The sequence below is a fragment of the Chiloscyllium plagiosum genome, unplaced genomic scaffold, assembly GCF_037043375.1.
Source record: "Chiloscyllium plagiosum isolate Xiang-an unplaced genomic scaffold, Cpla_swu_hap1 HiC_scaffold_18, whole genome shotgun sequence".
NCBI lineage: Eukaryota > Metazoa > Chordata > Chondrichthyes > Orectolobiformes > Hemiscylliidae > Chiloscyllium > Chiloscyllium plagiosum.
Window position 1 is genome coordinate 74,945,689 of NW_028270156.1, and position 126,670 is coordinate 75,072,358.

Here is a 126,670-nt window from a genome sequence, read left to right on the forward strand (position 1 = left end):
GCCCAGAATCCTCTCGCAGTCCAGTCCCTCCCCACCCAGTCTCTCCCTGTGCTGACTCCCCTGCCCATACGCCCCTTGCCCAGTCTCCCCCAGGCCAAGATTCCCTCAGGCCCAGTCTCCCCTAGGCCCAGTCTCTCTCACCCAGTCTCGCCTGGCCCATGCTCCCCAAGCCCAGACTTTACCTGGCCCATCTTTCCCAGGCTCAGTCTCTCCTTCCCAGTCTCCCCTAGGCCCAATTTCCCCCTGCCTCAGACTCCCCTGCCCAGTCTTCTCCAGGCCCAGGCTCTACATACCAGTCTCTCCCTCACACCCGGTCTTCCCCTCAGGCCTAGTCTCCCACAAGCCCAATCTCCCCAAGCCTAGTCTCTTCCATGCCTGGTCTCCCTCAGCCTCAATCACCCCCTCAGGCCCAGTCTCCCAAGGCCCAGTCTCCCCCTGTCCCGGTCTCCCCCCGGCCCAGTCTCCCGCTGCCCCGGTCTCCCCCAGGCCCAGTCTCCCCCTGCCCCAGTCTCCCCAAGGCCAAATCTCCCCCTGCCCTGGGCTCCCCCAGTCCCAGTCTCCCTCTGCCCTGGGCTCCCCCAGTCCCAGTCTCCCTCTGCCCTGGGCTCCCCCAGGCCCAGTCTCCCTCTGCCCCGGTCTCCACCAGGCCCAGTCTCCCCCTCAGGCACAGCCTCCCAAGGCCCAGTCTCCCCCTCAGGCCCAGTCTCCCCCTGCCCCTGGCTCTCCCAGGCCCAGTCTCCCCCGGCCCCGGTCTCCCCCAGGCCCCGTCTCCCCCTGCCCCGGTCTCGCCAAGGCCCCATCTCCCCCTGCCCCAGTCTCCCCCAGGCTCAGACTCCCCCTGCCCCGGGCTCTCCCAGGCCCAATCTCCCTCTGCCCCGGTCTACCCCAGGCTCAGACTCCCCCTGCCCCGGGCTCTCCCAGGCCCAATCTCCCTCTGCCCCGGTCTACCCCAGGCCCAGTCTCCCCCGGCCCCGGTCTCCCCCAGGCCCCGTCTCCCCCTGCCCCGGTCTCGCCAAGGCCCCATCTCCCCCTGCCCCAGTCTCCCCCAGGCTCAGACTCCCCCTGCCCCGGGCTCTCCCAGGCCCAATCTCCCTCTGCCCCGGTCTACCCCAGGCCCAATCTCCCCCTGCTTCGGGCTCTCCCAGGCCCAGTCTCCCTCTGCCCCGGTCTCCCCCAGGCCCAGACTCCCCCTGCCCCAGGCTCCCCCAGGCCCAATCTCCCCCTGCCCCGGTCTCCCCCAGGCTGTATTGAGTATTGATAATGGCTGAGAGGCTCATGTTTGTCCTCACTGCGGTATTAGTGAATTTTGAGCTCTCTCCCCCCCCCCCGCTTTCCCTGGTAGTGATTCCGGAACCTTCCAGTGTCCCTGGAGCATCTTGTAGCCCCTGCATTTCAATGTTTTTACTGAGTAGGAAGTTGGTTAACCGCCCTGATAACGCCTGACCCTGAATCCTCAGTGTGTTTGTAATAATCTGCAGCTGTTCACCAATAAGCCCCACTCCCAAGGCCCAAAATCACTGAACTCTTTTTGTTTGGGAACAGAAGACCCATTGTCATGGTGACGCCAGCTGTCTCCTTGGTCAATTCCACATTGTTAATGGTTTCATTTCTGGCTTCAGCTCTTCCATGTCCCAGGGGATCCTTAGCTTTAACCACAAACACAGAGTCATAGAGATGTACAGCATGGAAACAGACCCTTCGGTCCAACCCGTCCATGCTGAATTATCCTAAATTAATCCGGTCCCATTTTTCAGCACCCGGCCCATATCCCTCCAAACCCTTCCTATTCATATACCCATCCAAATGCCTCTTAAATGTTGCAATTGTACCAGCCTCCACCACATCCTTTGGCAGCTCATTCCATACACGTACCACCCTCTGTGTGAAAAAGTTGCCCCTTAGGTCTCTTTTAAACCTTTCCCCTCTCACCCTATACCTATGCCCTCTAGTTCTGGACTCCCCGACCCCAGGGAAAAGACTTTGCCTATTCATCCTATCCATGCCCCTCATAATTTTGTAAACCTCTATAAGGTCACCCCTCAGCCTCCGACGCTCCAGGGAAAACAACTCCAGCCTGTTCAGCCTCTCCCTGTAGCTCAGATCCTCCAACCCTGGCAACATCTTTTCTGAACCCTTTCAAGTTTCACAACATCCTTCCTGTAGGAGAGAGACTAGAATTGCACGCAATATTCCAATATTCCTCACATTGACCGAGATGTCAGTCCCACAGTGATTCCCATTTGTTCCTAAAGACTGTTAATCAATTGTTATCTGCTCCCAGCAAGGGGAAAGCGGCATTAGAAGCAAGCTCTCTCTGTCTCAAAAACGCAGGCTCTCAATAAAATTGCAGTCTCTCAACTGCAGGCTCTCAGTGCCTCTGCTGCTATTTTAGTAGCTCCTGGTGGCTGACCATCGCCCTGAATTACTTCCACACATTTTAAAGGCGGCGCGTATTTCTCCACAAGATGAGCTACAAAAGCCAAATGAGAAAAGGCTGAATTCCTGAGAATGACTGACAGCAGGAAATTCCGCTTGAGCCCCCCGGCATGTCACACCCAGACAGTGTCAGGGAAATCTCAAACCGAGAGACTGAAAAGCAAGATGGAGTGCAGCACCTCCTGTGAGTTACATCCCAGATTATGGACATGGGCTGAAAGATATTTTTGTGTCTTACCCTCGCAGGATTTTGTGAAACCTGGGGTTAAGAATGCCTGCAGCCCTAAGTCTCACTGTTTCAGTGTGCTGTGAAGGTTACAGTTTGATTAGACACCCCTTTGCTGCAGGTAAAGAACACCCCTCTCTCTGTCACTGTGAATGCTGGGAACCAGGCCAGCATTGAATTGTTGGTCAAAAGGAAACAGGTCAACTAAGTGTGGAGCCAACACTCTGGAAATTAACTGTTTCATTACCAGTATGATCCAATCTAACAGCCATAACACTTCATCATCCCTGTTTCATGAAATTCACAGCCTGATTTGCATACCTGTTTAAACGTTATCTTCCTACTCAATGTAATCTACACATGTACGTGTCACATTTTATGATATTTTCTCGTATTTAATAGCGAATAAACTCATCCTTTGTGTTAACTTAAGAATGCCTAGTTAATCTGGCTCGTTTTAAACCATTAATTCACTCGGGTTGGGAAGAGGTACCTGTGAGGGGAGGAATTCTTTCGAGAGTTAACCCTGATCTGAGCTCCCGAGAGAGAGTTTGGATTAAGAAGGGAGTGATCCACTTCAGCTCGGAGCATTAACCATCTCAATCCGGAATATGGACGTTTCCCAGGAACGGTTTGTACCGAGGTTCCAACTTAGATCAGGTTTGAGGAGAAAGAGAGGCGAAAGATAAACAAAGCTATCATTAGATCCCTCAGTTGGTGAGGAACATGACACTCACTCAGATATTACTCTCTGGGGGGGTGTATCTGCTCCAGATGGTCTGGGGGGTATAAAGGACCAAGGAATAGTGAGCCTGGACTTTCATGTTTCAAAAAGGAAAAAGAAATCCTTTCACCTCTTTATTCCCAACTGGAGTTGTCCGATGTGGTTTGCCCACTGTTCATTACCATCGAGAGTGATTTGACAGTCTCCCTGCTTTCATTTTGTCTAATTTGCTAGATTTCCAGGAAAACCGTATGCAAGTTTATATTAAACAACAAGATCTAGGCATGCCGAAGGGAATTCGAACTCTGGCACCTGGGACGTTTATTCTCTGTTTGGGGCTTTGATGTTATTTCATACTTTTACCAATGTACTATAGACATGGACAGTAATTATAGACTGTAGACACAGACAGTAACAATGTACCATTAACATAGACAATAATGATAGATTGTAGAGATAGATAGTAACAAGATACTATAGAAATGGACAGTAACGATGTACTCTAGACATGGATAGTGACAATGTGCTGTAGATATAGACAGTAATCATAGACTGTAGACATGGACAGTAACAGCACACTGTAGAAATGAACAGTAACAATATATTGTACACAATAATTATAGACTGTAAACCTGGTACGTGGCAATATGCTATAGACATGGACAGTAATTATACACCATAGATATGGGTAGTAACAATATACTGTAGACAGTAATTATAGACTGTAGACATGGACAGTAACAATATACTGTAGACAGTAATTATTGACTGTAGACATGGACAGTAACAATATACTGTAGACAGTAATTATAGACTGTAGACATGGACAGTAACAATATACTGTAGACAGCAATTATAGACTGTGGAAATGGATAGTAACAATATATTGTAGACAGTAATTGTAGACTGTAGAAATGGGTAGTAACAATATATTATAGACAGTAATTATAGACTGTAGAAATGGATAGTAACAATATACTGTAGACAGCAATTATAGACTGTAGAAATGGGTAGTAACAATATATTATAGACAGTAATTATAGACTGTAGAAATGGGTAGTAACAATATATTGTAGACAGTAATTATAGACTATAGAAATGGGTAGTAACAATATACTGTAGACAGTAATTATAGACTGTAGAAATGGGTAGTAACAATATATTATAGACAGTAATTATAGACTGTAGAAATGGGTAGTAACAATATATTGTAGACAGTAATTATAGACTGTAGAAATGGGTAGTAACAATATATTGTAGACAGTAATTATAGACTGTAGAAATGGGTAGTAACAATATATTATAGACAGTAATTATAGACTGTAGAAATGGATAGTAACAATATACTGTAGACAGCAATTATAGACTGTAGAAATGGGTAGTAACAATATATTATAGACAGTAATTATAGACTGTAGAAATGGGTAGTAACAATATATTGTAGACAGTAATTATAGACTATAGAAATGGGTAGTAACAATATACTGTAGACAGTAATTATAGACTGTAGAAATGGGTAGTAACAATATATTATAGACAGTAATTATAGACTGTAGAAATGGGTAGTAACAATATATTGTAGACAGTAATTATAGACTATAGAAATGGGTAGTAACAATATACTGTAGACAGTAATTATAGACTGTAGAAATGGACAGTAACAATATATTGTAGACAGTAATTATAGACTGTAGAAATGGGTAGTAACAATATACTGTAGATAGTAATTATAGACTGTAGAAATGGATAGTAACAATATACTGTAGACAGTAATTATAGACTATAGTAATGGACAGTAACAATATATTGTAGACAGTAATTATAGACTGTAGAAATGGGTAGTAACAATATACTGTAGATAGTAATTATAGACTGTAGAAATGGATAGTAACAATATACTGTAGACAGTAATTATAGACTATAGTAATGGACAGTAACAATATATTGTAGACAGTAATTATAGACGGTAGAAATGGGTAGTAACAATATACTGTAGATAGTAATTATAGACTGTAGAAATGGATAGTAACAATATACTGTAGACAGTAATTATAGACTGTAGAAATGGGTAGTAACAATATATTGTAGACAGTAATTATAGACTGTAGAAATGGGTAGTAACAATATACTGTAGATAGTAATTATAGACTGTAGAAATGGGTAGTAACAATATACTGTAGACAGTAATTATAGACTGTAGAAATGGGTAGTAACAATATATTGTAGACAGTAATTATAGACTGTAGAAATGGGTAGTAACAATATACTGTAGACAGTAATTATAGACTATAGTAATGGACAGTAACAATATATTGTAGACAGTAATTATAGACCGTAGAAATGGGTAGTAACAATATACTGTAGATAGTAATTATAGACTGTAGAAATGGGTAGTAACAATATACTGTAGACAGTAATTATAGACTATAGTAATGGACAGTAACAATATATTGTAGACAGTAATTATAGACCGTAGAAATGGGTAGTAACAATACACTGTAGATAGTAATTATAGACTGTAGAAATGGGTAGTAACAATATACTGTAGATAGTAATTATAGACTGTAGAAATGGGTAGTAACAATATACTGTAGATAGTAATTATAGACTGTAGAAATGGGTAGTAACAATATATTGTAGACAGTAATTATAGACTGTAGAAATGGTTAGTAACAATATATTGTAGACAGTAATTATAGACTGGAGAAATGGGTAGTACCAATATACTGTAGACAGTAATTATAGACTGTAGAAATGGGTAGTAACAATATATTGTAGACAGTAAGTATAGACTATAGAAATGGACAGTAACAATATATTGTAGACAGTAATTATAGACTGTAGAAATGGGTAGTAACAATATACTGTAGACAGTAATTATAGACTGTAGAAATGGGTAGTAACAATATACTGTAGATAGTAATTATAGATTGTAGAAATGGGTAGTAACAATATATTGTAGACAGTAATTATAGACTGTAGAAATGGGTAGTAACAATATACTGTAGATAGTAATTATAGACTGTAGAAATGGACAGTAACAATATACTGTAGACAGTAATTATAGACTGTAGAAATGGGTAGTAACAATATATTGTAGACAGTAATTATAGACTGGAGAAATGGGTAGTACCAATATATTGTAGACAGTAATTATAGACTGTAGAAATGGGTAGTAACAATATACTGTAGACAGTAATTATAGACTGTAGAAATGGGTAGTAACAATATACTGTAGATAGTAATTATAGATTGTAGAAATGGGTAGTAACAATATATTGTAGACAGTAATTATAGACTGTAGAAATGGGTAGTAACAATATACTGTAGATAGTAATTATAGACTGTAGAAATGGACAGTAACAATATACTGTAGACAGTAATTATAGACTGTAGAAATGGGTAGTAACAATATATTGTAGACAGTAATTATAGACTGTAGAAATGGGTAGTACCAATATATTGTAGACAGTAATTATAGACTGGAGAAATGGGTAGTAACAATATATTGTAGACAGTAATTATAGACTGTAGAAATGGGTAGTAACAATATACTGTAGACAGTAATTATAGACTGTAGAAATGGGTAGTAACAATATATTGTAGACAGTAATTATAGACTGGAGAAATGGGTAGTACCAATATATTGTAGACAGTAATTATAGACTGTATAAATGGGTAGTAACAATATACTGTAGACAGTAATTATAGACTGTAGAAACGGATAGTAACAATATACTGTAGAGAGTAATTATAGACTGTAGAAATGGATAGTAAAAATATATTGTAGACAGTAATGTACTGTTGAAATGATCAGTAATTATTGACTATAGAATTGGATTGTAACAATGTGTCAGTGTTCCCTCACTAGAACACTGCCCCCCCACTGAGGTTTGAGTGTTCCATGAATGGGACAATGTTCCCTCACTGGGACAGTGTTCCCTCACGGGGAGAGTGTTCCCTCACTGGGAGAGTGCTCGCTCACTGGGAGAGTGTTCCTACACTGGGAGAGTGTTCCCTCACTGAGAGAGTGTTCCCTCACTGGGAGAGTGTTCCCTCACTGGGAGAGTGTTCCTCACTGGGAGAGTGTTCCCTCACTGGGACAGTGCTCCCTCACTGGGAGAGTGTTCCCTCACTGGGAGAATGTTCCGTCACTGGGAGAGTGCTCCCTCACTGGGAGAATGTTCGCTCACTAGGACAGTGTTCCCTCACTGGGACAGTGTTCCCTCACTAGGAGAATGTTCCCTCACTGGGAGAGTGTTCGCTCACTGGGACAGTGTTCCTTCACTGGGAGAGTGTTCCCTCACTGAGAGAGTGCTCCCTCACTGGGAGAGTGTTCCTACACTGGGAGAGTGTTCCCTCACTGGGAGAGTGTTCCCTCACTGGGGAGAGTGTTCTCTCACTGGGAAAGTGTTCCCTCACTGGGAGAGTGTTCCCTCACTGGGAGAATGTTCCTCACTGGGAGAGTGTTCCCTCACTGGGAGAGTGTTCCCTCACTGGGAAAGTGTTCCCTCACTGGGAGTGTTCCCTCACTGGAACAGTGTTCCCTCACTGGGAGAATGCTCCCTCACTGGGACAGTGTTCCCTCACTGGCACAGTGTTCCCTTTCTGGGAGAGTGTTCCCTTACTGGGAGAGTGTTCCCTCACTGGGAGAGTGTTCCCTCACTGGGAGAATGTTCCCTCACTGGGAGAATGTTCCCTCACTAGGAAAGTGTTCCCTCACTGGCACAGTGTTCCCTCTCTGGGAGAGTGTTCCCTCACTGGGAGAGTGTTCCCTCACAGGGAGAATGTTCTCTCACTGGGAGAGTGCACCCTCACTGGGAGAATGTTCCCTCACTGGGAGAGTGTTCACTCACTGGGACAGTGTTCCCTCACTGGGAGAGTGTTCGCTCACTGGGAGAATGTTCCCTCACTGGGAGAGTGTTCCCTCACTGGGAGAATGTTCCCTCACTGGGAAAGTGTTCCCTCACTGGGAAAGTGTTCCCTCACTGGGAGAATGTTCCCTCAATGGAAGAGTGTTCCCTCACAGGGAGAGTGTTCCCTCACTGGGAGAGTGTTCCCTCACTGGGAGAATGTTCCCTCACTGGGAGAGTGTTCTCTCACTGGGAGAATGTTCCCTCACTGGGAGAGTGTTCCCTCACTGGGAGAGTGTTCCCTCACTGGGTGAGTGCTCCCTCACTGGGAAAGAGTTCCATCACTGGGAAAGAGTTCCCTCACTGGGAGAGTGTTCCCCCACTGGGAGAATGTTCCCTCACTGGGAGAGTGTTCCCTCACTGGGACAGTGTTCCCTCACTGGGAGAGTGTTCCCTCACTGGGACAGTGTTCCCTCACTGGGACAGTGTTCCCTCACAGGGACAGTGTTCCCTCACTGGGAGAGTGCTCTCTCACTGTGACAGTGTTCCCTCACTGGGAGAGTGCTCCCTCACTGGGAAAGTGTTCCCTCACTGGAACAGTGTTCCCTCACTGGGAGGGTGTTCCCTCACTGGGAGAATGTTCCCTCACTGGGAGAATGTTCCCTCACTGGGAGAGTGTTCCCTCACTGGGAGAATGTTCCCTCACTGTGAGAGTGTTCCCTCACAGGGAGAGTGTTCCCTCACTGGGAAAGTGTGCCCTCACTGGGACAGTGTTCCCTCACTGGGAGAGTGTTCCCTCACTGGGGAGAGTGTTCTCTCACTGGGAAAGTGTTCCCTCACTGGGACAGTGCTCCCTCACTGGGACAGTGCTCCCTCACTGGGAGAGTGTTCCCTCACTGGGAAAGTGTTCCCTCACTGGGAGAATGTTCCCTCACTGGGAGAGTGTTCCCTCACTGGGGAGAGTGTTCCCACACTGGGAGAGTGCTCCCTCACTGGGAGAGTGTTCCCTCACTGGGAGAGTGTTCCCTCACTGGAACAGTGTTCCCTCACTGGGAGGGTGTTCCCTCACTGGGGAGAGTGTTCTCTCACTGGGAAAGTGTTCCCTCACTGGGAGAGTGTTCCCTCACTGGGAGAGTGTTCCCTCACTGGGAGAATGTTCCCTCACTGTGAGAGTGTTCCCTCACTGGGAGAGTGTTCCCTCACTGGGAAAGTGTTCCCTCACTGGGACAGTGTTCCCTCACTAGGAGAATGTTCCCTCACTGGGAGAGTGTTCCCTCACTGGGGAGAGTGTTCCCTCACTGGGGAGAGTGTTCCCTCACTGGGAGAATCTTCCCTCACTGGGACAGTGTTCCCTCACTAGGAGAGTGTTCCCTCACTGGGAGAATGTTCCCTCAATGGGAGAGTGTTCCCTCACTGAAGACAGTGTTCCCTCACTGGGAAAGTGTTCCCTCACTGGGGAGAGTGTTCCCTCACTGGGAGAGTGTACCCTCACTGGGACAGTGTTCTCTCACTGGGAGAGTGCTCCCTCACTGGGAGAGTGTTCCCTCACTGGGAGAGTGTTCCCTCTTTGGGGTGAGTACTCCCTCACTGGGAGAGTGTTCCCCCACTGGGAAAGTGTTCCCTCACTGGGAGAATGTTCCCTCACTGGGAGAGTGTTCCCACAGTGGGAGAGTGCTCCCTCACTGGGAAAGTGTTCCCTCACTGTGAGAATGTTCCCTCACAGGGAGAGTGTTCCCTCACTGGGAGAGTGTTCCCTCACTGGGAGAGGGTTCCCGCACTGGGAGAATGTTCCCTCACTGGGAGAGCATTCACTCACTGGGAAAGTGTTCCCTCACTGGGAGAATGTTCCCTCACTGGGAGAGTGTTCCTATACTGTGAGAATGTTCCCTCACTGGGAAAGTGTTCCCTCACTGGGAAAGTGTTCCCTCACTGGGAGAATGTTCCCTCACTGGGAGAGTGTTCCCTCACCGGGAGAGTGTTCTCTCACTGGGAGAATCTTCCCTCACTGGGACTGTGTTCCCTCACTGGGAGAGCGTTCACTCACTGGGAAAGTGTTCCCTCACTGGGAGAATGTTCCCTCACTGGGAGAGTGTTCCTATACTGTGAGAATGTTCCCTCACTGGGAGAGTGTTCCCTCACTGGGAAAGTGTTCCCTCACTGGGAAAGTGTTCCCTCACTGGGAGAATGTTCCCTCACTGGGAGAGTGTTCCCTCACTGGGAGAGTGTTCTCTCACTGGGAGAATCTTCCCTCACTGGGACTGTGTTCCCTCACTGGGAGAGTGCTCCCTCAGTGGGACAGTGTTCTCTCACTGGGAGAGTGCTTCCTCACTGGGACAGTGTTCCCTCACTGGGCGAGTGTTCCCTCACTGGGACAGTGTTCCCTCACTGGGAGAACCTTCCCTCACTGGGACAGTGTTCCCTTACTAGGAGAATGTTCCCTCACTCGGAGAATGTTCCCTCACTGGGAGAGTGTTCCCTCACTGGGAGAATGTTCCATCACTGGGACAGTGTTCCGTCACTGGGACAGTGTTCTCTCACTGGGAGAGTGTTCCCTCACTGGGAGAATGTTCCCTACTGGGACAGTGTTCCCTCACTGAAGACAGTGTTCCCTCACTGGGAAAGTGTTCCCTCACTGGGAGAGTGTTCCCACACTGGGAGAATGTTCCCTCACTGGGAGAGTGTTCCCACACTGGGAGAGTGTTCCCTCACTGGGAGAATGTTCCCTCACTGGGAGAATGTTCCCTCACTGGGAGAGTGTTCCCTCACTGGGAGAGTGTTCCCTCACTGGGAGAATGTTCCCTCACTTGGAGAGTGTTCCCTCACTGGGAGAGTGTTCCCTCACTGGGAGAATGTTCCCTCACTGGGAGAATGTTCCCTCACTGGGAGAGTGTTCCCACACTGGGAGAATGTTCCCTCACTGGGAGAGTGTTCCCTCACTGGGAGAGTGTTCCCTCACTGGGAGAGTGTTCCCTCACTGGGACAGTGTTCCCTCACTGGGAGAATGTTCCCTCACTGGGAGAGTGTTCCCTCACTGGGAGAGTGTTCCCTCACTGGGACAGTGTTCCCTCACTGGGAGAATGTTCTCTCACTGGGAGAGTGTTCCCTCACTGGGAGAATGGTCCCTCACTTGGAGAGTGTTCCCTCACTGGGAGAGGGTTCCCTCACTGGGAGAATGTTCCCTCACTGGGAGAGTGTTCCCTCACTGGGAGAGGGTTCCCTCACTGGGAGAATGTTCCCTCACTGGGAGAGTGTTCCCTCACTGGGAGAGGGTTCTCTCACTGGGAGAATGTTCCCTCACTGGGAGAGTGTTCCTACACTGGGAGAGGGTTCCCTCACTGTGAGAATGTTCCCTTACTGGGAAAGTGTTCCCTCACTGGGAAAGTGTTCCCTCACTGGGAGAGTGTTCTCTCACTGGGAGAGTGCTCCCTCACTGGGAGAGCGTTCCCTCACTGGGAAACTGTTCCCTCACTGGGAGAATGTTCCCTCACTTGGAGAGTGTTCCCTCACTGGGAGAGCGTTCCCTCACTGGGAAACTGTTCCCTCACTGGGAGAATGTTCCCTCACTGGGAGAGTGTTCCTACACTGTGAGAATGTTCCCTTACTGGGAAAGTGTTCCCTCACTGGGAGAGTGTTCTCTCACTGGGAGAGTGCTCCCTCACTGGGAGAGTGTTCCCTCACTTGGAGAGTGTTCCCTCACTGGGAGAGTGTTCCCTCACTGGGAGAGTGTTCCCTCACTGGTAGAGGGTTCCCGCACTGGGAGAATGTTCCTCACTGGGAGAGCGTTCCCTCACTGGGAAACTGTTCACTCACTGGGAGAATGTTCCCTCACTGGGAGAGTGTTCCCTTACTGGGAAAGTGTTCCCTCCCTGTGAGGAAGTTCCCTCACTGGGAGAGTGTTCCCTCACTGGGACAGTGCTCCCTCACTGGGAAAGTGTTCCCTCACTGGGGAGAGTGCTCCCTCACTGGGAGAGTGTACCCTCACTGGGAGAATGTTCCCTCACTGGGAGAGTGCACCCTCACTGTGAGAATGTTCCCTCACTGGGAGAGTGTTCCCTCACTGGGAGAGTGTTCCCTCACTGGGAGAGTGCTCCCTCACTGGGAAAGTGTTCCCTCACTGGGACAGTGTTCTCACACTGGGAGAGTGTTCCCTCACTGGGAGAGTGTTCCCACACTGGGAGAGTGTTCCCTCACTGGGAGAGTGTTCCCTCTCTGTGAGAATGTTCCATCACTGGGACAGTGTTCCGTCACTGGGACAGTGTTCCCTCACTGGGAGAATGTTCCCTCACTGGGAAAATGTTCCCTCACTGGGAAAGTGTTCCCTCACTGGGGAGAGTGTTCCCTCACTGGGAAAGTGTTCCCTCACTGGGACATTGTTCTCTCACTGGGAGAGTGCTTCCCTCACTGGGAGAGTGTTCCCTCACTGGGAGAGTGTTCCCTCTTTGGGGAGAGTGCTCCCTCACTGGGAGAGTGTTCCCGCACTGGGACAGTGTTCCCTCACTGGGAGAGTGTTCCCTAACTGAGAGAGGGTTCCGGCACTGGGAGAATGTTCCCTCACTGGGAGAGTGTTCCCTCACTGGGAGAGTGTTCCCTCACTGGGAAAATGTTTCCTCACTGGGACAGTGTGCCCTCACTGGGAGAGTGCTCCCTCACTGGGAGAGTGCTCCCTCACTGGGACAGTGTTCCCTCACTGGGAGAGTGTTTCCTCACTGGGACAGTGTTCCCTCACTGGGAGAGTGTTCCATTACTGGGAGAATGTACGCTCACTGGGAGAGTGTTCCCTCACTGGGAGAATGTTCCATCACTGCGACTGTGTTCTGTCACTGGGAGAGTGTTCCCTCACTGAGAGAATGTTCCCTCACTGGGAGTGTTCCCTCACTGGGAGAGTGCTCCCTCACTGGGAGAGTGTTCCCTCACTGGGAGAATGTTCCATCACTGCGACTGTGTTCTGTCACTGGGAGAGTGTTCCCTCACTGAGAGAATGTTCCCTCACTGGGAGTGTTCCCTCACTGGGAGAGTGCTCCCTCACTGGGAGAATCTTCCCTCACTGGGAGAGTGTTCCCTCACTCGGAGAATGTTCCCTCACTCGGAGAATGTTCCCACACTGGGAGAGTGTTCCCTCACTGGGACAGTGTTCAGTCACTGGGACAGTGTTCCCTCACTGGGAGAATGTTCCCTCACTGGGGAGAGTGCTCCCTCACTGGGAGAGTGTTCCCTCACTGGGAGAGTGCTCCCTCACTGGGAAAGTGTTCCCTCACTGGGACCGTGTTCTCACACTGGGAGAGTGTTCCCTCACTGGGAGAGTGTTCCCTCACTGGGAAAGTGTTCCCTCACTGGGAGAGTGTTCCCTCACTGGAACAGTGTTCCCTCACTGGGAGAATGTTCCCTCACTGGGAGAGTGTTCCCTCACTGGGAGAATGTTCCCTCACTGGGAGAATGTTCCCTCACTGGGACAGTGTTCCCTCACGGGGAGAGTGTTCTCTCACTGGGAGAATGTACCCTCACTGGGAGAGTTTTCCCTCACTGGGAGAGTGTTCCCTCACTGGCACAGTGTTCCCTCTCTGGGAAAATGTTTCCTCACTGGGACAGTGTTCCCTCACTGGGAGAGTGCTCCCTCACTGGGACAGTGTTCCCTCACTGGGAGAGTGCTCCCTCACTGGGAGAGTGTTTCCTCACTGGGACAGTGTTCCCCCACTGGGAGAGTGTTCCATTACTGGGAGAATGTTCCCTCACTGGGAGAGTGTTCCCTCACTGGGAGAATGTTCCATCACTGGGAGAGTGTTCCGTCACTGGGAGAGTGTTCCCTCACTGGGAGAATGTTCCCTCACTGGGAGAGTGTTCCCTCACTGGGAGAGTGCTCCCTCACTGGGAGAATGTTCCCTCACTCGGAGAATGTTCCCACACTGGGAGAGTGTTCCCTCACTGCGACAGTGTTCAGTCACTGGGACAGTGTTCCCTCAATGGGAGAGTGTTCCCTCACTGGGAGAGTGTTCCCTCACTGGGGAGAGTGTTCCCTCATTGGACAGTGTTCCCTCACTCAGAGAATGTTCCCTCACTCGGAGAATGTTCCCACACTGGGAGAGTGTTCCCTCACTGGGACAGTGTTCAGTCACTGGGACAGTGTTCCCTCAATGGGAGAATGTTCCCTCACTGTGAGAATGTTCCCTCACTGGGAGAATGTTCCCTCACTGGGAGAGTGTTGCCTCATTGGGAGGATGTTCCCTCACTGGGAGAGTGTTCCCTCACTGGGACAGTGTTCCCTCACTGGGAGAGTGTTCCCTCATTGGGAGGATGTTCCCTCACTGCGACAGTGTTCCCTCACTGGGACAGTGTTCCCTCACTGGGAGAGTGTTCCCTCACTGCGACAGTGTTCCCTCACTGGGGAGAGCGTTCCCTCACTGGGAAAGTGTTCCCTCACTGGGACATTGTTCTCTCACTGGGAGAGTGCTCCCTCACTGGGAGAGTGTTCCCTCACTGGGAGAGTGTTCCCTCTTTGGGGAGAGTGCTCCCTCACTGGGAGAGTGTTCCCTCACTGGGACAGTGTTCCCTCACTGGAAGAATGTTCCCTCACTGTGAAAGTGTTCCCACACTGGGAAAATGTTCCCTCACTGTGAGAATGTTCCCTCACTGGGAGAGTGTTCCCTAACTGAGAGAGGGTTCCCGCACTGGGAGAATGTTCCCTCACTGGGAGAGTGTTCCCTCACTGGGAGAACCTTCCCTCACTGGGAGAGTGTTCCCTCACTGGGAAAATGTTTCCTCACTGGGACAGTGTTCCCTCACTGGGAGAGTGCTCCCTCACTGGGAGAGTGCTCCCTCACTGGGACAGTGTTCCCTCACTGGGAGAGTGCTCCCTCACTGGGACAGTGTTCCCTCACTGGGAGAGTGTTTCCTCACTGGGACAGTGTTCCCTCACTGGGAGAGTGTTCCATTACTGGGAGAATGTTCGCTCACTGGGAGAGTGTTCCCTCACTGGGAGAATGTTCCATCACTGCGACTGTGTTCTGTCACTGGGAGAGTGTTCCCTCACTGGGAGAATGTTCCCTCACTGGGAGAGTGTTCCCTCACTGGGAGAGTGCTCCCTCACTGGGAGAATCTTCCCTCACTGGGAGAGTGTTCCCTCACTCGGAGAATGTTTCCTCACTCGGAGAATGTTCCCACACTGGGAGAGTGTTCCCTCACTGGGACAGTGTTCAGTCACTGGGACAGTGTTCCCTCACTGGGAGAATGTTCCATCACTGCGACTGTGTTCTGTCACTGGGAGAGTGTTCCCTCACTGGGAGAATGTTCCCTCACTGGGAGAGTGTTCCCTCACTGGGAGAGTGCTCCCTCACTGGGAGAATCTTCCCTCACTGGGAGAGTGTTCCCTCACTCGGAGAATGTTTCCTCACTCGGAGAATGTTCCCACACTGGGAGAGTGTTCCCTCACTGGGACAGTGTTCAGTCACTGGGACAGTGTTCCCTCACTGGGAGAATGTTCCCTCACTGGGGAGAGTGCTCCCTCACTGGGAGAGTGTTCCCTCACTGGGAGAGTGCTCCCTCACTGGGAAAGTGTTCCCTCACTGGGACCGTGTTCTCACACTTGGAGAGTGTTCCCTCACTGGGAAAGTGTTCCCTCACTGGGAGAGTGTTCCCTCACTGGAACAGTGTTCCCTCACTGGGAGAATGTTCCCTCACTGGGAGAGTGTTCCCTCACTGGGAGAATGTTCCCTCACTGGGAGAATGTTCCCTCACTGGGACAGTGTTCCCTCACGGGGAGAGTGTTCTCTCACTGGGAGAATGTACCCTCACTGGGAGAGTGTTCCCTCACTGGCACAGTGTTCCCTCTCTGGGAAAATGTTTCCTCACTGGGACAGTGTTCCCTCACTGGGAGAGTGCTCCCTCACTGGGACAGTGTTCCCTCACTGGGAGAGTGCTCCCTCACTGGGACAGTGTTCCCTCACTGGGAGAGTGTTTCCTCACTGGGACAGTGTTCCCTCACTGGGAGAGTGTTCCATTACTGGGAGAATGTTCCCTCACTGGGAGAGTGTTCCCTCACTGGGAGAATGTTCCATCACTGGGAGAGTGTTCCGTCACTGGGAGAGTGTTCCCTCACTGGGAGAATGTTCCCTCACTGGGAGAGTGTTCCCTCACTGGGAGAGTGCTCCCTCACTGGGAGAATGTTCCCTCACTCGGAGAATGTTCCCACACTGGGAGAGTGTTCCCTCACTGGGACAGTGTTCAGTCACTGGGACAGTGTTCCCTCAATGGGAGAATGTTCCCTCACTGTGAGAATGTTCCCTCACTGGGAGAATGTTCCCTCACTGGGAGAGTGTTCCCTCATTGGGAGGATGTTCCCTCACTGGGACAGTGTTCCCTCACTGGGAGAGTGTTCCCTCACTGGGAGAGTGTTCCCTCACTGGACAGTGTTCCCTCACTCAGAGAATGTTCCCTCACTCGGAGAATGTTCCCACACTGGGAGAGTGTTCCCTCACTGGGACAGTGTTCAGTCACTGGGACAGTGTTCCCTCAATGGGAGAATGTTCCCTCACTGTGAGAATGTTCCCTCACTGGGAGAATGTTCCCTCACTGGGAGAGTGTTCCCTCATTGGGAGGATGTTCCCTCACTGGGAGAGTGTTCCCTCACTGGGACAGTGTTCCCTCACTGGGAGAGTGTTCCCTCATTGGGAGGATGTTCCCTCACTGCGACAGTGTTCCCTCACTGGGACAGTGTTCCCTCACTGGGAGAGTGTTCCCTCACTGGGACAGTGTTCCCTCACTGGGAAAGTGTTCCCTCACTGGGAGAATGTTCCCTAACTGGGAGAGTGTTCCCTCACTGCGGGAATGTTCTCTCACTGGGTGAATGTTCCCTCACTGGGAGAGTGTTCCCTCCCTGGGACAGTGTTCCCTCACTGTGAGGATGTTCCCTCACTGGGAGAGTGTTCCCTCACTGGGACAGTGTTCCCTCACTGGGAGAGTGTTCCCTCACTGGGAGAGTGTTCCCTCACTGGGAAAGTGTTCCTCCACTGTGAGGATGTTCCCTCACTGGGAGAGTGTTCCCTCACTGGGAGAGTGTTCCCTCACTGGGGAGAGTGTTCCCTCACTGGGACAGTGTTCCCTCACTGTGACAGTGTTCCCTCACTGGGAGAGTGTTCCCTCACTGGGAGAGTGTTCCCTCACTGGGACAGTGTTCCCTCACTGGGAGAATGTTCCCTCACTGTGAGAGTATTCCCTCACTGGGAGAGTGCTCCCTCACTGGGAAAGTGTTCCCTCACTGGGAGAGTGTTCCCTCACTTGGACAGTGTTCCCTCACTGGGGAGAGTGTTCCCTCACTGGGAGAGTGTTCCCTCACTGGGACAGTGTTCCCTCATTGGGGAGAGTGTTCCCTCACTGGGACAGTGTTCCCTCACTGGGGAGAGTGTTCCCTCACTGGGACAGTGTTCCCTCACTGTGACAGTGTTCCCTCACTGGGAGAGTGTTCCCTCACTGGGAGAGTGTTCCCTCACTGGGACAGTGTTCCCTCACTGGGAGAATGTTCCCTCACTGGGAGAGTATTCCCTCACTGGGAGAGTGTTCCCTCACTGGGACAGTGTTCCCTCACTGGGAGAGTGTTCCCTCACTGGGAGAGTATTCCCTCACTGGGACAGTGTTCCCTCACTGGGAGAATGTTCCCTCACTGGGAGAGTGTTCCCTCACTGGGAGAGTGCTCCCTCACTGGGAAAGTGTTCCCTCACTGGGAGAGTGTTCCCTCACTGGGAGAGTGCTCCCTCACTGGGAAAGTGTTCCCTCACTGGGAGAGTGTTCCCTCACTGGGAGAATGTTCCCTCACTGGGAGAGTGTTCCCTCACTGGGAGAGTGTTCCCTCACTGGGAAAGTGCTCCCTCACTGGGAGAGTGTTCCCTCACTTGGACAGTGTTCCCTCACTGGGAGAATGTTCCCACACTGGGAGGGAGTGATGTGGAAGCACACTTTGTGCTGTGAGCTGGAGGGAGTGTGGATTTTGGATTTGAGATGGTTGGTACTTGTACAGGGTGAAGATTGTTATTTGTGGGAGTTGAATACTCAATGTGTCTGGTGACGGCAGGCTGTGCTATCTCTCATGAGGCAGAATAATCCTGCACATTCTGTGGGACCAGTAGAAAGCTCTCTTTACTCTCAGTCCTGTTTGGAGTGAGTCAAACCAAATTGATCAGGATGGGCATGTGACTGGGTCACAACCGACAGGGACCTGAGAGATCAACACCGAACCAGCTTGCCAGATAGATCCCGGATCAGTGGAGCCACTAGTGAGCAGAAGAGATCTCCCCAGAGCTGCCGATCTGCCTGATCACTGGTGTGACCTTGATGTGCCGTGTACACTGAGGCCAGCAGCAATTGTTCAAAGATGTCCATTTCAAAGGTTTCTCCCGAACTTGGAATCTCTTCCAGCGTTTTCCAGAGTGCAGCACGGTCCTTAGGGAACTGGGTGTTCATGATGTTGAGGAAGATGGGAGCTGCTCGCGTTGATGCTAACTCCTCGTCCATCAGACTGACCATGTTCCTCTCATCAATGATCAGACCACCAGCAAGGAACTGAGCACAGAGAGACACAGGCAGAAAGATATCACCCTCCAAACTCAGCCGTCACCTCCCCCCTCAACCTCCATCCTCCACCCATCCCCCCCAACCTCACCCCATCTCCCCCCAACCTCACCCCATCTCCCCCCAACCTCCCCCAATTCCCCCAAACTCCCCCATCAACCCCCAAGCTCCCCCATCAACCCCCAAGCTCCCCCATCTCCCCACAACCTCCCCATCTCCCCCCAAACTCCCCCCAACCTCCCCCATCTCCCCCCAACCTCCCCCATCTCCCCCCAACCTCCCCCAACTCCCCCAACCTCCCCCCTTCTCCCCCCAACCTCCCCCAACTCCCCCAACCTCCCCATCTCCCCCAACCTCCCCCAACTTCCCCAATCTCCCCCCATCTCCCCCCAACCTCACCCCATCTCCCCCAACCTCCCCATCTCCCCAACCTGCCCCCATCAACCCCCAACCTACCCCCATCTCCCCTCCAACCTCCCCATCTCCCTCCACCCTCCCCTCATCTCCCCCAACCTCCCCATCTCCCCAACCTGCCCCCATCAACCCCCAACCTACCCCCATCTCCCCTCCAAATTCCCCCATCTCCCCCCAACCTCCCCTCATCTCCCCGAACCCCCCCATCTCCCCCCAACCTCCCCATGACCCCTCCAACCTACCCCATCTCCCCCAAACTCACCCCATCCCCCCAATCTCTCCCATCACCCCTCCAACCTCCCCATCTCCCCCCAACCTCACCCCATCTCCCACCGACCTCCCCTCATCTCCCCTCCAACCTCCCCCATCTCCCCCCAACCTCCTCCCATCTCACCCCAACCTCCCCCCATCTCCCCCCAACCTCCCCCCATCTCCCCCCAACCTCCCCTCATCTCCCCTCCAACCTCCCCCATCTCCCCCAACCTCCCCATCTCCCCCAACCTCCCCCATCTCCCTCCAACCTCCCCATCTCCCTCCCAACATCCCCATCGCCCCTAACCTCCCCCATCTGCCCCCAACCTCCCCCATTTCCCCCAACCTCCCCTCATCTCCCTCCAACCTCCCCATCTCCCCCAACCTCCCCATCTCCCCCAATCTCCCCCCATCTCCCCCCAACCTCCCCATCTCCCTGAAACTCCCCCATCTCCCCCCAACCTCCCCATCTCCCCAACCTCCCCCATTTCCCCCAACCTCCCCCACCTCCCCCCAACCTCCCCCATTTCCCCCAACCTCCCCCACCTCCCCCCAACCTCCCCCATCTCCCCCAACCTCCCCCATCTGCCCCCAAACCTCCTCCATTTCCCCCAACCTCCCCCACCTCCCCACAACCTGCCCCATCTCCCCCAACCTTCCCTCATCTCCCTCCAACCTCCCCATCTCCCCTCCAACCTCCCTCACCTCCCTCATGCTCCCCTCATCACCCCCTAACCTCACCCCATCTCCCTCCCAATCGCCCCATCTCCACCCAGCCTCCCCATCTCCCTCCAAACTCCCCTCATCTCCCCCCAACCTCCCCCATCTCCCCCCAACCTCCCCTCATCTCCCCAACTCCCCCATCTCCCCCCAACCTCACCCATCTCCCCCAACCTTCCCTCATCTTCCCCCAACCTCCCCATCCCACCCCAACCTCTCCTGATCTCCGCCCAACCTCCCTCACCTCCCCCCAACCTCCCCTCATCTCACCCAAACTCCCCCATCTCCCCCAACCTCCCCCATCTCCCCCAACCTCCTCCCATCTCCCCCCAACCTCCCCATCTCCCCCAACCTCCCAACATCGCCCCCCAACCTCCCCATCTCCCCCAACCTCCCCCATCCCCCCCAACCTCCCACATCTCACCCAACCTCCCCCCATCGCCCCCCAACCTCCCCATCTCCCCCAACCTCCCCATCTCCCACAACCTCCCCCATCTCCCCAACCTCCCCATCTCCACCCAACTTCCCCATCCCCCCGCAACCTCCCCCATCTCCCCCAACCTCCCCCCATCGTCCGCCAACCTCCCCGTCTCCCCCAACCGCCCCTAATCTCCCCCCATCTGCCCCCAACCTCCCCCATTTCCCCCAACCTCCCCCACCTCCCCCCAACCTCCCCATCTCCTCCAACCTCCCCTCATCTCACTCCAAACTCCCCCATCTCCCCTCCAACCTCCCTCACCTCCCCCATCCTCCCCTCATCTCCCCCTAACCTCACCCCATCTCCCTCCCAACCGCCCCATCTCCCCCCAGCCTCCCCTCATCTCCCTTCAAACTCCACTCATCTCTCCCCAACCTCCCCTGATCTCTACCCAACCTCCCTCACCTCCCCCTAACCTCCCACCATCTCACCCAAACTCCCCCATCTCCCCCAACCTCCCCATCTCCCCCAACCTCCCCCATCTCCCTCCAACCTCCCCAATCTCCCCTCCAACCTCCCCATCTCCCCCAACCTCCCCCATCTGCCCCCAACCTTCCCCATTTCCCCCAACCTCCCCCAACTCCCCACAACCTCCCCTATCTCCCCCAACCTTCCCTCATCTCCCTCCAACCTCCCCATCTCCCCTCCAACCTCCCCCATCTCCCCCCAACCTCCTCCCATCTCACCCCAACCTCCCCCCATCTCCCCCCAACCACCCCCCATCTCCCCCCAACCTCCCCTCATCTCCCCTCCAACCTCCCCCATCTCCCCTCCAACCTTCCCCATCTCCCCCCAACCTCCCCCATCTCCCCCAACCTCCCCCATCTCCCCCCAACCTCCCCATCTCCCTCCCAACATCCCCACCGCCCCTAATCTCCCCCATCTGCCCCCAACCTCCCCCATTTCCCCCAACCTCCCCTCATCTCCCTCCAACCTCCCCATCTCCCCCAACCTCCCCATCTCCCCCAATCTCCCCCTCATCTTCCCCCAACCTCCCCATCCCACCCCAACCTCTCCTGATCTCCGCCCAACCTCCCTCACCTCCCCCCAACCTCCCCTCATCTCACCCAAACTCCCCCATCTCCCCAACCTCCCCCATCTCCCCCAACCTCCTCCCATCTCCCCCCAACCTCCCCATCTCCCCCAACCTCCCAACATCGCCCCCCAACCTCCCCATCTCCCTCAACCTCCCCCATCCCCCCCAACCTCCCACATCTCCCCCAACCTCCCCCCATCGCCCCCCAACCTCCCCATCTCCCCCAACCTCCCCATCTCCCACAACCTCCCCCATCTCCCCAACCTCCCCATCTCCCCCCAACTTCCCCATCCCCCCGCAACCTCCCCCATCTCCCCCAACCTCCCCCCATCGTCCGCCAACCTCCCCGTCTCCCCCAACCTCCCCATCTCCCCCAATCTCCCCCCATCTGCCCCCAACCTCCCCCATTTCCCCCAACCTCCCCCCATCGTCCGCCAACCTCCCCGTCTCCCCCAACCGCCCCTAATCTCCCCCCATCTGCCCCCAACCTCCCCCATTTCCCCCAACCTCCCCCACCTCCCCCCAACCTCCCCATCTCCTCCAACCTCCCCTCATCTCACTCCAAACTCCCCCATCTCCCCTCCAACCTCCCTCACCTCCCCCATCCTCCCCTCATCTACCCCCTAACCTCACCCCATCTCCCTCCCAACCGCCCCATCTCCCCCCAGCCTCCCCTCATCTCCCTTCAAACTCCACTCATCTCTCCCCAACCTCCCCTGATCTCTGCCCAACCTCCCTCACCTCCCCCCAACCTCCCACCATCTCACCCAAACTCCCCCATCTCCCCCAACCTCCCCCATCTCCCCCAACCTCCTCCCATCTCCCCCCAACCTCCCCATCTCCCCCAACCTCCCAACATCGCCCCCCAACCTCCCCATCTCCCCCAACCTCCCCCATCCCCCCCAACCTCCCACATCTCCCCCAACCTCCCCCCATCGCCCCCCAACCTCCCCATCTCCCCCAACCTCCCCATCTCCCACAACCTCCCCCATCTCCCCAACCTCCCCATCTCCACCCAACTTCCCCATCCCCCCGCAACCTCCCCCATCTCCCCCAACCTCCCCCCATCGTCCGCCAACCTCCCCGTCTCCCCCAACCGCCCCTAATCTCCCCCCATCTGCCCCCAACCTCCCCCATTTCCCCCAACCTCCCCCACCTCCCCCCAACCTCCCCATCTCCTCCAACCTCCCCTCATCTCACTCCAAACTCCCCCATCTCCCCTCCAACCTCCCTCACCTCCCCCATCCTCCCCTCATCTACCCCCTAACCTCACCCCATCTCCCTCCCAACCGCCCCATCTCCCCCCAGCCTCCCCTCATCTCCCTTCAAACTCCACTCATCTCTCCCCAACCTCCCCTGATCTCTACCCAACCTCCCTCACCTCCCCCTAACCTCCCACCATCTCACCCAAACTCCCCCATCTCCCCCAACCTCCCCATCTCCCCCAACCTCCCCCATCTCCCTCCAACCTCCCCAATCTCCCCTCCAACCTCCCCATCTACCCCAACCTCCCCCATCTGCCCCCAACCTTCCCCATTTCCCCCAACCTCCCCCAACTCCCCACAACCTCCCCTATCTCCCCCAACCTTCCCTCATCTCCCTCCAACCTCCCCATCTCCCCTCCAACCTCCCCCATCTCCCCCCAACCTCCTCCCATCTCACCCCAACCTCCCCCCATCTCCCCCCAACCACCCCCCATCTCCCCCCAACCTCCCCTCATCTCCCCTCCAACCTCCCCCATCTCCCCTCCAACCTTCCCCATCTCCCCCCAACCTCCCCCATCTCCCCCAACCTCCCCCATCTCCCCCCAACCTCCCCATCTCCCTCCCAACATCCCCACCGCCCCTAATCTCCCCCATCTGCCCCCAACCTCCCCCATTTCCCCCAACCTCCCCTCATCTCCCTCCAACCTCCCCATCTCCCCCAACCTCCCCATCTCCCCCAATCTCCCCCTCATCTTCCCCCAACCTCCCCATCCCACCCCAACCTCTCCTGATCTCCGCCCAACCTCCCTCACCTCCCCCCAACCTCCCCTCATCTCACCCAAACTCCCCCATCTCCCCAACCTCCCCCATCTCCCCCAACCTCCTCCCATCTCCCCCCAACCTCCCCATCTCCCCCAACCTCCCAACATCGCCCCCCAACCTCCCCATCTCCCTCAACCTCCCCCATCCCCCCCAACCTCCCACATCTCCCCCAACCTCCCCCCATCGCCCCCCAACCTCCCCATCTCCCCCAACCTCCCCATCTCCCACAACCTCCCCCATCTCCCCAACCTCCCCATCTCCCCCCAACTTCCCCATCCCCCCGCAACCTCCCCCATCTCCCCCAACCTCCCCCCATCGTCCGCCAACCTCCCCGTCTCCCCCAACCTCCCCATCTCCCCCAATCTCCCCCCATCTGCCCCCAACCTCCCCCATTTCCCCCAACCTCCCCCACCTCCCCCCAACCTCCCCATCTCCTCCAACCTCCCCTCATCTCACTCCAAACTCCCCCATCTCCCCTCCAACCTCCCTCACCTCCCCCATCCTCCCCTCATCTCCCCCCTAACCTCACCCCATCTCCCTCCCAACCGCCCCATCTCCCCCCAGCCTCCCCTCATCTCCCTTCAAACTCCACTCATCTCTCCCCAACCTCCCCTGATCTCTGCCCAACCTCCCTCACCTCCCCCCAACCTCCCACCATCTCACCCAAACTCCCCCATCTCCCCCAACCTCCCCATCTCCCCCAACCTCCCCCATCTCCCTCCAACCTCCCCCATCTCCCCTCCAACCTTCCCCATTTCCCCCAACCTCCCCCAACTCCCCACAACCTCCCCTATCTCCCCCAACCTTCCCTCATCTCCCTCCAACCTCCCCATCTCCCCTCCAACCTCCCCCATCTCCCCCCAACCTCCTCCCATCTCACCCCAACCTCCCCCCATCTCCCCCCAACCACCCTCCATCTCCCCCCAACCTCCCCTCATCTCCCCTCCAACCTCCCCCATCTCCCCTCCAACCTCCCCATCTCCCTCCCAACATCCCCACCGCCCCTAATCTCCCCCATCTGCCCCCAACCTCCCCCATTTCCCCCAACCTCCCCTCATCTCCCTCCAACCTCCCCATCTCCCCCAACCTCCCCATCTCCCCCAATCTCCCCCCATCTCCCCCCAACCTCCCCATCTCCCTGAAACTCCCCCATCTCCCCCCAACCTCCCCATCTCCCCAACCTCCCCCATTTCCCCCAACCTCCCCCACCTCCCCCCAACCTCCCCCATTTCCCCCAACCTCCCCCACCTCCCCCCAACCTCCCCCATCTCCCCCAACCTCCCCCATCTGCCCCCAAACCTCCCCCATTTCCCCCAACCTCCCCCACCTCCCCACAACCTGCCCCATCTCCCCCAACCTTCCCTCATCTCCCTCCAACCTCCCCATCTCCCCTCCAACCTCCCCCACCTCCCCACAACCTCCCCCATCTCCCCCAACCTTCCCTCATCACCCCCTAACCTCACCCCATCTCCCTCCCAATCGCCCCATCTCCACCCAGCCTCCCCATCTCCCTCCAAACTCCCCTCATCTCCCCCCAACCTCCCCCATCTCCCCCCAACCTCCCCTCATCTCCCCAACTCCCCCCATCTCCCCCCAACCTCACCCATCTCCCCCAACCTTCCCTCATCTTCCCCCAACCGCCCCATCTCTCCCCAACCTCTCCTGATCTCCGCCCAATCTCCCTCACCTCCCCCCAACCTCCCCTCATCTCACCCAAACTCCCCCAACCTCCCCCATCTCCCCCAACCTCCTCCCATCTCCCCCCAACCTCCCCATCTCCCCCAACCTCCCACCATCGCCCCCCCCAACCTCCCCATCCCCCCCAACCTCCCACATCTCCCCCAACCTCCCCCCATCGCCCCCCAACCTCCCCATCTCCCCCAACCTCCCCCATCTCCCCAACCTCCCCATCTCCCCCCAACCTCCCCATCCCCCCGCAACCTCCCCCATCTCCCCCAACCTCCCCATCTCCCCAATCTCCCCCCAACTGCCCCCAACCTCCCCCTTTTCCCCCAACCTCCCCCAACTGCCCCCAACCTCCCCCTTTTCCCCCAACCTCCCCCACCTCCCCCAACCTCCCCATCTCCTCCAACCTCCCCTCATCTCCCTCCAAACTCCCCCATCTCCCCTCCAACCTCCCTCACGTTCCCATCCTCCCCTCATCTCCCCCCTAACCTCACCCCATCTCCCTCCCAACCGCCCCATCTCCCCCCAGCCTCCCCTCATCTCCCTCCAAACTCCACTCATCTCTCCCCAACCTCCCCTGATCTCCGCCCAACCTCCCTCACCTCCCCACAACCTCCCACCATCTCACCCAAACTCCCCCATCTCCCCCAACCTCCCCATCTCCCCCAACCTCCCCCATCTCCCTCCAACCTCCCCCATCTCCCCTCCAACCTCCCCATCTCCCCCAACCTCCCCCATCTGCCCCCAACCTTCCCCATTTCCCCCAACCTCCCCCAACTCCCCCCAACCTCCCCTATCTCCCCCAACCTTCCCTCATCTCCCTCCAACCTCCCCATCTCCCCCCAGCCTCCCCTCATCTCCCTCCAAACTCCCCTCTTCTCCCCCCAACCTCCCCCCATCTCCCGCCAACCTCCCCTCATCTCCCCAACTCCCCCATCTACCTCCCAACCTCCCCCATCTCCCCCAATCTTCCGCCATCTCCCCCAACCTCCCCATCTCCCCCCAACGTCCACTGATCTCCGCCCAACCTCCCTCACCTCCCCCCAACCTCTCCTCATCTCCCCCCAATCTCCCCTCATCTCCCCCAACCTCCCCCATCTCCCCCAACCTCCCCCCATCGCCCCACAACCTCCCCATCTCCCCCAACCTCCCCCCATCTCCCCCAACCTCCCCCCATCGCCCCACAACCTCCCCATCTCCCCCAACCTCCCCCCATCTCCCCCAACCTCCCCCACCTCCCCCCAACCTCCCCATCTCCCCCAACCTCCCCCCATCTCCCTCCAACCTCCCCCATCTCCCCTCCAACCTCCCTCACCTCCCCCATCCTCCCCTCATCTCCCCCCTAACCTCACCCCATCTCCCTCCCAAACGCCCCATCTCCCCCCAGCCTCCCCTCATCTCCCTCCAAACTCCACTCATCACTCCCCAACCTCCCCTGATCTCCGCCCAACCTCCCTCACCTCCCCCCAACCTCCCACCATCTCACCCAAACTCCCCCATCTCCCCCAACCTCCCCCATCTCCCTCCAACCTCCCGCATCTCCCTCCAACCTCCCCCATCTCCCTCCAACCTCCCCATCTCCCCCAACCTCCCCCATCTCCCTCCAACCTCCCGCATCTCCCTCCAACCTCCCCATCTCTCCTCCAACCTCCCCATCTCCCCCAACCTCCCCCATCTCCCTCCAACCTCCCCCATCTCCCTCCAACCTCCCCATCTCCCCTCCAACCTCCCCATCTCCCCCAACCTCCCCCATCTGCCCCCAACCTTCCCCATTTCCCCCAACCTCCCCCAACTCCCCCCAACCTCCCCTATCTCCCCCAACCTTCCGTCATCTCCCTCCCAACTGCCCCATCTCCCCCCAGCCTCCCCTCATCTCTCTCCAAACTCCCCTCTTCTCCCCCCAACTTCCCCCATCTCCCCCAACCTCACCCATCTCCCCCAACCTCCCCCCATCGCCCCCCAACCTCCCCATCTCCCCCAACCTCCCCATCTCCCCCAACCTCCCCCATCTCCCCCAACCTCCCCCATCTCCCCCAACCTCCCCCCATCTCCCCCAACCTCCCCCATCTCCCCCAACCTCCCCATCCCCCCCAACCTCCCCCATCTCCCCCAACCTCCCCCCCATCGCCCCCCAACCTCCCCGTCTCCCCCAACCTCCCCCATCTCCCCGATTCTCCCCCCATCTGCCCCCAACCTCCCCCATTTCCCCCAACCTCCCCCACCTCCCCTAACCTCCTCATCTCCCCCAACCTCCCCTCATCTCCCTCCAACCGTCCCCATCCTCCCCTCCAACCTCCCTCACCTCCCCATCCTCCCCTCATCTTCCCCCTAACCTCACCCCATCTCCCTCCCAATCGCCCCATCTCCCCAGCCTCCCCTCATCTCCCTCCAAACTCCACTCATCTCTCCCCAACCTCCCCATCTCCCCAACCTCCTCTCATCTCCCCTCTCATCTCCCCCAAGCCTCCCCCATCCGCTCCAACCTCCCCTCATCTCCTCCAAACTTGCCTCATCTCCCCCTAACCTCCTTCATCTCCCCCCAACTTCCCCCATCTCCCCCCCAACCTCCCCTATCTCCCCCAACCACCTCTCATCTCCCTCAACCTCCCTCATCCCCCCCCAACGACCCCTCATCTCCCTCCAACCTCCCCCATCTCCCCCAACCTCCCCTCATCTCCGCCCAACCTCCCTCATCTCCCCCCAACCTCCCCCATCTCCCCCCAACCTCCCAATCACCCCTCCAACCTCCCCATCTCTCCCCAACCTCCCCATCTCCCTCCAAACCTCCCCATCACCCCTCCAACATCCCCATCACTCCTCCAACCTCCCCATCTCCCCCCAACCTCCCCATCACCCCTCCAACCTCCCCATCTCTCCCCCAATGTCCCCATCTACCCAACCTCCCCCATCACCCCTCCAACCTCCCCCAAATCCCCCCAACCTCCCCTCATCTCCCTCCACCCTCCCCTTATCACCCCTCAACCTCCCCATCACCCCTCCAACCTCCCTCATCACCCCTCCAACCTCCCCATCTCCCCCCAACCTCCCCTCATCTCCCCCCAACCTCTCCCCATCTCCCCCAACCTCCCCTCATCTCCCCCCAATGTCCCCATCTCCCCCAAACTCCCCCATCTCCCACCAACCTCCCCATCACCCCTCCCCATCTTCCCCCCCAACCTCCCCATCTCCCTCCCAACCTCCCCATCATCCTTCCAACCTCCCCATCTCCCCCCAACCTCCCCTCATCTCCTCCCAACCTCCCCCATCACCCCTCCAACCTCCCCCATCTCCCCCCAACCTCCCCTCATCTCCCCCCAACCTCACCCCATCTCCCCCAACCTCCCCTCATCTCCCCAACCTCCCCTCATCTCCCCCCAACCTCCCCCATCACCCCTCCAACCTCCCCATCTCCCCCCAACCTCCCCCATCTCCCCCCAACCTCCCCCCATCTCCCCCCAACCTCCCCTCATCTCCCCACAACCTCACCCCATCTCCCTCAACCTCCCCATCTCCCCCCAACCTCCCCCATCTCCCTCCAACCTCCCCATCTCCCTCCCAACCTCCCCCATCTCCCTCCCAACCTCCACCATCTCCCTCCCAACCTCCACCATCACCCCTCCAACCTCCCCCCATCTCCCCCCAACCTCCCCTCATCTCCCCCCAACTTCCCCTCATCTCCCCCCAACCTCCCCTCACCTCCCCCAACCTCCCCATCACCCCTCCAACCTCCCCCATCACCCCCCAACTACCCCTCATGTCCCCCCCAACCTCCCCCATCTCCCCCAACCTGCCCCATCTCCCCCAACCTCCCCCATCTCCCCTCCAACCTCCCCATCTCCCCCAACCTCCTCTCATCTCCGCCAACCTCCCTCATCTCCCCCCAACCACCCCTCATCTCCCTCCAACCTCCCCATCACCCCCCAACCTCCCCTCAACTCCGCCCAACCTCCCTCATTTCTCCCCAACCTCCACTCATCTCCCCCCAACCTCCCCTCACCTCCCGCAACCTCCCCATCACCCCTCCAACCTCCCCCATCACCCCCCAACCGCCCCTCATGTCCCCCCCAACCTCCCCCATCTCCGCCAACCTCCCTCATCTCCCCCAACCACCCCTCATCTCCCTCCAACCTCCCCATCTCCCCCAACCTCCCCTCAACTCCGCCCAACCTCCCTCATTTCTCCCCAACCTCCACTCATTTCCCCCCCAACCTCCCCTCATCTCCCCCCAACCTCCCCCATCTCCCCCCAACCTCCCCATCACCCCTCCAACCTCCCCATCTCCCCCCCAACCTCCCCATCTCCCTCCCAACCTCCCCATCACACCTCCAACCTCCTCATCACCCCTCCAACCTCCCCCATCTCCTCCAACCTCCCCTCATCTCCCCCCAACCTCACCCCATCCCCCCCAACCTCCCCTCATCTCCCCCCAACCTCACCCCCATCTCCCCCAACCTCCCCATCTCCCCCAACCTCTCCCCATCTACCCCAACCTCCCCATCTCCCTCCAAACCTCCCCCATCTCCCTCCCAACCTCCACCATCACCCCTCCAACCTCCCCCCATCTCCCCCCAACCGACCCCCATCTCCCCCCAACCTCCCCTCATCTCCCCCCAACCTCCCCTCACCTCCCCCAACCTTCCCATCACCCCTCCAACCTCCCCCATCTCCTCCAACCTCCCCTCATCTCCCCCGAACCTCACCCCATCCCCCCCAACCTCCCCTCATCTCCCCCCAACCTCACCCCCATCTCCCCTCCAACCTCCCCATCTCCCCCAACCTCCTCTCATCTCCGCCAACCTGCCTCATCTACCCCCAACCACCCCTCATCTCCCTCCAACCTCCCCATCTCCCCCCAACCTCCCCTCAACTCCGCCCAACCTCCCTCACCTCCCCCCAACCTCCACTCATTTCCCCCCCAACCTCCCCTCATCTCCCCCAACCTCCCATCATCTCCCCCCAACTTCCCCCATCTCCCCCAGCCTCCCCATCAATCCTCCAACCTCCCCTCATCTCCCCCCAACCTCCCCTCATCTCGCCCCAACCTCCCCATCACCCCTCCAATCTCCCCAATCTCCCTCCAACCTCCCCCATCACCCCTCCAACCTCCCCTCATCTCCCCCTCAACCTCCCCCATCTCCCCCAACCTCCCCATCACCCCTCTAACCTCCCCCATCTCCCCCCAACCTCCCCTCATCTCCCCCTGAACCTCCCCCATCTCCCCCTCAACCTCCCCCATCTCCCCCAACCTCCCCCATCACCCCTCCAACCTCCCCCATCTCCCCCCAACCTCCCCTCATCTCCCCCCAACCACACCACATCTCCCCCAACCTCCCCTCACTCCCCAACCTCCCCTCATCTCCCCCCAACTGCCCCATCACCCCTCCAACCTCCCCATCTCCCCCCAACCTCCCCATCTCTCCCCAACCTCCCCCCATCTCCCCTCCAACCTCCCCATCTCCCCGCCAACCTCCCCATCTCCCCCTACCTCACCCCATCTCCCCCAACCTCCCCATCTCCCCCCAACCTCCCCCATCTCCCCAAACATCCCTCATCTTCCCCAACCTCCCTCATCTCCCCACCAACCTCCCTCATCTCCCCCAACCTCACCCATCTCCCCCAACCTCCCTCATCTCCCCACCAACATCCCCATCGCCCCCCAATGCCCCCCACCTCTCCCCCAAACTCCACCATCTCTCCCCAACCTCCCCCATCTCCGCCAACCTCCCGTCATCTCCCCCAACCTCACCCCATCTCCCCCCAAACACGCCTCATTTAAAAAGCCCATCCCTCACCTTCCAAACCCCATCCCCATTCACCCCTCACCATCCCTCACCCTCCAAACCTTATCCACATTCACCCCTCACCATCCCTCACCCTCCAAACTCCGTCCTCATTCACCCCTCACCATCCCTCACCCTCCAAACATCTTCCCCATTCACCCCTCACTATTCCCCACCCTCGAAACCCCATTGCCATTCACCCCTCACCTTCCCTCACCCTCCAAACCCCATCCCCATTCACTCCTCATCATCCCTCACCCTCCAAACACAGTCCCCATTCAAACCTCATCATCCCTCACCCTCCAATCTCCGTCCCCATTCACCCCACAACTACCCTCACCCTCGACACCCCATCCCCATTCAACCCTCACCATCCCTCACACTCCAAACCCTGTCCCATTCGCCCCTCACCATCTCTCACCCTTCAAACCCCTTCCCATTCACCCCTCACCATCCCTCACCCTCCAAACCCTGTCCCCATTCACCCCTCACCCTCCAAACACCATCCTCATTCACCCCTCACCATCCCTCACCCTCCAAATCCCGTTCCCATTCACCCCTCACTATCCCCCGCCATCCAAACCCCATCACCATTCACCACTCACCATCCCTCACCCTCCAAACCCCATCCCCATTCACCACTCACCATTCCACACCCTCCAAACGCCCACCTCATTCTTACCCTCACCATCCCTCACCCTCCAAACCACATCCTCATTTACCCCTCACCATCCCTTTCCCTCCAAACCCCATCCTCATTCACCACTCACCATTCCCCACCATCCTAACACCAACCCCATTCTCCCCTCACCATCACTCACCCTCCAAATACCACCCCCATTTACCCCTCTCTATTCCTCACCCTCCAATCCCCGTCCCCATTCTCCCCTCACCATCCCTCACCCTCCAAACCTCATCCCCATTCAACCCTCACTATCCCTCACGCTCCAAATCCCATCCCCTTTCACCCCTCACGAGCTCTCACCCTACAAACCTCATCCCCATTCACCCCTCACCATCCCTCACCCTCCAAATCCCGTCCCCTTTCACCCCTCACGATCCCTCCCCCTCCAAATACCATCTCTATTCACCCCTCGCCATCCATCTCCCTCCAAAATCCCTTCCCCATTCACCCCTCACTAGCCCCCACCCTCCAAACCACATCCTCATTCACCCCTCACCATACCTCACCCTCCAAACGCCATCCACATTCACCACTCACCATTCCCCACCATCCTACCCCAACCCCATTCTCCCCTCACCATCACTCACCTCCAAACCCCGTCCCCATTAACACCTCACAATTCCTCACCCTCCAAACACAGTCCTCATTCACCCCTCACCATCCCTCACCCTCCAACTACCACCTCCATTTACCCCTCTCTATTCCTCACCCTCCAAACCCCATCCCCATTCACCCCTGACCATCCCTCACCCTCCAAACCCCGTCCCCATTTGCCCCTCATCATCCCTCACCCTCCAAACCCCATTCCCATTCACCCCTCACCATCCCTCACCCTCCAAATCCCGTCCGCATTCACCCCTCACCATCCCTCACCCTCCAGACCCTGTCCCCATTCACCCCTCACCATCTCTCACCCTCCAAACCCCACCCCCATTCACCCCTCACCCTCCAAACCTTATCCCGATTCACCCCTCACCATTCCACACCTGTGAAACCCTATCCCCATTCACCCCTCACCATCCCTCACCCTGGAAAACCCATCCCCATTCACCCCTCACCATCCCTCGCCCTCCAAACCCTGTCCCCATTCACCCCAAACCATCCCTCGCCCTCCATACCCCATCCCCATTTACCCCTCACCATCCCTCACCCTCCAAACCATGTCCCCATTCACCCCTCACCATCCCTCACACTCCAATCACCGTCCAAATTCACCCTTCACCATTCCTCACCCTCCAAACCTCATCCCCATTCTCCCCTCACCATCCCTTACCCTCCAAACTCCTTCCCCATTCACCCCTCACTATCCCCCACCCTCCAAACCCCTTCCCCATTCACCCCTCACTATCCCCCACCCTCCCAACCCCATCACCATTCACCCCTCACTATCTCTCACCCTCCAAACCCCAACCCCATTCACCCCTCAACATCCCTCACCCTCCAAATACCACCTCCATTTACCCCTTTCTATTCCTCATCCTCCAATCCCCATCCCCATTCACCCCTCACCATCCCTCACCCTCCAATCCCATCCCCATTCACCCCTCACCATCCCTCGCCCTCCAAACCCCGTCCCCATTCACCCCTCACCATCCCTCACCCTCCAAACCCCGTCCCCATTCACCCCTCTCTATCCCTCACCCTCCAAACTCCGTCACCATTCACCCCTCACCATCCCCCACCCTCCAATCCCTGTCCCCATTCTCCCCTCACCATCCCTCACCTTCCAAACCTCATCCCCATTAACCCCTCACTATACCTCACCCTCCAAACCTCATCCCCATTCGCACCTCATTATCCCTCACCCTACAAACATCGTCCCCATTCACCCCTCACCCTCCAAACCTCATCCCCATTCACCCCTCACTATCCCTCATGCTCCAAACCTTATCCCGATTCACCCCTCACCATCCCTCACGCTCTAAATCCCGTCCCCTTTCACCCCTCATGATCCCTCACCCTCCAAACCCCGTCCCCATTCGCCCCTCACTATCCCTCACCTTCCAAAACCCATCCCCATTCACCCCGCACCATCCGTCACCCTCCAAATCCCATCCACATTCATCCCTCACCCTCCAAACCCCATTCCCATTCACCCCTCACCATCCCTCGCCCTCCAAACCCCATTCCCATTCACCCCTCACCATCCCTCGCCCTCCAAACCCCGTCCCCATTCACCCCTCACCATCCCTCGCCCTCCAAACCCCGTCCCCATTCACCCCAAACCATCCCTCGCCCTCCAAACCCCATTCCCATTTACCCCTCACCATCCCTCACCCTCCAAACCCCGTCCTCATTCACCCCCCACCATCCCTCGCCCTCCAAACCCCGTCCCCATTCACCCCAAACCATCCCTCACCCTCCAAACCCCATCCCCATTTACCCCTCACCATCCCTCACCCTGCAAATCCCGTCCCCTTTCACCCCTCACCATCCCACCCCCTCCAAATACCATCTCTATTCATCCCTCACCATCCATCACCCTCCAAACCCCTTCCCCATTCACCCCACACTAGCCCCCACCCTCCAAACCACATCCTCATTCACCCCTCAGCATACCTCACCCTCCAAACGCCATCCACATTCACCACTCACCATTCCCCACCATCCTAACCCCAACCCCATTCTCCCCTCACCATCACTCACCTCCTATCCCCGTCCCAATTAACACCTCACTATCCCTCACCCTCCAAACATCATCCCCATTCACCCCTCACCATCCCTCACCCTCCAAATCCCATCCCCATTCACCCCTCACCATCCCTCACCCTCCAAATCCCGTCCCCATTCACCCCTCACCATCCCTCACCCTGGAAAACCCATCCCCATTCACCCCTCACCATCCCTCGCCCTCCAAACCCCGTCCCCATTCACCCCTCACCATCCCTCACCTTCCAAACCCTGTCCCCATTCACCCCTCACCATCCCTCACACTCCAAACACCGTCCCAATTCATCCCTCACCATCCCTCATCGTCCAAACCTCATCCCCATTCTCACCTCGCCATCCCTCACCCTCCAAACTCCTTCCCCATTCACCCCTCACTATCCCCCACCCTCCAAACCCCTTCCCCATTCACCCCTCACTATCCCCCACCCTCCCAACCCCATCACCATTCACCCCTCACTATCCCTCACCCTCCAAACCCCAAACCCATTCACCCCTCACCATCCCTCAGCCTCCAAACCTTATCCCGATTCACCCCTCACCATTCCACACCTGCGAAACCCTATCCCCATTCACCCCTCACCATCCCTCACCCTCCAAATACTATCACTATTCACCCCTCACCATTCATCACCCTCCAAACCACATCCTCATTCACCCCTCACCATCACTCACCCTCCAAACCCCGTCCCTATTAACACCTCACAATTCCTCACCCTCCAAACACAGTCCTCATTCACTCCTCACCATCCCTCACCCTCCAAATACCACCTCCATTTACCCCTCTCTATTCCTCACCCTCCAAATCCCATCCCCATTCACCCCTGACCATCCGTCACCCTCCAATCCCCGTCTGAATTCACCCCTCACTATCCCTCACCCTCCAAACCTCGTCGCCATTCGCCCCTCACCAACCCTCACCCTCCAAACCCAGTCTCCATTCACCCCTCACCAACCCTCACCCTCCAAACCCCGTCCCCATTCACCCCTCACCATCCCTCACCCTGGAAAACACATCCCCATTCACCCCTCACCATCCCTCACCCTCCAAACCCCGTCCCCATTCACCCCTCACCATCCCTCACCCTCCAAACACCGTCCCCATTCACCCCTCACCATCCCACACCCTCCAAACCCCCATCTTCATTCACCCCTCACAATCCCTCACCCTCCAAACACCATCCCAATTCACCCCTCACCATCCCTCACCCTCCAAACCCCATCTTCATTCACCCCTCACCATCCCTCACCCTCCAAATACCACCTCCATTAACCCCTCTCTATTCCTCACACACCAAATCCCATCCTCATTCACCCCTCACCAACCCTCACCCTCCAAACCCCGTCCTCATTCACCCCGCACCATCCCTCACCCTCCAAGTCCCATCCCCATTCACCCCTCACCATCCCTCACCCACCAAACCCCATCCTCATTCACCCCTCACCATCCCTCACCCTCAAAAGCCATCCCCATTCTCCCCTCACCATCTGTCAACCTTCAAACCCTATCCCCATTCACGCCTCACCATCCGTCACCCTCCAAACCCGTCCCCATTCACCCCTCACCATTGCTCGTCCTCCAAACCCTGTCCCCATTCACCCCTCACCATCCCTCACCCTCCAAACCCCGTATCTATTCACCCCTCACCCTCCAATCCCCGTCCTCATTCAGCCCTCACCATCCGTCACCCTCCAAACCCCATCCTCATTCACCCCTCACCATCCCTCACCCTCAAAAGCCATCCCCATTCTCCCCTCACCATCTGTCAACCTTCAAACCCTATCCCCATTCACGCCTCACCATCCGTCACCCTCCAAACCCGTCCCCATTCACCCCTCACCATTGCTCGTCCTCCAAACCCCATCCTCATTCACCCCTCACCATCCCTCACCCTCAAAAGCCATCCCCATTCTCCCCTCACCATCTGTCAACCTTCAAACCCTATCCCCATTCACGCCTCACCATCCGTCACCCTCCAAACCCCGTATCTATTCACCCCTCACCCTCCAATCCCCGTCCTCATTCAGCCCTCACCATCCGTCACCCTCCAAACCCTGTCCCCATTCACCCCTCACCATCCCTCACCCTCCAAACCCCGTATCTATTCACCCCTCACCCTCCAATCCCCGTCCTCATTCAGCCCTCACCATCCGTCACCCTCCAAACCCTATCCCCATTCACCCCTCACCATCCCTTTCCCTCCAAACCCCAACCTCATTCTCCTCTCACCATCCCGCACCCTCCGAATCCCATCCTCATTTATCCCTCACCATCCCTCACCTTCCCAACCCCATCCCCATTCACCCCCACCATCCTTCACCCTCCAAATACCACCTCCATTAACCCCTCTCTATTCCTCACTCTCCAAACCCCGTCCCCATTCACCCTTGACCATTCCTCACCCTCCAATCACCATCCTCATTCACCCCTCACCACCCATCACCCTCCTAACCCCATCCTCATTCACCCCTCACCACCCCTTACGCTCCTAACCCCATCCTCATTCACCCCTCACCACCCATCACCCTCCTAACCCCATCCTCATTCACCCCTCACCACCCCTTACGCTCCTAACCCCATCCTCATTCACCCCTCACCACCCATCACCCTCCAAACCCCGTCCCCATTCACCCCTCACCATCCCTCACCCTCCAAAACCCGTCTTCATTCACCCCTCACCATCCCTGACCTTCCAAACCCCGTCCCCATTCACCCCTCACCATCTGTCAACCTCCAAACCCTATCCCCATTCACCCCTCAACATCCCTCACCCTCCAAACCCCGTCCCCATTCATCCCTCACTATCGCCCACCCTCGAAATCCATCCTCATTCACACCTCACCATCCGTCACCCTCCAAACCCCGTCCCCATTCACCCCTCACCATCCCTCACCCTCCAAACCTCGTCCCCACTCACCCCTCACCATCCCTCACCCTCCAAAACCCGTCTTCATTCACCCCTCACCATCCCTGACCTTCCAAACCACATCCTCAATCACCCCGCACCATCCCTTTCCCTCCAAACCCCATCCTCATTTACCTCTCACTATCCCTCACACTCCAAACCCCGTCCTCATTCAACCCTCACCATCCCTCACGTTCGAATCTCCATCCCCATTCACCCCCCACCATCCCTCACCCTCCAAACCCCATCCCTATTCACCCCTCACATCCCTCACCCTCCACCCAATATCCTCATTCACCCCTCACCATCCCTCACCCTCCAACCCCATCCCCCTTCCCCCCTCACCATCCCTCACCCTCCTGACCCCATCCCCATTCACCCCTCATCATCCCTCACTCTCCAAACACCTTCCCCATTTACCCCTCACTATTCCCCACCCTCGAAACCCCATTCCCATTCACCCCTCACCATCCCTCAGCCTCCAAACACTATCCCCATTCACCCTTCTCCATCCCTCACCCTCCATACCCCCTCCCCATTCACCCCTCACCATCTGTCAACCTCCAAACCCTATCCCCATTCACCCCTCACCATCGCTCACCCTCGAAACCCATCCTAATTCACGCCTCACCATTCCTCACCCCCCAAACCCCACCCCCATTCACCCCCATCATCCCTCACCCTCCAATCCAGTCTCCATTCACTCCTCACCATTCCACACCCTCCAAATCCCGTTTCCTTTCACACCTCACGATCCCGCCCCTCCAAATAGCATCTCCATTCACCACTCACCATCACTCACCATCCCTCACACTCCAAACCCCGTCCCCATTCACCCCTCACCATCCCACACCCTCCAGGTCCCATCCCCATTCACCCCTCACCATCCCTCACCTTCCAAACCTCGTCCCCACTCACCCCTCACCATCCCGCCCCCTCCAAGCCTCATCCCCATTCACCCCTCACCATCCCTCACCCGCCAAACACCATCCCCATTCACCCCTCACCATCCCTCATCCTCCAAACCCCGTCCCCATTCATCCCTCACCCTCCAAACCCCATCCCCATTCACCCCTCACCATCCCTCACCCTCAAAAGCCATCCCATTCACCCCTCAACATCTGTCAACCTCCAAACCCTATCTCCATTCACCCCTCAACATCCCTCATCCTCCAAACCCCGTCCCCATTCACCCCTCACTATCGCCCACCCTCGAAACCCATCCTCATTCACGCCTCACCATCCGTCACCCTCCAAACCCGTCACCATTCACCCCTCACCATTGCTCGTCCTCCAAACCTCATCCCCATTCACCCCTCACCATCCCTCACCCTCCAATCCCATCCTCATTCACCCCTCACCACCCATCACCCTCCAAGCACATCATCATTCACCCGTCACCATCCCTCACCCTCCAAACCCCATCCTCATTCACCCCTCATCATCTCCCACCCTCCAAACCTCATCCCCATTCACCCCTCACAATCCCTCACACTCCAAACCACGTGCCCATTCACCCCTCACCATCCCTCACCCTCCAAACCCCATCCCCATTCACCCCTCACCATCCCTCACCCTCCAAACCCCACCCCCATTCACCCCTCACTATCCCCCACCCTCCAAACCCCATCCCTATTCACCACTCACCATTCCACACCCTCCAAACCCCATCCTCATTCACCCCTCAACATCCCTCCCCCTCCAAGCCTCATCCCCATTCACCCCTCACTATCCCTCACGCTCCAAACCCCGTCCTCATTCTCCCCCCCACCATCCCTCACTCTCCAGACCCCATCCCCATTCACCCCTCACATCCCTCACCCTCCAACCACCATCCTCATTCACCCCCCAGCATCCCTCACCCTCCAACCCCCATCCCCATTCCCCCCTCACCATCCCTCACCCTCCAAACCCCATCCCCATTCACCCCTCACCATCCCTCACCCACCAAACCCTATCCCCATTCACCCCCATCATCCCTCACCCTCCAATCCCGTCTCCATTCACTCCTCACCATTCCACACCCTTCAAATCCCGTATCCTTTCACACCTCACGATCCCTCCCCCTCCAAATAGCATCTCCATTCACCACTCACCATCACTCACCATCCCTCACCCTCCAAACCCCGTCCCCATTCACCCTTCACCATCCCTTACCCTCCAAACTCCGTCCCCATTCACCCCTCACAGTCCCTCACCCTCCAAACCCTGTCCCGATTCACCCCTCACCATCCCGCTCTCCCTCCAAATCCCGTCCCCATTCGTCCCTCACCATCCCTCACCCTCCAAACCCCGTCTCCATTCACTCTCACCATCCCTCACCCTCCAAACCCCGTCCCATTCGCCTCTCACCATCACTCACCCTCCAAACCCCGTCCCCATTCACTCTCACCATCCCTCACCCTCCAAACCCCGTCCCATTCGCCTCTCACCATCACTCACCCTCCAAACCCCGTCCCCATTCACCCTCACCATCCCTCACCCTCCAAACCCCTTCCCAAATTCACCCCTCTCCATCCCTCACCCTCCAAACCCCGTCTCCATTCGCCACTCACCATCCCTCACCCTCCAACCCCCGTCCCCATTCCCCCCTCACCATCCCTCACCCTCCAACCCCCGTCCCCATTCCCCCCTCACCATCCCTCACCCTCCAACCCCCGTCCCCATTCTCCCCACACCATCCCCCACCCTCCAAATCCCGTCCCCATTCGCCCTTCACCATCCCTCACCCTCCAACCCCTGTCCCCATTCCCCCCTCACCATCCCTCACCCTCCAACCCCCGTCCCCATTCCCCCATCATCATCCCTCACCCTCCAACCCCCGTCCCCATTCCCCCCTCATCATCCCTCACCCTCCAACCCCCGTCCCCATTCCCCCCTCATCATCCCTCACCCTCCACCCCCGTCCCCATTCTCCCTACACCATCCCACACGCTCCAAATCCCGTCCCCATTTGCCCCTCACCATCCCTCACCCTCCAAACCCCGTCCCCATTCCCCCCTCACCATCCCTCACCCTCCAAACACCTTCCCCATTCACCCCTCACCATCCCTCACCCTCCAATCCCCGTCCCCATTCCCCCCTCACCATCCCTCACCCTCCAACCCCCGTCCCCATTCCCCCCTCACCATCCCCCACCCTCCAACTCCCGTCCCCATTGCCCCCTCACCATCTCTCACCCTCCAACCCCCGTCCTCATTCCCCCCCATCATCCCTCACTCTCTAACCCCCGTCCCCATTCCCCCCTCACCATCCGCCACCTCCAACTCCCGTCCCCATTCCCCCCTCACCATCCCTCTCCCTCTAACCCCCGTCCCCATTCCCACCCTCACCATCCGCCACCCTCTAACCCCCGTCCCCATTCCCCCCTCACCATCCCTCACCCTCTAACCCCCGTCCCCATTTCCCCCCTCACCATCCCTCACCCTCTAACCCCCGTCCCCATTCCCCCCCTCACCATCCCTCACTCTCTAACCCCCGTCCCCATTCCCCTCCTCACCATCCCTCACCCTCTAACCCCTGTCCCCATTCCCCCCCTCACCATCCCTCACCCTCTAACCCCCGTCCCCATTCCCCCCTCACCATCCCTCACCCTCTAACCCCTGTCCCCATTCCCCTCCTCACCATCCCTCACCCTCTAACCCCCGTCCCCATTCCCCCCCTCACCATCCCTCACTCCCTAACCCCCGTCCCCATTCCCCCCCTCACCATCCCTCACTCTCTAACCCCCATCCCCATTCCCCCCCTCACCATCCCTCACTCTCTAACCCCCGTCCCCATTCCCCCCCTCACCATCCCTCACTCTCTAACCCCCGTCCCCATTCCCCCCCTCACCATCCCTCACTCTCTAACCCCGTCCCCATTCCCCCCCTCACCATCCCTCACTCTCTAACCCCCGTCCCCATTCCCCTCCTCACTATCCCTCACTCTCTAACCCCCGTCCCCATTCCCCCCCTCACCATCCCTCACTCTCTAACCCCCGTCCCCATTCCCCTCCTCACCATCCCTCACCCTCTAACCCCCGTCCCCATTCCCCCCTCACCATCCCTCACTCTCTAACCCCCGTCCCCATTCCCCCCCTCACCATCCCTCACCCTCTAACCCCCGTCCCCATTCCCCCCCTCACCATCCCTCACTCTCTAACCCCCGTCGCCATTCCCCCCCTCACCATCCCTCACTCTCTAACCCCCGTCCCCATTCCCCTCCTCACCATCCCTCACCCTCTAACTCCCGTCCCCATTCCCCCCTCACCATCCCTCACCATCCCTCACCCTCTAACCCCCGTCCCCATTCCCCCCCTCACCATCCCTCTCCCTCTAACTCCCGTCCCCATTCCCCCCCTCACCATCCCTCTCCCTCTAACTCCCGTCCCCATTCCCCCCCTCACCATCCCTCACTCTCTAACCCCCGTCCCCATTCCCCCCCTCACCATCCCTCACCCTCTAACCCCTGTCCCCATTCCCCCCTCACCATCCCTCACCCTCTAACCCCTGTCCCCATTCCCCTCCGCACCATCCCCCACCCTCTAACCCCCGTCCCCATTCCCCCCTCACCATCCCTCACTCTCTAACCCCCGTCCCCATTCCCCCCCTCACCATCCCTCACTCTCTAACCCCCGTCCCCATTCCCCCTCTCACCATCCCTCACTCTCTAACCCCCGTCCCCATTCCCCCCCTCACCATCCCTCACTCTCTAACTCCCGTCCCCATTCCCCCCTCACCATCCCTCACCATCCCTCACCCTCTAACCCCCGTCCCCATTCCCCCCCTCACCATCCCTCTCCCTCTAACTCCCGTCCCCATTCCCCCCCTCACCATCCCTCTCCCTCTAACTCCCGTCCCCATTCCCCCCCTCACCATCCCTCACTCTCTAACCCCCGTCCCCATTCCCCCCCTCACCATCCCTCACCCTCTAACCCCTGTCCCCATTCCCCCCTCACCATCCCTCACCCTCTAACCCCTGTCCCCATTCCCCTCCGCACCATCCCCCACCCTCTAACCCCCGTCCCCATTCCCCCCCTCACCATCCCTCACTCTCTAACCCCCGTCCCCATTCCCCCCCTCACCATCCCTCACTCTCTAACCCCCGTCCCCATTCCCCCCCTCACCATCCCTCACTCTCTAACCCCCGTCCCCATTCCCCCCCTCACCATCCCTCACTCTCTAACCCCCGTCCCCATTCCCCTCCTCACCATCCCTCACTCTCTAACCCCCGTCCCCATTCCCCTCCTCACCATCCCTCACTCTCTAACCCCCGTCCCCATTCCCCTCCTCACCATCCCTCACCCTCTAACCCCCGTCCCCATTCCCCCCTCACCATCCCTCACTCTCTAACCCCCGTCCCCATTCCCCCCCTCACCATCCCTCACCCTCTAACCCCTGTCCCCATTCCCCCCCTCACCATCCCTCACTCTCTAACCCCCGTCCCCATTCCCCTCCTCACCATCCCTCACTCTCTAACCCCCGTCCCCATTCCCCCCCTCACCATCCCTCACCCTCTAACCCCTGTCCCCATTCCCCCCCTCACCATCCCTCACTCTCTAACCCCCGTCCCCATTCCCCTCCTCACCATCCCTCACTCTCTAACCCCCGTCCCCATTCCCCCCCTCACCATCCCTCACTCTCTAACCCCCGTCCCCATTCACCCCCTCACCATCCCTCACCCTCTAACCCCTGTCCCCATTCCCCCCCTCACCATCCCTCACTCTCTAACCCCCGTCCCCATTCCCCTCCTCACCATCCCTCACTCTCTAACCCCCGTCCCCATTCCCCCCCTCACCATCCCTCACTCTCTAACCCCCGTCCCCATTCCCCCCCTCACCATCCCTCACTCTCTAACCCCCGTCCCCATTCCCCTCCTCACCATTCCTCACTCTCTAACCCCCGTCCCCATTCCCCCCCTCACCATCCCTCACCCTCTAACCCCCGTCCCCATTCCCCTCCTCACCATCCCCCACCCTCTAACCCCCGTCCCCATTCCCCCCTCACCATCCCTCACCCTCTAACCCCCGTCCCCATTCCCCCCCCACCATCCCTCACTCTCTAACCCCCGTCCCCATTCCCCTCCTCACCATCCCCCACCCTCTAACCCCCGTCCCCATTCCCCCCTCACCATCCCTCACCCTCTAACTCCCGTCCCCATTCCCCCCTCACCATCCCTCACCCTCTAACCCCCGTCCCCATTCCCCCCTTCACCATCCCCCACCCTCTAACCCCTGTCCCCATTCCCCCCTCACCATCCCTCACCCTCTAACCCCCGTCCCCATTCCCCCCTTCACCATCCCTCACCCTCTAACCCCCGTCCCCATTCCCCCCTTCACCATCCCCCACCCTCTAACTCCCGTCCCCATTCCCCCCTCACCATCCCTCACCATCCCTCACCCTCTAACCCCCGTCCCCATTCCCCCCCTCACTATCCCTCTCCCTCTAACCCCCGTCCCCATTCCCCCCCTCACTATCCCTCTCCCTCTAACCCCCGTCCCCATTCCCCCCCTCACTATCCCTCTCCCTCTAACCCCCGTCCCCATTCCCCCCTTCACCATCCCCCACCCTCTAACCCCTGTCCCCATTCCCCCCTCACCATCCCTCACCCTCTAACCCCCGTCCCCATTCCCCCCTTCACCATCCCTCACCCTCTAACCCCCGTCCCCATTCCCCCCTTCACCATCCCCCACCCTCTAACTCCCGTCCCCATTCCCCCCTCACCATCCCTCACCATCCCTCACCCTCTAACCCCCGTCCCCATTCCCCCCCTCACTATCCCTCTCCCTCTAACCCCCGTCCCCATTCCCCCCCTCACTATCCCTCTCCCTCTAACCCCCGTCCCCATTCCCCCCCTCACTATCCCTCTCCCTCTAACCCCCGTCCCCATTCCCCCCCTCACCATCCCTCACTGTTAATCAGCTCCAATGAGGTTGCCTTGCATCTCTGCCTCGGGATCTACTCAGTATAGCACTTGATCCCTGTTGGTCAGCGTTGGCCTGGTGTCTGCTTCGTGTGGTACCCTCAGGCCCTGCTCTGCTTTCTGGGAGCCAGCTGGACCTTGTGTTTGATCCCTGTGATTACCTCACCCCTCGTGTCTGCTCCCTGTGATCCACTGAGCTCTCTGTGTGTTCCCTGATCCAGCCAGGCGACTGTCGGCTCAGCCCCGGGGCTGATTGGTGTGAGACCGTCAGCCCTTGGTGTGGTCATTGTGATCTACTCAGCCTTGTGCCAGATCGGTAGGATCCGCTCAGCACCTGGACCTCTGCTGTGTGATTGGCTCAGCCCTGGCATTGATCCCTGGTTGCCTGGTTACCTGTGATCTGGTCACACCAGAGGGCATGAGGCCAGTCAGTGCCCACAGCCCTGCCCACTGCCTTCTGCCTACAGTCTGAGCTGGGTGGGAGCTGCCTGCCGTCTGCCTGTTTGCTGTCCACGTGTGTCACACTGTTGCTGTCCAGGAGCTAGGTGCAGCCTGTAACAGCTTGCCAGTGTCGAGCTCCACACCTGCTGTCGGTGAGCGACATTCCCCGGGAGCCTGGCTCCTGCTCGGAAACACAGCTGCATTGGGATGGGCGGGCTGCTTCACCCCGTTCACTTCCACACTCCCCAGTTCATCCTGTCCCCTCCCACAACTGTCATCCACAACAGCATCAGCTGACACTGACTGGCATTGCCTGAGGCCTGAGGCCTGGCACCACTCGCAAACTCTGAGCCTGTCACACAGCCATCGCCAGGCTGAGAGAGAGCTGTCTACAAGCACATGGCATGAATACACAAGCCAGGCTGACTCGGCGAGAGTGAAGGAAACAGAGAGCAGCAGGTGGACGTGTGACACCGTGAGGGTCCACTCAATAAACAAGTTCTGCGACTGACAATCAGAAACAAAGAGATACAACCAGAGACAGAGCCCAGGACAAAAACCAGACCGAGACTCGCCACCAAGTTGGAACAATCATAATTAAATTGCACACAAAATTCTGACTGTAAACAATTTGAATGTCAATGTGTCTGTGTTTGTGTCTGAGTGTATGTCAGTGAGTGTGCACCTGTGAGTCTGTGTTTGTGTCAGAGTGTATGTCAGTGAGTGTGCACCTGTAAGTCTGTGTTTGTGTCTCTGAGTGAATGTCAGTGAGTGTGCACCTGTAAGTCTGTGTTTGTGTCTCTGAGTGTATGTCAGTGAGTGTGCACCTGTGAGTCTGTGTTTGTGTCAGAGTGTATGTCAGTGAGTGTGCACCTGTAAGTCTGTGTTTGTGTCTCTGAGTGAATGTCAGTGAGTGTGCACCTGTAAGTCTGTGTTTGTGTCTCTGAGTGTATGTCAGTGAGTGTGCACCTGTAAGTCTGTGTTTTTGTCTGAGTGTATGTCAGTGAGTGTGCACCTGTAAGTCTGTGTTTTTGTCTGAGTGTATGTCAGTGAGTGTGCACCTGTAAGTCTGTGTTTGTGTCTCTGAGTGCATGTCAGTGAATGTGCACCTGTAATTCAGTGTTTGTGTCTGAGTGTATGTCAGTGAGTGTGCACCTGTAAGTCTGTGTTTGTGTCTCTGAGTGAATGTCAGTGAGTGTGCACCTGTAAGTCTGTGTTTGTGTCTCTGAGTGTATGTCAGTGAGTGTGCACCTGTGAGTCTGTGTTTGTGTCAGAGTGTATGTCAGTGAGTGTGCACCTGTAAGTCTGTGTTTGTGTCTCTGAGTGAATGTCAGTGAGTGTGCACCTGTAAGTCTGTGTTTGTGTCTCTGAGTGTATGTCAGTGAGTGTGCACCTGTAAGTCTGTGTTTTTGTCTGAGTGTATGTCAGTGAGTGTGCACCTGTAAGTCTGTGTTTTTGTCTGAGTGTATGTCAGTGAGTGTGCACCTGTAAGTCTGTGTTTGTGTCTCTGAGTGCATGTCAGTGAATGTGCACCTGTAATTCAGTGTTTGTGTCTGAGTGTATGTCAGTGAGTGTGCACCTGTAAGTCTGTGTTTGTGTGTATGAGTGTATGTCAGTGAGTGTGCACCTGTAAGTCTGTGCTTGTGTCTCTGAGTGTATGTCATTCAGTATGCACCTGTAAGTGTGTATTTGTGTCTCTGAGTGTATGTCAGTGAGTGTGCACGTGTAAGTCTGCGTTTGTGTGTATGAGTGTATGTCAGTGAGTGTGCACCTGTAAGTCTCTGTTTGTGTGTATGAGTGTATGTCAGTGAGTGTGCACCTGTAAGTCTCTGTTTGTGCCTGAGTGTATGTCAGTGAGTGTGCACGTGTAAGGCTGTGTTTGTGTCTCTGAGTGTTTGTCAGTGAGTACGCACCTGTAAGTCTGTGTTTTTGTCTGAGTGTATGTCAGTGAGTGTGCACCTGTAAGTCTGTGTTTGTGTGTCTGAGTGTATGTCAGTGAGTATGCACCTGTAAGTCTGTGTTTTTGTCTGAGTGTATGTCAGTGAGTGTGCACCTGTAAGTCTGTGTTTGTGCCTGAGTGTATGTCAGTGAGTGTGCACCTGTAAGTCTGTGTTTTTGTCTGAGTGTATGTCAGTGAATGTGCACCTGTAATTCAGTGTTTGTGTCTGAGTGTATGTCAGTGAGTGTGCACCTGTAAGTCTGTGTTTGTGTGTATGAGTGTATGTCAGTGAGTGTGCACCTGTAAGTCTGTGCTTGTGTCTCTGAGTGTATGTCAGTCAGTATGCACCTGTAAGTGTGTATTTGTGTCTCTGAGTGTATGTCAGTGAGTGTGCACGTGTAAGTCTGCGTTTGTGTGTATGAGTGTATGTCAGTGAGTGTGCACCTGTAAGTCTCTGTTTGTGTGTATGAGTGTATGTCAGTGAGTGTGCACCTGTAAGTCTCTGTTTGTGCCTGAGTGTATGTCAGTGAGTGTGCACGTGTAAGGCTGTGTTTGTGTCTCTGAGTGTTTGTCAGTGAGTACGCACCTGTAAGTCTGTGTTTTTGTCTGAGTGTATGTCAGTGAGTGTGCACCTGTAAGTCTGTGTTTGTGTGTCTGAGTGTATGTCAGTGAGTATGCACCTGTAAGTCTGTGTTTTTGTCTGAGTGTATGTCAGTGAGTGTGCACCTGTAAGTCTGTGTTTGTGCCTGAGTGTCTGTCAGTGAGTGTGCACCTGTAAGTCTGTGTTTTTGTCTGAGTGTATGTCAGTGAATGTGCACCTGTAATTCAGTGTTTGTGTCTGAGTGTATGCCAGTGAGTGTGCACCTGTAAGTCTGTGTTTGTGTCTGAGTGTATGTCAGTGAGTGTGCACCTGTAAGTCTGTGTTTGTGTGTCTGAGTGTATGTCAGTGAGTGTGCACCTGTAAGTCTGTGTTTGTGTCTCTGAGTGTATGTCAGTGAGTGTGCACCTGTAAGCCAGTGTTTGTGTCTCTGAGTGTATATCAGTGAGTGTGCACCTTTGGGTCTGTGTTTGTGTCAGAGTGTATGTCAGTGAGTGTGCACCTGTTAGTCTGTGCTTGTGTCTCTGAGTGTATGTCAGTGAGTATGCACCTGTAAGTGTGTATTTGTGTCTCTGAGTGTATGTCAGTGAGTGTGCACCTGTAAGTCTGTGCTTGTGTCTCTGAGTGTATGTCAGTGAGTATGCACCTGTAAGTGTGTATTTGTGTCTCTGAGTGTATGTCAGTGAGTGTGCACCTGTAAGTCTGTGTTTGTGTGTCTGAGTGTATGTCAGTGAGTGTGCACCTGTAAGTCTGTGTTTTTGTCTGAGTGTATGTCAGTGAGTGTGCACCTGTAAGTCGGTGTTTGTGTCTCTGAGTGCATATCAGTGAGTGTGCACCTGTCAGTAAGTGTTTGGGTCTCTGAGTGTATGTCAGTGAGTGAGCACCTGTAAGTCAGTGTTTGTGTCTGAGTGTATGTCAGTGAGTGTGCACCTGTATGTCTGTGTTTTTGTCTGAGTGTATGTCAGTGAGTGTGCACCTGTAAGTCTGTGTTTGTGTCTCTGAGTGCATGTCAGTGAGTGTGCACCTGTAAGTCAGTGTTTGTGTGTCTGAGTGTATGTCAGTGAGTGTGCACCTGTAAGTGTGTATTTGTGTCTCTGAGTGCATGTCAGTGAGTATGCACCTGTAAGTCAGTGTTTGTGTGTCTGAGTGTATATCAATGAGTGTGCACCTTTAGGTCTGTGTTTGTGTCTGAGTGTATGTCAGTGAGTGTGCACCTGTAAGTGTGTATTTGTGTCTCTGAGTGTATGTCAGTGAGTGTGCACCTGTAAGTCTGCGTTTGTGTGTCTGAGTGTATGTCAGTGAGTATGCACCTGTAAGTGTGTATTTGTGTCTCTGAGTGTATGTCAGTGAGTGTGCACCTGTAAGTCTGCGTTTGTGTGTCTGAGTGTATGTCAGTGAGTGTGCACCTGTAAGTCTGTGTTTGAGCCTGAGTGTATGTCAGTGAGTGTGCACCTGTATGCCTGTGTTTTTGTCTGAGTGTATGTCAGTGAGTGTGCACCTGTAAGTCAGTGTTTGTGTCTCTGAGTGTATATCAGTGAGTGTGCACCTTTGGGTCTGTGTTTGTGTCAGAGTGTATGTCAGTGAGTGTGCACCTGTTAGTCTGTGCTTGTGTCTCTGAGTGTATGTCAGTGAGTATGCACCTGTAAGTGTGTATTTGTGTCTCTGAGTGTATGTCAGTGAGTATGCACCTGTAAGTGTGTATTTGTGTCTCTGAGTGTGCACCTGTAAGTCTGCGTTTGTGTCTCTAAGTGTATGTTAGTGAGTGTGCACGTGTAAGGCTGTGTTTGTGTCTCTGAGTGTATGTCAGTGAGTATACACCTGTAAGTCTGTGCTTGTGTTTCTGAGTGTATGTCAGTGAGTGTGCACCTGTATGTCAGTGTTTGTGTCTGAGTGAAAGTCAGTGAGTGTGCACCTGTAAGTCTGTGTTTTTGTCTGAGTGTATGTCAGTGAGTGTGCACCTGTAAGTCGGTGTTTGTGTGTCTGAGTGTATGTCAGTGAGTGTGCACCTGTAAGTCGGTGTTTGTGTTTCTGAGTGCATGTCAGTGAGTGTGCACCTGTAAGTCTGTGTTTGTGTCTGAGTGTATGTCAGTGAGTGTGCACCTGTATGTCTGTGTTTTTGTCTGAGTGTATGTCAGTGAGTGTGCACCTGAAAGTCTGTGTTTGTGTCTCTAAGTGTATGTCAGTGAGTGTGCACCTGTAAGTCTCTGTTTGTGTCTGAGTGTATGTCAGTGAGTGTGCACGTGTAAGGCTGTGTTTGTGTGTCTGAGTGTATGTCAGTGAGTGTGCAATTGTAAGTCTGCGTTTGTGCCTGAGTGTATGTCAGTGAGTGTGCACCTGTCAGTGTGTATTTGTGTCTCTGAGTGTATGTCAGTGAGTGTGCACCTGTCAGTGTGTATTTGTGTCTCTGAGTGTATGTCAGTGAGTGTGCACCTGTAAGTCTGCGTTTGTGTGTCTGAGTGTATGTCAGTGAGTGTGCACCTGTAAGTCTGTGTTTGAGCCTGAGTGTATGTCAGTGAGTGTGCACCTGTATGTCTGTGTTTTTGTCTGAGTGTATGTCAGTGAGTGTGCACCTGTAAGTGAGTGTTTGTGTCTCTGAGTGTATATCAGTGAGTGTGCACCTTTGGGTCTGTGTTTGTGTCAGAATGTATGTCAGTGAGTGTGCACCTGTTAGTCTGTGCTTGTGTCTCTGAGTGTATGTCAGTGAGTATGCACCTGTAAGTGTGTATTTGTGTCTCTGAGTGTATGTCAGTGAGTATGCACCTGTAAGTGTGTATTTGTGTCTCTGAGTGTGCACCTGTAAGTCTGCGTTTGTGTCTCTAAGTGTATGTTAGTGAGTGTGCACGTGTAAGGCTGTGTTTGTGTCTCTGAGTGTATGTCAGTGAGTATACACCTGTAAGTCTGTGCTTGTGTTTCTGAGTGTATGTCAGTGAGTGTGCACCTGTATGTCAGTGTTTGTGTCTGAGTGAAAGTCAGTGAGTGTGCACCTGTAAGTCTGTGTTTTTGTCTGAGTGTATGTCAGTGAGTGTGCACCTGTCAGTCAGTGTTTGTGTGTCTGAGTGTATGTCAGTGAGTGTGCACCTGTAAGTCTGTGTTTTTGTCTGAGTGTATGTCAGTGAGTGTGCACCTGTAAGTCGGTGTTTGTGTCTCTGAGTGCATATCAGTGAGTGTGCACCTGTCAGTCAGTGTTTGGGTCTCTGAGTGTATGTCAGTGAGTGAGCACCTGTAAGTCAGTGTTTGTGTCTGAGTGTATGTCAGTGAGTGTGCACCTGTATGTCTGTGTTTTTGTCTGAGTGTATGTCAGTGAGTGTGCACTTGTAAGTCTGTGTTTGTGTCTCTGAGTGCATGTCAGTGAGTGTGCACCTGTAAGTCAGTGTTTGTGTGTCTGAGTGTATATCAATGAGTGTGCACCTGTAAGTGTGTATTTGTGTCTCTGAGTGTATGTCAGTGAGTGTGCACCTTTAGGTCTGTGTTTGTGTCTGAGTGTATGTCAGTGAGTGTGCACCTGTAAGTGTGTATTTGTGTCTCTGAGTGTATGTCAGTGAGTGTGCACCTGTAAGTGTGTATTTGTGTCTCTGAGTGCATGTCAGTGAGTATGCACCTGTAAGTCAGTGTTTGTGTGTCTGAGTGTATATCAATGAGTGTGCACCTTTAGGTCTGTGTTTGTGTCTGAGTGTATGTCAGTGAGTGTGCACCTGTAAGTGTGTATTTGTGTCTCTGAGTGTATGTCAGTGAGTGTGCACCTGTAAGTCTGCGTTTGTGTGTCTGAGTGTATGTCAGTGAGTATGCACCTGTAAGTGTGTATTTGTGTCTCTGAGTGTATGTCAGTGAGTGTGCACCTGTAAGTCTGCGTTTGTGTGTCTGAGTGTATGTCAGTGAGTGTGCACCTGTAAGTCTGTGTTTGAGCCTGAGTGTATGTCAGTGAGTGTGCACCTGTATGCCTGTGTTTTTGTCTGAGTGTATGTCAGTGAGTGTGCACCTGTAAGTCAGTGTTTGTGTCTCTGAGTGTATATCAGTGAGTGTGCACCTTTGGGTCTGTGTTTGTGTCAGAGTGTATGTCAGTGAGTGTGCACCTGTTAGTCTGTGCTTGTGTCTCTGAGTGTATGTCAGTGAGTATGCACCTGTAAGTGTGTATTTGTGTCTCTGAGTGTATGTCAGTGAGTATGCACCTGTAAGTGTGTATTTGTGTCTCTGAGTGTGCACCTGTAAGTCTGCGTTTGTGTCTCTAAGTGTATGTTAGTGAGTGTGCACGTGTAAGGCTGTGTTTGTGTCTCTGAGTGTATGTCAGTGAGTATACACCTGTAAGTCTGTGCTTGTGTTTCTGAGTGTATGTCAGTGAGTGTGCACCTGTATGTCAGTGTTTGTGTCTGAGTGAAAGTCAGTGAGTGTGCACCTGTAAGTCTGTGTTTTTGTCTGAGTGTATGTCAGTGAGTGTGCACCTGTAAGTCGGTGTTTGTGTGTCTGAGTGTATGTCAGTGAGTGTGCACCTGTAAGTCTGTGTTTGTGTTTCTGAGTGCATGTCAGTGAGTGTGCACCTGTAAGTCTGTGTTTGTGTCTGAGTGTATGTCAGTGAGTGTGCACCTGTATGTCTGTGTTTTTGTCTGAGTGTATGTCAGTGAGTGTGCACCTGAAAGTCTGTGTTTGTGTCTCTAAGTGTATGTCAGTGAGTGTGCACCTGTAAGTCTCTGTTTGTGTCTGAGTGTATGTCAGTGAGTGTGCACGTGTAAGGCTGTGTTTGTGTGTCTGAGTGTATGTCAGTGAGTGTGCAATTGTAAGTCTGCGTTTGTGCCTGAGTGTATGTCAGTGAGTGTGCACCTGTCAGTGTGTATTTGTGTCTCTGAGTGTATGTCAGTGAGTGTGCACCTGTCAGTGTGTATTTGTGTCTCTGAGTGTATGTCAGTGAGTGTGCACCTGTAAGTCTGCGTTTGTGTGTCTGAGTGTATGTCAGTGAGTGTGCACCTGTAAGTCTGTGTTTGAGCCTGAGTGTATGTCAGTGAGTGTGCACCTGTATGTCTGTGTTTTTGTCTGAGTGTATGTCAGTGAGTGTGCACCTGTAAGTGAGTGTTTGTGTCTCTGAGTGTATATCAGTGAGTGTGCACCTTTGGGTCTGTGTTTGTGTCAGAATGTATGTCAGTGAGTGTGCACCTGTTAGTCTGTGCTTGAGTCTCTGAGTGTATGTCAGTGAGTATGCACCTGTAAGTGTGTATTTGTGTCTCTGAGTGTATGTCAGTGAGTATGCACCTGTAAGTGTGTATTTGTGTCTCTGAGTGTGCACCTGTAAGTCTGCGTTTGTGTCTCTAAGTGTATGTTAGTGAGTGTGCACGTGTAAGGCTGTGTTTGTGTCTCTGAGTGTATGTCAGTGAGTATACACCTGTAAGTCTGTGCTTGTGTTTCTGAGTGTATGTCAGTGAGTGTGCACCTGTATGTCAGTGTTTGTGTCTGAGTGAAAGTCAGTGAGTGTGCACCTGTAAGTCTGTGTTTTTGTCTGAGTGTATGTCAGTGAGTGTGCACCTGTCAGTCAGTGTTTGGGTCTCTGAGTGTATGTCAGTGAGTGTGCACCTGTAAGTCAGTGTTTGTGTCTGAGTGTATGTCAGTGAGTGTGTACCTGTATGTCTGTGTTTTTGTCTGAGTGTATGTCAGTGAGTGTGCACCTGTAAGTCTGTGTTTGTGTCTCTGAGTGCATGTCAGTGAGTATGCACCTGTAAGTCAGTGTTTGTGTGTCTGAGTGTATATCAATGAGTGTGCACCTTTAGGTCTGTGTTTGTGTCTGAGTGTATGTCAGTGAGTGTGCACCTGTAAGTCTGTGCTTGTGTGTCTGAGTGTATGTCAGTGAGTATGCACCTGTAAGTGTGTATTTGTGTCTCTGAGTGTATGTCAGTGAGTGTGCACCTGTAAGTCTGCGTTTGTGTGTCTGAGTGTATGTCAGTGAGTGTGCACCTGTAAGTCTGTGTTTGAGCCTGAGTGTATGTCAGTGAGTGTGCACCTGTATGCCTGTGTTTTTGTCTGAGTGTATGTCAGTGAGTGTGCACCTGTAAGTCAGTGTTTGTGTCTCTGAGTGTATATCAGTGAGTGTGCACCTTTGAGTCTGTGTTTGTGTCAGAGTGTATGTCAGTGAGTGTGCACCTGTTAGTCTGTGCTTGTGTCTCTGAGTGTATGTCAGTGAGTATGCACCTGTAAGTGTGTATTTGTGTCTCTGAGTGTATGTCAGTGAGTATGCACCTGTAAGTGTGTATTTGTGTCTCTGAGTGTGCACCTGTAAGTCTGCGTTTGTGTCTCTAAGTGTATGTTAGTGAGTGTGCACGTGTAAGGCTGTGTTTGTGTCTCTGAGTGTATGTCAGTGAGTATACACCTGTAAGTCTGTGCTTGTGTTTCTGAATGTATGTCAGTGAGTGTGCACCTGTATGTCAGTGTTTGTGTCTGAGTGAAAGTCAGTGAGTGTGCACCTGTAAGTCTGTGTTTTTGTCTGAGTGTATGTCAGTGAGTGTGCACCTGTAAGTCGGTGTTTGTGTGTCTGAGTGTATGTCAGTGAGTGTGCACCTGTAAGTCTGTGTTTTTGTCTGAGTGTATGTCAGTGAGTGTGCACCTGTAAGTCGGTGTTTGTGTCTCTGAGTGTATGTCAGTGAGTGTGCACCTGTAAGTCGGTGTTTGTGTCTCTGAGTGCATATCAGTGAGTGTGCACCTGTCAGTCAGTGTTTGGGTCTCTGAGTGCATGTCAGTGAGTGTGCACCTGTAAGTCTGTGTTTGTGTCTGAGTGTATGTCAGTGAGTGTGCACCTGTATGTCTGTGTTTTTGTCTGAGTGTATGTCAGTGAGTGTGCACCTGAAAGTCTGTGTTTGTGTCTCTAAGTGTATGTCAGTGAGTGTGCACCTGTAAGTCTCTGTTTGTGTCTGAGTGTATGTCAGTGAGTGTGCACGTGTAAGGCTGTGTTTGTGTGTCTGAGTGTATGTCAGTGAGTGTGCACTTGTAAGTCTGCGTTTGTGCCTGAGTGTATGTCAGTGAGTGTGCACCTGTCAGTGTGTATTTGTGTCTCTGAGTGTATGTCAGTGAGTGTGCACCTGTCAGTGTGTATTTGTGTCTCTGAGTGTATGTCAGTGAGTGTGCACCTGTAAGTCTGCGTTTGTGTGTCTGAGTGTATGTCAGTGAGTGTGCACCTGTAAGTCTGTGTTTGAGCCTGAGTGTATGTCAGTGAGTGTGCACCTGTATGTCTGTGTTTTTGTCTGAGTGTATGTCAGTGAGTGTGCACCTGTAAGTCAGTGTTTGTGTCTCTGAGTGTATATCAGTGAGTGTGCACCTTTGGGTCTGTGTTTGTGTCAGAATGTATGTCAGTGAGTGTGCACCTGTTAGTCTGTGCTTGTGTTTCTGAGTGTATGTCAGTGAGTATGCACCTGTAAGTGTGTATTTGTGTCTCTGAGTGTATGTCAGTGAGTATGCACCTGTAAGTGTGTATTTGTGTCTCTGAGTGTGCACCTGTAAGTCTGCGTTTGTGTCTCTAAGTGTATGTTAGTGAGTGTGCACGTGTAAGGCTGTGTTTGTGTCTCTGAGTGTATGTCAGTGAGTATACACCTGTAAGTCTGTGCTTGTGTTTCTGAGTGTATGTCAGTGAGTGTGCACCTGTATGTCAGTGTTTGTGTCTGAGTGAAAGTCAGTGAGTGTGCACCTGTAAGTCTGTGTTTTTGTCTGAGTGTATGTCAGTGAGTGTGCACCTGTAAGTCGGTGTTTGTGTGTCTGAGTGTATGTCAGTGAGTGTGCACCTGTAAGTCTGTGTTTTTGTCTGAGTGTATGTCAGTGAGTGTGCACCTGTAAGTCTGTGTTTGTGTGTCTGAGTGTATGTCAGTGAGTGTGCACCTGTAAGTCTGTGTTTTTGTCTGAGTGTATGTCAGTGAGTGTGCACCTGTAAGTCGGTGTTTGTGTCTCTGAGTGCATATCAGTGAGTGTGCACCTGTAAGTCTGTGTTTGTGTCTGAGTGTATGTCAGTGAGTGTGCACCTGTATGTCTGTGTTTTTGTCTGAGTGTATGTCAGTGAGTGTGCACCTGAAAGTCTGTGTTTGTGTCTCTAAGTGTATGTCAGTGAGTGTGCACCTGTAAGTCTCTGTTTGTGTCTGAGTGTATGTCAGTGAGTGTGCACGTGTAAGGCTGTGTTTGTGTGTCTGAGTGTATGTCAGTGAGTGTGCAATTGTAAGTCTGCGTTTGTGCCTGAGTGTATGTCAGTGAGTGTGCACCTGTCAGTGTGTATTTGTGTCTCTGAGTGTATGTCAGTGAGTGTGCACCTGTCAGTGTGTATTTGTGTCTCTGAGTGTATGTCAGTGAGTGTGCACCTGTAAGTCTGCGTTTGTGTGTCTGAGTGTATGTCAGTGAGTGTGCACCTGTAAGTCTGTGTTTGAGCCTGAGTGTATGTCAGTGAGTGTGCACCTGTATGTCTGTGTTTTTGTCTGAGTGTATGTCAGTGAGTGTGCACCTGTAAGTGAGTGTTTGTGTCTCTGAGTGTATATCAGTGAGTGTGCACCTTTGGGTCTGTGTTTGTGTCAGAATGTATGTCAGTGAGTGTGCACCTGTTAGTCTGTGCTTGAGTCTCTGAGTGTATGTCAGTGAGTATGCACCTGTAAGTGTGTATTTGTGTCTCTGAGTGTATGTCAGTGAGTATGCACCTGTAAGTGTGTATTTGTGTCTCTGAGTGTGCACCTGTAAGTCTGCGTTTGTGTCTCTAAGTGTATGTTAGTGAGTGTGCACGTGTAAGGCTGTGTTTGTGTCTCTGAGTGTATGTCAGTGAGTATACACCTGTAAGTCTGTGCTTGTGTTTCTGAGTGTATGTCAGTGAGTGTGCACCTGTATGTCAGTGTTTGTGTCTGAGTGAAAGTCAGTGAGTGTGCACCTGTAAGTCTGTGTTTTTGTCTGAGTGTATGTCAGTGAGTGTGCACCTGTCAGTCAGTGTTTGGGTCTCTGAGTGTATGTCAGTGAGTGTGCACCTGTAAGTCAGTGTTTGTGTCTGAGTGTATGTCAGTGAGTGTGTACCTGTATGTCTGTGTTTTTGTCTGAGTGTATGTCAGTGAGTGTGCACCTGTAAGTCTGTGTTTGTGTCTCTGAGTGCATGTCAGTGAGTATGCACCTGTAAGTCAGTGTTTGTGTGTCTGAGTGTATATCAATGAGTGTGCACCTTTAGGTCTGTGTTTGTGTCTGAGTGTATGTCAGTGAGTGTGCACCTGTAAGTCTGTGCTTGTGTGTCTGAGTGTATGTCAGTGAGTATGCACCTGTAAGTGTGTATTTGTGTCTCTGAGTGTATGTCAGTGAGTGTGCACCTGTAAGTCTGCGTTTGTGTGTCTGAGTGTATGTCAGTGAGTGTGCACCTGTAAGTCTGTGTTTGAGCCTGAGTGTATGTCAGTGAGTGTGCACCTGTATGCCTGTGTTTTTGTCTGAGTGTATGTCAGTGAGTGTGCACCTGTAAGTCAGTGTTTGTGTCTCTGAGTGTATATCAGTGAGTGTGCACCTTTGAGTCTGTGTTTGTGTCAGAGTGTATGTCAGTGAGTGTGCACCTGTTAGACTGTGCTTGTGTCTCTGAGTGTATGTCAGTGAGTATGCACCTGTAAGTGTGTATTTGTGTCTCTGAGTGTATGTCAGTGAGTATGCACCTGTAAGTGTGTATTTGTGTCTCTGAGTGTGCACCTGTAAGTCTGCGTTTGTGTCTCTAAGTGTATGTTAGTGAGTGTGCACGTGTAAGGCTGTGTTTGTGTCTCTGAGTGTATGTCAGTGAGTATACACCTGTAAGTCTGTGCTTGTGTTTCTGAATGTATGTCAGTGAGTGTGCACCTGTATGTCAGTGTTTGTGTCTGAGTGAAAGTCAGTGAGTGTGCACCTGTAAGTCTGTGTTTTTGTCTGAGTGTATGTCAGTGAGTGTGCACCTGTAAGTCGGTGTTTGTGTGTCTGAGTGTATGTCAGTGAGTGTGCACCTGTAAGTCTGTGTTTTTGTCTGAGTGTATGTCAGTGAGTGTGCACCTGTAAGTCGGTGTTTGTGTCTCTGAGTGTATGTCAGTGAGTGTGCACCTGTAAGTCGGTGTTTGTGTCTCTGAGTGCATATCAGTGAGTGTGCACCTGTCAGTCAGTGTTTGGGTCTCTGAGTGCATGTCAGTGAGTGTGCACCTGTAAGTCTGTGTTTGTGTCTGAGTGTATGTCAGTGAGTGTGCACCTGTATGTCTGTGTTTTTGTCTGAGTGTATGTCAGTGAGTGTGCACCTGAAAGTCTGTGTTTGTGTCTCTAAGTGTATGTCAGTGAGTGTGCACCTGTAAGTCTCTGTTTGTGTCTGAGTGTATGTCAGTGAGTGTGCACGTGTAAGGCTGTGTTTGTGTGTCTGAGTGTATGTCAGTGAGTGTGCACTTGTAAGTCTGCGTTTGTGCCTGAGTGTATGTCAGTGAGTGTGCACCTGTCAGTGTGTATTTGTGTCTCTGAGTGTATGTCAGTGAGTGTGCACCTGTCAGTGTGTATTTGTGTCTCTGAGTGTATGTCAGTGAGTGTGCACCTGTAAGTCTGCGTTTGTGTGTCTGAGTGTATGTCAGTGAGTGTGCACCTGTAAGTCTGTGTTTGAGCCTGAGTGTATGTCAGTGAGTGTGCACCTGTATGTCTGTGTTTTTGTCTGAGTGTATGTCAGTGAGTGTGCACCTGTAAGTCAGTGTTTGTGTCTCTGAGTGTATATCAGTGAGTGTGCACCTTTGGGTCTGTGTTTGTGTCAGAATGTATGTCAGTGAGTGTGCACCTGTTAGTCTGTGCTTGTGTTTCTGAGTGTATGTCAGTGAGTATGCACCTGTAAGTGTGTATTTGTGTCTCTGAGTGTATGTCAGTGAGTATGCACCTGTAAGTGTGTATTTGTGTCTCTGAGTGTGCACCTGTAAGTCTGCGTTTGTGTCTCTAAGTGTATGTTAGTGAGTGTGCACGTGTAAGGCTGTGTTTGTGTCTCTGAGTGTATGTCAGTGAGTATACACCTGTAAGTCTGTGCTTGTGTTTCTGAGTGTATGTCAGTGAGTGTGCACCTGTATGTCAGTGTTTGTGTCTGAGTGAAAGTCAGTGAGTGTGCACCTGTAAGTCTGTGTTTTTGTCTGAGTGTATGTCAGTGAGTGTGCACCTGTAAGTCGGTGTTTGTGTGTCTGAGTGTATGTCAGTGAGTGTGCACCTGTAAGTCTGTGTTTTTGTCTGAGTGTATGTCAGTGAGTGTGCACCTGTAAGTCTGTGTTTGTGTGTCTGAGTGTATGTCAGTGAGTGTGCACCTGTAAGTCTGTGTTTTTGTCTGAGTGTATGTCAGTGAGTGTGCACCTGTAAGTCGGTGTTTGTGTCTCTGAGTGCATATCAGTGAGTGTGCACCTGTCAGTCAGTGTTTGGGTCTCTGAGTGTATGTCAGTGAGTGTGCACCTGTAAGTCAGTGTTTGTGTCTGAGTGTATGTCAGTGAGTGTGCACCTGTATGTCTGTGTTTTTGTCTGAGTGTATGTCAGTGAGTGTGCACCTGTAAGTCTGTGTTTGTGTCTCTGAGTGCATGTCAGTGAGTATGCACCTGTAAGTCAGTGTTTGTGTGTCTGAGTGTATATCAATGAGTGTGCACCTTTAGGTCTGTGTTTGTGTCTGAGTGTATGTCAGTGAGTGTGCACCTGTAAGTCTGTATTTGTGTTTCTGAGTGTATGTCAGTGAGTATGCACCTGTAAGTGTGTATTTGTGTCTCTGAGTGTATGTCAGTGAGTGTGCACCTGTAAGTCTGCGTTTGTGTGTCTGAGTGTATGTCAGTGAGTGTGCACCTGTAAGTCTGTGTTTGAGCCTGAGTGTATGTCAGTGAGTGTGCACCTGTATGCCTGTGTTTTTGTCTGAGTGTATGTCAGTGAGTGTGCACCTGTAAGTCAGTGTTTGTGTCTCTGAGTGTATATCAGTGAGTGTGCACCTTTGAGTCTGTGTTTGTGTCAGAGTGTATGTCAGTGAGTGTGCACCTGTTAGTCTGTGCTTGTGTCTCTGAGTGTATGTCAGTGAGTATGCACCTGTAAGTGTGTATTTGTGTCTCTGAGTGTATGTCAGTGAGTATGCACCTGTAAGTGTGTATTTGTGTCTCTGAGTGTGCACCTGTAAGTCTGCGTTTGTGTCTCTAAGTGTATGTTAGTGAGTGTGCACGTGTAAGGCTGTGTTTGTGTCTCTGAGTGTATGTCAGTGAGTATACACCTGTAAGTCTGTGCTTGTGTTTCTGAGTGTATGTCAGTGAGTGTGCACCTGTATGTCAGTGTTTGTGTCTGAGTGAAAGTCAGTGAGTGTGCACCTGTAAGTCTGTGTTTTTGTCTGAGTGTATGTCAGTGAGTGTGCACCTGTAAGTCGGTGTTTGTGTGTCTGAGTGTATGTCAGTGAGTGTGCACCTGTAAGTCTGTGTTTTTGTCTGAGTGTATGTCAGTGAGTGTGCACCTGTAAGTCGGTGTTTGTGTCTCTGAGTGCATATCAGTGAGTGTGCACCTGTCAGTCAGTGTTTGGGTCTCTGAGTGTATGTCCGTGAGTGTGCACCTGTAAGTCAGTGTTTGTGTCTGAGTGTATGTCAGTGAGTGTGCACCTGTATGTCTGTGTTTTTGTCTGAGTGTATGTCAGTGAGTGTGCACCTGTAAGTCTGTGTTTGTGTGTATGAGTGTATGTCAGTGAGTGTGCACCTGTAAGTCTGCGTTTGTGTGTATGAGTGTATGTCAGTGCGTGTGCACCTGTAAGTCTGTGTTTGTGTGTCTGAGTGTATGTCAGTGAGTGTGCACCTGTAAGTCTGTGTTTGTGTCTCTGAGTGTATGTCAGTGAGTGTGCACCTGTAAGTCTGCGTTTGTGTGTATGAGTGTATGTCAGTGAGTGTGCACCTGTAAGTCTGTGTTTGTGTGTCTGAGTGTATGTCAGTGAGTGTGCACCTGTAAGTCTGCGTTTGTGTGTATGAGTGTATGTCAGTGAGTGTGCACCTGTAAGTCTGTGTTTGTGTGTCTGAGTGTATGTCAGTGAGTGTGCACCTGTAAGTCTGTGTTTGTGTCTCTGAGTGTATGTCAGTGAGTGTGCACCTGTAAGTCTGTGTTTGTGTCTCTGAGTGTATGTCAGTGAGTGTGCACCTGTAAGTCTGCGTTTGTGTGTCTGAGTGTATGTCTGTGAGTGTGCACCTGAAAGTCTGTGTTTGTGTCTCTAAGTGTATGTCAGTGAGTGTGCACCTGTAAGTCTCTGTTTGTGTCTGAGTGTATGTCAGTGAGTGTGCACGTGTAAGGCTGTGTTTGTGTCTCTGAGTGTTTGTCAGTCAGTATGCACCTGTAAGTCTGTGTTTGTGCCTGAGTGTATGTCAGTGAGTGTGCACCTGTAAGTCTGTGTTTTTGTCTGAGTGTATGTCAGTGAGTGTGCACCTGTAAGTCGGTGTTTTTGTCTGAGTGTATGTCAGTGAGTGTGCACCTGTCAGTCAGTGTTTGGGTCTCTGAGTGTATGTCAGTGAGTGTGCACCTGTAAGTCTGTGTTTTTGTCTGAGTGTATGTCAGTGAGTATGCACCTGTATGTCTGTGTTTGTGTCTCTGAGTGAATGTCAGTGAGTGTGCACCTGTAAGTCTGTGTTTGTGTCTCTGAGTGTATGTCAGTGAGTGTGCACCTGTAAGTCTGTGTTTGTGTCTCTGAGTGTATGTCAGTGAGTGTGCACCTGTAAGTCTGTGTTTGTGTCTGAGTGTATGTCAGTGAGTGTGCACCTGTAAGTCTGTGTTTGTGTCTCTGAGTGTATGTCAGTGAGTGTGCACCTGTAATTCAGTGTTTGTGTCTGAGTGTATGTCAGTGAGTGTGCACCTGTAAGTCTGTGTTTGTGTCTGAGTGTATGTCAGTGAGTGTGCACCTGTAAGTCTGTGTTTGTGTGTCTGAGTGTATGTCAGTGAGTGTGCACCTGTAAGTCTGTGTTTGTGTCTCTGAGTGTATGTCAGTGAGTGTGCACCTGTAAGCCAGTGTTTGTGTCTCTGAGTGTATGACAGGGAGTGAGCATCTGTAAGTCTGTATTTGTGTTTCTGAGTGTATGTCAGTGAGTATACACCTGTAAGTCTGTGCTTGTGTTTCTGAGTGCATATCAGTGAGTGTGCACCTGTCAGTCAGTGTTTGGGTCTCTGAGTGTATGTCAGTGAGTGTGCACCTGTATGTCTGTGTTTGTGTGTCTGAGTGTATGTCAGTGAGTGTGCACCTGTAAGTCGGTGTTTGTGTCTCTGAGTGCATATCAGTGAGTGTGCACCTGTCAGTCAGTGTTTGGGTCTCTGAGTGTATGTCAGTGAGTGTGCACCTGTAAGTCGGTGTTTGTGTCTCTGAGTGCATATCAGTGAGTGTGCACCTGTAAGTCGGTGTTTGTGTCTCTGAGTGCATATCAGTGAGTGTGCACCTGTAAGTCAGTGTTTGTGTCTGAGTGTATGTCAGTGAGTGTGCACCTGTAAGTCTGTTTTTGTGTGTCTGAGTGTATGTCAGTGAGTGTGCACCTGTAAGTCTGTGTTTCTGTCTCTGAGTGTATGTCAGTGAGTGTGCACCTGTATGTCTGTGTTTGTGTGTCTGAGTGTATGTCAGTGAGTGTGCACCTGTAAGTCTGCGTTTGTGTGTATGAGTGTATGTCAGTGAGTGTGCACCTGTAAGTCTGTGTTTGTGTCTCTGAGTGTATGTCAGTGAGTGTGCACCTGTAAGCCAGTGTTTGTGTCTCTGAGTGTATGACAGGGAGTGAGCACCTGTAAGTCTGTATTTGTGTTTCTGAGTGTATGTCAGTGAGTATACACCTGTAAGTCTGTGCTTGTGTTTCTGAGTGTATGTCAGTGAGTGTGCACCTGTAAGTCTGTTTTTGTGTGTCTGAGTGTATGTCAGTGAGTGTGCACCTGTAAGTCTGTGTTTCTGTCTCTGAGTGTATGTCAGTGAGTGTGCACCTGTATGTCAGTGTTTGTGTCTGAGTGAAAGTCAGTGAGTGTGCACCTGGAAGTCTCTGTTTGTGCCAGAGTGTATGTCAGTGAGTGTGCACCTGTAAGTCTGTGTTTGTGTGTCTGAGTGTATGTCAGTGAGTGTGCACCTGTAAGTCGGTGTTTGTGTCTCTGAGTGCATATCAGTGAGTGTGCACCTGTCAGTCAGTGTTTGTGTCTCTGAGTGTATGTCAGTGAGTGTGCACCTGTAAGTCAGTGTTTGTGTCTGAGTGTATGTCAGTGAGTGTGCACCTGTAATTCAGTGTTTGGGTCTCTGAGTGTATGTCAGTGAGTGTGCACCTGTAAGTCTGTGTTTTTGTCTGAGTGTATGTCAGTGAGTGTGCACCTGTAAGTCTGTGTTTTTGTCTGAGTGTATGTCAGTGAGTGTGCACCTGTAAGTCTGTGTTTGTGTCTCTGAGTGCATGTCAGTGAGTGTGCACCTGTCAGTCAGTGTTTGGGTCTCTGAGTGTATGTCAGTGAGTGTGCACCTGTAAGTCTGTGTTTGTGTGTCTGAGTGTATGTCAGTGAGTGTGCACCTGTATGTCTGTGTTTGTGTGTCTGAGTGTATGTCAGTGAGTGTGCACCTGTATGTCTGTGTTTGTGTGTCTGAGTGTATGTCAGTGAGTGTGCACCTGTAAGTGTGTATTTGTGTCTCTGAGTGTATGTCAGTGAGTGTGCACTTGTAAGTGTGTATTTGTGTCTCTGAGTGTATGTCAGTGAGTATGCACCTGTAAGTGTGTATTTGTGTGTATGAGTGTATGTCAGAGAGTGTGCACTTGTAAGTCTGCGTTTGTGTGTATGAGTGTATGTCAGTGAGTATGCACCTGTCAGTGTGTATTTGTGTCTCTGAGTGTATGTCAGTGAGTGTGCACCTGTAAGTCTGCGTTTGTGTGTCTGAGTGCATGTCAGTGAGTGTGCACCTGTAAGTCAGTGTTTGTGTGTCTGAGTGTATATCAGTGAGTGTGCACCTTTGGGTCTGTGTTTGTGTCAGAGTGTATGTCAGTGAGTGTGCACCTGTTAGTCTGTGCTTGTGTTTCTGAGTGTATGTCAGTGAGTATGCACCTGTAAGTGTGTATTTGTGTCTCTGAGTGTGCACCTGTAAGTCTGCGTTTGTGTGTATGAGTGTATGTGCACGTGTAAGGCTGTGTTTGTGTCTCTGAGTGTATGTCAGTGAGTGTGCACCCTTATGTCTGTAGTTGTGTTTCTGAGTGTATGTCAGTGAGTGTGCACCTGTAAGTCTGTGTTTGTGTCTCTGAGAGTACGTCAATGAGTGTGCACCTGTAAGTCTGTGTTTGTGTCTCTGAGTGTATGTCAGTGAGTGTGCACCTTTAGGTCTGTGTTTGTGTCTGAGTGTATGTCAGTGAGTGTGCACCTCTAAGTTTGTATTTGTGTCTGTGTGTATGTCAGTGGGTGTGCACCTGTAAGTCTGTGTTTATGTCTGAGTGTATGTCAGTGAGTGTGCACCTGTAAGTCTGTGTTTGTGTCTCTGAGTGTATGTCAGTGAGTGTGCACCCTTATGTCTGTAGTTGTGTTTCTGAGTGTATGTCAGTGAGTGTGCACCTGTAAGTCTGTGTTTGTGTCTTTGAGTGAATGTCTGTGAGTGTGTGTCTGTGTGTATCTGTGAGTGTGTGTCTGTGAGTGTGTTTCTGTGTGTGTGTGCGTTTGTGTGTGTTTGTCAGTGTGTCTGTGTGTGTGTCTGTGAGTGTGCTTCCGTGTGTGTGTGTGTGAGTGTGCATCTGTGTGTGTGTGTGTGTCTGTGTCTGTGAGTGTGCTCCTGAGTGTGTGTGTGTGTGTGTGAGCTTGCGTCTGTTTGTGTGCCTGTGTGAGTGTGCGTCTGTGTGTGCATCTGTGTGTGTGTGTGTCTGTGTGTGCGTGTCTGTGAGTGTGCTTGTGTGTGTGTGTGTGTAAGTGTGCATCTGTGTGTGTGTGCGTCTGTGTGTGTGCTTCTGTGTGTGTGTGTGTGTAAGTGTGAGTGTGTGCCTGTGAGTGTGCTTCTGTGTGTGTGTGTGTAAGTGTGCATCTGTGTGTGTGTCTGTGAGTGTGCTTCTGTGTGTGTGTGCGTCTGTGTGTGTGTCTGTGAGTGTGCTTCTGTGTGTGTGTGAGTGTGCATCTGTGTGTGTGTGTGTCTGTGAGTGTGCTTCTGTGTGTGAGTGTGTGAGTGTGCTTCTGTGTGTGAGTGTGCATCTCTGTGTGTGTGTGTCTGTGAGTGTGCTTCTGTGTGTTTCTCTGTGAGTGTGCGTATGTGTGTGTGTGTGTGTGAGTGTGCTTCTGTGTGTGTGTGTGTGAGTGTGCTTCAGTGTGTGTGTGTGTGTCTGTGAGTGTGCTTCTGTGTGTGAGTGTGTGAGTGTGCTTCTGTGTGTGTGTGTGTGTGCTTCTGTGTGTGTGAGTGTCTGAGTGTTCTTCTGTGTGTGTGTCTGTGAGTGTGCTTCTGTGTGTGTGTGTGTGTGACTGTGCGTCTGTGTGAGTGAGTGTGCTTCTGTGTGTATCTGTGAGTGTGCTTCTGTGTGTGTGTGTGTCTGTGAGTGTGCATCTGTGTGTGTGTGTCTGTGAGTGTGCTTCTGTGTGTGTATGGGTCTGTGAGTGTGCTTTTGTGTGTGTGTCTGTGAGTGTGCATCTGTGTGTGTGCATGTGAGTGTGCATCTGTGTGTGTGTGAGTGTGCTTCTGGGTGGTTGTGTGTGTGTGCTTCTGTGTGTGTGTCTGTGAGTGTGCATCTGTGTGTGTGTGTGTCTGTGAGTGTGCATCTGTGTGTGTGTGTGTCTGTGAGTGTGCTTCTGTTTGTGTTTGGGTCTGTGAGTGTGCTTCTGTGTGTGTGTTCTGTGAGTGTGCTTCTGTGTGTGTGTGTGAGTGTGCTTCCCTGTGTATGTGTCAGTGAGTGTGCATCTGTGTGTGTGTGTGAGTGAATGTGCTTCTGTGTGTTTGTGCGTGTGTGCTTCTGTGTGTGTGTCAGTGAGTGTGCTTTTGTGTGTGTGTGACAGTGAGTGTGCGTCTGTGTGTGTGTCAGTGAGTGTGCTTCTGTGTGTGTATCTGTGAGTGTGCTTCTGTGTGTGTGTGCTTCTGTGTGTGTGTCTGTGAGTGTGAGTGTGCTTCTGTGTGCTTCTGTGTGTGAGTGTGCTTCTGTGTGTGTGTGTGAGTGTGCTTCTGTGTGAGTGTGCTTCTGTGTGTGTGTGTCAGTGAGTGTGCTTTTGTGTGTGTGTGACAGTGAGTGTGCGTCTGTGTGTGTCAGTGAGAGTGCTTCTGTGTGTGTGAGTGTGCTTCTGTGTGTGTGCTTCTGTGTGTGTATCTGTGAGTGTGCTTCTGTGTGTGTGTGCTTCTGTGTGTGTGTCTGTGAGTGTGAGTGTGCTTCTGTGTGCTCCTGTGTGTGAGTGTGCTTCTGTGTGTGTGTGTGAGTGTGCTTCTGTGTGTGTGAGTGTGCTTCTGTGTGTGTTTGTCTGTGAGTGTGCTTCCGTGTGTGTGTGTCAGTGAGTGTGCTTCTGTGTTTCTGCGTGTCTGAGTGTGCTTTTGTGTGTGTGTGTCAGTGAGTGCATCTGTGGGTGTATGTGTCTGTGAGTGTGCTTTTGCGTGTGTGTGTCTGTGAGTGTGCATCTGTGTGTGTGTCTGTGAGTGTGCTTCTGTGTGTGTGTGAGTGTGCTTCTGTGCGTGTGTGTCAGTGAGTGTGCTTTTGTGCGTGTGTTACAGTGAGTGTGCGTCTGTGTGTGTGTCAGTGAGTGTGCTTCTGTGTGAGTGTGTCTGTGAGTGTGCTTCTGTGTGTGTGTCTGTGAGTGTGCATCTGTGTGTGTGTGTGTCTGTGAGTGTGCTTCTGTGTGTGCGTGTGTGAGTTTGCTTTTGTGTGTGTGTGTGTGAGTGTGCTTCTGTGTGTGTGTGTGCGTGTGAGTGTGCTTCTGTGTGTATCTGTGAGTGTGCTTCTGTGTGTGTGTGTGTGAGTGTGCTTCTGTGTGTGTGTGAGTGTGCTTCTGTGTGTGTGTGTCTGTGAGTGTGCTTTTGTGTGTGTGTGTCAGTGAGTGTGCATCTCTGTGTGTGTGCGTCTGTGAGTGTGCTTCTGTGTGTGTATGTGTCTGTGAGCGTGCTTTTGTGTGTGTGTGTCTGTGAGAGTGCGTCTGTGTGTGTGTCTGTGAGTGTGCATCTCTGTGCATGTGTCTGTGAGTGTGCTTCTGTGTGTGTGTGTCAGTGAGTGTGCTTTTGTGCGTGTGTGTCTGTACGTTTGCATCTGTGTGTGTGTCTGTGAGTGTGCTTCTGTGTGTGTGTTTGTCTGTGAGAGTGCGTCTGTGTGTCTGTGAGTGTGCATCTCTGTGCATGTGTCTGTGAGCGTGCTTTTGTGTGTGTGTGTCTGTAAGTTTGCATCTGTGTGTGTGTCAGTGAGTGTGCTTCTGTGTGTGTATGTGTCTATGAGTGTGCTTCTGTGTGTGTGTGTGTCTGTGAGTGTGCTTTTGTGTGTGTGTGTCTGTAAGTGTGCATCTGTGTGTCTGTGAGTGTGCTTCTGTGTGTGTGTGTCTGTGAGTCTGCTTCTGTGTGTGTGTGTCTGTGAGTGTGCATCTGTGTGTGTGTGTGTCTGTGAATGTGCTTCTGTGTGTGTGAGTGTGCTTCTGTGTGTGTGTGTCAGTGAGTGTGTCTGTGTGTGTGTGTGTGCTTCTGTGTGTTTGTGTGTGTGTGCTTCTGTGTGTGTGTGTGTGCGAGTGTGCTTCTGTGTGTGTGTCAGTGAGTGTGCGTCTGTGTGTGTGTGTCAGTGAGTGTGCTTCTGTGTGTGTGTGTGTTCTTCTGTGTGTGTGTGTCAGTGAGTGTGCATCTGTGTGTGTGTGTATCTGTGAGTGTGCTTCTGTGTGTGTGCGTGTGAGTGTGCTTCTGTGTGTGTGTGTGAGCGTGCTTCTGTGTGTGTGTGTCTGTGAGTGTGCTTTTGTGTGTGTGTGTCAGTGAGTGTGCATCTGTGTGTGTGTGTCTGTGAGTGTGCGTCTGTGTGTGTATGTGTCTGTGAGCGTGCTTTTGTGTGTGTGTGTGTCTGTGAGTGTGCATCTGTGTGTGTGTGTGTCTGTGAGTGTGCTTCTGTGTGTGTGTGTGTGAGTTTGCTTTTGTGTGTGTGTGTGTCTGTGAGTGTGCTTCTGTGTTTGTGTGTGTGTGTGAGTGTTCTTCTGTGTGTGTGTGTCAGTGAGTGTGTGTCTGTGTGTGTGTGTGAGTGTGCTTCAGTGTGTGTGTGTGTGTCTGTGAGTGTGCTTCTGTGTGTGTGTGTGTGACTGTGCGTCTGTGTGAGTGTGAGTGTGCTTCTGTCTGTGAGTGTGCTTCTGTGTGTATCTGTGAGTGTGCTTCTGTGTGTGTGTGTGTCTGTGAGTGTGCATCTGTGTGTGTGTGTCTGTGAGTGTGCTTCTGTGTGTGTCTGGGTCTGTGAGTGTGCTTTTGTGTGTGTGTGTCTGTGAGTGTGCATCTGTGTGTGTGCGTGTGAGTGTGCATCTGTGTGTGTGTGAGTGTGCTTCTGGGTGTTTGTGTGTGTGTGCTTCTGTGTGTGTGTCAGTGAGTGTGCATCTGTGTGTGTGTGTCTGTGAGTGTGCTTCTGTGTGTGTATGGGTCTGTGAGTGTGCTTCTGTGTGTGTGTGAGTGTGCTTCCCTGTGTATGTGTCAGTGAGTGTGCATCTGTGTGTGTGTGTGAGTGAGTGTGCTTCTGTGTGTGTGAGTGTGCTTCTGTGTGTGTATCTGTGAGTGTGCTTCTGTGTGTGTGTGCTTCTGTGTGTGTGTCTGTGAGTGTGTGTGTGCTTCTGTGTGCTTCTGTGTGTGAGTGTGCTTCTGTGTGTGTGTGTGAGTGTGCTTCTGTGTGTGTGTGTGTGCTTCTGTGTGTGTGTGTCAGTGAGTGTGCTTTTGTGTGTGTGTGACAGTGAGTGTGCGTCTGTGTGTGTGTCAGTGAGTGTGCTTCTGTGTGTGTGAGTGTGCTTCTGTGTGTGTATCTGTGAGTGTGCTTCTGTGTGTGTGTGCTTCTGTGTGTGTGTCTGTGAGTGTGTGTGTGCTTCTGTGTGCTTCTGTGTGTGAGTGTGCTTCTGTGTGTGTGTGTGAGAGTGTGCTTCTGTGTGTGTGTGTGTGCTTCTGTGTGTGTGTGTCAGTGAGTGTGCTTTTGTGTGTGTGTGACAGTGAGTGTGCGTCTGTGTGTGTCAGTGAGAGTGCTTCTGTGTGTGTGAGTGTGCTTCTGTGTGTGTATCTGTGAGTGTGCTTCTGTGTGTGTGTGCTTCTGTGTGTGTCTGTGAGTGTGAGTGTGCTTCTGTGTGCTTCTGTGTGTGAGTGTACTTCTGTGTGTGTGTGAGTGTGCTTCTGTGTGTGTATGAGTGTGCTTCTGTGTGTGTTTGTCTGTGAGTGTGCTTCCGTGTGTGTGTTTGTGTCAGTGAGTGTGCTTCTGTGTTTCTGCGTGTCTGAGTGTGCTTTTGTGTGTGTGTGTCAGTGAGTGTGCATCTGTGGGTGAATGTGTCTGTGAGTGTGCTTTTGCGTGTGTGTGTCTGTGAGTGTGCAACTGTGTGTGTGTCTGTGAGTGTGCTTCTGTGCGTGTGTGAGTGTGCTTCTGTGCGTGTGTGTCAGTGAGTGTGCTTTTGTGCGTGTGTGACAGTGAGTGTGCGTCTGTGTGTGTGTCAGTGAGTGTGCTTCTGTGTGAGTGTGTCTGTGAGTGTGCTTCTGTGTGTGTGTCTGTGAGTTTCCTTTTGTGTGTGTGTGTGTGTCTGTGAGTGTGCTTCTGTGTGTGTGTGTGTGCCTGTGAGTGTGCTTCTGTGTGTGTGTGAGTGTGCTTCTGTGTGTGTGTGTCTGTGAGTGTGCTTTTGTGTGTGTGTGTCAGTGAGTGTGCATCTCTGTGTGTGTGCGTCTGTGAGTGTGCTTCTGTGTGTGTATGTGTCTGTGAGTGTGCTTCTGTGTGTGTGTGTCTGTGAGAGTGCGTCTGTGTGTGTGTCTGTGAGTGTGCATCTCTGTTCATGTGTCTGTGAGTGTGCTTCTGTGTGTGTGTGTCAGTGAGTGTGCTTCTGTGTGTGTATGTGTGCGTGTGAGTGTGCTTCTGTGTGTGTGTGAGTGTGCTTCTGTGTGTGTGTGTCTGTGAGTGTGCTTTTGTGTGTGTGTGTCAGTGAGTGTGCATCTCTGTGTGTGTGTGTCTGTGTGTGTGCTTCTGTGTGTGTGTGTGTGAGTTTGTTTTTGTGTGTGTGTGTGTCTGTGAGTGTGCTTCTGTGTGTGCGTGTGAGTGTGCTTCTGTGTGTGTGTGTCAGTGAGTGTGTCTGTGTGTGTGAGTGTGCTTCTGTGTGTTTGTGTGTGTGTGCTTCTGTGTGTGTGTGCGAGTGTGCTTCTGTGTGTGTGTCAGTGAGTGTGCGTCTGTGTGTGTGTGTCAGTGAGTGTGCTTCTGTGTGTGTGTATCTGTGAGTGTGCTTCTGTGTGTGTGCGTGTGAGTGTGCTTCTGTGTGTGTGTGTGAGCGTGCTTCTGTGTGTGTGTGTCTGTGAGTGTGCTTTTGTGTGTGTGTGTCAGTGAGTGTGCATCTCTGTGTGTGTGTCTGTGAGTGTGCTTCTGTGTTTGTGTGTGTGTCTGTGAGTGTGCTTCTGTGTGTGTGTGTCTGTGAGCGTGCTTTTGTGTGTGTGTGTGTGTGTGTGAGTTTGCTTTTGTGTGTGTGTGTCTGTGAGCGTGCTTCTGTGTGTGTGTGTCTGTGAGTGTGCATCTGTGTGTGTGTGTGTGTGTCTGTGAGTGTGCTTCTGTGTTTGTGTGTGTGTGTGTGAGTGTTCTTCTGTGTGTGTGTGTCAGTGAGTGTGTGCCTGTGTGTGTGTGAGTGTGCTTCTGTGTGTTTGTGTGTGTGTGCTTCTGTGTGTGTGTGTGTGCGAGTGTGCTTCTGTGTGTGTGTCAGTGAGTGTGCATCTGTGTGTGTGTGTCAGTGAGGGTGCTTCTGTGTGTGTGTGGGTGTGAGCGTGCTTTTGTGTGTGTGTGTGTGTGAGTTTGCTTTTGTGTGTGTGCGTGTGAGTGTGCTTCTGTGTGTGTGCGTCTGTGAGTGTGCATCTGTGTGTGTATGTGTCTGTGAGCGTGCTTTTGTGTGTGTGTGTCTGTAAGTTTGCACCTGTGTGTGTGTCTGTGAGTGTGCTTTTGTGTGTGTGCGTCTGTGAGTGTGCATCTGTGTGTGTATGTGTCTGTGAGCGTGCTTCTGTGTGTGTGTGTGAGTTTGCTTCTGTGTGTGTGTGTCTGTGAGTGTGCTTCTGTGTGTGTGTGTCTGTGAGAGTGTGTCTGTGTGTGTGTCTGTGAGTGTGCATCACTGTGCATGTGTCTGTGAGTGTGCTTCTGTGTGTGTGTGTGTCAGTGAGTGTGCTTTTGTGTGTGTGTGTGTCAGTGAGTGTGCTTCTGTATGTGAGTGTGTCTGTGAGTGTGCTTTTGTGTGTGTGTGCGCGAGTGTGCTTCTGTGTGTGTGTCAGTGAGTGTGCATCTGTGTGTGTGTATCTGTGAGTGTGCTTCTGTGTGAGTGTGCTTCTGTGTGTGTGTGTCTCTGAGTGTGCTTTTGTGTGTGTGTGTCAGTGAGTGTGCATCTCTGTGTGTGTGCGTCTGTGAGTGTGCTTCTGTGTGTGTATGTGTCTGTGAGCGTGCTTTTGTGTGTGTGTGTCTGTAAGTTTGCATCTGTGTGTGTGTCTGTGAGTGTGCTTCTGTGTGTGTGTGTCTGTGAGTGTGCTTCTGTGTGTGTGCGTCTGTGAGTGTGCTTCTGTGTGTGTATGTGTCTGTGAGCGTGCTTTTGTGTGTGTGTGTCTGTAAGTTTGCATCTGTGTGTGTGTCTGTGAGTGTGCTTCTGTGTGTGTGTGTCTGTGAGTGTGCTTCTGTGTGTGTGTGTCAGTGAGTGTGCTTTTGTGCGTGTATGTGTCAGTGAGTGTGCGTTTGTGTGTGTGTGTCTGTAAGTGTGCATCTGTGTGTGTGTCTGTGAGTGTGCTTTTGTGTGTGTGTGTCTGTAAGTGTGCATCTGTGTATGTGTGAGTTTGTTTTTGTGTGTGTGTGTGTCTGTGAGTGTGCTTCTGTGTGTGTGTGTGAGTGTGCTTCTGTGTGTGTGTCAGTGAGTGTGTGTCTGTGTGTGTGAGTGTACTTCTGTGTGTTTGTGTGTGTGTGCTTCTGTGTGTGTGTGTGTGCGAGTGTGCTTCTGTGTGTGTGTCAGTGAGTGTGCGTCTGTGTGTGTGTCAGTGAGTGTGCTTCTGTGTGTGTGTGTGAGTGTTCTTCTGTGTGTGTGTGTCAGTGAGTGTGCTTCTGTGTGTGTGTCTGTGTGTCTGTGAGTGTGCATCTGTGTGTGTGTGTCTGTGTGTGTGTGTCTGTGAGTGTGCATCTGTGTGCGTGTGTCTGTGAGTGTGCTTCTGTGTGTGTGTGTATGTGTGTGTGTGTGAGCGTGCTTCTGTGTGTGTGTGTCAGTGAGTGTGTGTCTGTGTGTGTGCTTCTGTGTGTGTGTGTGCGAGTGTGCTTCTGTGTGTGTGTCAGTGAGTGTGCATCTGTGAGTGTGTGTCAGTGAGGGTGCTTCTGTGTGTGTGTGGGTGTGAGTGTGCTTCTGTGTGTGTGAGTGTGCTTCTGTGTGTGTATCTGTGAGTGTGCTTCTGTGTGTGTGCGTGTGAGTGTGCATCTGTGTGTCTGTGAGCGTGCTTCTGTGTGTGTGTGTCTGTGAGTGTGATTTTGTGTGTGTGTGTCAGTGAGTGTGCATCTGTGTGTGTGTGTGTCTGTGAGTGTGCTTCTGTGTGTGTGTGTCTGTGAGTGCGTCTGTGTGTGTGTGTGTGTGTGTGTGTGCTTTTGTGTGTGTGTGTGAGTGTGCTTCTGTGTGTGTGTGTCTGTGTGTGTGCTTTTGTGTGTGTGTGTCTGTAAGTGTGCATCTCTGTGTGTGTGTCTGTGAGTCTGCTTCTGTGTGTGTGTGTCTGTGAGTGTGCTTCTGTGTGTGCGTGTGAGTTTGTTTTTGTGTGTGTGTGTCTGTGAGTGTGCTTCTGGTGTGTGTGTGTGTCAGTGAGCGTGTGTCTGTGTGTCAGTGAGTGTGCTTCTGTGTGTTTGTGTGTGTGTGCTTCTGTGTGTGTGTGAGTGTGCTTCTGTGTGTGTGTCAGTGAGTGTGCATCTGTGTGTGTGTGTCAGTGAGTGTGCTTCTGTGTGTGTGTGTGAGTGTTCTTCTGTGTGTGTGTGTCAGTGAGTGTGCATCTGTGTGTGTGTGTCAGTGAGTGTGCTTCTGTGTGTGTGTGGGTGTGAGTGTGCTTCTGTGTCTGTGAGTGTGCTTCTGTGTGTGTATCTGTGAGTGTGCTTCTGTGTGTGTGCGTGTGAGTGTGCTTCTGTGTGTGTGTGTGAGCGTGCTTCTGTGTGTGTGTGTCTGTGAGTGTGCTTTTGTGTGTGTGTGTCAGTGAGTGTGCATCTCTGTGTGTGTGTGTCTGTGAGTGTGCTTCTGTGTGTGTATGTGTCTGTGAGCGTGCTTTTGTGTGTGTGTGTCTGTAAGTTTGCATCTGTGTGTGTGTCTGTGAGTGTGCTTCTGTGTGTGTGTGTCTGTGAGTGTGTGTCTGTGAGAGTGCGTCTGTGTGTGTGTCTGTGAGTGCGCATCTCTGTGCATGTGTCAGTGAGTGTGCTTCTGTGTGTGTATGTGTCTGTGAGTGTGCTTCTGTGTGTGTGTGTCTGTGAGAGTGCGTCTGTGTGTGTGTCTGTGAGTGCGCATCTCTGTGCATGTGTCTGTGAGTGTGCTTCTGTGTGTGTGTGTCAGTGAGTGTGCTTCTGTGTGTGTATGTGTCTGTGAGTGTGCTTTTGTGTGTGTGTGTGTCAGTGAGTGTGCTTCTGTGTGTGTGTCTGTGAGTGTGCTTTTGTGTGTGTGTGTCTGTAAGTGTGCATCTGTGTGTGTTTCTGTGAGTGTGCTTTTGTGTGTGTGTGTGTCAGTGAGTGTGCTTCTGTGTGTGTGAGTGTGCTTCTGTGTGTTTGTGTGTGTGTGCATCTGTGAGTATGTGTGCGAGTGTGCTTCTGTGTGTGTGTCAGTGAGTGTGCGTCTGTGTGTGTGTGTGAGTGTTCTTCTGTGTGTGTGTGTCAGTGAGTGTGCATCTGTATGTGTGTCAGTGAGTGTGCGTCTGTGTGTGTGTGAGTGTTCTTCTGTGTGTGTGTGTCAGTGAGTGTGCTTCTGTGTGTGTGTGGGTGTGAGTGTGCTTCTGTGTGTGTGCGTGTGAGTGTGCTTCTGTGTGTGTGCGTGTGAGCATGCTTCTGTGTGTGTGCTTTTGTGTGTGTGTGTCAGTGAGTGTGCATCTCTGTGTGTGTGTGTCTGTGAGTGTGCTTCTGTGTGTGTATGTGTCTGTGAGCGTGCTTTTGTGTGTGTGTGTCTGTAAGTTTGCATCTGTGTGTGTGTCTGTGAGTGTGCTTCTGTGTGTGTGTGTGTCAGTGAGTGTGTGTCTGTGTGTGTGTGTGTGTGTGTGCTTCTGTGTGTGTGTGTCTGTGTGTGTGTGAGTGTGAGTGTGCTTCTGTGTGTGTGTCAGTGAGTGTGCATCTGTGTGTGTGTGTCAGTGAGGGTGCTTCTGTGTGTGTGTGAGGGTGTGTGTGTGCATCTGTGTGTGTGAGTGTGCTTCTGTGTGTGTATCTGTGAGTGTGCTTCTGTGTGTGCGTGTGAGTGTGCTTCTGTGTGTGTGTGTCAGTGAGAGTGTGTCTGTGTGTGTGAGTGTGCATCTGTGTGTTTGCGTGTGTGTGCTTCTGTGTGTGTGTGTGCAAGTGTGCTTCTGTGTGTGTGTCAGTGAGTGTGCGTGTGTGTGTGTGTGTCAGTGAGTGTGCTTCTGTGTGTGTGTGTCAGTGAGTGTGCTTCTGTGTGTGTGTGGGTGTGAGTGTGCTTCTGTGTCTGTGAGTGTGCTTCTGTGTGTGTATCTGTGAGTGTGCTTCTGTGTGTGTGCATGTGAGTGTGCTTCTGTGTGTGTGTGTGAGCGTGCATCGGTGTGTGTGTGTGTCTGTGAGTGTGCTTTTGTGTCTGTGTGTCAGTGAGTGTGCATCTCTGTGTGTGTGTGTCTGTGAGTGTGCTTCTGTGTGTGTATGTGTCTGTGAGCGTGCTTTTGTGTGTGTGTGTCTGTAAGTTTGCATCTGTGTGTGTGTCTGTGAGTGTGCATCTCTGTGCATGTGTCTGTGAGTGTGCTTTTGTGTGTGTGTGTGTCAGTGAGTGTGCTTCTGTGTGTGTGTGTCTGTGAGTCTGCATCTGTGTGTGTGTCTGTGAGTGTGCATCTGTGTGTGTGTGTGTGTCTGTGAGAGTGCTTCTGTGTGTGTGTGTGAGTTTGTTTTGTGTGTGTGTGTGTCAGTGAGTGTGTGTCTGTGTGTGTGAGTGTGCTTCTGTGTGTTTGTGTGTGTGTGCTTCTGTGAGTATGTGTGCGAGTGTGCTTCTGTGTGTGTGTCAGTGAGTGTGCGTCTGTGTGTGTGTGTCAGTGAGTGTGCTTCTGTGTGTGTGTGTGAGTGTTCTTCTGTGTGTGTGTGTCAGTGAGTGTGCGTCTGTGTGTGTGTGGGTGTGAGTGTGCTTCTGTGTGTGTGTGTGTTCTTCTGTGTGTGTGTGTCAGTGAGTGTGCTTCTGTGTGTGTGTGGGTGTGAGTGTGCTTCTGTGTCTGTGAGTGTGCTTCTGTGTGTGTATCTGTGAGTGTGCTTCTGTGTGTGTGCGTGTGAGTGTGCTTCTGTGTGTGTGTGTGAGCGTGCTTCTGTGTGTGTGTGTGAGCGTGCTTCTGTGTGTGTGCGTGTGAGTGTGCTTCTGTGTGTGTGCTTTTGTGTGTGTGTGTCAGTGAGTGTGCATCTCTGTGTGTGTGTGTCTGTGAGTGTGCTTCTGTGTGTGTATGTGTCTGTGAGCGTGCTTTTTTGTGTGTGTGTGGGAGTTTGCTTTTGTGTGTGTGTGTGTGTGTGAGTGTGCTTCTGTGTGTGTGTCTGTGAGTGTGCTTCTGTTTTTGTGTGTGTGTGAGTGTGCTTCTGTGTGTGTGTGTCAGTGAGTGTGTGTCTGTGTGTGTGTGAGTGTGCTTCTGTGTGTTTCTGTGAGTGTGCTTCTGTGTGTGTGTGTCTGTGTGTGTGTGTGTGTGTGCGAGTGTGCTTCTGTGTGTGTGTGTCAGTGAGGGTGCTTCTGTGTGTGTGTGCATCTGTGTGTGTGAGTGTGCTTCTGTGTGTGTGTGCATCTGTGTGTGTGAGTGTGCTTCTGTGTGTGTATCTGTGAGTGTGCTTCTGTGTGTGTGCGTGTGAGTGTGCTTCTGTGTGTGTGTGTCTGTGAGTGTGCTTTTGTGTGTGTGTGTCAGTGAGTGTGCATCTCTGTGTGTGTGTGTGTCTGTGAGTGTGCTTCTGTGTGTGTGTGTGTGAGTTTGTTTTTGTGTGTGTGTGTCTGTGAGTGTGCTTCTGGTGTGTGTGTGTGAGTGTGCTTCTGTGTGTGTGTCAGTGAGAGTGTGTCTGTGTGTGTGAGTGTGCTTCTGTGTGTTTGTGTGTGTGCGCTGCTGTGTGTGTGTGTACGAGTGTGCTTCTGTGTGTGTGTGGGTGTGAGTGTGCTTCTGTGTCTGTGAGTGTGCTTCTGTGTGTGTATCTGTGAGTGTGCTTCTGTGTGTGTGCATGTGAGTGTGCTTCTGTGTGTGTGTGTGAGCGTGCTTCTGTGTGTGTGTGTGTCTGTGAGTGTGCTTTTGTGTCTGTGTGTCAGTGAGTGTGCATCTGTGTGTGTGTGTGTCTGTGAGTGTGCTTCTGTGTGTGTATGTGTCTGTGAGCGTGCTTTTGTGCGTGTGTGTCTGTAAGTTTGCATCTATGTGTGTGTCTGTGAGTGTGCTTCTGTGTGTGTGTGTCTGTGAGAGTGCGTCTGTGTGTGTGTCAGTGAGTGTTCATCTCTGTGCATGTGTCTGTGAGTGTGCTTCTGTGTGTGTGTGTCAGTGAGTGTGCTTCTGTGTGTGTATGTGTCTGTGAGTGTGCTTTTGTGTGTGTGTGTGTCAGTGAGTGTGCATCTGTGTGTGTGTGTCTGTGAGTGTGCTTTTGTGTGTGTGTGTGTCAGTGAGTGTGCTTCTGTGTGTGTGTGTCTGTGAGTCTGCTTCTGTGTGTGTCTGTGAGTGTGCATCTGTGTGTGTGTGTCTGTGAGAGTGCTTCTGTGTGTGTGTGTGAGTTTGTTTTTGTGTGTGTGTGTGTCTGTGAGTGTGCTTCTGTGTGTGTGTGAGAGTTTGTTTTTGTGTGTGTGTGTCTGTGAGTGTGCTTCTGTGTGTGTGTGTGTCATTGAGTGTGTGTCTGTGTGTGTGAGTGTGCTTCTGTGTGTTTGTGTGTGTGTGCTTCTGTGTGTGTGTGCGAGTGTGCTTCTGTGTGTGTGTCAGTGAGTGTGCGTCTGTGTGTGTGTGTCAGTGAGTGTGCTTCTGTGTGTGCTTCTGCGTGTGTCAGTGAGTGTGCTTCTGTGTGTGTGTGGGTGTGAGTGTGCTTCTGTGTCTGTGAGTGTGCTTCTGTGTGTGTATCTGTGAGTGTGCTTCTGTGTGTGTGCATGTGAGTGTGCTTCTGTGTGTGTGTGTGAGCGTGCTTCGGTGTGTGTGTGTGTCTGTGAGTGTGCTTTTGTGTCTGTGTGTCAGTGAGTGTGCATCTGTGTGTGTGTGTGTCTGTGAGTGTGCTTCTGTGTGTGTATGTGTCTGTGAGCGTGCTTTTGTGTGTGTGTGTCTGTAAGTTTGCATCTGTGTGTGTGTCTGTGAGTGTGCATCTCTGTGCATGTGTCTGTGAGTGTGCTTCTGTGTGTGTGTGTCAGTGAGTGTGCTTCTGTGTGTGTATGTGTCTGTGAGTGTGCTTTTGTGTGTGTGTGTCAGTGAGTGTGCTTCTGTGTGTGTGTGTCTGTGAGTCTGCTTCTGTGTGTGTGTCTGTGAGTGTGCATCTGTGTGTGTGTGTCTGTGAGAGTGCTTCTGTGTGTGTGTGTGAGTTTGTTTTTGTGTGTGTGTGTCTGTGAGTGTGCTTCTGTGTGTGTGTGTCAGTGAGTGTGTGTCTGTGTGTGTGAGTGTGCTTCTGTGTGTTTGTGTGTGTGTGCTTCTGTGAGTATGTGTGCGAGTGTGCTTCTGTGTGTGTGTCAGTGAGTGTGCGTCTGTGTGTGTGTGTCAGTGAGTGTGCATCTGTGTGTGTGTCAGTGAGTGTGCTTCTGTGTGTGTGGGTGTGAGTGTGCTTCTGTGTGTGTGTGTGTGTTCTTCTGTGTGTGTGTGTCAGTGAGTGTGCTTCTGTGTGTGTGTGGGTGTGAGTGTGCTTCTGTGTCTGTGAGTGTGCTTCTGTGTGTGTATCTGTGAGTGTGCTTCTGTGTGTGTGCGTGTGAGTGTGCTTCTGTGTGTGTGTGTGAGCGTGCTTCTGTGTGTGTGCTTTTGTGTGTGTGTGTCAGTGAGTGTGCATCTCTGTGTGTGTGTGTCTGTGAGTGTGCTTCTGTGTGTGTATGTGTCTGTGAGCGTGCTTTTGTGTGTGTGTGTGTGAGTGTGCTTCTGTGTGTGTGTCTGTGAGTGTGCTTCTGTTTTTGTGTGTGTGCGAGTGTGCTTCTGTGTGTGTGTGTCAGTGAGTGTGTGTCTGTGTGTGTGTGAGTGTGCTTCTGTGTGTTTCTGTGAGTGTGCTTCTGTGTGTGTGTGTCTGTGTGTGTGTGTGTGAGTGTGCTTCTGTGTGTGTGTGTCAGTGAGGGTGCTTCTGTGTGTGTGTGCATCTGTGTGTGTGAGTGTGCTTCTGTGTGTGTGTGCATCTGTGTGTGTGAGTGTGCTTCTGTGTGTGTATCTGTGAGTGTGCTTCTGTGTGTGTGCGTGTGAGTGTGCTTCTGTGTGTGTGTGTCTGTGAGTGTGCTTTTGTGTGTGTGTGTCAGTGAGTGTGCATCTGTGTGTGTGTGTGTGTCTGTGAGTGTGCTTCTGTGTGTGTGTGTGTGAGTTTGTTTTTGTGTGTGTGTCTGTGAGTGTGCTTCTGGTGTGTGTGTGTGAATGTGCTTCTGTGTGTGTGTGTCAGTGAGAGTGTGTCTGTGTGTGTGAGTGTGCTTCTGTGTGTTTGTGTATGTGTGCTTCTGTGTGTGTGTGTGCGAGTGTGCTTCTGTGTGTGTGGCAGTGAGTGTGCGTCTGTGTGTGTGTGTCAGTGAGTGTGCTTCTGTGTGTGTGTGTGAGTGTTCTTCTGTGTGTGTGTGTCAGTGAGTGTGCATCTGTGTGTGTGTGTCAGTGAGTGTGCTTCTGTGTGTGTGTGGGTGTGAGTGTGCTTCTGTGTCTGTGAGTGTGCTTCTGTGTGTATCTGTGAGTGTGCTTCTGTGTGTGTGCATGTGAGTGTGCTTCTGTGTGTGTGTGTGAGCGTGCTTCTGTGTGTGTGTGTGTCTGTGAGTGTGCTTTTGTGTCTGTGTGTCAGTGAGTGTGCATCTGTGTGTGTGTGTGTCTGTGAGTGTGCTTCTGTGTGTGTATGTGTCTGTGAGCGTGCTTTTGTGTGTGTGTGTCTGTAAGTTTGCATCTATTTGTGTGTCTGTGAGTGTGCTTCTGTGTGTGTGTGTCTGTGAGAGTGCGTCTGTGTGTGTGTCAGTGAGTGTGCATCTCTGTGCATGTGTCTGTGAGTGTGCTTCTGTGTGTGTGTGTCAGTGAGTGTGCGTCTGTGTGTGTATGTGTCTGTGAGTGTGCTTTTGTGTGTGTGTGTGTCAGTGAGTGTGCTTCTGTGTGTGTGTGTCTGTGAGTGTGCTTTTGTGTGTGTGTGTCTGTAAGTGTGCATCTGTGTGTGTTTCTGTGAGTTTGCTTTTGTGTGTGTGTGTGTCAGTGAGTGTGCTTCTGTGTGTGTGTGTCTGTGAGTCTGCTTCTGTGTTTGTCTGTGAGTGTGCATCTGTGTGTGTGTGTCTGTGAGAGTGCTTCTATGTGTGTGTGTGAGTTTGTTTTTGTGTGCGTGTGTGTCTATGAGTGTGCTTCTGTGTGTGTGTGTGAGTTTGTTTTTGTGTGTGTGTGTCTGTGAGTGTGTTTCTGTGTGTGTGTGTGTCATTGAGTGTGTGTCTGTGTGTGTGAGTGTGCTTCTGTGTGTTTGTGTGTGTGTGCTTCTGTGTGTGTGTGCGAGTGTGCTTCTGTGTGTGTGTCAGTGAGTGTGCGTCTATGTGTGTGTGTCAGTGAGTGTGCTTCTGTGTGTGTGTGTGTGAGTGTTCTTCTGTGTGTGTGTCAGTGAGTGTGCATCTGTGTGTGTGTCAGTGAGTGTGCGTCTGTGTGTGTGTGTCAGTGAGTGTGCTTCAGTGTGTGTGTGTGAGTGTTCTTCTGTGTGTGTGTGTCAGTGAGTGTGCTTCTGTGTGTGTGTGGATGTGAGTGTGCTTCTGTGTCTGTGAATGTGCTTCTGTGTGTGTGCGTGTGAGTGTGCTTCTGTGTGTGTGTGAGCGTGCTTCTGTGTGTGTGTGTCTGTGAGTGTGCTTTTGTGTGTGTGTGTCAGTGAGTGTGCATCTCTGTGTGTGTGTGTCTGTGAGTGTGCTTCTGTGTGTGTGTGTGTCTGTGAGTGTGCTTCTGTGTGTGTGTGTGTGTGAGTTTGCTTTTGTGTGTGTGTGTGTCTGTGAGTGTGCATCTCTGTGTGTGTGTGTGTCTGTGAGTGTGCTTCTGTGTGTGTGTGAGTTTGCTTTTGTGTGTGTGTGTGTCTGTGAGTGTGCTTCTGTGTTTGTGTGTGTGTGTGTGAGTGTGCTTCTGTGTGTGTGTCAGTGAGTGTGTGTCTGTGTGTGTGTGAGTGTGCTTCTGTGTGTTTCTGTGAGTGTGCTTCTGTGTGTGTGTGTCTGTGTGTGTGCGCGTGCGAGTGTGCTTCTGTGTGTGTATGTCAGTGAGTGTGCTTCTGTGTGTGTGAGTGTGCTTCTGTGTGTGTATCTGTGAGTGTGCTTCTGTGTGTGTGCGTGTGAGTGTGCTTCTGTGTGTGTGTGTCTGTGAGTGTGCTTTTTTGTGTGTGTGTCATGAGTGTGCATCTCTGTGTGTGTGCGTCTGTGAGTGTGCTTTTGTGTGTGTGTGTGTGAGTGTGCATCTCTGTGCATGTGTCTGTGAGTGTGCTTCTGTGTGTGTGTCATTGAGTGTGCTTTTGTGTGTGTGTGTGTCAGTGAGTGTGCTTCTGTGTGTGTGTGTCTGTGAGTGTGCTTTTGTGTGTGTGTGTCTGTAAGTGTGCATCTGTGTGTGTGTCTGTGAGTCTGCTTCTGTGTGTGTGTGAGTGTGCTTCTGTGTGTTTGTGTGTGTGTGCTTCTGTGTGTGTGTGTGCGAGTGTGCTTCTGTGTGTGTGTCAGTGAGTGTGCTTCTGTGTGTGTGTCAGTGAGTGTGCTTCTGTGTGTGTCAGTGAGTGTGCATCTGTGTGTGTGTCTGTGAGTGTGCTTCTGTGTGTGTCTGTGTGTGTGTGTCTGTGAGTGTGCATCTGTGTGTGTGTGTCTGTGAGAGTGCTTCTGTGTGTGTGTGTGAGTTTGTTTTTGTGTGTGTGTGTCTGTGAGTGTGCTTCTGTGTGTGTGTGTGAGTTTGTTTTTGTGTGTGTGTGTCTGTGAGTGTGCTTCTGTGTGTGTGTGTGTGTCATTGAGTGCGTGTCTGTGTGTGTGAGTGTGCTTCTGTGTGTTTGTGTGTGTGTGCTTCTGTGTGTGTGTCTGTGAGTGTGCTTCTGTGTGTGTCAGTGAGTGTGCGTCTGTGTTTGTGTCTGTGAGTCTGCTTCTGTGTGTGTGTGAGTGTGCTTCTGTGTGTTTGTGTGTGTGTGCTTCTGTGTGTGTGTGTGCGAGTGTGCTTCTGTGTGTGTGTCAGTGAGTGTGCTTCTGTGTGTGTGTCAGTGAGTGTGCTTCTGTGTGTGTCAGTGAGTGTGCATCTGTGTGTGTGTCTGTGAGTGTGCTTCTGTGTGTGTCTGTGTGTGTGTGTCTGTGAGTGTGCATCTGTGTGTGTGTGTGTGTGTCTGTGAGTGTGCTTCTGTGTGTGTCTGTGAGTGTGCATCTGTGTGTGTGTGTCTGTGAGAGTGCTTCTGTGTGTGTGTGTGAGTTTGTTTTTGTGTGTGTGTGTGTCTGTGAGTGTGCTTCTGTGTGTGTGTGTGAGTTTGTTTTTGTGTGTGTGTGTCTGTGAGTGTGCTTCTGTGTGTGTGTGTGTGTCATTGAGTGCGTGTCTGTGTGTGTGAGTGTGCTTCTGTGTGTTTGTGTGTGTGTGCTTCTGTGTGTGTGTGTGTGCGAGTGTGCTTCTGTGTGTGTGTCAGTGAGTGTGCGTCTGTGTTTGTGTCAGTGAGTGTGCTTCTGTGTGTGTGTGTGAGTGTTCTTCTGTGTGTGTGTGTCAGTGAGTGTGCATCTGTGTGTGTGTCAGTGAGTGTGCGTCTGTGTGTGTGTGTCAGTGAGTGTGCTTCAGTGTGTGTGTGTGAGTGTTCTTCTGTGTGTGTGTGTCAGTGAGTGTGCTTCTGTGTGTGTGTGGGTGTGAGTGTGCTTCTGTGTCTGTGAGTGTGCTTCTGTGTGTGTGCGTGTGAGTGTGCTTCTGTGTGTGTGAGCGTGCTTCTGTGTGTGTGTGTCTGTGAGTGTGCTTTTGTGTGTGTGTGTCAGTGAGTGTGCATCTCTGTGTGTGTGTGTCTGTGAGTGTGCTTCTGTGTGTGTGTGTGTGTCTGTGAGCGTGCTTTTGTGTGTGTGTGTCTGTAAGTTTGCATCTGTGTGTGTGTGTGAGTTTGCTTTTGTGTGTGTGTGTCTGTGAGTGCATCTGTGTGTGTGTGTGTGTCTGTGAGTGTGCTTCTGTGTGTGTGTGAGTTTGCTTTTGTGTGTGTGTGTGTCTGTGAGTGTGCTTCTGTGTTTGTGTGTGTGTGTGTGAGTGTGCTTCTGTGTATGTGTCAGTGAGTGTGTGTCTGTGTGTGTGAGTGTGCTTCTGTGTGTTTCTGTGAGTGTGCTTCTGTGTGTGTGTGTCTGTGTGTATGTGCGTGCGAGTGTGCTTCTGTGTGTGTGTGTCAGTGAGTGTGCTTCTGTGTGTGTGAGTGTGCTTCTGTGTGTGTATCTGTGAGTGTGCTTCTGTGTGTGTGCGTGTGAGTGTGCTTCTGTGTGTGTGTGTCTGTGAGTGTGCTTTTGTGTGTGTGTGTCATGAGTGTGCATCTCTGTGTGTGTGCGTCTGTGAGTGTGCTTTTGTGTGTGTGTGTCTGTAAGTTTGCATCTGTGTGTGTGTCTGTGAGTGTGCGTCTGTGTGTGTGTCTGTGAGTGTGCATCTCTGTGCATGTGTCTGTGAGTGTGCTTCTGTGTGTGTGTGTCATTGAGTGTGCTTTTGTGTGTGTGTGTGTCTGTGAGTGTGCTTCTGTGTGTGTGTGTCTGTGAGTGTGCTTTTGTGTGTGTGTGTCTGTAAGTGTGCATCTGTGTGTGTGTCTGTGAGTCTGCTTCTGTGTGTGTGTGAGTGTGCTTCTGTGTGTTTGTGTGTGTGTGCTTCTGTGTGTGTGTGTGCGAGTGTGCTTCTGTGTGTGTGTCAGTGAGTGTGCATCTGTGTGTGTTTGTCAGTGAGTGTGCTTCTGTGTGTGTGTGTGAGTGTTCTTCTGTGTGTGTGTGTCAGTGAGTGTGCATCTGTGTGTGTGTCTGTGAGTGTGCTTCTGTGTGTGTGTGTGTGAGTTTGCTTTTGTGTGTGTGTGTCTGTGAGTGTGCTTCTGTGTTTGTGTGTGAGTGTGAGAGTGTGCTTCTGTGTGTGTGTGTCAGTGAGTGTGTGTCTGTGTGTGTGTGAGTGTGCTTCTGTGTGTTTGTGTGTGTTCTTCTGTGTGTGTGTGCGAGTGTGCTTCTGTGTGTGTGTCAGTGAGTGTGCATCTGTGTGTGTGTGTCAGTGAGGGTGCTTCTGTGTGTGTGTGGGTGTGAGTGTGCTTCTGTGTGTGTGTGAGTGTGCTTCTGTGTGTGTATCTGTGAGTGTGCTTCTGTGTGTGTGCGTGTGTGTGCTTCTGTGTGTGTGTGAGTGTGCTTCTGTGTGTGTGTGTCTGTGAGTGTGCTTTTGTGTGTGTGTGTCAGTGAGTGTGCATCTCTGTGTGTGTGCGTCTGTCAGTGTGCTTCTGTGTGTGTATGTGTCTGTGAGCGTGCTTTTGTGTGTGTGTGTCTGTAAGTTTGCATCTGAGTGTGTGTCTGTGAGTGTGCTTCTGTGTGTGTGTGTCTGTGAGAGTGCGTCTGTGTGTGTGTCTGTGAGTGTGCATCTCTGTGCATGTGTCAGTGAGTGTGCTTCTGTGTGTGTGTGTCAGTGAGTGTGCTTTTGTGTGTGTGTGTGTCAGTGAGTGTGCTTCTGTGTGTGTGTGTCTGTGAGTGTGCTTTTGTGTGTGTGTGTCAGTAAGTGTGCATCTGTGTGTGTGTCTGTGAGTGTGCTTTTGTGTGTGTGTGTCAGTGAGAGTGCTTCTGTGTGTGTGTGTCTGTGAGTGTGCTTTTGTGTGTGTGTGTCTGTAAGTGTGCATCTTTGTGTGTGTCTGTGAGTGTGCTTTTGTGTGTGTGTGTGTCAGTGAGAGTGCTTCTGTGTGTGTGTGTCTGTGAGTGTGCTTTTGTGTGTGTGTGTCTGTAAGTGTGCATCTTTGTGTGTGTCTGTGAGTGTGCTTTTGTGTGTGTGTGTCTGTAAGTGTGCATCTGTGTGTGTGTCTGTGAGTGTGCTTTTGTGTGTGTGTGTGTCAGTGAGTCTGCTTCTGTGTGTGTGTGAGTGTGCTTCTGTGTGTTTGTGTGTGTGTTCTTCTATGTGTGTGTGTCGGTGAGTGTGCATCTGTGTGTGTGTGACAGTGAGTGTGCTTCTGTGTGTGTGTGTGAGTGTTCTTCTGTGTGTGTGTGTCCGTGAGTGTGCATCTGTGTGTGTGTCTGTGAGTGTGCTTCTGTGTGTGTGTCTGTGTGTGTGTGTCTGTGAGTGTGCATCTGTGTGTGTGTGTGTGTGTGTGTCTGTGAGTGTGCTTCTGTGTGTGTGTGTGAGTTTGCTTTTGTGTGTGTGTGTCTGTGAGTGTGCTTCTGTGTTTGTGTGTGTGTGTGTGAGTGTGCGTCTGTGTGTGTGTGTCAGTGAGTGTGTGTCTGTGTGTGTGTGAGTGTGCTTCTGTGTGTTCTTCTGTGTGTGTGTGTGCGAGTGTGCTTCTGTGTGTGTGTCAGTGAGTGTGCATCTGTGTGTGTGTGTCAGTGAGGGTGCTTCTGTGTGGGTGTGAGTGTGCTTCTATGTGTGTGGGTGTGCTTCTGTGTGTGTATCTGTGAGTGTGCTTCTGTGTGTGTGCGTGTGTGTGCTGCTGTGTGCGTGTGAGTGTGCTTCTGTGTGTGTGTGTCTGTGAGTGTGCTTTTGTGTGTGTGTGTCAGTGAGTGTGCATCTGTGTGTGTGTGCGTCTGTGAGTGTGCTTCTGTGTGTGTATGTGTCTGTGAGCGTGCTTTTGTGTGTGTGTGTCTGTAAGTTTGCATCTGTGTGTGTGTCTGTGAGTGTGCTTCTGTGTGTGTGTGTCTGTGAGAGTGCGTCTGTGTGTGTGTCTGTGAGTGTGCATCTCTGTGCATGTGTCTGTGAGTGTGCTTCTGTGTGTGTGTGTCAGTGAGTGTGCTTTTGTGTGTGTCAGTGAGTGTGCTTCTGTGTGTGTGTGTGTGTCTGTGAGTGTGCTTTTGTGTGTGTGTGTGTCTGTAAGTGTGCATCTGTGTGTGTGTGTGTCAGTGAGAGTGCTTCTGTGTGTGTGTGTCTGTGAGTGTGCTTTTGTGTGTGTGTGTCTGTAAGTGTGCATCTTTGTGTGTGTCTGTGAGTGTGCTTTTGTGTGTGTGTGTCTGTAAGTGTGCATCTGTGTGTGTGTCTGTGAGTGTGCGTCTGTGTGTGTGTGTGTCAGTGAGTGTGCTTCTGTGTGTGTGTGTCTGTGAGTGTGCTTTTGTGTGTGTGTGTCTGTAAGTGTGCATCTGTGTATGTGTCTGTGAGTGTGCTTCTGTGTGTGTGTGTCTGTGAGTGTGCTTTTGTGTGTGTGTGTCTGTAAGTGTGCATCTGTGTGTGTGTCTGTGAGTCTGCTTCTGTGTGTGTGTGTCTGTGAGTGTGCATCTCTGTGTGTGTGTCAGTGAGTGTGTGTCTGTGTGTGTGAGTGTGCTTCTGTGTGTTTGTGTGTGTGTGCTTCTGTGTGTGTGTGTGTGCGAGTGTGCTTCTGTGTGTGTGTCAGTGTGTGTGCGTCTGTGTGTGTGTGTCAGTGAGTGTGCTTCTGTGTGTGTGTGTGAGTGTTCTTCTATGTGTGTGTGTCAGTGAGTGTGCATCTGTGTGTGTGTGTCAGTGAGTGTGCTTCTATGTGTGTGTGTCAGTGAGTGTGCTTCTCTCTGTGTATCTGTGAGTGTGCTTCTGTGTGTGTGCGTGTGAGTGTGCTTCTGTGTGTGTATCTGTGAGTGTGCTTCTGTGTGTGTGCGTGTAAGTGTGCTTCTGTGTGTGTGTGTGAGCGTGCTTCTGTGTGTGTGTGTCTGTGAGTGTGCTTTTGTGTGTGTGTGTCAGTGAGTGTGCATCTCTGTGTGTGTGTGGCTGTGAGTGTGCTTCTGTGTGTGTATGTGTCTGTGAGCGTGCTTTTGTGTGTGTGTGTCTGTAAGTTTGCATCTGTGTGTGTGTCTGTGAGTGTGCTTCTGTGTGTGTGTGTCTGTGAGTGTGCTTCTGTGTGTGTGCCTGTGTGAGTGTGCATCTCTGTGCATGTGTCTGTGAGTGTGCTTCTGTGTGTGTGTCAGTGAGTGTGCTTCTGTGTGTGTATGTGTCTGTGAGTGTGCTTTTGTGTGTGTGTGTGTGTCAGTGAGTGTGCTTCTGTGTGTGTGTGTCTGTGAGTGTGCATCTGTGTGTGTGTGTCTGTGAGTGTGCTTCTGTGTGTGTGTGTCTGTGAGTGTGCTTCTGTGTGTGTGCCTGTGTGAGTGTGCATCTCTGTGCATGTGTCTGTGAGTGTGCTTCTGTGTGTGTGTCAGTGAGTGTTCTTCTGTGTGTGTGTATGTGTCTGTGAGTGTGCTTTTGTGTGTGTGTGTGTGTCAGTGAGTGTGCTTCTGTGTGTGTGTGTCTGTGAGTGTGCATCTGTGTGTGTGTGTGTGAGTGTGCTTCTGTGTGTGTGTCAGTGAGTCTGCTTCTGTGTGTGTATGTGTCTGTAAGTGTGCTTTTGTGTGTGTTTGTGTCAGTGAGTGCGCTTCTGTGTGTGTGTGTCTGTGAGTGTGCGTCTGTGTGTATGTGTGTCAGTGAGTGTGCTTCTGGGTGTGTATGTGTCTGTGAGTGTGCTTTTGTGTGTGTGTCAGTGAGTGTGCTTCTGTGTGTGTGTGTCTGTGAGTATACTTCTGTGTGTGTGTGTGTCAGTGAGTGTGCACCTGTGTGTGTGGGAGTGTGCTTCTGTGTGTGTGTGAGTGTGCTTCTGTGCGTGTGTGTCAGTGAGTGTGCTTCTGTGTGTGTGTCAGTGAGTGTGCTTCTTTGTGTGCATGTGTGAGTGTGCTTCTGTGTGTGTGAGTGTGCTTCTGTGTGTGTGCCTGTGTGAGTGTGCATCTCTGTGCATGTGTCTGTGAGTGTGCTTCTGTGTGTGTGTCTGTGAGTATGCTTCTGTGTGTGTGTCAGTGAGTGTGCGTCTCTGTGTGTGTGATTGTGCTTCTGTGTGTGTGTGTGCGAGTGTGCTTCTGTGTGTGTGTGTGCGAGTGTGCTTCTGTGTGTGTGTCAGTGAGTGTGCGTCTGTGTGTGTGTCAGTGAGTGTGCTTCTGTGTGTGTGTGTGTGTGTGAGTGTTCTTCTGTGTGTGTGTGTCAGTGAGTGTGCATCTGTGTGTGTGTGTCAGTGAGTGTGCTTCTGTGTGTGTGTGTGTCTGTGAGTGTGCTTCTGTGTGTGTGCCTTTGTGAGTGTGCTTCTGTGTGTGTGTGTGTCTGTGTGAGTGTGCTTCTGTGTGTGTGTCTGTGAGTGTGCATCTCTGTGCATGTGTCTGTGAGTGTGCTTCTGTGTGTGTGTCAGTGAGTGTGCTTCTGTGTGTGTATGTGTCTGTGAGTGTGCTTTTGTGTGTGTGTGTCAGTGAGTGTGCTTCTGTGAGTGTGCTTCTGTGTGTGTGTGTCTGTGAGTGTGCTTCTGTGTGTGTGTCTGTGAGTGTGCTTCTGTGTGTGTGTGTCTGTGAGTGTGCTTCTGTGTGTGTGTCTGTGAGTGTGCTTCTGTGTGTGTGTGTCAGTGAGTGTGCTTCTGTGAGTGTGCTTCTGTGTGTGTGTGTCTGTGAGTGTGCTTCTGTGTGTGTGTCTGTGAGTGTGCTTCTGTGTATGTGTGTCAGTGAGTGTGCTTCTGTGTGTGTATGTGTCTGTGAGTGTGCTTTTGTGTGTGTGTGTCAGTGAGTGTGCTTCTGTGAGTGTGCTTCTGTGTGTGTGTGTCTGTGAGTGTGCTTCTGTGTGTGTGTCTGTGAGTGTGCTTCTGTGTGTGTGTGTCAGTGAGTGTGCTTCTGTGTGTGTGTGAGTGTGCTTCTGTGTGTGTGTGTCAGTGAGTGTGCATCTGTGTGTGTGTCAGTGAGTGTGTGTCTGTGTGTGTGTCAGTGAGTGTGCATCTGTGTGTGCTTCTATGTGTGTGAGTGTGCTTCTGAGTGTGTATCTGTGAGTGTGCTTCTGTGTGTGTGTGTCAGTGAGTGTGCTTCTGTGTGTGTGTGCTTCTGTGTGTGTGTCAGTGAGTGTGCATCTGTGTGTGTGTGAGTGTGCGTGTGCTTCTGTGTGTGTGTGAGTGTGCTTCTGTGCGTGTGTGTCAGTGAGTGTGCTTCTGTGTGTGTGTCAGTGAGTGTGCTTCTGTGTGTGCATGTGTGAGTGTGCTTCTGTGTGTGTGAGTGTGCTTCTGTGTGTGTGAGTGTGCTTCTGTTTTTGTGTGTGTGCTTCTGTGTGTATGTGTCTGTGAGTGTGCTTCTGTGTGTGTGTGCGAGTGTGCTTCTGTGTGTGTGTGTGCTTCTGTGTGTGTGTCTGTGAGTGTGAGTGTGCTTCTGTGTGTGAGTGTGCTTCTGTGTGTGTGTGTGAGTGTGCTTCTGTGTGTGTGTGTCTGTGTGTGCTTCTGTGTGTGTGTCTGTGAGTGTGCTTCTGTGTGAGTGTGTCAGTGAGTGTGCTTCTGTGTGTGTATGTGTCTGTGAGTGTGCTTTTGTGTGTGTGTGTCAGTGAGTGTGCTTCTGTGTGTGTGTGTCTGTGAGTGTGCTTCTGTGTGTGTGTCTGTGAGTGTGCATCTGTGTGTGTATGTGTCTGTGAGTATGCTTCTGTGTGTGTATCTGTGAGTGTGCATCTGTCTGTATGTCTGTGAGTGTGCATCTGTGTTTGTGTGTGTCTGTGAGTGTGCTTCTGTGTGTGTATGTGTCTGTGAGTGTGCTTTTGTGTGTGTGTGTCTGTGAGTGTGCTTCTGTGTGTGTGCGTGTGTGAGTGTGCGTCTGTGTGTGTATGTGTCTGTGAGAGTGCTTTTGTGTGTGTGTGTCTGTGAGTGTGCATCTGTATGTGTGTGTGAGTGTGCATCTGTGTGTGTGAGTGTGCTTCTGTGTGTGTATCTGTGAGTGTGCTTCTGTGTGTGTGTGTCAGTGAGTGTGCGTCTGTGTGTGTGTGAGTGAGTGTGCTTCTGTGCGTGTGTGAGTGTGCTTCTGTGTGTGTGAGTGTGCTTCTGCGTGTGTATCTGTGTGTGCTTCTGTGTGTGAGTGTGCTTCTGTTCGTGTGCATGAGTATGCTTCTGTGTGTGTGCTTCTGTGTGTGTGTGTGCGAGTGTGCTTCTGTGTGCGAGTGTGCTTCTGTGTGTGTCTGTGAGTGTGAGTGTGCTTCTGTGTGCTTCTGTGTGTGTGTGCTTCTGTGTGTGGGTTTGTGAGTGTGCTTCTGTGTGTGTGTGAGTGTGAGTGTGCTTGTGTGTGTGTGTGTGTGTGTGTGCTCCAGTGTTTGTGTGAGTGTTCTTCTCTGTGTGTGTGTCTGTAAGTGTACTTTTGTGTGTGAGTGTGCTTCTGTGTATGTGTGTGTCTCTGAGTGTGCTTCTGTGTGTGAGTGTGATTTTTGTGTGTGTGTGTGTGCTTCTGTTTGTGTGTCTGTGAGTGTGCTTCTGTGTGTGTGTGTCAGTGAGTGTGCTTCTGTGTGTGTGTGTGTGTCTGAGTGTGCTTTTGTGTGTGTGTGTCAGTGAGTGTGCTTCTGTGTGTGTGTGTGTGTGAGTGTGCCTCTGTGCGTGTGTGTCAGTGAGTGTGCTTCTGTGTGTGTGTGTGTGTGTGTCTGAGTGTGCTTTTGTGTGTGTGTGTCAGTGAGTGTGCTTCTGTGTGTGTATGTGTCTGTGAGTGTGCGTCTGTGTGTGTATGTGTCTGTGAGTGTGTTTTTGTGTGTGTGTCTGTGAGTGTGCATCTGTGTGTGTGTGTGTGTGCTTCTGTGTGTGTGTGTCAGTGAGTGTGCTTCTGTGTGTGTGTGTGTGTCTGAGTGTGCTTTTGTGTGTATGTCAGTGAGTGTGCTTCTGTGTGTGTATGTGTCTGTGAGTGTGCTTTTGTGTGTGTGAGAGAGTGTGCATCTGTGTGTGTGTGTCTGTGAGTGTGCTTCTTTGTGTGTGTGTGTGTGTGCTTCCGTGTGTGTGTGTGAGTGTGCTTCTGTTTGTGTGTGTGTCTCTGAGTGTGCTTCTGTGTGTGAGTGTGATTTTGTGTGTGTGTGTGTGCTTCTGTGTGTGTGTGTCTGTGAGTGTGCTTCTGTGTATGTATCTGTGAGTGTGCTTTTGTGTGTGTGTGTGTGTGTGTGTGTCTGTGAGTGTGCATCTCTGTGTGTGTGTGTGTGTGTGCTTCTGTGTGTGTGTGTGTGAGTTTGCTTTTGTGTGTGTGTGTCTGTGAGTGTGCTTCTGTGTGTGTGTGTGTGCGTGAGTGTGCTTCTGTTTGTGTGTGTCTGTGAGTGTGCTTTTGTGTGTGTGTGTCGGTGAGTGTGCTTCTGTGTGTGTGTGTGTGAGTGTGCATCTGTGTGTGTGTGAGTGTGTGTCTGTGAGTGTGCTTCTTAGTGTGTGTGTGTGTGTGTGTATGTGTGCGTCTGTGTGTGTGTGTCAGTGTGTGTGCTTCTGTGTGTGTATGTGCCTATGAGTGCGTATGTGTGTGTGTGTGAGTGTGCTTCTGTGTGTGTGTGTGTGAGTGTGCTTCTGTTTGTGTATGTGTCTGAGTGTGTGTCTGTGTGTGTGTGTGTCTGTGAGTATGCTTCTGTGTGTGTGTGTGTGTGTGTGCTTCTGTGTGTGTGAGTGTGCTTCTGTGAGTCTGTGAATTTGCTTTTGTGTGTGTGTGTGTCTGTGAGTGTGCTGTGTGTGTGTGTGTCTGTGAGTGTGCTTCTGTGTGTGTATGTGTCTGTGAGTGTGTGTCTGTGTGTGTGTGTGTCTGTGAGTATGCTTCTGTGTGTGTGTGAATGTGTGCGTCTGTGCATGTGAGTGTGCATCTGTGAGTGTGTGTTTGTGTCTGTCTGAGTGTGTGTCTGTGTGTGCACCTGTGAGTGTGCTTCTGTGTGTGTGTGTGCTTCTGTGTGTGTCTGTGAGTGTGAGTGTGCTTTTGCGTGCTTCTGTGTGTGAGTGTGCTTCTGTGTGTGTGTGTGCTTCTGTGTGTGTCTGTGAGTGTGAGTGTGCTTCTGTGTGCTTCTGTGTGTGAGTGTGCTTCTGTGTGTGTGTGCTTCTGTGTGTGGGTTTGTGAGTGTGGTTCTGTGTGTGTGTGAGTGTGCTTCTGTGTGTGTGTGTGAGTGTGCTCCAGTGTTTATGTGAGTGTTCTTCTCTGTGTGTGTGTCTGTAAGTGTGCTTTTGTGTGTGTGTGAGTGTGCTTCTGTGTGTGTGTGTGTCTCTGAGTGTGCTTCTGTGTGTGTGTCTGTGAGTGTGCTTCTGTGTGTGTGTGTCAGTGAGTGTGCTTCTGTGTGTGTGTGTGTCTGAGTGTGCTTTTGTGTGTGTGTGTCAGTGAGTGTGCTTTTGTGTGTGTGTGTCTGTGAGTGTGCATCTGTGTGTGTGTGTGTGTGTGAGTGTGCCTCTGTGTGTGTGTGTCAGTGAGTGTGCTTCTGTGTGTGTGTGTGTGTGTGTCTGAGTGTGCTTTTGTGTGTGTGTGTCAGTGAGTGTGCGTCTGTGTGTGTGTCAGTGAGTGTGCTTCTGTGTGTGTGTGTGTGTGAGTGTTCTTCTGTGTGTGTGTGTCTGTGAGTGTGCTTCTGTGTGTGTGTGCGAGTGTGCTTCTGTGTGTGTGTGTGCTTCTGTGTGTGTGTCTGTGAGTGTGAGTGTGCTTCTGTGTGTGAGTGTGCTTCTGTGTGTGTGTGTGAGTGTGCTTCTGTGTGTGTGTGTCTGTGAGTGTGCTTCTTTGTGTGTGTGTGAGTGTGCTTCCGTGTGTGTGTGTGAGTGTGCTTCTGTTTGTGTGTGTGTCTCTGAGTGTGCTTCTGTGTGTGAGTGTGATTTTGTGTGTGTGTGTGTGCTTCTGTGTGTGTGTGTCTGTGAGTGTGCTTCTGTGTATGTATCTGTGAGTGTGCTTTTGTGTGTGTGTGTGTGTGTGTCTGTGAGTGTGCATCTCTGTGTGTGTGTGTGTGTGCTTCTGTGTGTGTGTGTGTGAGTTTGCTTTTGTGTGTGTGTGTCTGTGAGTGTGCTTCTGTGTGTGTGTGTGTGCGTGAGTGTGCTTCTGTTTGTGTGTGTCTGTGAGTGTGCTTTTGTGTGTGTGTGTCGGTGAGTGTGCTTCTGTGTGTGTGTGTGTGAGTGTGCATCTGTGTGTGTGTGAGTGTGTGTCTGTGAGTGTGCTTCTTAGTGTGTGTGTGTGTGTGTATGTGTGCGTCTGTGTGTGTGTGTCAGTGTGTGTGCTTCTGTGTGTGTATGTGCCTATGAGTGTGTATGTGTGTGTGTGTGAGTGTGCTTCTGTGTGTGTGTGTGTGTGTGTGTGAGTGTGCTTCTGTGTGTGTGTGTGTGTGTGTGTGCTTCTGTGTGTGTGAGTGTGCTTCTGTGAGTCTGTGAATTTGCTTTTGTGTGTGTGTGTGTCTGTGAGTGTGCTGTGTGTGTGTGTCTGTGAGTGTGCTTCTGTGTGTGTACGTGTCTGTGAGTGTGTGTCTGTGTGTGTGTGTGTCTGTGAGTATGCTTCTGTGTGTGAATGTGTGCGTCTGTGCATGTGAGTGTGCATCTGTGAGTGTGTGTTTGTGTCTGTCTGAGTGTGTGTCTGTGTGTGCACCTGTGAGTGTGCTTCTGTGTGTGTGTGCGCTTCTGTGTGTGTCTGTGAGTGTGAGTGTGCTTTTGCGTGCTTCTGTGTGTGAGTGTGCTTCTGTGTGTGTGTGTGCTTCTGTGTGTGTCTGTGAGTGTGAGTGTGCTTCTGTGTGCTTCTGTGTGTGAGTGTGCTTCTGTGTGTGTGTGCTTCTGTGTGTGGGTTTGTGAGTGTGGTTCTGTGTGTGTGTGTGTGAGTGTGCTTCTGTGTGTGTGTGTGAGTGTGCTCCAGTGTTTATGTGAGTGTTCTTCTGTGTGTGTGTGTCTGTAAGTGTGCTTTTGTGTGTGTGTGAGTGTGCTTCTGTGTGTGTGTGTGTCTCTGAGTGTGCTTCTGTGTGTGTGTCTGTGAGTGTGCTTCTGTGTGTGTGTGTGTCAGTGAGTGTGCTTCTGTGTGTGTGTGTGTCTGTGAGTGTGCTTTTGTGTGTGTGTGTCTGTGAGTGTGCATCTGTGTGTGTGTGTGTGTGTGCCTCTGTGTGTGTGTGTCAGTGAGTGTGCTTCTGTGTGTGTGTGTGTCTGAGTGTGCTTTTGTGTGTGTGTGTCAGTGAGTGTGCTTTTGTGTGTGTGTGTCTGTGAGTGTGCTTCTGTGTGTGTGTGAGTTTGTGTCTGTGAGTGTGCTTCTTTGTATGTGTCTGTGAGTGTGCTTTTGTGTGTGTGTGTCTGTGAGTGTGCTTCTGTGCGTGTGTGTGTGTCAGTGTGTGTGCTTCTGTGTGTGTATGTGCCTATGAGTGTGCTTTTGTGTGTGTATGTGTGTGTGTGTGTGCGAGTGTGCTTCTGATTGTGTATGTGTCTGTGAGTGTGCTTTTGTGTGTGTGTGTGTCTGTGAGTGTGCTTGTGTGTGTGTGTGAGTGTGCTTCTGTGTGTGTGTGTGTGTGTGTGAGTGTGTTTCTGTGTGTGTGAGTGTGCTTCTGTGAGTCAGTGAATCTGCTTTTGTGTGTGTGTGTGTCTGTGAGTGTGCTTCTGTGTGTATGTGTCTGTGAGTGTGCTTTTGTGTGTGTGTGTGTGTGTGTGCTTCTGTGTGTGTGTGTGTCTCTGAGTGTGCTTCTGTGTGTGTATGTGTCTGTGAGTGTGCTTTTGTGTGTGTGTGTGTGAGTGTGCTTCTGTGTGTGTGTGTGTGTCTCTGAGTGTGCTTCTGTGTGTGTGTCTGTGAGTGTGCTTCTGTGTGTGTGTGTCAGTGAGTGTGCTTCTGTGTGTGTGTGTGTGTCTGAGTGTGCTTTTGTGTGTGTGTGTCAGTGAGTGTGCTTCTGTGTGTGTATGTGTCTGTGAGTGTGCTTTTGTGTGTGTGTGTCTGTGAGTGTGCATCTGTGTGTGTGTGTGTGTGCTTCTGTGTGTGTGTGTCAGTGAGTGTGCTTCTGTGTGTGTGTGTGTGTCTGAGTGTGCTTTTGTGTGTGTGTGTCAGTGAGTGTGCTTCTGTGTGTGTATGTGTCTGTGAGTGTGCTTTTGTGTGTGTGTGTGTGAGTGTGCATCTGTGTGTGTGTGTGAGTGTGTGTCTGTGAGTGTGCTTCTGTGTGTGTGTCTGTGTGTGTGTGTGTCTGTGAGAGTGCATCTGTGTGTGTGTGTCTGTGAGTCTGCTTCTGTGTGTGTGTGTCTGTGAGTGTGCATCTGTGTGTGTGTGTGTGTGTGCTTCTGTGTGTGTGTGTGTCTGTGAGTGTGCATCTCTGTGTGTGTGTGTGCTTCTGTGTGTGTGTGTGAGTTTGCTTTTGTGTGTGTGTGTCTGTGAGTGTGCTGTGTGTGTGTGTGTGCGTGTGAGTGTGCTTCTGTGTGTGTGTGTGTCTGTGAGTGTGCTTTTGTGTGTGTGTGTCTGTGAGTGTGCTTCTGTGTGTGTGTGTGTGAGTGTGCATCTGTGTGTGTGTGAGTGTGTGTCTGTGAGTGTGCTTCTTTGTGTGTGTGTATGTGTGCGTCTGTGTGTGTGTGTCTGTGAGTGTGCATCTCTGCGTGTGTCTGTGAGTGTGCTTTTGTGTGTGTGTGTCTGTGAGTGTGCATCTCTGTGTGTGTGTGTCTGTGAGTGTGCCTCTGTGTGTGTGTGTGTGAGAGTGTGCATCTCTGTGTGTGTGTGTGTGTGTGAGTGTGCCTCTGTATGTGTGTGTCAGTGAGTGTGCTTCTGTGTGTGTGTGTGTCTGAGTGTGCTTTTGTGTGTGTGTGTTAGTGAGTGTGCTTCTGTGTGTGTATGTGTCTGTGAGTGTGCTTTTGTGTGTGTGTGTGTGAGTGTGCATCTGTGTGTGTGTGTCTGTGAGTGTGCATCTCTGTGTGTGTGTGTCTGTGAATGTGCTTCTGTAGGTGTGTGTGTCAGTGTGTGTGCTTCTGTGTGTGTATGTGCCTATGAGTGTGCTTTTGTGTGTGTATGTGTGTGTGTGTGTGTGTGTGAGAGTGTGCTTCCGTGTGTGTGTGTGCGAGTGTGCTTCTGTTTGTGTATGTGTCTGTGAGTGTGCTTTTGTGTGTGTGCGTGTCTTTGAGTGTGCTTCTGTGTGTGTGTGTGTGCGTGTGTGAGTGTGTTTCTGTGTGTGTGTGTGTGTGTGTGAGTGTGCTTCTGTGTGTGTGTGTGTCTGTGAGCGTGCTTTTGTGTGTGTGTGTGTCTGTGAGTGTGCTTCTGTGTGTGTATGTGTCTGTGAGCGTGCTTTTGTGTGTGTGTGTCTGTAAGTTTGCATGTGTGTGTGTGTGTGAGTGTGCATCTGTGTGTGTGTGTGTGTGTGTGCTTCTGTGTGTGTGTGTCTGTGAGTGTGCATCTCTGTGTGTGTGTGTGCTTCTGTGTGTGTGTGTGAGTTTGCTTTTGTGTGTGTGTGTCTGTGAGTGTGCTTCTGTGTGTGTGTGAGTTTGCTTTTGTGTGTGTGTGTCTGTGAGTGTGCTTCTGTGTGTGTGTGTGCGTGTGAGTGTGCTTCTGTGTGTGTGTGTGTCTGTGAGTGTGCTTTTGTGTGTGTGTGTCTGTGAGTGTGCTTCTGTGTGTGTGTGTGTGAGTGTGCATCTGTGTGTTTGTGAGTGTGTGTCTGTGAGTGTGCTCTTTGTGTGTGTGTATGTGTGCGTCTGTGTGTGTGTGTCTGTGAGTGTGCATCTCTGCATGTGTCTGTGAGTGTGCTTTTGTGTGTGTGTGTCTGTGAGTGTGCATCTCTGTGTGTGTGTGTCTGTGAGTGTGCATCTGTGTGTGTGTGTGTGTGAGTGTGCATCTGTGTGTGTGTGTGTGTGTGAGTGTGCCTCTGTGTGTGTGTGTCAGTGAGTGTGCTTCTGTGTGTGTGTGTGTGTCTGAGTGTGCTTTTGTGTGTGTGTGTTAGTGAGTGGCTTCTGTGTGTGTATGTGTCTGTGAGTGTGCTTTTGTGTGTGTGTGTGTGAGTGTGCATCTGTGTGTGTGTGTCTGTGAGTGTGCATCTCTGTGTGTGTGTGTCTGTGAATGTGCTTCTGTATGTGTGTGTGTCAGTGTGTGTGCTTCTGTGTGTGTATGTGCCTATGAGTGTGCTTTTGTGTGTGTATGTGTGTGTGTGTGTGTGTGTGTGTGTGTGCTTCTGTGTGTGTGTGTGTGCGAGTGTGCTTCTGTTTGTGTATGTGTCTGTGAGTGTGCTTTTGTGTGTGTGCGTGTCTTTGAGTGTGCTTCTGTGTGTGTGTGTGTGTGTGAGTGTGCTTCTGTGTGTGTGTGTGTGTGTGAGTGTGCTTCTGTGTGTGTGTGTGTCTGTGAGCGTGCTTTTGTGTGTGTGTGTGTCTGTGAGTGTGCTTCTGTGTGTGTATGTGTCTGTGAGCGTGCTTTTGTGTGTGTGTGTCTGTAAGTTTGCATCTGTGTGTGTCTGTGAATGTGCTTCTGTATGTGTGTGTGTCAGTGTGTGTGCTTCTGTGTGTGTATGTGCCTATGAGTGTGCTTTTGTGTGTGTATGTGTGTGTGTGTGTGTGTGTGTGTGTGTGCTTCTGTGTGTGTGTGTGTGCGAGTGTGCTTCTGTTTGTGTATGTGTCTGTGAGTGTGCTTTTGTGTGTGTGCGTGTCTTTGAGTGTGCTTCTGTGTGTGTGTGTGTGTGTGAGTGTGCTTCTGTGTGTGTGTGTGTGAGTGTGCATCTGTGTGTGTGTGAGTGTGTGTCTGTGAGTGTGCTTCTTAGTGTGTGTGTGTGTATGTGTGCGTCTGTGTGTGTGTGTCTGTGAGTGTGCATCTCTGTGTGTGTCTGTGAGTGTGCATCTCTGTGTGTGTCTGTGAGTGTGCTTTTGTGTGTGTGTGTGTGTCTGTGAGTGTGCATCTCTGTGTGTGTGTGTCTGTGAGTGTGCATCTGTGTGTGTGTGTCTGTGAGTGTGCATCTGTGTGTGTGTGTCTGTGAATGTGCTTCTGTGTGTGTGTGTGTGTCAGTGTGTGTGCTTCTGTGTATGTGCCTATGAGTGTGCTTTTGTGTGTGTGTGTGTGTGTGTGTGAGTGTGCTTCTGTTTGTGTATGTGTCTGTGAGTGTGCTTTTGTGTGTGTGTGTGTCTGTGAATGTGCTTTTGTGTGTGTGTGTGTCTGTGAGTGTGCTTCTGTGTGTGTATGTGTCTGTGAGTGTGCTTCTGTGTGTGTATGTGTCTGTGAGTGTGCGTCTGTGTGTGTGTGTGTGTCTGTGAGTGTGCTTCTGTGTGTGTGTGAGTGTGTGTCTGTGAGTATGCTTCTGTGTGTGTGTGTATGTGTGCATCTGTGCATGCGAGTGGTAATCTGTGAGTGTGTGTTTGTGTCTGTCTGAGTGTGTGTCTGTGTGTGCACCTGTGAGTGTGCTTCTGTGTGTGTGTGTGCTTCTGTGTGTGTCTGTGAGTGTGAGTGTGCTTCTGTGTGTGAGTGTGCTTCTGTGTGTGCGAGTGTGCTTCTGTGTGTGTGTGTGCTTCTGTGTGTGTCTGTGAGTGTGCTTCTGTGTGTGTGTGAGTGTGTGTCTGTGAGTATGCTTCTGTGTGTGTGTGTATGTGTGCGTCTGTGCGTGTGAGTGTGCATCTGTGAGTGTGTGTTTGTGTCTGTCTGAGTGTGTGTCTGTGTGTGCACCTGTGAGTGTGCTTCTGTGTGTGTGTGTGCTTCTGTGTGTGTCTGTGAGTGTGAGTGTGCTTCTGTGTGTGTGTGTGTGAGTGTGCTTCTGTGTGTGTGTGTCTGTGTGTGTGCATCTCTGTGTGTGTGTGTCTGTGAGTGTGCTTTTGTGTGTGTGTGTGTCTGTAAGTGTGCATCTGTGTGTGTGTGTGTCAGTGAGAGTGCTTCTGTGTGTGTGTGTCTGTGAGTGTGCTTTTGTGTGTGTGTGTGTCTGTAAGTGTGCATCTTTGTGTGTGTCTGTGAGTGTGCTTTTGTGTGTGTGTGTCTGTAAGTGTGCATCTGTGTGTGTGTCTGTGAGTGTGCGTCTGTGTGTGTGTGTGTCAGTGAGTGTGCTTCTGTGTGTGTGTGTCTGTGAGTGTGCTTTTGTGTGTGTGTGTCTGTAAGTGTGCATCTGTGTGTGTGTCTGTGAGTCTGCTTCTGTGTGTGTGTGTCTGTGAGTGTGCATCTCTGTGTGTGTGTCAGTGAGTGTGTGTCTGTGTGTGTGAGTGTGCTTCTGTGTGTTTGTGTGTGTGTGCTTCTGTGTGTGTGTGTGTGCGAGTGTGCTTCTGTGTGTGTGTCAGTGTGTGTGCGTCTGTGTGTGTGTGTCAGTGAGTGTGCTTCTGTGTGTGTGTGTGAGTGTTCTTCTATGTGTGTGTGTCAGTGAGTGTGCATCTGTGTGTGTGTGTCAGTGAGTGTGCTTCTATGTGTGTGTGTCAGTGAGTGTGCTTCTCTCTGTGTATCTGTGAGTGTGCTTCTGTGTGTGTGCGTGTGAGTGTGCTTCTGTGTGTGTATCTGTGAGTGTGCTTCTATGTGTGTGCGTGTGAGTGTGCTTCTGTGTGTGTGTGTGAGCGTGCTTCTGTGGGTGTTTGTGTTTGTGAGTGTGCTTTTGTGTGTGTGTGTCAGTGAGTGTGCATCTCTGTGTGTGTGTGGCTGTGAGTGTGCTTCTGTGTGTGTATGTGTCTGTGAGCGTGCTTTTGTGTGTGTGTGTCTGTAAGTTTGCATCTGTGTGTGTGTCTGTGAGTGTGCTTCTGTGTGTGTGTGTCTGTGAGTGTGCTTCTGTGTGTGTGCCTGTGTGAGTGTGCATCTCTGTGCATGTGTCTGTGAGTGTGCTTCTGTGTGTGTGTCAGTGAGTGTGCTTCTGTGTGTGTATGTGTCTGTGAGTGTGCTTTTGTGTGTGTGTGTGTGTCAGTGAGTGTGCTTCTGTGTGTGTGTGTCTGTGAGTGTGCATCTGTGTGTGTGTGTCTGTGAGTGTGCTTCTGTGTGTGTGTGTCTGTGAGTGTGCTTCTGTGTGTGTGCCTGTGTGAGTGTGCATCTCTGTGCATGTGTCTGTGAGTGTGCTTCTGTGTGTGTGTCAGTGAGTGTTCTTCTGTGTGTGTGTATGTGTCTGTGAGTGTGCTTTTGTGTGTGTGTGTGTGTCAGTGAGTGTGCTTCTGTGTGTGTGTGTCTGTGAGTGTGCATCTGTGTGTGTGTGTGTGAGTGTGCTTCTGTGTGTGTGTCAGTGAGTCTGCTTCTGTGTGTGTATGTGTCTGTAAGTGTGCTTTTGTGTGTGTTTGTGTCAGTGAGTGCGCTTCTGTGTGTGTGTGTGTCTGTGAGTGTGCGTCTGTGTGTATGTGTGTCAGTGAGTGTGCTTCTGGGTGTGTATGTGTCTGTGAGTGTGCTTTTGTGTGTGTGTCAGTGAGTGTGCTTCTGTGTGTGTGTGTCTGTGAGTATACTTCTGTGTGTGTGTGTGTCAGTGAGTGTGCACCTGTGTGTGTGGGAGTGTGCTTCTGTGTGTGTGTGAGTGTGCTTCTGTGCGTGTGTGTCAGTGAGTGTGCTTCTGTGTGTGTGTCAGTGAGTGTGCTTCTTTGTGTGCATGTGTGAGTGTGCTTCTGTGTGTGTGAGTGTGCTTCTGTGTGTGTGCCTGTGTGAGTGTGCATCTCTGTGCATGTGTCTGTGAGTGTGCTTCTGTGTGTGTGTCTGTGAGTATGCTTCTGTGTGTGTGTCAGTGAGTGTGCGTCTCTGTGTGTGTGATTGTGCTTCTGTGTGTGTGTGTGCGAGTGTGCTTCTGTGTGTGTGTGTGCGAGTGTGCTTCTGTGTGTGTGTCAGTGAGTGTGCGTCTGTGTGTGTGTCAGTGAGTGTGCTTCTGTGTGTGTGTGTGTGTGTGAGTGTTCTTCTGTGTGTGTGTGTCAGTGAGTGTGCATCTGTGTGTGTGTGTCAGTGAGTGTGCTTCTGTGTGTGTGTGTGTCTGTGAGTGTGCTTCTGTGTGTGTGCCTTTGTGAGTGTGCTTCTGTGTGTGTGTGTGTCTGTGTGAGTGTGCTTCTGTGTGTGTGTCTGTGAGTGTGCATCTCTGTGCATGTGTCTGTGAGTGTGCTTCTGTGTGTGTGTCTGTGAGTGTGCTTCTGTGTGTGTATGTGTCTGTGAGTGTGCTTTTGTGTGTGTGTGTCAGTGAGTGTGCTTCTGTGAGTGTGCTTCTGTGTGTGTGTGTCTGTGAGTGTGCTTCTGTGTGTGTGTCTGTGAGTGTGCTTCTGTGTGTGTGTGTCTGTGAGTATGCTTCTGTGTGTGTGTGTCAGTGAGTGTGCTTCTGTGTGTGTGTGAGTGTGCTTCTGTGTGTGTGTGTCAGTGAGTGTGCATCTGTGTGTGTGTCAGTGAGTGTGTGTCTGTGTGTGTGTCAGTGAGTGTGCATCTGTGTGTGCTTCTATGTGTGTGAGTGTGCTTCTGAGTGTGTATCTGTGAGTGTGCTTCTGTGTGTGTGTGTCAGTGAGTGTGCTTCTGTGTGTGTGTGCTTCTGTGTGTGTGTCAGTGAGTGTGCATCTGTGTGTGTGTGAGTGTGCGTGTGCTTCTGTGTGTGTGTGAGTGTGCTTCTGTGCGTGTGTGTCAGTGAGTGTGCTTCTGTGTGTGTGTCAGTGAGTGTGCTTCTGTGTGTGCATGTGTGAGTGTGCTTCTGTGTGTGTGAGTGTGCTTCTGTGTGTGTGAGTGTGCTTCTGTTTTTGTGTGTGTGCTTCTGTGTGTATGTGTCTGTGAGTGTGCTTCTGTGTGTGTGTGCGAGTGTGCTTCTGTGTGTGTGTGTGCTTCTGTGTGTGTGTCTGTGAGTGTGAGTGTGCTTCTGAGTGTGAGTGTGCTTCTGTGTGTGTGTGTGAGTGTGCTTCTGTGTGTGTGTGTCTGTGTGTGCTTCTGTGTGTGTGTCTGTGAGTGTGCTTCTGTGTGAGTGTGTCAGTGAGTGTGCTTCTGTGTGTGTATGTGTCTGTGAGTGTGCTTTTGTGTGTGTGTGTCAGTGAGTGTGCTTCTGTGTGTGTGTGTCTGTGAGTGTGCTTCTGTGTGTGTGTCTGTGAGTGTGCATCTGTGTGTGTATGTGTCTGTGAGTATGCTTCTGTGTGTGTATCTGTGAGTGTGCATCTGTCTGTATGTCTGTGAGTGTGCATCTGTGTTTGTGTGTGTCTGTGAGTGTGCTTCTGTGTGTGTATGTGTCTGTGAGTGTGCTTTTGTGTGTGTGTGTCTGTGAGTGTGCTTCTGTGTGTGTGCGTGTGTGAGTGTGCGTCTGTGTGTGTATGTGTCTGTGAGAGTGCTTTTGTGTGTGTGTGTCTGTGAGTGTGCATCTGTGTGTGTGAGTGTGCTTCTGTGTGTGTATCTGTGAGTGTGCTTCTGTGTGTGTGTGTCAGTGAGTGTGCGTCTGTGTGTGTGTGAGTGAGTGTGCTTCTGTGCGTGTGTGAGTGTGCTTCTGTGTGTGTGAGTGTGCTTCTGCGTGTGTATCTGTGTGTGCTTCTGTGTGTGAGTGTGCTTCTGTTCGTGTGCATGAGTATGCTTCTGTGTGTGTGCTTCTGTGTGTGTGTGCGAGTGTGCTTCTGTGTGCGAGTGTGCTTCTGTGTGTGTCTGTGAGTGTGAGTGTGCTTCTGTGTGCTTCTGTGTGTGTGTGCTTCTGTGTGTGGGTTTGTGAGTGTGCTTCTGTGTGTGTGTGTGAGTGTGAGTGTGCTTGTGTGTGTGTGTGTGTGTGTGTGTGCTCCAGTGTTTGTGTGAGTGTTCTTCTCTGTGTGTGTGTCTGTAAGTGTACTTTTGTGTGTGAGTGTGCTTCTGTGTATGTGTGTGTCTCTGAGTGTGCTTCTGTGTGTGAGTGTGATTTTTGTGTGTGTGTGTGTGCTTCTGTTTGTGTGTCTGTGAGTGTGCTTCTGTGTGTGTGTGTCAGTGAGTGTGCTTCTGTGTGTGTGTGTGTGTCTGAGTGTGCTTTTGTGTGTGTGTGTCAGTGAGTGTGCTTCTGTGTGTGTGTGTGTGTGAGTGTGCCTCTGTGTGTGTGTGTCAGTGAGTGTGCTTCTGTGTGTGTGTGTGTGTCTGAGTGTGCTTTTGTGTGTGTGTGTCAGTGAGTGTGCTTCTGTGTGTGTATGTGTCTGTGAGTGTGCGTCTGTGTGTGTATGTGTCTGTGAGTGTGTTTTTGTGTGTGTGTCTGTGAGTGTGCATCTGTGTGTGTGTGCTTCTGTGTGTGTGTGTCAGTGAGTGTGCTTCTGTGTGTGTGTGTGTGTCTGAGTGTGCTTTTGTGTGTATGTCAGTGAGTGTGCTTCTGTGTGTGTATGTGTCTGTGAGTGTGCTTTTGTGTGTGTGAGAGAGTGTGCATCTGTGTGTGTGTGTCTGTGAGTGTGCTTCTTTGTGTGTGTGTGTGTGTGCTTCCGTGTGTGTGTGTGAGTGTGCTTCTGTTTGTGTGTGTGTCTCTGAGTGTGCTTCTGTGTGTGAGTGTGATTTTGTGTGTGTGTGTGTGCTTCTGTGTGTGTGTGTCTGTGAGTGTGCTTCTGTGTATGTATCTGTGAGTGTGCTTTTGTGTGTGTGTGTGTCTGTGAGTGTGCATCTCTGTGTGTGTGTGTGTGTGTGCTTCTGTGTGTGTGTGTGTGAGTTTGCTTTTGTGTGTGTGTGTCTGTGAGTGTGCTTCTGTGTGTGTGTGTGTGCGTGAGTGTGCTTCTGTTTGTGTGTGTCTGTGAGTGTGCTTTTGTGTGTGTGTGTCGGTGAGTGTGCTTCTGTGTGTGTGTGTGTGAGTGTGCATCTGTGTGTGTGTGAGTGTGTGTCTGTGAGTGTGCTTCTTAGTGTGTGTGTGTGTGTGTATGTGTGCGTCTGTGTGTGTGTGTCAGTGTGTGTGCTTCTGTGTGTGTATGTGCCTATGAGTGCGTATGTGTGTGTGTGTGAGTGTGCTTCTGTGTGTGTGTGTGTGAGTGTGCTTCTGTTTGTGTATGTGTCTGAGTGTGTGTCTGTGTGTGTGTGTGTCTGTGAGTATGCTTCTGTGTGTGTGTGTGTGTGCTTCTGTGTGTGTGAGTGTGCTTCTGTGAGTCTGTGAATTTGCTTTTGTGTGTGTGTGTGTCTGTGAGTGTGCTGTGTGTGTGTGTGTCTGTGAGTGTGCTTCTGTGTGTGTATGTGTCTGTGAGTGTGTGTCTGTGTGTGTGTGTGTCTGTGAGTATGCTTCTGTGTGTGTGTGAATGTGTGCGTCTGTGCATGTGAGTGTGCATCTGTGAGTGTGTGTTTGTGTCTGTCTGAGTGTGTGTCTGTGTGTGCACCTGTGAGTGTGCTTCTGTGTGTGTGTGTGCTTCTGTGTGTGTCTGTGAGTGTGAGTGTGCTTTTGCGTGCTTCTGTGTGTGAGTGTGCTTCTGTGTGTGTGTGTGCTTCTGTGTGTGTCTGTGAGTGTGAGTGTGCTTCTGTGTGCTTCTGTGTGTGAGTGTGCTTCTGTGTGTGTGTGCTTCTGTGTGTGGGTTTGTGAGTGTGGTTCTGTGTGTGTGTGAGTGTGCTTCTGTGTGTGTGTGTGAGTGTGCTCCAGTGTTTATGTGAGTGTTCTTCTGTGTGTGTGTGTCTGTAAGTGTGCTTTTGTGTGTGTGTGAGTGTGCTTCTGTGTGTGTGTGTGTCTCTGAGTGTGCTTCTGTGTGTGTGTCTGTGAGTGTGCTTCTGTGTGTGTGTGTCAGTGAGTGTGCTTCTGTGTGTGTGTGTGTCTGAGTGTGCTTTTGTGTGTGTGTGTCAGTGAGTGTGCTTCTGTGTGTGTATGTGTCTGTGAGTGTGCTTTTGTGTGTGTGTGTCTGTGAGTGTGCATCTGTGTGTGTGTGTGTGTGTGAGTGTGCCTCTGTGTGTGTGTGTCAGTGAGTGTGCTTCTGTGTGTGTGTGTGTGTGTGTCTGAGTGTGCTTTTGTGTGTGTGTGTCAGTGAGTGTGCGTCTGTGTGTGTGTCAGTGAGTGTGCTTCTGTGTGTGTGTGTGTGTGAGTGTTCTTCTGTGTGTGTGTGTCTGTGAGTGTGCTTCTGTGTGTGTGTGCGAGTGTGCTTCTGTGTGTGTGTGTGCTTCTGTGTGTGTGTCTGTGAGTGTGAGTGTGCTTCTGTGTGTGAGTGTGCTTCTGTGTGTGTGTGTGAGTGTGCTTCTGTGTGTGTGTGTCTGTGAGTGTGCTTCTTTGTGTGTGTGTGAGTGTGCTTCCGTGTGTGTGTGTGAGTGTGCTTCTGTTTGTGTGTGTGTCTCTGAGTGTGCTTCTGTGTGTGAGTGTGATTTTGTGTGTGTGTGTGTGCTTCTGTGTGTGTGTGTCTGTGAGTGTGCTTCTGTGTATGTATCTGTGAGTGTGCTTTTGTGTGTGTGTGTGTCTGTGAGTGTGCATCTCTGTGTGTGTGTGTGTGTGCTTCTGTGTGTGTGTGTGTGAGTTTGCTTTTGTGTGTGTGTGTCTGTGAGTGTGCTTCTGTGTGTGTGTGTGTGCGTGAGTGTGCTTCTGTTTGTGTGTGTCTGTGAGTGTGCTTTTGTGTGTGTGTGTCGGTGAGTGTGCTTCTGTGTGTGTGTGTGAGTGTGCATCTGTGTGTGTGTGAGTGTGTGTCTGTGAGTGTGCTTCTTAGTGTGTGTGTGTGTATGTGTGCGTCTGTGTGTGTGTGTCAGTGTGTGTGCTTCTGTGTGTGTATGTGCCTATGAGTGTGTATGTGTGTGTGTGTGAGTGTGCTTCTGTGTGTGTGTGTGTGTGTGTGTGTGTGTGTGAGCGTGCTTCTGTTTGTGTATGTGTCTGTGAGTGTGTGTCTGTGTGTGTGTGTGTCTGTGAGTATGCTTCTGTGTGTGTGTGTGTGTGTGTGTGTGTGTGCTTCTGTGTGTGTGAGTGTGCTTCTGTGAGTCTGTGAATTTGCTTTTGTGTGTGTGTGTGTCTGTGAGTGTGCTGTGTGTGTGTGTCTGTGAGTGTGCTTCTGTGTGTGTACGTGTCTGTGAGTGTGTGTCTGTGTGTGTGTGTGTCTGTGAGTATGCTTCTGTGTGTGAATGTGTGCGTCTGTGCATGTGAGTGTGCATCTGTGAGTGTGTGTTTGTGTCTGTCTGAGTGTGTGTCTGTGTGTGCACCTGTGAGTGTGCTTCTGTGTGTGTGTGTGCTTCTGTGTGTGTCTGTGAGTGTGAGTGTGCTTTTGCGTGCTTCTGTGTGTGAGTGTGCTTCTGTGTGTGTGTGTGCTTCTGTGTGTGTCTGTGAGTGTGAGTGTGCTTCTGTGTGCTTCTGTGTGTGAGTGTGCTTCTGTGTGTGTGTGCTTCTGTGTGTGGGTTTGTGAGTGTGGTTCTGTGTGTGTGTGTGTGAGTGTGCTTCTGTGTGTGTGTGTGAGTGTGCTCCAGTGTTTATGTGAGTGTTCTTCTCTGTGTGTGTGTCTGTAAGTGTGCTTTTGTGTGTGTGTGAGTGTGCTTCTGTGTGTGTGTGTGTCTCTGAGTGTGCTTCTGTGTGTGTGTCTGTGAGTGTGCTTCTGTGTGTGTGTGTCAGTGAGTGTGCTTCTGTGTGTGTGTGTGTCTGAGTGTGCTTTTGTGTGTGTGTGTCAGTGAGTGTGCTTCTGTGTGTGTATGTGTCTGTGAGTGTGCTTTTGTGTGTGTGTGTCTGTGAGTGTGCATCTGTGTGTGTGTGTGTGTGTGCCTCTGTGTGTGTGTGTCAGTGAGTGTGCTTCTGTGTGTGTGTGTGTCTGAGTGTGCTTTTGTGTGTGTGTGTCAGTGAGTGTGCTTTTGTGTGTGTGTGTCTGTGAGTGTGCTTCTGTGTGTGTGTGAGTTTGTGTCTGTGAGTGTGCTTCTTTGTATGTGTCTGTGAGTGTGCTTTTGTGTGTGTGTGTCTGTGAGTGTGCTTCTGTGCGTGTGTGTGTGTCAGTGTGTGTGCTTCTGTGTGTGTATGTGCCTATGAGTGTGCTTTTGTGTGTGTATGTGTGTGTGTGTGTGCGAGTGTGCTTCTGATTGTGTATGTGTCTGTGAGTGTGCTTTTGTGTGTGTGTGTGTCTGTGAGTGTGCTTGTGTGTGTGTGTGTGTGTGTGTGTGAGTGTGCTTCTGTGTGTGTGTGTGTGTGTGTGAGTGTGTTTCTGTGTGTGTGAGTGTGCTTCTGTGAGTCAGTGAATCTGCTTTTGTGTGTGTGTGTGTCTGTGAGTGTGCTTCTGTGTGTATGTGTCTGTGAGTGTGCTTTTGTGTGTGTGTGTGTGTGTGTGCTTCTGTGTGTGTGTGTGTCTCTGAGTGTGCTTCTGTGTGTGTATGTGTCTGTGAGTGTGCTTTTGTGTGTGTGTGTGTGAGTGTGCTTCTGTGTGTGTGTGTGTGTGTCTCTGAGTGTGCTTCTGTGTGTGTGTCTGTGAGTGTGCTTCTGTGTGTGTGTGTCAGTGAGTGTGCTTCTGTGTGTGTGTGTGTGTCTGAGTGTGCTTTTGTGTGTGTGTGTCAGTGAGTGTGCTTCTGTGTGTGTATGTGTCTGTGAGTGTGCTTTTGTGTGTGTGTGTCTGTGAGTGTGCATCTGTGTGTGTGTGTGTGTGCTTCTGTGTGTGTGTGTCAGTGAGTGTGCTTCTGTGTGTGTGTGTGTGTCTGAGTGTGCTTTTGTGTGTGTGTGTCAGTGAGTGTGCTTCTGTGTGTGTATGTGTCTGTGAGTGTGCTTTTGTGTGTGTGTGTGTGAGTGTGCATCTGTGTGTGTGTGTGAGTGTGTGTCTGTGAGTGTGCTTCTGTGTGTGTGTCTGTGTGTGTGTGTGTCTGTGAGAGTGCATCTGTGTGTGTGTGTCTGTGAGTGTGCATCTGTGTGTGTGTGTGTGTGTGCTTCTGTGTGTGTGTGTCTGTGAGTGTGCATCTCTGTGTGTGTGTGTGCTTCTGTGTGTGTGTGTGAGTTTGCTTTTGTGTGTGTGTGTCTGTGAGTGTGCTGTGTGTGTGTGTGTGCGTGTGAGTGTGCTTCTGTGTGTGTGTGTGTCTGTGAGTGTGCTTTTGTGTGTGTGTGTCTGTGAGTGTGCTTCTGTGTGTGTGTGTGTGAGTGTGCATCTGTGTGTGTGTGAGTGTGTGTCTGTGAGTGTGCTTCTTTGTGTGTGTGTATGTGTGCGTCTGTGTGTGTGTGTCTGTGAGTGTGCATCTCTGCGTGTGTCTGTGAGTGTGCTTTTGTGTGTGTGTGTCTGTGAGTGTGCATCTCTGTGTGTGTGTGTCTGTGAGTGTGCCTCTGTGTGTGTGTGTGTGAGAGTGTGCATCTCTGTGTGTGTGTGTGTGTGTGAGTGTGCCTCTGTATGTGTGTGTCAGTGAGTGTGCTTCTGTGTGTGTGTGTGTCTGAGTGTGCTTTTGTGTGTGTGTGTTAGTGAGTGTGCTTCTGTGTGTGTATGTGTCTGTGAGTGTGCTTTTGTGTGTGTGTGTGTGAGTGTGCATCTGTGTGTGTGTGTCTGTGAGTGTGCATCTCTGTGTGTGTGTGTCTGTGAATGTGCTTCTGTAGGTGTGTGTGTCAGTGTGTGTGCTTCTGTGTGTGTATGTGCCTATGAGTGTGCTTTTGTGTGTGTATGTGTGTGTGTGTGTGTGTGTGTGAGAGTGTGCTTCCGTGTGTGTGTGTGCGAGTGTGCTTCTGTTTGTGTATGTGTCTGTGAGTGTGCTTTTGTGTGTGTGCGTGTCTTTGAGTGTGCTTCTGTGTGTGTGTGTGTGCGTGTGTGAGTGTGTTTCTGTGTGTGTGTGTGTGTGTGTGTGAGTGTGCTTCTGTGTGTGTGTGTGTCTGTGAGCGTGCTTTTGTGTGTGTGTGTGTCTGTGAGTGTGCTTCTGTGTGTGTATGTGTCTGTGAGCGTGCTTTTGTGTGTGTGTGTCTGTAAGTTTGCATCTGTGTGTGTGTGTGTGAGTGTGCATCTGTGTGTGTGTGTGTGTGTGTGTGCTTCTGTGTGTGTGTGTCTGTGAGTGTGCATCTCTGTGTGTGTGTGTGCTTCTGTGTGTGTGTGTGAGTTTGCTTTTGTGTGTGTGTGTCTGTGAGTGTGCTTCTGTGTGTGTGTGAGTTTGCTTTTGTGTGTGTGTGTCTGTGAGTGTGCTTCTGTGTGTGTGTGTGCGTGTGAGTGTGCTTCTGTGTGTGTGTGTCTGTGAGTGTGCTTTTGTGTGTGTGTGTCTGTGAGTGTGCTTCTGTGTGTGTGTGTGTGAGTGTGCATCTGTGTGTTTGTGAGTGTGTGTCTGTGAGTGTGCTCTTTGTGTGTGTGTATGTGTGCGTCTGTGTGTGTGTGTCTGTGAGTGTGCATCTCTGCATGTGTCTGTGAGTGTGCTTTTGTGTGTGTGTGTCTGTGAGTGTGCATCTCTGTGTGTGTGTGTCTGTGAGTGTGCATCTGTGTGTGTGTGTGTGTGTGAGTGTGCATCTCTGTGTGTGTGTGTGTGTGAGTGTGCCTCTGTGTGTGTGTGTCAGTGAGTGTGCTTCTGTGTGTGTGTGTGTGTGTCTGAGTGTGCTTTTGTGTGTGTGTGTTAGTGAGTGTGCTTCTGTGTGTGTATGTGTCTGTGAGTGTGCTTTTGTGTGTGTGTGTGTGAGTGTGCATCTGTGTGTGTGTGTCTGTGAGTGTGCATCTCTGTGTGTGTGTGTCTGTGAATGTGCTTCTGTATGTGTGTGTGTCAGTGTGTGTGCTTCTGTGTGTGTATGTGCCTATGAGTGTGCTTTTGTGTGTGTATGTGTGTGTGTGTGTGTGTGTGTGTGTGTGTGCTTCTGTGTGTGTGTGTGTGCGAGTGTGCTTCTGTTTGTGTATGTGTCTGTGAGTGTGCTTTTGTGTGTGTGCGTGTCTTTGAGTGTGCTTCTGTGTGTGTGTGTGTGTGTGTGAGTGTGCTTCTGTGTGTGTGTGTGTGTGTGAGTGTGCTTCTGTGTGTGTGTGTGTCTGTGAGCGTGCTTTTGTGTGTGTGTGTGTCTGTGAGTGTGCTTCTGTGTGTGTATGTGTCTGTGAGCGTGCTTTTGTGTGTGTGTGTCTGTAAGTTTGCATCTGTGTGTGTGTCTGTGAGTGTGCTTCTGTGTGTGTGTGTGTGTGAGTGTGCATCTGTGTGTGTGTGAGTGTGTGTCTGTGAGTGTGCTTCTTAGTGTGTGTGTGTGTATGTGTGCGTCTGTGTGTGTGTGTCTGTGAGTGTGCATCTCTGTGTGTGTCTGTGAGTGTGCTTTTGTGTGTGTGTGTGTGTCTGTGAGTGTGCATCTCTGTGTGTGTGTGTCTGTGAGTGTGCATCTGTGTGTGTGTGTCTGTGAGTGTGCATCTGTGTGTGTGTGTCTGTGAATGTGCTTCTGTGTGTGTGTGTGTGTCAGTGTGTGTGCTTCTGTGTATGTGCCTATGAGTGTGCTTTTGTGTGTGTGTGTGTGTGTGTGTGTGTGTGCTTCTGTTTGTGTATGTGTCTGTGAGTGTGCTTTTGTGTGTGTGTGTGTCTGTGAATGTGCTTTTGTGTGTGTGTGTGTCTGTGAGTGTGCTTCTGTGTGTGTATGTGTCTGTGAGTGTGCTTCTGTGTGTGTATGTGTCTGTGAGTGTGCGTCTGTGTGTGTGTGTGTGTCTGTGAGTGTGCTTCTGTGTGTGTGTGAGTGTGTGTCTGTGAGTATGCTTCTGTGTGTGTGTGTATGTGTGCATCTGTGCATGCGAGTGGTAATCTGTGAGTGTGTGTTTGTTTCTGTCTGAGTGTGTGTCTGTGTGTGCACCTGTGAGTGTGCTTCTGTGTGTGTGTGTGCTTCTGTGTGTGTCTGTGAGTGTGAGTGTGCTTCTGTGTGTGAGTGTGCTTCTGTGTGTGTGCGAGTGTGCTTCTGTGTGTGTGTGTGCTTCTGTGTGTGTCTGTGAGTGTGCTTCTGTGTGTGTGTGAGTGTGTGTCTGTGAGTATGCTTCTGTGTGTGTGTGTATGTGTGCGTCTGTGCGTGTGAGTGTGCATCTGTGCGTGTGTGTTTGTGTCTGTCTGAGTGTGTGTCTGTGTGTGCACCTGTGAGTGTGCTTCTGTGTGTGTGTGTGCTTCTGTGTGTGTCTGTGAGTGTGAGTGTGCTTCTGTGTGTGTGTGTGTGAGTGTGCTTCTGTGTGTGTGTGTCTGTGTGTGTGCATCTCTGTGTGTGTGTGTCTGTGAGTGTGCATCTGTGTGTGTGTGTGTGAGTGTGCATCTCTGTGTGTGTGTGTGTGTGTGTGAGTGTGCCTCTGTGTGTGTGTGTCAGTGAGTGTGCTTCTGTGTGTGTGTGTGTGTCTGAGTGTGCTTTTGTGTGTGTGTTAGTGAGTGTGCTTCTGTGTGTGTATGTGTCTGTGAGTGTGCTTTGGTGTGTGTTTGTGTGAGTGTGCATCTGTGTGTGTGTGTCTGTGAGTGTGCATCTCTGTGTGTGTGTGTCTGTGAATGTGCTACTGTATGTGTGTGTGTCAGTGTGTGTGCTTCTGTGTGTGTATGTGCCTATGAGTGTGCTTTTGTGTGTGTATGTGTGTGTGTGTGTGTGTGAGAGTGTGCTTCTGTGTGTGTGTGTGTGCGAGTGTGCTTCTGTTTGTGTATGTGTCTGTGAGTGTGCTTTTGTGTGTGTGTGTGTGTGTGCTTCTGTGAGTCTGTGAATGTGCTTTTGTGTGTGTGTGTGTCTGTGAGTGTGCTTCTGTGTGTGTATGTGTCTGTGAGCGTGCTTTTGTGTGTGTGTGTCTGTAAGTTTGCATCTGTGTGTGTGTCTGTGAGCGTGCTTCTGTGTGTGTGTGTGTGAGTGTGCATCTGTGTGTGTGTGAGTGTGTGTCTGTGAGTGTGCTTCTTAGTGTGTGTGTGTGTGTATGTGTGCGTCTGTGTGTGTGTGTCTGTGAGTGTGCATCTCTGTGTGTCTGTGAGTGTGCTTTTGTGTGTGTGTGTGTGTCTGTGAGTGTGTATCTCTGTGTGTGTGTGTCTGTGAGTGTGCATCTGTGAGTGTGTGTCAGTGAGTGTGCATCTGTGTGTGTGTCTGTGAATGTGCTTCTGTGTGTGTGTGTGTCAGTGTGTGTGCTTCTGTGTATGTGCCTATGAGTGTGCTTTTGTGTGTGTGTGTGTGTGTGAGTGTGCTTCTGTTTGTGTATGTGTCTGTGAGTGTGCTTTTGTGTGTGTGTGTGTCTGTGAATGTGCTTTTGTGTGTGTGTGTGTCTGTGAGTGTGCTTCTGTGTGTGTATGTGTCTGTGAGTGTGCGTCTGTGTGTGTGTGTCTGTGAGTGTGCTTTTGTGTGTGTGTGTGTCTGTGAGTGTGCTTCTGTGTGTGTATGTGTCTGTGAGTGTGCGTCTGTGTGTGTGTCTGTGAGTGTGCTTCTGTGTGTGTGTGAGTGTGTGTCTGTGAGTATGCTTCTGTGTGTGTGTGTATGTGTGCATCTGTGCATGCGAGTGGTAATCTGTGAGTGTGTCTTTGTGTCTCTCTGAGTGTGTGTCTGTGTGTGCACCTGTGAGTGTGCTTCTGTGTGTGTGTGTGCTTCTGTGTGTGTCTGTGAGTGTGAGTGTGCTTCTGTGTGTGTGTGTGCTTCTGTGTGTGTCTGTGAGTGTGCTTCTGTGTGTGTGTGAGTGTGTGTCTGTGAGTATGCTTCTGTGTGTGTGTGTATGTGTGCATCTGTGCGTGTGAGTGTGCATCTGTGAGTGTGTGTTTGTGTCTGTCTGAGTGTGTGTCTGTGTGTGCACCTGTGAGTGTGCTTCTGTGTGTGTGTGTGCTTCTGTGTGTGTCTGTGAGTGTGAGTGTGCTTCTGTGTGTGTGTGTGTGAGTGTGCTTCTGTGTGTGTGTGTCTGTGTGTGTGCATCTCTGTGTGTGTGTGTCTGTGAGTGTGCATCTGTGTGTGTGTGTGTGAGTGTGCATCTCTGTGTGTGTGTGTGTGTGTGAGTGTGCCTCTGTGTGTGTGTGTGTCAGTGAGTGTGCTTCTGTGTGTGTGTGTGTGTCTGAGTGTGCTTTTGTGTGTGTGTTAGTGAGTGTGCTTCTGTGTGTGTATGTCTGTGAGTGTGCATCTCTGTGTGTGTGTGTCTGTGAATGTGCTACTGTATGTGTGTGTGTCAGTGTGTGTGCTTCTGTGTGTGTATGTGCCTATGAGTGTGCTTTTGTGTGTGTATGTGTGTGTGTGTGCATCTGTGTGTGTGTGTCTGTGAGTGTGCATCTCTGTGTGTGTGTGTCTGTGAATGTGCTACTGTATGTGTGTGTGTCAGTGTGTGTGCTTCTGTGTGTGTATGTGCCTATGAGTGTGCTTTTGTGTGTGTATGTGTGTGTGTGTGTGTGTGTGAGAGTGTGCTTCTGTGTGTGTGTGTGTGCGAGTGTGCTTCTGTTTGTGTATGTGTCTGTGAGTGTGCTTTTGTGTGTGTGCGTGTCTTTGAGTGTGCTTCTGTGTGTGTGTGTGTGTGTGTGTGTGTGCTTCTGTGTGTGTGTGTGTGTGCTTCTGTGAGTCTGTGAATGTGCTTTTGTGTGTGTGTGTGTCTGTGAGTGTGCTTCTGTGTGTGTATGTGTCTGTGAGCGTGCTTTTGTGTGTGTGTGTCTGTAAGTTTGCATCTGTGTGTGTGTCTGTGAGTGTGCTTCTGTGTGTGTGTGTGTGAGTGTGCATCTGTGTGTGTGTGAGTGTGTGTCTGTGAGTGTGCTTCTTAGTGTGTGTGTGTGTGTATGTGTGCGTCTGTGTGTGTGTGTCTGTGAGTGTGCATCTCTGTGTGTGTCTGTGAGTGTGCTTTTGTGTGTGTGTGTGTCTGTGAGTGTGTATCTCTGTGTGTGTGTGTCTGTGAGTGTGCATCTGTGTGTGTGTGTCTGTGAGTGTGCATCTGTGTGTGTGTGTCTGTGAATGTGCTTCTGTGTGTGTGTGTGTCAGTGTGTGTGCTTCTGTGTATGTGCCTATGAGTGTGCTTTTGTGTGTGTGTGTGTGAGTGTGCTTCTGTTTGTGTATGTGTCTGTGAGTGTGCTTTTGTGTGTGTGTGTGTCTGTGAATGTGCTTTTGTGTGTGTGTGTGTCTGTGAGTGTGCTTCTGTGTGTGTATGTGTCTGTGAGTGTGCGTCTGTGTGTGTGTGTGTCTGTGAGTGTGCTTTTGTGTGTGTGTGTGTCTGTGAGTGTGCTTGTGTGTGTGTATGTGTCTGTGAGTGTGCGTCTGTGTGTGTGTGTGTGTCTGTGAGTGTGCTTCTGTGTGTGTGTGAGTGTGTGTCTGTGAGTATGCTTCTGTGTGTGTGTGTATGTGTGCATCTGTGCATGCGAGTGGTAATCTGTGAGTGTGTGTTTGTGTCTGTCTGAGTGTGTGTCTGTGTGTGCACCTGTGAGTGTGCTTCTGTGTGTGTGTGTGCTTCTGTGTGTGTCTGTGAGTGTGAGTGTGCTTCTGTGTGTGAGTGTGCTTCTGTGTGTGCGAGTGTGCTTCTGTGTGTGTGTGTGCTTCTGTGTGTGTCTGTGAGTGTGCTTCTGTGTGTGTGTGTGAGTGTGTGTCTGTGAGTATGCTTCTGTGTGTGTGTGTGTGTATGTGTGCGTCTGTGCGTGTGTGTTTGTGTCTGTCTGAGTGTGTGTCTGTGTGTGCACCTGTGAGTGTGCTTCTGTGTGTGTGTGTGCTTCTGTGTGTGTCTGTGAGTGTGAGTGTGCTTCTGTGTGTGTGTGTGTGTGTGAGTGTGCTTCTGTGTGTGTGCTTCTGTGTGTGTGTGCGAGTGTGGTTCTGTGTGTGAGTGTGCTTCTGTGTGTGTGTGTGTGCTTCTGTGTGTGTGTGTGTGCTTCTGTGTGTGTGTGCGAGTGTGGTTCTGTGTGTGAGTGTGCTTCTGTGTGTGTGTGTGCTTCTGTGTGTGTGTGTCTGTGCGTGTGTGAGTGTGCTTCTGTGTGTGGGTTTGTGAGTGTGCTTCTGTGTGTCTGTATGAGTGTGCTCCAGTGTTTGTGTGAGTGTTCTTCTCTGTGTGTGTGCGTCTGTGCGTGAGTGTGCATCTGTGAGTGTGTGTTTGTGTCTGTCTGAGTGTGTGTCTGTGTGTGCACCTGTGAGTGTGCTTCTGTGTGTGTGTGTGTGTGTGTGTATCTGATTGAGAGTGTATCTAGGGGTGTATGCCTGTGAGTCGATTCTGTAAAGGTGAAGGTCTGTGTGTATCCCTGAGTGCACATCTGTGCGTGTCAGTGTAAAGTAAGCTTGAAGTGCAGCAGGACGGCTTGGCCAGGTGGTAGAGTGATGGTGTGCCATGTGGGGAGTTATAGCCACACCACATGACCTGGATGCTACCAACTTTTGTCCTGAGCTATGGATTTTCACAGCTGAAGGGGCGGGCGGTGTCATGGAGAAAGAGGAGCAGGAGTCTACACCCCAACCTGGAGTACAGGTGGGAAGAGACAGGGAGACCATAGCCAAAACAAAACAGGCAAGGAGTCACACAGTCCTCAGAGCTCCCACTGACTAACCGATTTCCCATTCCATGACAATGTGCTCACCAGCATCTGTGGGTGTGTGTCTGTAGGGGTGTGTCTATGAGTGTGTAACTGTTAGTCTCTTCCAGAATGTGAAGGGTATGTCTGTTTCTCAGTGTGTCTCAATGTGTGGGGGGAGAGAGTAAGTGTGGGAGGAGAGTGTGAGGGAGTGTGTGTGGGAATGTGAGCATCAGAGTGAGTGTGAGTGAGTGCATGTGGGTGTGTGTGTGTGCGAGTGAGTGTGTGTGTATGTGTGCGTGACTGTGAGTATGTGTGTGAATGTGAGTATGTGTGTGTGCATGTGTGAGAGTGTGAGTGCGCATGAATGTGTGTGAGTTGGAGCAAGTGTATGTGTGTGTGTGAGTGTGAATATGTGTGTGTGAGTGAATGTAAATATGTGTGTGAGTGTGGGTGTAAATATGTGTGTGTGAGTGAAAATATGTGTGAGTATGTGAATGTGTGTGAATAGGTGTGTGAGTGAGTGTGAATGTGTGTGAGTGTGAATAGGTGTGTGAGTGACTGTGGGTGTAAATATGTGTATGAGTGTGAATAGGTGTGTTTGAGTGTAAATATATGAGTATGTGAGTGTGGGTGTGAATATGTGTGTGTGTGTTTAAATATGTGTGTGATTGTGAATATGTGTGTGTAAGTCTGAGTATGTGAGTGTGAGTGTGTGTGATATTGTGGTGCCCAGTAGGGTCTGGCGATCAGAGTCTGTACCTCATACAGCAGGAAGGAGTCCCCAATATCTCGCAGGAACACAGTTGGTACATCTCGAATAGATGGACGTCTCCAGAACAGGTCTGAAACCAAGACCACAGCCTGTTACTACAATGACTGAGAACCTGCTCCAGCTCCATGGATATTCAGCTACTGAGTGCATCAACACCTCTACCTTCCGACTCCCACAGAGTGTAACCTGAGCCCAGAATACAGGCTCCAGTCAGTGGCGAAATACCGTCAGGGACACGATCACACAGGTCACTACTGTCAGTGATTCCGGACATTCCTGGTCTGAACAGTGGGACTGTGCTCCTGGTCCAGAGAGTGGGACCGTGCTCACAGATCGGACAATGGGATCATGCACTCGGTTCAGACAGAGGGATCGTGCTCCTGGTCCAGAGATTGGGATCGTGCTCCCGGTTTAGGAGGGGATTTCATGGAGCTTTACTGGGTCTGGATTCCGGTGCATTGTGGGTCAGAGCTGATGGCACTGTACACTGAGAGGTGCCCACAGTCAGGGTAAGGCCCCAGGGTCTGTCTTGTATTGGGGCTGTGGGGGTGGGGACAGCAGACAGCGCTTCACTAACCCTCACAACTCTGCCATCACCTCGGGCCTGGCGAGGGAGGGACGGAGGGATGGACAAAGGGATGGAGGGAGAGATATTTGGAGAGAGGGAGGGATGGAAGGATTGAGGCAGGGATGGAGAGAGGGAGGGATGGAGGGAGGGATGGAGGGAGGGAGAGAGGCGGAGAGGCCTTGGTAACAGTAGTTGGTGACGTGGCAGAGTGACAGTGGTCAGGGCTGCTCTCTGCAAGGGCTGGTCTGATAAGCTTATCTCACAGCCTGGCCTCGAGCTCCAACCCACATCCCCAGGCCCTCCCAATGCCATCAGCATCTCCTCCATTGCTGCACTACAGGGACAGGCACATCCCAGCTTCAACACATGCCCATCACCACACACTGGCATTGCCAGGGCTCCCACTGTAACCATGAATGGCACAGTGTTACTCTGGGAGTGAGGGCGTTCCTCTGTGTTACTCAGAGACGCAGAGAGTGAGGGGGTCTCTCTGCATTACTCAGAGACACAGGGAGTGAGGGGGTCCCTGTGTGTTACTCAGACACACAGGGAGTGAGGGGGGCTCTCTGTGTTACTCAGAGACACAGGGAATGAGGGGGTCTCTCTGCATTACTCAGAGACACAGGGAGTGAGGGGGGCTCTCTGTGTTACTCAGAGACACAGGGAATGAGGGGGTCTCTCTGTGTTACTCAGAGACACAGGGAGTGAGGGGGGCTCTCTGTGTTACTCAGAGACACAGGGAGTGAGGGGGTCCCTGTGTGTTACTCAGAGACACAGGGAGTGAGGGGGGCTCTCTGTGTTACTCAGAGACACAGGGAATGAGGGGGTCTCTCTGTGTTACTCAGAGACACAGGGAGTGAGGGTGTTCCTCTGTGTTACTCAGAGACACAGGGAGTGAGAGGGTCTCTCTGCATTACTCAGAGACACAGGGAGTGAGGGGGCCTCTCTGTGTTACTCAGAGACACAGGGAGTGAGGGGGTTCCTCTGTGTTACTCAGAGACACAGGGAGTGAGAGGGTCTCTCTGCATTACTCAGAGACACAGGGAGTGAGGGGGTCTCTCTGTGTTACTCAGAGACACAGGGGGTGAGGGGGTCTCTCTGTGTTTCTCTGAGACACAGGGAGTGAGGGGCTCCCTATGTGTTACTCAGAGACACAGGGAGTGAGGGGGCCTCTCTGTGTTACTCAGAGACACAGGGAGTGAGGGGGTTCCTCTGTGTTACTCAGAGACACAGGGAGTGAGAGGGTCTCTCTGCATTACTCAGAGACACAGGGAGTGAGGGGGTTCCTCTGTGTTACTCAGAGACACAGGGAGTGAGAGGGTCTCTCTGCATTACTCAGAGACACAGGTCATGAGGGGGTCTCTCTGTGTTACTCAGAGACACAGGGAGTGAGGGGGTCTCTCTGTGTTTCTCTGAGACACAGGGAATGAGGGGCTCCCTGTGTGTTACTCAGAGACACAGGGAGTGAGGGGGTCTCTCTGTCTTACTCAGGGACACAGGGAGTGAGGGGTCTCTCTGTGTTACTCAGAGACACAGGGAATGAGGGGGTCTCTCTGTGTTTCTCTGAGACACAGGGAGTGAGGGGGTCCCTGTGTGTTACTCAGAGACACAGGGAGTGAGGGGCTCCCTGCGTGTTACTCAGAGACACAGGGAGTGAGGGGGTCTCTCTGTGTTACTCAGACACACAGGGAGTGAGGGGGTCCCTGTGTGTTACTCAGAGACACAGGGAGTGAGGGGGTCCCTGTGTGTTACTCAGAGACACAGGGAGTGAGGGGGTCTCTCTGTGTTACTCAGAGACACAGGGAGTGAGGGGGTCTCTCTGTGTTACTCAGAGACACAGGGAGTGAGGGGCTCCCAGTGTGTTACTCAGAGACACAGGGAGTGAGGGGGTCTCTCTGTGTTACTCAGAGACACAGGGAATGAGGGGGTCTCTCTGTGTTTCTCTGAGACACAGGGAGTGAGGGGATCTCTCTGTGTTACTCAGAGACACAGGGAATGAGGGGGTCTCTCTGTGTTACTCAGAGACACAGGGAATGAGGGGGTCTCTCTGTGTTTCTCTGAGACACAGGGAGTGAGGGGCTCCCTGTGTGTTACTCAGAGACACAGGGAGTGAGGGGGTCCCTGTGTGTTACTCAGAGACACAGGGAGTGAGGGGGTCTCTCTGTGTTACTCAGAGACACAGGGAGTGAGGGGCTCCCTGTGTGTTATATGGAGACACAGGGAGTGAGGGGGTCCCTGTGTGTTACTCAGAGACACAGGGAGTGAGGGGATCCCTGTGTGTTACTCAGAGACACAGGGAGTGAGGGGGTCTCTCTGTGTTACTCAGAGACACAGGGAGTGAGGGGGTCCCTGTGTGTTACTCAGAGACACAGGGAGTGAGGGGGTCCCTGTGTGTTACTCAGAGACACAGGGAGTGAGGGGGTCCCTGTGTGTTACTCAGAGACACAGGGAGTGAGGGGGTCCCTGTGTGTTACTCAGAGACACAGGGAGTGAGGGGGTCCCTGTGTGTTACTCAGAGTGCTGGGTGATCCTGTCTGGCCAGTTTTGGGGGAATTGTTCCCAGTCTTGGTGACCTGGTACCTGACCTGTTGTGAGAGGAGCTCTGTGGGTGTACAAGTGCAGTAATAAAACCCGAGGAGCCTGGCGACTGAGGGAATCCTGTGACATTTTCTCAAGCCTTGCCCTCAGCGCAGTGCTCCCAAGTTTATTAAAGCTCAGCTGCTAACATTAAACCGTCCAGCATTGAGGACTGTGTGAGTGCTGTGCACTGACTCTGCTGAGTCCAAGCAGAGATTACATAAGGTTCCCACTATCTCAACCAGCTCTTCCGATCGCAGCCGCAGTGAGAAGTCAGGAATGGGCTGGGAACAGGGATCTGGCTGTCATAGCAAGACACAAACTCCCCGAAAATGACAGAAGAGGGAAGACGGGGCTCTGGAAAAGGACAGGGCTGGAGGAGCGAGGGGAAAAGCAGAGAGAGAGGGGGGGGGGAAGATTCTGAAGTGGATGGCAGTGGGAATGAGCGCTGTCTGGAGCAGGGGCGGTTGGGGGGGGGGTACTCACCTGCTTCTTTGATTCTGCTGAGGGCCGTGCCCAGTCCAACAGAGACCCAGAGACTGAGCATCAGGGAGAGCCGCTGCCTCACAGCCGGGTTCATCCTCATCAATCTCCGAGGCTGAAACCTGTCACCTTCCCAGCTCTCTGAATCCTGACTGATCCTCTCCACTAGCCCCACACACACACACACACAGACAGATTGCTGCTCTCTGAACCACGCACACAGTTTGGCAGCAGGCCACTGGAACTGGAACTGGAATGTAAGTTGCTGGCAAGGACCGGGGCTCCTGTCTTGTTGTTGTTTCCGGCCCAGCTGCAGTGTCAGCATTCCCGACTGTCCCCACTGCCTGACAACCGGCCCCACTCCCCAACAGGCGGACAGACCGCTGTATTATTGCCAGGTTTCATTGCAAACAACACTTGTCTTTCAGACATTGTGCTGGGAATTCCTGGCCCATAGGTCAGAGGTCATGAGATGGGATGAGGTCAAACCATGTCCCACCCCATTGCAGAGCAGCGTAGGTCAGCAGCACAGCTCGCCAGGGCACCCACAACTCAGAGAGGCTGGAGGCTCTGTACCCTGCTCCTGCTGGGAATCTGTTTCCTCTGCTCCTGCTGGGCATGTCCTGCTGGAAATCTGTTTACTCTGTTCCTGCTGGGCTTGTCCTGCTGGGAATCTGTTTCCTCTGCTCCTGCTGGGAATCTGTTTATTCTGTTCCTGCTGGGCACATCCTGCTGGGAATCTGTTTCCTCTGCTCCTGCTGGGCATGTCCTGCTGGGAATCTGTTTACTCTGTTCCTGCTGGGCTTGTCCTGCTGGGAATCTGTTTCCTCTGCTCCTGATGGGAATCTGTTTATTCTGTTCCTGCTGGGCACATCCTGCTGGCAATCTGTTTCCTCTGCTCCTGCTGGGCATGTCCTGCTGGGAATTTGTTTCCTCTGCCCCTGCTGGGCATGTCCTGCTGGGAATCTGTTTCCTCTGCTCCTGCTGGGCATCTGTTTACTCTGTTCCTGCTGGGCTTGTCCTGCTGGGAATCTGTTTCCTCTGCTCCTGCTGGGAATCTGTTTATTCTGTTCCTGCTGGGCACATCCTGCTGGGAATCTGTTTCCTCTGCTCCTGCTGGGCATGTCCTGCTGGGAATCTGTTTACTCTGTTCCTGCTGGGCTTGTCCTGCTGGGAATCTGTTTCCTCTGCTCCTGATGGGAATCTCTTTATTCTGTTCCTGCTGGGCACATCCTGCTGGCAATCTGTTTCCTCTGCTCCTGCTGGGCATGTCCTGCTGGGAATTTGTTTCCTCTGCCCCTGCTGGGCATGTCCTGCTGGGAATCTGTTTCCTCTGCTCCTGCTGGGCATCTGTTCACTCTGCTCCTGCTGGGAATCTAATTACCCTTCTTCTGCTGGGAATCTGTATAATCTGCTGCTGCTGGGAAACTGGGCTTGCCATGTTCCCAGTGGACTGCTTATCTCCTACAAGGCCGATTGCGGACTCTGCTGGGGAATGCCAGCAGCCGGGCTGCAGTTGCTGGGAGAGCACTGTATAATAGTACCAGGACAGGCAAAGGCAGGCGCTAGGGAAATTCACAAGGCTGAATTGCTGACTTTCATTTACAGGGTTTATTTGGTCTTGTGTTTTGTTTCCGGGAGGGTGTTGGGATGGGGTCAGTGACAGAGACAAGGTGTGAGACTGTTTGTCAGTGAAGGTTTGGGATTGTGACCACAGAATCCTGGGCAGATGGCTCCAGCAGGGTCTGCCCAGGCAGAATGAGACCGTTGGCTGCTGGTCTCCCTTGGTCCTTCCCCATCTCCCACAGCGAGCTATCCTCCTCCTTCTAGCACATTGTCCTGCTCTGTGTCACCTCATATCATTCCCCCAGCCTGCTGTAGGCCAAGGAGGAGGCTTTCTACAATAGCTACATCTGTCAGACCTGACACAGCACAAAGCCATAGAGATGGACAGCACAGAAACAGACCCTTCGGTCCAACTTGTCCATGCTGACCACATATCCCAACCCAATCTAGTCTCACCCGCCAGCATTTGGCCCATATCCCTCCAAACCCTTCCTGTTCATATCCCCACACAGATGGCTTTTAAATGTTGCAATTGTACCAGCCTCCACCACTTCCTCTGGCAGCTCATTCCATACACGTACCACCCTCTGCGTGAAAAAGTTGCCCCTTAGGTCTCTTTTATATCTTTCCCTCCTCACACTAAACCCATACCCATACCCATGGGCGACACAGTGGTTAGCACTGCTGCCTCACAGCGCCAGAGACCCGGGTTCAATTCCCGCCTCAGGCAACTGACGGTGTGGAGTTTGCACATTCTCCCCGTGTCTGCGCGGATTTCCTCCGGGTGCTCCAGTTTCCTCCCACAGTCCAAAGATGTGCAGGTCAGGTGAATTGGCTGTGCTAAATTGCCCGTAGAGTTAGGTGAAGGGGTAAATGTAGGGGTATGGGTCTGGGTGGATTGTGCTGCAGCGGGTCGGTGTGGACTTGTTGGGCCGAAGGGCCTGTTTCCACACTGTAAGTAATCATACCCTCTAGTTCTGGACACCCCGATCCTAAGGAAGAGACTTTGCCTATTTACCCTATCCATGCCCCTCATAATTTTGTAAACCTCTATAAGGTCACCCCTCAGCCTCCGACGCTCCAGGGAAATCAGCCCCAGCCTGTTCAGCCTCTCCCTGTAGCTCAAATCCTCCAACCCTGGCAACATCCTTGTAAATCTTTTCTGAACCATTTCAAGTTCAACAGTGTCTTTCCGATAGGAAGGAGACCAGAATTGCATGCAATATTCCAGCAGTGGCCTAACCAATGTCCTGTACATGACCTCCCAACTCCTGTACTCAATACTCTGACCAATAAAGGAAAGCATACCAAATTCCTTCTTCACTATCCTATCTACCTGCAACTCCACTTTCTGATCACAGATGTTGATAACTGCCATTCAGGAATACCGCCCTACTCTGACATTTTTTGGGAATGATGATACAATTCTTACCCAATTCTGACTGAACCTCTTCAGGACGTTTCGCAGCACGATCAGGTAGCACTTCAGAGTGAGTACCAGGCAGTCTGTCTCCTGAGTCCTCCCTGTGTCTGAACCAGGGTGTACGGTCACTGGGAAACAGGACCTTACAGCAGATGGGGCGTGTGGGAAATCCTCCCACTACCTTGTCAGGCTGACTGCTCCCAATACAGACTGAGGAGGAATTTGGTAAACCCTGAAGAGTTTACCCCTCTGAATGCAGCTCAGGGACAGAGCATACAGAGGGGAAATGGCACCCTGTTGCTGCTGCTGGTGCTGAAACCCTGCCTCACAGCTTTGCAAGAGGAAGATGAAATGTCCATTCAAAACCCACTTGTGGCTGAAAGCTAGAGTGGAGATAGGAAAGGTGTGAAATTCCATTTCCTGGTGCAGTACATGTGCACCTTCCCTCTGCAGTGCAGTGTGTATGCAGAAAGCTAGGGCATGTGGAGCTCCCAGTCCGTGAGGACGGGGTTACCATCCCAGCAGCTCTCCTTCCTGGCCATCCTTCAGGGAGGCATCAGGGATTTGAACATGCCAGGCCTGGGCAGTGGGCAATATAGGGGTTAGCACTGCTGCCTCACAGCGCCAGGGACCTGGGTTCGATTCCAGCCTTGGGCGACTGTCTGTGTAGAGTTTGCACAGTCTCCCTGTGTCTGTGTGGGTTTCCTCCGGGTGCTCCAGTTTCCTCCCACAATCCAAAGATGGGCAGGTTAGGTGGATTGGCGACACTAAATTGCCCATAGTGTACAATTGCAACATTTAAAAATGCATCTGGATGGGTATATGAATAGGAAGGGTTTGGAGGGATATGGGCCTGGTGCTGGGAGATGGGACTAGATTGGGTTGGGATATCTGGTCGGCATGGACGGGTTGGGCCGAAGGGTCTGTTTCCATGCTGTACATCTCTATGACTCTATAGTGTTCTGTGATGGTTAGGTGGATTGGTTATGGGAAACTGTCCATAGTATTCAGGGATGTGCATGCTGGTAGATTAGCCATGGGAAATGCAGGGTTACAGGGAAAGGGTAGGGGCGTCTGGGTCTGAGTAGGATGCTCTTCGGAAGGTCGGCATGGACTCAATGGGCCGAATGGCCTGCTTCCACACTGTAGGGATTCGATTTCCTGATGGAGCTGGTCACTAGACACACATTCAGGCATCAGTCTGTTTGAATGGCCCCAGGAAGTGACCTATTTCATTCCGGGCCGTGACTATTTCTGAAAGTCTGGAAGCTCAGGTGTTGTAGCCATCTGTTTGAAAACCATGTCTTCCCAAGAGGTAGTCCTGACGTTGTGGTCCCTGTTAAGGCAAAGAGGTTGATGAGATACAGGCCTCATCCTCAGGTGACACTAATACAGCCCCCAGCGACTGAGACAAGTCAAGGCCAGAGCGTTAGCACAGTGAGAGTGTGAAACAGGGGAAGGAAGGGTGATAAATAGTGTCAGCAATGCACAGGGGGTATTCAATGGGAAGGGTAAAGATTTATTGGAGGTAAAGGGTTAATTAAAACTTCATTATAGAAGAGTAGGTGCACAACAGTGTTGGTGTCACCGGGACGCGGAATGGGGGACCACACAACAGTCTGCATTTATATCATCGCCTTTCATACAGGGAACTACCCCGAAGTGCTTTGTAGAAGCTCTCCGCAGATAAAAATGGTCGCGCACTCTCCCAGCCGGGCCACAAATTATGGATATTAGGAAAGCAAACAAAAGCTTGGTTAACAAAGGTCTTGAAGGGGAAGGGAAGATGAGGGAGAAGGCTCCGGAAGTTTTCGAATGGCAGCCGGTGACGAGCGGTGTCCCGCAGGGTTCGGTGCTGGGGCCACAGCTGTTCGCATTATATATTCATGATTTGGATGAGGGAACCGGGGGCATTCTAGCGAAGTTTGCCGATGATACGAAGTTAGGTGGACAGGCAGGTAGTACTGAGGAAGTGGGGAGGCTGCAGAAGGATCTAGACAGGTTGGGAGAGTGGTCCAGGAAATGGCTGATGGAATTTAACGTGAGCAAGTGCGAGGTCTTGCACTTTGGCAAAAAGAATAAAAGCATAGACTACTTTCTAAATGGTGAGAAAATTAATAAAGCCAAAGCACAAAGGGATCTGGGAGTGCTAGTCGAGGATTCTCTAAAGGTAAACATGCAGGTTGAGTCCGTGATTAAGAAAGCGAATGCAATGTTGTCTCTTATCTCAAGAGGGTTGGAATATAAAAGCAGAGATGTACTACTAAGACTTTATAAAGCTCTGGTTAGGCCCCATTTGGAGTACTGTGTCCAGTTTTGGTCCCCACACCTCAGGAAGGACATACTGGCACTGGAACGTGTCCAGCGGAGATTCACACGGATGATCCCTGGAATGACAGGTCTAACATATGAGGAACGGCTGAGGATACTGGGATTGTATTCGTTGGAGTTTAGAAGATTAAGGGGAGACTTAATAGAGACGTACAAAATAATACATGGCTTGGAAAAGGTGGATGCTAGGAAATTGTTTCAGTTAAACGAGGAGACTAGGACCCGTGGACACAGCCTTAGAATTAGAGGGGGTCATTTCAGAACAGAAATGCGGAGGCATTTCTTCAGCCAGAGAGTGGTGGGCCTGTGGAATTCATTGCCACGGAGTGCAGTGGAAGCCGGGACGCTAATGTCTTCAAGGCCGAGATTGATAGATTCTTGTTGTCTCGAGGAATTAAGGGCTACGGGGAGAACGCTGGTAAGTGGAGCTGAAATGCGCATCAGCCATGATTGAATGGCGGAGTGGACTTGATGGGCCGAATGGCCTTACTTCCACTCCTATGTCTTATGGTCTTATGGTCTTATGGACTGGGAATGGGTCCTTTCCGTATGACACGATCTTTACCACAGGACTGACTGTGGGCCACAAACAGACCACAAGGAAAGGCACTGAGAGAGAATGAACCAAAACGCAGTGAGTAAAATGAAAAGAGTTTGCCCATTGTTCCAGAGAAAGTGAGTGTTCAAAATTATCGAAATGTGAAAGAGCAGCTGTGGTGCAGTTTACTGTAAAACCAAGGAGAGTCAGACTGGCTCCTATCCAACAGGATCTCCCTTCCCATTGGCAGGGGACACGGTTAAACAGTGATAAATATTTCCACGCAGATTGGAAACTGTCAGCAAAGTAGTTAAACAACTGGAGCTTGGAGTAAAGCTGGAACATTGGCACTGAGCATGGAAAAACCACGAGGCCCTCTGTGTTAGAGAACTGGAGCCTGGAACAGGCCGAAACATCTGAATATACTGGCTCCTGTAACACACAATCATCGAATTGTTATGGCAGAAGGAAACTATTTAACCCAATGTGCCCACGCTGGCTTGTTTAATGGACATCATTACCCAGTGCCAATCTCCTGCCTTTTCCTCAATCCCCTGTCCCTATTTTTTATCTAAATAACCATCTCTGGAAGGCCTCAATCGAACCTGCCTCATTTGCAGGTTTGTAATTGCTGACACTTTCCATTTTGTTCAAAAAGCACACAACCTTCAAGCAGTCAGTCCATGTGACATTTTATCAATCCCTATTTTGGAAACAGAACCGGTCTGACTCAAGATTGGCATACAGACAGACTCTAACCTCACACCTTTCATGTAGTGTCTGAGCTGAGACGTCATTTTTAAAAAAATCTTAAATTATCTCAGGAATGTGACTTGAAAGAAGTTCTGGGATTTACATATTAATGAATCGAAACTCGTAACCCATTCTAAGTGATTAAACGACCTAGGTTTGTTCAATACATTGCATCAGCTGTATGACACTTTGATCTTTTGCTATAAATTCTGTGTCCTATGATCCTGCCCGTCTAGCTCCCTGATGAAGGAGCAGCGCTCCGAAAGCTAGTGCTTCCAAATAAACCTGTTGTACTATAACCTGATGCTGTGTGATTTTTAACTTGGTCCACCCCAGTCTAACACCAGCACCTTTACATCATATACATAACCCACATACTAATGTTTTCAGTACCTTGTGTTTCTCAGTTCTACCCATACAGATTTGGTATGAAGATATGGGTGCACCTTTAAAAGAGTTAAAAGCAGCAGAACTACCAGGCACAGCACCAAGTGTTCTCAATAATGCAATAACATATATAACACTGGGTTGAACAACTCGAGTAGCTCGTTGCCTGGAGACAAAAACAAATTTGAATTCAGCCAGTCAGTTTAAATTATACCCCGATAAAAATACCAATGTCCAATCAAATTTGAATTGATTATACTGACAATCTTAAAAGTGAATGACACAGTCCGATGCTCTGGGGTATAAGACCGGGGGAGGGAGGGGGAATTGAACAATTGAGAGGAGAACTGCCAAGTCCGAGCAAGTACCAGATGTTTGAAAAGAAATATATCTCTTAAAAGTACCTTTTTTGATCAGTAACTGGTGCTGCAGAAATTCCTAACAAGGAGAAAAGAAGGCACAGGAAGATGCAAAGACAAGAATCTACAGCTGCCTAGTTTTGAGACAAGAAGTATTTTGTAAATCTTAATTGAGAGTTTTATCGAACTAGTGTGATAGAAAGGAAGGTAAAAGATAGGTTCGAGAAAGAAATCGTAAATAATGGTTAGTTAATTATTCTCTGTGATACTTTAAGAAATAAAGTTGTTGATTTTACTTAAATAGTCCTTGGCCAGTCGAACTTTTACAGATTACTGCATGGGATATATCTTTTCTGTGTTGCTGGTTTTAAATTAAGCAGGAGGGTTTCTCCCGTGTCGTAACAGATTCCACATTGTCAGAGCTAATATCCTTTCTCATTACTGCATTAATTTTATCTTGAAGTGGCAATGCAACTCCACCACCTTTTCCTTTTTGTCTGTCGATCCTCAATGCTGAATGTCTAGTCCCTATCCCCTGGTCACCCTGCAGCCATGTCTCTGTAATCCTGACTATATCATACCCGTTTTCATCTATATGTGTGATTAATTCATCCACTTTATTATAGATGTTCCATACATTAAGGCACAAAGCCTGAAGGCTTGTCTTTTTAACATTACTTGTTCCATTCCCATTATTGCTCACCTGTTTGCTCCTGCCCCCTTTATTTCTCTGTCTATCACTTTTCTTATTCCCCTTTCTACCCTTTATATCAATGTGCACCATGACCACTGGCTGTGCAACCTCAGCTTCTCTAACATCATGTAGCCACTGTAAGACAGCCTTTAACCATGGACCAGTGAGAGACAGCCAGACTGAGATTGTGCACATCTGGGATTTCGGAGCACATTGGGAATTCGCGGCAGATGGGAAGAGATACTTTTTCACTTTTTTATTGGGTTAATAGTTTGTGAGTTCTGGTTTGTAGCTGTGAGTTTGTAAGGATTATAATGTCTAGTGACGAGGAGCAGGGAATGAGGGCCTTACAGTAGCTGATAGTTTGACCTTACACCTCTTCCTCAGACTCGGGAGGTGGTACACCATCCTGGAATCTCCTTTACAGCCACAGACAGTTGAATACCCCATAACTATTGTGTTCACATACTCTCCCCTCCTTCCCTCTACAACAGAGCCAAGCATGGAGCTGCTTTGTGTGAGAGGCTGTTCCCCTTGCCTGTACTCAGTGCTATATCTGTTTTGCAAGTGAACAGCCACAGGGGGCTCATGCACTGCATGCCTGTACCTCTTGCTCTGCCTGGTGGTCCCAATTCCCTTCTTACCAATAGAGCATTACCCTGCAATGTGACCACCTCTCTATCTGTGCTGATCGCAATACCCTCC

General features: G+C 51.5%; 2 protein-coding genes across 6 annotated transcripts in view; one reads left to right on the forward strand and one right to left on the reverse strand.

Moving 5' to 3' along the window:
• LOC122546628 (complement C1q tumor necrosis factor-related protein 4-like) overlaps positions 1–65 on the forward strand; it is a 124,265-nt gene extending 124,200 nt beyond the window's left edge. For all 5 annotated transcript variants that reach the window (XM_087996799.1, XM_087996802.1, XM_087996801.1 and 2 more), the window contains exon 2: positions 1–65. This exon is cut by the window's left edge and continues 4,149 nt beyond it. The gene's annotated coding sequence lies outside the window, so the exon portion shown is untranslated.
• Positions 66–17,970: 17,905 nt separating this feature from the next.
• On the reverse strand, positions 17,971–118,110 carry LOC148147008 (protein FAM180A-like). Its single transcript, XM_087996804.1, has 3 exons — positions 117,918–118,110; positions 114,274–114,356; positions 17,971–18,784 (listed from the first exon to the last, which is right to left on the reverse strand). Exons 1-3 carry the CDS (start codon positions 118,015–118,017, stop codon positions 18,449–18,451), a joined length of 519 nt encoding a protein of 172 aa, XP_087852930.1. The 5' UTR covers positions 118,018–118,110; the 3' UTR covers positions 17,971–18,448.
• Positions 118,111–126,670: the final 8,560 nt, after the last annotated feature.

Excerpts from the sequence above, each read along its gene's own strand:
- LOC148147008 (XM_087996804.1), bottom strand. The coding sequence starts at position 118,017 with ATGAGGATGAACCCGGCTGTGAGGCAGCGGCTCTCCCTGATGCTCAGT. Across the intron at positions 114,357-117,917 it reads CAGCAGAATCAAAGAAGCAG|ACCTGTTCTGGAGACGTCCA; the intron begins GTGAGTACCCCC and ends TCTTGGTTTCAG. Across the intron at positions 18,785-114,273 it reads ACTCCTTCCTGCTGTATGAG|TTCCTTGCTGGTGGTCTGAT; the intron begins GTACAGACTCTG and ends CTCTGTGCTCAG.